Source organism: Erithacus rubecula (assembly GCF_903797595.1).
Source record: "Erithacus rubecula genome assembly, chromosome: 1".
Classification (NCBI taxonomy): Eukaryota; Metazoa; Chordata; class Aves; order Passeriformes; family Muscicapidae; genus Erithacus; species Erithacus rubecula.
The window spans coordinates 32,749,568-32,851,918 of NC_136658.1; the positions used below are offsets into that span (position 1 = coordinate 32,749,568).

The window sequence follows — 102,351 nt, forward strand, 5'->3', positions numbered from 1 at the left end:
ACTCATTTCCAGAATTAGAAAGCAAGAATCTGATTCCACCCTTGAGGATTTGTTCAAAAGACAAAGAATGTCAAAATCAAACTGATTTACTAGATAAGAGATTAATGGGCAAAGACCACAGATAACAGATAGAGGAGTTCATTGATCAGACAAGGGGAAAGAATACACTGCTGAAGGAATCCTTTCTTGTGCAGAGGACAGGAAGAAAGACAGACCTTAGAGCTATTATTCTTTCCTTTAAGTACAAATACTTCAGTGTCAATATACATGAGCAGAGTATTTTTTAGCCACAGGCTAAACTGAAGCATTTGTTAGGAGATGACTTTCAGGCTCCTCCTTGAGTTTATCTAATAGAACAGAAAATGGAACAAACAGAGCCATGTAAATTTAAGCAGGAGAGTAACCATAAATAGCATCTCATAGCCCTACCTGTGCATCAGCAATTTTTCTCTTACAAATTCCTTCTTTCAAACTCTTTCCACTACTATTTAGTATTTTTACAATCTATGGCTTTGCAGATTTGTGTGTTCTGATCCCCCTTTATGTATATATACATGGTTATATGTATAAACAAATTCTGGGACAGAATAGTAACAATTATAATATGATAATCTGGCTAGCCACTTCCAAACACATATGAAAATGGGATTGTAGGAGTAGTCAGCCTGGATTTAGGAAGAGGAAAATCATGCTTTGCAAATCTGACAGCCTTATTTGATGAAATTATTATCTTAGTGGGGTGAAGAAGTTGACACTATTTAGTCTTGACTTTAGTTATGTTTCCAACTATGACCTTCATGACATCTTCATAGGCAAATCAGTAAAGTACAGGCTGGATAAATGGGCAGTGAGGTGGGCTGAAAACTGGCTGAACTGAGCTCAGGTGGTTCTGACAAGCACCACAAAGTCCAGCTGGAGAGCAGGCACTAGTGGTGTACCTGAGGGATGGACACTGGGGATAATGCTGTTTAACATGCTCATCAATGACCTGGGTGATGGGACAGGCTGCACTCTGAGCAATTTGCAGATGAAGTGGGAGGAGCTCCTGCCAACACCAGAAGTTGCACTGCCATTCATAGAGGGATCTTGAAAGGTTGGGGAAATGGGACAACAGAAGCATCATAAAATTTAACAAAAAAAGAAACAGAAAGTCCTGTCCCAGGGGTGGGATAGTCCCAGGCACCAGTACCAGTGGGTCACCTTTCTGGAAAGCACAACAGCCCTGAAAGGTGACTAAATATCATGCCCATAGTAAAGCTAGGAAAGCTGAAGCAGAACAAGGTCAATAAAAAAGGATCTTTGGAGGAGACTCCAAAACAGGATGAGTACTGCTTTAATACATAGGCAATCCCTCCATTCATTGGATACCAAACAGAGTTCTATGACAATGACTACTTAAAAATTCTAAAACAGACTTGTAGCAGTGAGAGGACAACATGACCTGAATTTCTGCTGAATCTATTGGTCTCTCAAAGAGCCTTAATTTGGTATTGCCTCTCTTGCCATTAATTAGGCTTTTACTATCGACTCTATACTGACCAGGCCACTTTAATTAGGAAAGAAATCTTTTCTTCTTTCCTTTCCTGCAGACAAAGACTGGGATATATCAGAAAGGGTATTTCACAAGGACATGAAAAACGTTCGGATTAATAATTTATGAGAATAACTGCTTTGGAACTGGATCAGTGTAATATGCAAGATAGATCTGAAAGCATTTGGGTTTGCTTGTTATGGTATTGAGTTTCTTAGGGGATTGCAATTATGGCTTAGATTAGAGAAACATTAACAGAGCTGAAACTGCCCAAGTGGCTAATTTATTTTGCAATAACAATTGATATTTCTTGAACTATCAATAACCCAGTTGTAACTCACACATTGCTAATATTGTTTGCAACGCAGAGGGAGGTGAAGCAAATCTTTGAGGAGTATGCTGGATGGAAGTCTTCCTTAAACATGAAAAATATGCACAGAAGACTTTCCAACAGATAAAATAGACACAAATTCAAACACTTGACTTTTATTTGAGGAGGGACCAATATAATAAATTGGTTTTGAAAATCAACCAGAATTTGGTATATGTGCTGGTGTAAACTCAAAATTAATGAGGTATCTTATATTTGCTGCATATTTGAGAGAACAGCATGACCAAAATACAGAATACTAACCTTCACAGATGGCTTTAGCAATTCTCCTGTTGTGGTCCTCTGAGCTTTGTTTGTTATGATTCTGCACACTTTCCCATTTTCGTTGCTCTCTGAGTTCCAGGAGAACTCACATTGCTCTATGAAAAAGCACAATGCTTAGGCACTAGAGCCAAAGGCAATGCTAGGTTAGCACTTCCATTGTCCTCTTTGCCAGAATATGGAATTTACTGGTTTGCATAACTCTTTCCCCTGAAGCCCTTGCAGTCTGCACTGAATCACAGAGGGTTTGGCAGGCACAGAAGGGCTCAGCCTTCAGACCATAGGACTCAAGAGGTTCTGCAAGCCATGAGTGAAGCAGATATTTAAGAATGGAGGTGATAGAAGAAGTAGTATCTATCCAAGAAAGTCAGAAGTTCTTCCTCTACAAAGGAAGGCACAAAGGAAGTCAGACCTGGCAAGGATAACAAATGGAGGCACTGGTTTTCTATGATCAGATCATGCAACATTTTGGTTCCTGGCCTGATTAGGATTTTTATGATCATAAAATGTTGTAGCAGTTTGCAGTGTAAGAATAGTTATCAACATGTCACTCCATTAAATGTTATTATATTCCTATGTCTTTCTATTCTGGATGCAACTGAAGTCTGAAAAGGCCTCAGGAGTCCTTTAGTGACTTACCCTTGTTGCTTTTGCAAGGAAATACAATGAGAAATTTCATACAACTCTTTTGAGTGCAGCTTTTTTAAAATAATGTGATATGATCAATTAATTTTTAAAGCAGCTACTAATAGAGCTTGCCTGTAAGCTAGATATTAGTCGTAGGAATAAATAGTGACAGATTTTTTTCAATTAACCCAAGAGCAGCACAGCAATTAGTGTATCAGTATTTGCTGTTGTATCGTGCATCCTCTGATGTGTGAATCACTCTGCTGTTTTCCAGTTTGGATGTCTGCAAAAGATCTCTAAGCAGTCACTGCTCTAGATAATAAACAGAACCTTAGCTTGGAAGGAAAAACTGGATTTCATTCAAAGTCCCATGTCTGTTCTGTTGTGTTGTGAGGCTGTTCTTTCAGTTTTCAAATATATTGTTCACTCATGGACATTATTATCTGCTGGCATTTCTGAGCAAGAAGAATTTTTTTGTATAAAAGGGTTATTACATAAGTGCAGGAAAGTATATCAATTAACATTACTTTCAATAGATCCAAGAATGAGGGTGCTGGTAAGAAAGCTACTGAGAAATTTAATCAATCCTCAATACTATTCCCACCAGTATTACTGCAAAAGAACTTGCTTAATTGGGGGCCTATCTGTTCAGAAGAAATAAAAAGAGCCAAATTCTGATCTTGAACACACAGATTTGTATTGACATAATTCTTCCAACTCCATTCTTGTTACCCCTTACTTAGTGTATACCAGCACCAAGGAAATTATGATGAGAATGTCATCTGCCATGTCTCATATTGAGTGAATACTTCTGAATCACAGAGAAGAAGGTGGAAAAAATATGTCTATCAACAGTGTTTAGCCTCAGTTGCAAGCACTACAATGAATACAGTAGATATTATAGGGAATGCATGGTGGAGAGGTTAATTATAACCCATTATAGCCATTAGTATAGTAATATTATGCAACTTTTGTGTTCAGAGTGTTTTAAATGTTTTTGCCTCCCTTTATGAAAAGTTCATTACCACCATTTCAGACCACATAACAAAAAAATAAACAGAAACCTTACAGTAAATTTCAGTTCCAAAGGTCTTGCTGAACATTGCCAGAACAGGTCCAAGATCTTAATCTAGCCTTAAAGATCCATAGCATCAATATCTGTGTCTGAAATACTCCCCATTGGCTCTCTTTCTACTTTACAAGGAGAAACATTCACTTGTAAATTATGACACATCTGGCATATTTTCAGTATCTATTTTGGCGTGAGCTGAAGTGCCCATTACTCTCCCATTGGTTCCAAAATAGATGAGATGATGAGATAATATGTGTAGGTGTTTCCATTTGGTCAGATGAGACTCACCTTTCAAAAGTATTTTTGAAAAGGGAGCGTGGGGAAATAAAGGTACCAAACTTGTTTGAATCTAAGCACTGAGTAACTCATTAGCATGGGGATCAGTCTAAGTTGTCCTTCACCAGGGAGTATCCTCCAAAACATTTCTCTGTACAAATACAAGAAGTTTTGAACAATCTGTTCCAGCAACCTCCCATTCGATTTCTCCAGGCATATGTATCTCACTTCTCACCTCTAAAATACAGCTGGCAAAATGCTAATAGGACATGCAAGGGAGGTTTGCTTCCTACTTCTCAATTCCTCATAGGAATTGTCCAAGAATAGTCAAGGCTGTGGAACTACAAATCCTAAGAAAGTTCAGAAATGTAACTAAATGGATAGGAGTCAGTGATGGGTATGTAACTTCAGGTACTTTCCATGCATATGAAAACACTCTCTCAAGATTTTGATGGTCACCATATAAAACTGTTGAGGTAGCCTCAAACATCCAGCCCAACCACCTATTCCATTGACTGGGAAATAATGGAAGTAGGAAAAAGTTCTGCATCAGTGACAACATAAGGTTAAATATCCTGCATTTCTACTCAACTAGGAAAACAAGATTTCACCTCTCCAACATGGAAATGATCTAATCTTACTAAAATTTTGACACCAAAAAAGGGGGCATTGTAAATGGAATTCTATTTTAGGTCTTTTTTTCATGGGTTTCTAGAAAGTGTTAACTATAAATTGTCATTCCCTGGAGGGCTTGCACAGCTAGACTAAAACTGATTAAAGTATGTGTATCACCAGCAAACAAAATCTTACAACTCTTAGAAATTTTCTGTAGGCTTTCCCTGTTCCTATATATTTCACAGTGAACATTACATGTTCAGAGTAATCCCAGAGTTTCATCCCTTCTCCCTACTCTCCAGCTAAGAGCTATAGATGAGAAAAGACAAGGGAAAACTTGTTTGGTTTGGCACAGGACCACCAGTTTGGCCTGACCCTTCCAGTGTAATGGAAGAGCATCCAGCAGACCCAAAGAATGGTAAGCTCAACACACCCAGAGCAGTCCCACTCTTGCTAACAATGTCCACCTCTTGCTGGGAATGATGCTCCCTTATCTTAACCAGGTACCTATGTTTTATTCAGATAAGATTTAGGGTAAAAGAATGCATCTTACTCTATTAATCAAAAGATTAAGATGGAATAAAATTGTGCTAATTGGAAGAGTTATACAGGAAAAGTCTGTGTGACCTACATGGAAGGTTCTTACATTTTTTGCTTTTGCTGTCATTTGGATCTCTCTTATCCTAGGGTACCATGGAGATAGACACCAAGATTTCCAACTGTTTGTATTTAGAAGGGCTGGAACTTCCAACAATTTTTCCTTTCTAAAATGTTCTAACTATTGTTTTTCCTCAGAAAATACAACATAGAAGTAAGTATTATGGGAGATTAGTTCTTTACCTCACCTAAAGTTTTTGGTGCTTATTTTGGGTTTTGGTTGGTTGGTTGGTTGGTTTTTGGTTTTGGTTTTGGTGGGGTTTTTTTGGTTTTTTTTACTTCATGAGGAAAATGTGGTATAAATTTGCATTTCAAGGAATATATCTGTATATACCTACCCAAAGCTGGGAACAAAATGCTTCTGTTCAATCCCAGTTCCTACCTTCATCTCCCTCTAGAGCATAATTAACCCAAGGGTGGGAGGAAAGATTGAGAGTAATATGGAGCTGATTCACCTTCTACACTCACTAGCAAAAATAGAGATTATTACTGCATGCATCAGTGGAATTGAAGAAGAAATTAGTCTGAGATCACTTGTAAACAGATTCAGTCAGACATGACCATTGCATGAATGGGAATGCATAAATTAAGCTTTGCCAAAGGTTATTAGTAATTTATAGTTTTGGCTTTTAGGAAGCTCCAAGCATGACGCTATTTACTTGCATTGTTTATTGAACAAGTATACTTACCAGGCAAGTCACAGCATCTCAATGCTACTTTGTCTCTTGAGGATATCTTGCCTGATGAACAAGTCTGTGATGTCATAGGCCAAACACTGCATTTGAAGTTGGAAAACATCAATTGATTGATGCTTGTCTGAAGAGCTGCCACAGTGAAGGTGGAAGAAAGACTGATTGTCATAACACGACTAATACTGAAAATTGATGTGTCTCTTTTTCATCATTTCCAAAGCCGTAAACTGAAAGTTAATTGATGACAAAGCATTTAAATACAGATTTTTTTTTCAACACATGTGCAGAAATAACTAATGACTTTGATTAAAAAAACATTGTTAATAAGTAAAAGAACTCAAAGAGGTGCAAAATAAATATCTTCGGATCCCTTTGATCCCTAGCAGTCAATGTGAAATTCTATCACTCTCTCCTGTGTGGGGTGTCGATCAAGAGAATACCTCAAATTGTTCCTTGACTGCTAAGCTGTATCAGAACCTGGACAGAAGACCTAGCTAGTGGAAGCAGCAGTTTCAATTGAAAAGACCCATTCTTCCCTCACATCTAAGAATGCCTCAGCTTTGTGTTGAGGAGACCTTGTGCTTTCTTAAAGACAGGGAGAAACAAATTGTGACCATGTGTTAACCCCACCAAGTCATCATGATCAGCACTCTTCACCCTTGAGCAATTACACTGATAGCATTTCAGCAAGATCAGCAAGATCAAGATCTGAGGCCTCTCTCTGAACATCTCCTCTGATCTCTGATCTCTCTGATCTTGTCTTCAGACACCTCCTTCCTGTCCCTCCTTTGGCATATTCTCAACTCGATGGTCTTCAAGCCATAATGTTGGCTGCCTCATTATTTGCTTTGACTTCACTTAGTTGCAAGCTCCACTGATAGAGTTAGGTTTGCACTGAACCCTCTCCATCCTTATTTTCTGACTCCTGTAACACCAAATTTAAATGCTTCTTATCTGCAGTCACACCTTGGGATAAACTGGTTGTCTACTGCAGTGATCTCATCTCCTGTCTGGAACAGGGGGTTTACATTTCAAGTACAGCTGAAAAGAGCCATGAGTGAAGCCACCCAACTTGCAGCTGTCTGGTGCAGGGGTAAGATGGAGAGCATCAGCAAGCTGTCGTGGGCAGCACAAGGCAAAGCATGAGGGAGATACACTGGCAAAGCAGATACCATTGTCAAAGTAAATAAAGCTCCTTCACACGAGTGAGAGGAAGGAGATGTGGCAGCAAGCCATCCGTGTGGAAGTCCCTCATCTATGCAGCCAAATCAAACCCTGTAAGTGAGGTTTTCTAGAGCATAAGGCTTTGCCTAAAGAGACTGCATGTCCATCATCCCACAGCATTTCTGCAGCACTCGCCAGCACTGGCTGGAGGTTACGGGTCAGGAACCTTCACTGCTCCTGTCACAGCTGCTGCCACATTACAGAACACATCAGCAGAAATGGGAGACGGAAATGGTGTGCTGCTTTATGTAGTTTGTTGCCTTTTGCTAGATGAGGGCATGCCTTTGATGTGCTCATCTTCTTTGTTTCTTCTTTAACAACAGAAGAAACATGCTTCTGGAAACACTGTCATAAATCTTACTGCAGTTGTTGAGGAATGAGAGCTGATGTCATGTTGAGCTGAATTTTTACAGCCACATAAACAGGAGGAAAATTTATCTCCAGACAATGAGTTGAATTAATCTCTGACAAACACAGTGGCAACTCAATTAGTTAATGAGTTTTTAAGGTACTTAGATATTAACAGATGGATAGACACAGTTTCTACTGTACTCAGTACCACTGAACTGGGTTCTTGAGAACCCTACTTGATATGAGTCTATATATGTAGACTGATGGAGAGACTACATCTGTGGACAGTGGAAGAGATACAGACACCATGTCTCTGGACTTTTGTAAGACCTTTGACAACATTCTTCCTCTCTAAATTGGAGGGATGTGGATTTGAAGGGAGCACTGTTTGGTGGGTGAGGGTAATGGTCAACAGCTCAGAGTCCCAATGGACACCAATGATGAGTGGTGTTCCTTAAGGGTCTGCACGAGGACCAGTCTTCAGTATCTTCATCATAGACATTAACAGTGGGATCGAGTGTACCCTTAGCAAGTCTGCAGAAAACACCAAGCTGAGTGGTGAGGCTGACATGCCTGAGGGATGAGGTATCATCCAGAGGGACCTGGACAAGCTCAAGATGTGGATTCATGGCACCCTCACATGGCAAATTGTAAGGTCTGGCACTCACTGGGCTGTGCTGAAATCAGCAGACTGTGAAGTACACTGAAGCACAGGCTGGCTACCAGCATTCATGACATCAGGTGCACTGTGGCTGGTACAATAATTAATGGGAATTAGGAGCAGGAAAAATAACATGATGTTATCGGCAAGAGAGCTGGAGAAGCAGATGCAGTGCATGGCATGGCTCTGCAGCCCCAATCTTTGCACTTGGACCTTTGTTCTCATTTACCATTGCTTTGCTCTCCCAGGAGCTACCTGAAAGCATGGATAACTACAGCTGATTCAGTTCATGTGCTATGTGATGCATGTTTCTGGGGCTGTCATTCTGAGTCTGCTCTATAGGAGGAAGCTCAGGTAAGCCATACATGATCCAAGACCCCAAAAATAAAAATTTGAAGTTCTCATGTTGTCCTGGGCTTTTGCACTGGGATGACTCTTATTTTTAATAAATTGGCAAGCCAACAAGTCAGGTATTATTGGCTGATTTGTACTCTGTATGGACATGGAGTATGTGTGTGAGGGAAATGGGCAGAAATGGAGGCAGGGAGGGCATGAAGAGTTCAAGAGAAAGCAAGTGCCTCTACTCCACCTGCGATTTCATCAACCTGGCATCAACAAAGTTGCTTAGACAGGAGGCATGTCCTGGCCTCTTAAAAAGAATTGAAAAGTTGTCCTATCTTTCCTTCTTTACTACTTAAAAAGCCAAAAATGTTCATTTCTTCCACCCTAGAGATGTCTGCAAGTCTTCCCTCAGCTGATTTCTCAGCGCACAAAAGGATGCAAAAAAACAGCTCAGAGAGCAGCTGGGAGGAGCATCTTTCTCAATGGTTTCTGACTGTTCCAAAAATAGCAGCCACAAGCTGTGTATTCTCCTGGGAGGCATTTCTGCCAGTGCACTGCTCACCTGCACACCATCCACTGCAGTAACACAGGGCAGCTCAGGAGTCTTTAAGTACATTTCTAAAACAAAGTCTTCCTGCAGTTTCCCCAGCACACCCTGGTGCCCACAGGGTGTGTGTACAAGGCCAGCTCCCACTGCCAGCAGCCTCCACTTCTTCCTCCTGTGCAGGAGGCAGGAAGGGCAGAGCCCGGACACCCTCTCTGGGAGACTCTGTCTTTGATTGTCCTCTTCCCTTTAACCAGACTAGAGCTGCACATCACAAAAAACTGATTTTAAGCCTGTCCAAGAAGTCTCAGCCCATGTGAAGGGAAAGTAACAGAAAATGTGAAATCAGGGGGCTGTTTATCTGTGGTACTTTGATAGCCAATTTTGATCATAGATGAAACATCCCTACTGACACGGATATTTCACTCTGTAGTTAAGATTCAGAGGACTGTGACCTTTAAATTAAATGCTTTTTTTTTTATACTGGAACACAATTATCCTATTAAATGCATCCAATGAAAGAATAAACCAACCACATGCCATACACATCTGTTTAAACTCATCCATCAGTCACATCCAGGAGGCACAATGAGCTCTTTGCCAACTAATTAGAGACCAAATATCACTCTGGAATTACTCATCTATGGATTTTTAATACTGAATGAACTCAGAAAATGGTTAACAACCAGCACCTAAAACCAGTAAAGTCCACTGATAAACCACTCCCTGTTAATTTCTTGCTCAGGGTTATTATAACACCAGGGACAAGTAGTTGGAAAATGGTGATAATTAGAAGAGGAACTTTGCAATAAAATATTTTTTTACCTAAAACCCACTTTGGAATTTCTTAACCAGGGGTCTATCCAGGGAGCAGACCTTGCTAAGTGCACTCTGTTAGAACTTTGATTTTTATGGCATTCTAATGTGACTTTAAAGCTCATTAAAACAGCTCCTTTTGTGCTGCCAGCAACAAAAGCCTTGATGTTAAGTGTCCCCTGGAGTCCACAGTTCAGATAAGTGCTGTTGTTTTTCACTAAGCTCAATCTCTCAAACTACCAGCTCACAGAATAAAACAAAAGTTTGCACCCAGCAGTAACCTGGAAGCCAGATTTCAAGATAATGTGCTTGCAGCAAAGACATGGTGCTTTTTGAGCAAAAATGCTTTAGAAATTAAGAAGCAGGAAATAAGCAGCTGTGTTGCATGCTGCCCAGATTGTTACACAGAGTATGTGCTGGGCTTTTCTTAAAATCATTTCTTCCCTCTTTTATTTACCAAGAATTCAGGGGAGAAATATCCAGGTAGTTATAGCTGCTTGTTTATTTGCAGCGCAGTGATGACTGCGTATTTAAAAGGCATTATTAAATTTGATATATAATCCCTCTCTTTAAAAAGCCCAAGTCTTGGAGTCTCTGTGCTTGATCAATGACTCCACATCAAATCTGTCCAATTTGCAAGTAAAATCAATTTGGTCTTATTCCTAACTGACAGTATATTCAGCAGAGGATTGGGAAGTCAAGTTGGTTGGGTTTTATTGACTTGCAAAGCATCCACTAGTAAAAACAATTTTGTGACACAAAAGCTAAAATAGATTGCAATGCATTCTCCTGTAGCATATGAATTTTCCATGGATATTAACAGAATTAAATTTCAGGAGCTGCTTTACCAATTTAAAATATGTCAATATAGTTAGGCAGATCAGTCAAGTCAGCAAGGGTGTGGGTTAGGGTTTCTTTATCCATAACTGCACTAAAATGAATAATTGCAAATTTAATTACTGTATAAACTGTTGTGCAAATAACGATTTTGCACTTTAGTTAAAACATTGTGAATGCCTGAAAAATACATTCAGCTAACATTTAAGGAGAGAATTTTCACAGGTCAAGCTGTAAATCCCTACAGCTCTCATTCTCCGTGAAAATTAGATATCTGCATTGATTTATCCTGTAATTCTGTAAAACATGTCATCTTGCTCTTAGTATTAGATCTGGCAGCCAGTACAACTCTTTTAACCTTTGTAGGTGCAAAGGACTGCTTGAGTCAGCAAGAACCTTTAATGGGAGCAACAAGAGCTTTCATTGCACATGCTGCAAAATGGAAAAGGTGCCCTTACTCCAAAAGTGGGAGCTATTTTTGCTTTCACCTCAGGCAAACAGAGGTGTAAGTGCCTCTATGATGTGCAGACAACTTGGCTACCCTGGCAGGGTTACTCAATTCTGTGTGAGCTCTGGTGTGGTCTCAGAGACAGGAAGCACTGTTCATCTGTAAGTGTTCTGCATAGGGGAAGGCACGTAGGCTGCGGGCAATGCAATGACAGCACCTGCACATGTGGGCACAGCTCCAGGCTTGCTTCTGACCATGGCCAGTGTTCTGATCATTTCATAGAAGAGTAATCACTTCTGATTTTACCTTGGAAAGGGAGCACACATTCATCATATTTAGAAGGTGCCCAGCTAAGGCCTGGCCACTGGTGTGGAATGCTTTAGCAGCATTTCCCCTAAAAAGTAAGTGGACCTCTTCAGGATATTAATAGCTAGAGAAAGCTGTGATGATGTATAGGCTGTGCACAGCAGTGAGAAGGTATTTTAGTTTGAAGAATAGTTTTGGAGCATTCATTCCCATCCATCATACCAGACTCCCTTAACCTGTAAGTGACTCTAAAGACCATAATGCTGTGGGATCCTGGACATCTAACTGACTCCAGCCTGTGCAAACATGTCAAAACAACCCTCTGGCTTCGTGCTGTGCTACCAGGCAACCCCCAAGAGCTGGATTTGGGAGCTCCCTGTCACCAGAGCCACCCCAAGGAAAACCCTTTGTGTAACACATAGTCTTTAACAGGAACCTGGAGCACACTGCTGCAGTAGAGATGTTTTCCCTTCTCAGGATTGCTCTTGACAATTCTCAAAATGTTCAGAGCAGTCCAAGCCATACCTTTTTCCATCAGCTATTGGACAGTAAACTTGCTCTTGCTTCCTGGTTCACCCTTCAGAGTTACATTCCCAGAGGCATTTAGATGTTTTCCAAGCAAAGAGACATTCCAGTTAAATTTCATAAATGCAAATACCAATGTTCCTGCAGTGAGCAATATTGCACAATGACTATCCCCACTGTAAAGATAAAGTGATAAGCAGTTTGCAACCAGCCTTAGTGCTGACTCCCAAAAATCATCTTACAGCTCCCAACAGGGCAGCTCTTGTTATGGCTGTATTGGAGAGATGCAGCTCCCCTGGTCTGTTTGTATTGTGGAGCTCCCCAGTTGCACAGAATTCTGCATATTCCCCCTCTCATTACATTGGCACCTGTTTCTACCCAAGCCAGACACAAAACTTAAGCAAAGGAGCACACAGACCCCCAAGAGGCCTGATCAGATCAGCACATGCTCTCACAGAGTGCCTAACAGGCCAAAAGCCTGGTCACAAAGTACAGGTGCAACTGCTTAAAACACAGGCAGAAAGACAGACCTGTCAGTGTATCACATTTTACATAGCAGCCTCATGTTATTGGATTGTATTATATTGTGCAAGAGATTCCAAAATGTCTGCCTTGATTAGGTTGTGAAAACTATTCTCTCATGAGGTATGTTTTTTAAATCCCTTTGGCTGACCTGAATACAGACCTTCTACATCCTCATCAATCCTTCAACCATGCTAAAAGCAATCCTCACTATCTCTTCTATAACAAAACTTGCTCTTTTCCCACAACTGATTATGGGGGATTACTTCACATGCACAAAACTTCAGCAGAAGAGGAACAAATGTAAGACCTTGAACAAAAGGGCAGAATGAGAAAACATATATTTTTCTTAATTGAATAATAGGGCATTAGCATTAAAACAGCATTACTGTAGACATTAATACATTGTTTAAAATGTCTCTGTAATAAATTACAAGGGTTTTTTAGATTAAGATGTGCTCATAGCCAGTAAATCTTACAACTACTTGCTCTTGAGACTGGTGCTATGGATTGTAAAAGAGAATGAATGAAAATGTACTAATAGCTATTGCTATGCAATAGTCAGAGAGCAGAATACACCATACAATACAGTATGTAACTATTGCCTGCTATCTGCAAACTTATATGGAAAATGTATGGTTCAGTGATAAAAATATTATTCTTAAAAGCTTAAAAATAACATAAGAACATTTATTTATTTATTTATTTAATCACAAACTCCAAATCCTGCCCCTTGAAGGATGAGCTTGGAGCTCTGCCAAGTGTCCATTCATGCACTGGTGTGGGGAGGAAGATGCACCAAGGAAGAAGAGTCATCAGGCACTGAACAGGCTGCTCAGGGAAAGTGGTGGCATCATCCCTGCAAAGGTACAAAAGTCATGTGAATGTGGCACTTGGGGACATGATTTTGTGGTGAACACAGAAGTTAATGGTTGGACTCAATCATCATAGATTGTTGTTGTTGCTGGGCCTTTTTTTAATCTCTTTTTTCCCCATCCTGTCTTCCTCCACCCCAGTTTCAAACCATCTCTAGTGAGGCAAATTTGTTTCATAGCTATAAACTTTACCAAGAGGCAAGGAATAATTTGAATAGAAATACAATTGTTATTTACAAATGAATGTACTATCTACCAGTATTTCTAGCTCTGTATTTGTACAGGCATTTAAATTATGCAGATTATGCAAATTATAATTTGAATCTCTTGTGTGTGTATATCAATTTAGTGGTCTTTAGCATAGAAGTTTCCACTGAGCAATATACACATTTGCAAGGGAATAGTTGGAACTACAATTAAAAGTTATGGATGGTAGATGAACCATAGTTATACTTGCACTGAAATTCCCCACACAAACTGTATTAGCAACATCTGCAAGTAGGGGAATGTATAGGAATATATCCTATTATATATGTATAGGAATATATTCTTCTTTATTTGCATTTAATCTGCATTCCTAAGGCTGGCTTAAATCACTTCACAGCTTCATAATGTGGAAGGGAAGAAATCTAGTTTCTATATTAATTGGTAATACATTATTTTACATTTTTCTCTGCAAGGAGGAAGAAACATTCCTGTCAATGGTTACAAAGGCTGCTGAGCTGCTCCTGCTGAAAACTGCTGGTTGAGCTAATGAGGAAATCAGCTGATATAAGGGGTTGCTCCTTGAAAGCCCTTGATGCAATCAGTACATAGGCCTAAGCTGTGCTTCCCTCTGCATTATCCAGCTGTGCTGATGGCCACAAGGGGCACCTCTATTCAACAAGCAGAAAGTATAAGTGTATTTTTACTTCATCACCACAGGCTCAAGGAGGCAGAGGGAGCCTTCTGACTCAATCATCACCTCCATTCTGAGAGCACACTATGAAAATGGTATAAATTCTTTCTTTGTAATCCTAAAATTGTGGACCAGACGAGCACCCAGTTAATTTACTGAGAGCTGAAAATGCCTATAAATCTCAGCACCCAGTAGCTCCAAGGAAGTTAAACCTTTGGAGGGAGTGCAGGGATGCAGGGCACACAACTGTGCAGCAGAAGCCAGGCTGTTGTGCTGAGATGTGAGGATAGCCTGGTTATTCTTTCTGAGCCAGACACACTGCTCCTGTGCTCAAGTCTTCTGAGTAGATTAATTCTACTTTGAAAGGTATGGTTTACTATGTCCAGCTGTATTCAGAATAATTCTAACTGTTCTAAGCTGCCAAATATTTGAAATACTTGAGCCTGCCTGTTCCTTTTGAATTCTAAGAATTTTCATTTGGTTATTTATCTTGATAAAAGTAGATCTGAGCTCATGGGAATAGGTAAGAGCTCTTGTTTGGTAATAACACTTTGTTCCAATGGAAAGAAATAGACCTTCTCTTCAAGGAGCATGATATTTTTCTCCTCTCATATGCAGTAACACCTGGATTGGAACTCTTTGTGAATGGATATTACAGATTCTTACCAAGTTTGTACTCATTTGTCACAGAGTGATGGCATTGGAAAAAGGATATAACACATTTCTTACTGCAAAATGCCTGTCTTTCCTATTTTAGGAGCAAAAACTCTTATGTCATAATTTATCTCATCAAGTGTGACTGAGTTCCATTCATTCTAGACACCACCCACTTCACAGCCAGTTTGGAGCAGCAGCTGCCTGAATGAGATGATTAGTAGGCACCAGGATATCTTCACAGAAAAGCAATTGCATGCTTGTGTTAGGCTTTTAAAATTAGCTAGACTTTTGAAGTCAGAACTCCCTGTCTTTATTTGGTTGACCAGCTCAATGTAATTCTGTATCCAAGAGCACCAGGAACATTGATCTCATCACACTAGTTTACATTCAGTGAAAGCTTTTGTAAATTTTGCATCCTTTTTTTCCTGTTTACTTACTCAAGTGGATCAGTTTTCAGTTTTCACCTGAATTACACTTTTTTAGTAAATGCTTCTTGATCTTGTCCCCACGAGAAACCTCTTTGCAGCTCAAGGAACAAAAGGGAGAAGCAGAAACAACATCTCTCTTTCCTTCATCTGCCTTTCCATCAAACTGGGGACAAAATCAAAATGAAGGAGAACTGCTGTTCTGAGGGACCTAAATAGGCTTGAGGAAAGCAACAAAAACTGAAATTCAACAAAGTCCTGCCCATTGGAAGAAAGAGCCCTTATTAACCACACAGGCAGAGAACTGGCAGACCACCCCAGTGCAGTCATCTGGCTCATGGAAGGGGTTCATGCAGCCCCACACATGCTGAACGTGCAGCACAGCACAAGCCATGGCTCTCCCTCCACACCCCTCCATTCACATCAGCTCTCTGAACACACAGGCAACACCTGACAGCCCTGGGACAGACTTGCTCTTCATAACTACCCACGTCAGGAGGAAAGCACCAGGTTGCCAGTGCTCATACAACTTTTATAGGCCTGTCTCCTCTGTACTGCTGCTTCCACTTCCATGGAAATTTTCTTTTTTGTCATGTGAGGTGGAAGGATTGTTTAGCAGTCCCTGCTCCAAGATACAGAAACCTGTCCCTGTACAGCTTGTAGCTCCACTACAGAGCAGAGTGGCATGAAATGTTTTGACCAGTTTGCCACAAATTATGAATTCAGATGCTCTCAGCAACTAAAAGTGTCAAGTCCTGTTCCCACCTTTTTTTTTAAATGGAACACTTGGAATATTTTTTACAGAAACAAAGTTTCTTAGCCCATTCCTAAATGCATTTTCTCAACTGTTAAAAAAATTGACTGCTCCAATTGATATGAAGTCTGTTTGGTTTTACTGTTAGGTTGTTGTTTGTCTTTTTGCTCTTAATCAAACCCAAATAAATTAATTTTAGTGATTTTTCACTTAGGGTGTGAATACAGAAAAACAGCTGTTTCCACAATTCTCCACCTCAGGACAACGAGAACAGCTTCCTTCTGTAGCAGGAACTGACCACCAAATTTTCACACTCCAGTTAACTCCCACCAGAGTTAAATGAAAATTGATTTTTCTCTCCGTCCACTGCCTTGCCATGTTCCCTTCCTGGATTTGCTGGGCAGCATAAAGAAGCTCTTCAAATTTATTTGCTATTGGTGAATTAGGAAATTGTTTTATGATGTAATGCCTACAGTTCTCCAATTCAAGCCAGTTACCACCTGGACTTTGTATCTGCCAAACCAAAACACTCAAAACTGCTCTTTGGTTGATATAAATTCAAATAACATAAAGTCTGTTTGTCAAGCAGACAGGGCTCTGCTGATGCACTCTTAGAGACCAGAAGGTACCAGGAGCTCATTGGTTAGGAAATACTTCTGGATCTTTTCAGACAGATTAATGGGAAAATTGAAGTTTTGAACCAGTTTTGCCCATGTTACATCTACTATTCAAACTTGTTATCTATGCCTAACACAGGAGCAGATGAAGAAATGTTTGACTCTACAACAGCAGCAGGAAGTTCATCATATCCTTTTGAATTGCTCACAGCCTCCCAAAGCTGCCTCCTTGCTGCTGCTGATCCCAATCAGAACTGACCTGTCTGTGTGGCTGATGTGCCCAAGGACAAGGCAGTGGCCATCACATCCAGCTTCACAAACACCTTCCTAGAAACAACAATGTCCAGCCCTAGCATTCCCAGTGTGAAAAGGCTTCCTGAAGAAGGCAGATGATAATTTCAGCCTACAACAGGAGAGACCCTTTATTTCCTCACAAAAAGAGAGAGAAGCTAGAGAAGAAGAAAGTTAAAACTGTTTTTACTCTATGCTTCTTCACATCACCAACCCAGGTTCAATGAAACAAAAAATATGGCTTTAAGCTAATAAAAACTCACAGTAGATTCAACTCATACACCTGCTATTGAATAAAGTGATTTTTGGCTTTGGTGAATAAAATCTCACTTATTGAAAAGGGAAATAGGATCTCTGGTTAAGATACTGGCACAGATTTTAAGAACTGTGCCTTACTGATCACCTCAGCCCATTTTCTCCTTGAATCCAAACTGCTTCAATATGAATTTCACTCTCAATTACCAGTTTTGACCACATTCCAAAAAAATATAAAAGGCTTACCCTGGTCTACTTACACATGAAGGCCCATGGTTATCCTTCCTCATCATTTAGGTGCCCATAAGTGCCCCAAGCTTTATGTGGGATGCAGGCTGCCAATCTCTCCATAGGCAAAGCAGGCAGCATGGTGAGTGAGTGATCCAGTGAGTATGCACCCTGTATTTTATCTTGCTCTCCAGGCATTTTTGAGGATAAAAGGAAGTCTTCAACCTAGTCTTTAGCTCCCCTATGGATAAAGTTGGCAGACAGGGGGGAAATATTTCATTTACTGCCATCTGGGTATAATTCTGGGCTCACAATCCTAGACCCATATTAACCTTTTCCTGAATAAGTATTTTATCAGCTATCAGAACTTCTGTAATGCAAATAGTAACAAAACACTGTCTCTCAGGAGTATGAGAACAGCCAGTTTTAAAGTATTTAAAAGGCTTTTTTTTCAGCTGAATCATCCACACACATCACCCCTTTCTGATTTTCAAGGAAGCAACATGCAAATAACCAAAAGTATTCCAAAAGCATTTAAAATAAGTAAAAAGGATTTGCCTAAGCTGAAAGCAGGTTTATAGAATAGCCTGAAATAGTCGAGTCTAGGACCTCTTCCTTTGCAAATGTGAGTGATTCACATGAATATTCAGACTATGCTTTGCTCCAACCTCTCTTTCAACTCATCATTTTGTACAGAGTCAACAACAGGAGAGGCCCACCTTTTCTCCAGGGGGGTGATTTATAAAAGTAAATTTGCAAAAGTTTTTGTGCTTTTTAATTGTTTTCTTCATGCTAAATTACATGAGCCTGCAAAGAAGATAGAAATCATTAAAACTCTGAGATGGAGAAGAAGCATTAGATTTAATCCCTTCTCTTATCAAATTTCTGCACTGTACATTTCCTAAGTGATTCGGTGTCAGGTGATAAGCTTTACTTGTCAGGTTGAGTCCATCATCAGGAAATTTATTATGGAAGCTTCATTTTCCATTCCTTAACTTAATCCTATTACTCTTTAATTTAATCCTATTACAACCAGGATTGTTGCTCCTAGCCATGTCCACATATCAGCACTGAGACGAAGAGTCACTTTAGAATGTGGAAACTCAAATTATTTTATTACAGCTCTCAGAGCAGCAGAGTTTCTAGGTTGGGTCTGTTCCAGGGGGTGATTCATCTCATGCATGAAGAGGTTGGCACACTAATGCTAGTTTACCTCTGCCTGTTAATTGGTGTTCATTAATTAAGGCTGTTTGAGTAATTTTACTGAACCTACAAGAGGAACCAGACCTGGCAACAACAGAACATCTACAATCATAGCAAAATAAAGCAAAATTGCTTCTTTGCACTCCTTTTGAACATTTCAGAAATTCCCCATGGGCTTGCTTTAGCTGTGAGGCATGATCTTGGGTTAATAGTTTTGATTAAGGCAAAGGAAGAAAAGGAAAGAGAAATCAGAACAGAAATAACATCTCAGATCAAAACAATCTTTTCTGCAGCTTTATTTCACTGTTCTGTGTAACTCCCTACTGAAACAGAGGTTGGCTGCTTTTCCATAGCAAAGCTTATACACATATATTGTGTATATAGACACAGACACAGATAAATATATATTACACACAGGCTATTAAACCTGCAAATCCAAGCATATACAAGTACTATAATGCCAGATTTAAGGTTACTCTGCTCATGCTCGTGCATGTGTTATGAGTCAACTCTGAACAACAAGATCACATGGTATTTTCCTAAAGACCAGTGATCATTCAAGTGTTTAGGTCTGTATCTCTGTGGGTGACAGAAGCATGGGTTTACCCCACCACTTGCAGAACTGCAATGAACTTGTAGATTCTTCTAAATTCCTTGTTATAAAATCTGAAGGAGAAAGCAATGGATTTGACCCAAGTAAACATCCTGCCAAAATTCCTGTGTTGTTTCAAGATGTGGGAGTACCAGAGCTGCCTGCTCAGAAAGATCTGAACCATTCTGCCTTAAGTTTTCAAATTCAGCCATGAACAGATTTTCCAACATGGAATACTTCGGCTCAAATGATTGAACTGTTGTAAGGAAGAAGATATTATACATGAAGTGACTAGGCTCTGGCACAGGACCCAGAATGCCTCTGTGCTGCACTCATCTTTGCCACAGAGCAACTAAAGACCTCTGGGCACAACCATGCCCTCAGTTGTTCTCTCTGTGAATGATACAAGCAGGCAGTGTTTCCATTCCACTCCTGACAAAAGACCTCATCTATTTCATAGAGCCATGCCAAAAATTCTGGTTTTATGTAAAGGAGTCTGAACTCCAGCTCAAGCCTGCCCCAAATCACTTTTCTCTTGGCATCCCCTTACATGATCTTTTTCACTTTTGATCTTGAGCATCACATTCACTCTCGTACACTAAAATTGATGATCTACAAAATATTTATTCAGTAGTATTCCTCTTGGCACAACATTAAAACACAAAATTATTTCAGTTGAAAGAGACCTTTAAAGATCACCTAGTCCAGATCCTCTGCCATGGGATAGGGACAGGACCTAGGTTAGACCAGGTTGCTCAAAGCCCCATCCAGCCTCAACCCCCTTATTTCCAAGGATGAACACCTTGAACATCTTATGTAAGTCTTAATTAGATTTGTCGATTGGGGTAGGAGAGATTTCAGTTTTGCACATTACCTGTAGATACTAAGAATAATTTCATTTTGAGGAAAAGAGATATCTCCAGATAGTCTGAAACTCTGGTGCAGCTATGACCTTCAAATGGTTGCTGAGAGGCCATTTCTTCATGGCTGGATGTGTTCCGCATGTTTTTGTCCATGCATAGTGGTGTTGACAGGAATTTGTTGTGCACTTCTCTCAAAATAACTTCTTCATGTATCCTGTAAATTGAGACAGCAGTTACTAGGTGCTTCATAGCTTCAAGCTCTTTAACAACTCCAAAACCTGTATTTTTTTTCATTTTAGAAGGAGTTGCAATCTGGAAAGGGAAGATGATTGTACATTTGGGATTTCTAGTACACAAACTTCCATTTGGACTGGACAGGGAAGATGAAATAGCAAAACCTGGTTACTAAAAAGACTTACAGCTTAAACCTATAAATCTTATCCTTTGTTGGGACAAAACTATTGCCCTTAGTGTGTGAAACAGCATAACAACCTCGACAGGGAAATTAATCCCATATTCTGCATATCTGTTACCTAAAGTCAGTAAACTATTGAAAAGGAGCATTATAGCTTTAAACTGGATTGAGAGTGAGGAACTTATGCTTCTTTAGTAGAGTAAAACCCAAATCTGCAGCATTTGTTTATCAATCCCTATTTACAATCCCTGTAGCAAACCAAGCTGGAGATCACCAGTGCAGAAAGCCTTTGTTCACCTGGTTTGTGAGCTTGTGGCCAGGAACAAAAGAACTTTTATTCATGCATGGTACCTACAGAGGGGACAAATTTCTTGTTGGGGAAAACAATCAGAACTTGAATGGCACCACCAGATTTGGTTTCAATTGAATTTCAACTACCATAAAGCATTTTGGACGTTGCTGCCAAATGAGTCTGATAGTTTTGCAGTAAACCCACTCCTAATTTATAGCCATGCTAATGGGAACCAAATTTACCTAAATGTGTGTGCGTGTGTGTACCCTAAACTCAGAAACTTTGTCATTCAGCTATCTACCAAGCAAAAGTGCCTCCTGGGGACTGAAGGTCATGCGTGGGCTCTCTTACTCAGGCAGTTTAGACACTTCCTGTTTAATTAAGTTTTGGGTGAGATGACAGAGCTCCTTGGTGTAAACGGCAGTACCTGAAACAGGGGAGAAGAATGACCTTACCTAACTCCATTATGCAACAGCCCATATGACTGCAGTCATTTCTGACGGTCTGTGGCATTTAGCAGTTGGCTGTAGTGTGTCTAACCATTACAGAATTGCTGAGAAGACAAATGTCCTTACAGGCAAATGTAGTTAACAGCACGATGGGTTGCAGGGCAGATGGATGAAATGAGCATCTAGAAATGAGCAGCTGCTACAGTGACACATCTCTCTTGACACAACCTCGCCAAGCCAGGATGACAGTACCCTCTGCGTGTGAGGGAGCTCTAAGTGGAGATGTTGCCATGCCTCCACTTGTCCTGAAGCAAGCAGTGTACCTTTCTGAAGCTCGTCTGTTAAATTTTTTAAGATCCCAGCTGGATTTACATTAACCTGCAAAGAAATATATTTGCTGTGTTTCCTGGCTCATAAACACTTGATCGCTTTGCAGAAAGCTCTTAGCTCTTGTGTAACCTATTCAAGCAAGAAGATCTATGAAAACAATGGTCTGCAAGTTGTTCCCATGACACAGAGCACTGGGGTCGAGTGGGTGCTGTTCATGCCTACATGGCAATGCATCAGTGTCTGTGTGGTCTTAAAACACTAGAACCCCACTGTGCAATCTAAGTCAAAGCACTTTGGACTCCATCAGAATTTCTGAGCAACATCAGGAGATGTGAAAAACTGTCTCCCTGGGAGCTGTCAGCCATTTCTATAATAACTTGTAAATAAGATCACAGTGACTTTTATGAACTTATTTATGAAGTTGTGCCAGCTTCTCCAGTACAACCATGCCTTTCAGGATCTTTGCTAGACAAGTGTACTGGGCCTGGCTGGGATGAAGTTACCTTTTTAACCTAACAGCACATGTGGAGCTAGGCTTTGAAGTTGTGGCTGAAACGGTGCTGGTAACAAAACAGTGTTTTGGCAGTTGCTGCACAGAGCTTAGAAAGCATCTGTGTTTTTCTCTCTTTCTTCCTCTGCCTGCCTTACCCAGCAAGTTGGCTGGGGGGTGGCAAATGGTTGAAAGGGGACCCATCCAGGACAGTTGTTTCCAGCTGACAAAAGGGATATTCCGTACCATATGACATCATGCTTAGCAGTAAAAGTTCAGAGGAAAGAGGAAGAGTGAAGCATGTTAAGAAGAAATTCTTCACTGTCAGGGTGGTGAGGCACTGGAACAGGTTGCTTCATCCCTGGAAGTGTTCAAGGCCAGTCTTGATGGGGCTCTAAGCAACCTGCTCCAGTGGAAGGTGTCCCTGCCCATGGCAGGGGGCTGGAATTAGATAGTCTTTAAGGTCCCCCCCACCCAAGCCAGTCTGTGGTTCTGTGATTGTCAAGCTATGTTTGTGATTACAGCATTTATCTTCTCAACTAAAGCTGAGGTCCTCCTTTCCAAGAAGTAGCAAAAAAATTTGGCCCGCCAGTGGGAAGTAATAATAAATTCCATTTTTTTTCCCCCTGCTTTGCCTGTGCATGCAGCTTTTGCTCTCCCCATTAAACTATCACTAACTCAAACCACAAATCTCACCTTCTTTCTGTTTTCTCCCCATCCCACGAGGGAAGGGAGTCAGTGAGCAGCTGGGTAGGTGTCTGTTAGCCAGGGTCAGCCCACAACAGTCTGTTCCAAGCACAGCATGAGGTCTGAAATAACAGGTTCGATTTGAGCATTCTATCAACACTTAGAGTTGTTAACTGGCAGGCCCTGTGCTGGTCATGCAGCTTGTGTTCTTCACTGTATATTACAGTCCGAGGCTGTTTCTGCTGTTTGCTGTGCTGCTTATCCCTTTACTTCACTGTGCCTGGACACCTTTTGTAAAAGGCAATGGCAGTGTGCCAGGGCTGGCCTATGGCCCTGGCATTGATGCTCCTCTTGTGCCGTGTGAGCTCCCTTGGAGGAAGCATTAGGGACTACACCTGCCTCTGCTCCTCTGGAATGGATGCTCTGCTCCTCTGGGATGGATGCTCTGCTCCTCTGGATGCAGCTCTTCTGCATGGGCTCCCAAGTTCCCTGTACATCATCATGCATGCTGTTTGATCTTGTTCTCTAACATTGTTGGATTGCTGTTGGGCTTGCAGAACCTGTTCTGGTCCTTGCACAAGAGTAAACAACTTGTTGGTGAGGTGACAAAGAAATGTGCACCAAGGTGGCCAGTCGGTGCTGACAGGATTTGTGGGAGGATTTGGGAAGGTGCTTAGAGCAGTTATCACCTTCAAAAGCCTGAGATTTTACACTTTAAAAGGCACATAAACCTATTGAACTGGCTCACCACTTGAAGAAAGGTGCCTTGCCTAACCAAGTGAGACACAAAGAGTTTTGGCAATGTTTTTGGGCTTGGCCTGTGCCTACTGAGCCTAAACCCAGCACCATCAGAGGAGGCAGGATGAGGGAGTGATAGAGTCACCAAGGAGGTGGAAATCACTCAGGCCATAAGCCCCAAGTTTTAATGGAGCTGCAAGATCTGTGGAAAAATTACAGCCACAAGCTAAGTGAGCAGATTTCTGCCTAGTTGCTCCAGTGTCAGGATACTGCTGTCAGGAGTTAGCCAGCAGGCAGGTGGGATCCCTATGTAGAGACACCAGGACTGACAAAGGGAAGCCTTTGGACATAATTCCTGTTGACAATTAAATCCCTCAAGGATTACTGGGTATGATGCCTGAGCAAGAGAAACACCATTGTAAAAGGCATCCAGTACTTGAGGAAAGTAGAGGTGGTGGCACTGCACCCAGTCCATGGGCAAAAGGTGTACATAACTCAGCAGTGCCAACACCATGGGGCTGATGCACTGGACAGACCCCAAACCACTGACTGCAGAGTGACTGTTCCAATGGCTCCCAGGATTCAAATCGAACTTCCCCTCCTCCCCCTGGCCAAAGGTCTAGGTCTCAGCTGCCAGAGATGCCCCACAGAGTTGTCTCTGTCCTGCCAGAGGAAAAGGGGGATCCAGGGTATGCCATGCCAGCCTGTGGTTCCTCCTGCACAATCAGGAAGATGAAGAAGTGGAACAATGTGCCCACCTCAAATCTAGAAGCCCACATGCATGTACTGCAAGGAAAACCACTGCTACACAGCACCCATGCAAGGACACTGGTTTGATGGCCTGGTATGTGACCCAGAGAAGTAGAAAACTTTCTTGAACAACGCTGCACAGCATAACCTCACATCATGAGATGCAAAGGAGCAGAATCCACCTGGATTTCTGGAGTGACCTAGACTGGGAATGTCAGGGTAAGTTATCCGTAGCGTAGTGAGCCCATGAAACATCACAACATCTAGGGATAGATGCAATATGTGAGTGGGTTTAAGCTCGAGGGGTGCACCTGACCACTGAAGTATCACACAGGTGGTAGATGGCAATTCTGTGAAGGGCAGGCAGGGTGTCATTCAGAAAGATGGGCAAGAGGAGCATCAGGCAACAAGCACCAAAGTATTTTTTCCCTAGCTAATTTCCACACTAGAATTGTATTGACTTTGTCTGCATGGAGAATCTACATACTGAGATTTCACAATGGTGAGATGCTGATGCAGGGTTTGGGCTTCTCAGTACTACAAGATTACAAAGAACAAGCAATAGCCTCTGCTGATACAAATCAGCATGGTTCCATTGACTGCAGCTACCTCACTGACTTAGACAAGACTTAATCAAATACATTTGTGCTCACTCTCCTATTATTCCTTTCCGCTGGGGTCTCAGTGTTATTCAAGACACCGACAAGGATGAAAATCAACATCATGTCAACCACAGCTTCAAAGTCGGCCTGTCCACAGCCCATATCCATCTAAATTTAATTTGGCAAGATTTATCTGAGCCTGATGTAAGTAAATTAATCATGCAGAGCACTGACCTATCCTACCCCAGGCTCCCGTGCCCCATACTGCATGTTTATTTGGAAGGCAATCTAATTTGCTGCAAATGTGCTTATCTAGATGGAAAGCAAATTATGATAGGTACCTTAGAAGGAAGAAAGCTCTCCAGGATGCATGCCTCAGTGAATTCTTTTGTGTGAGGAATACAGAATCTATTATACTGTTGTTGTTGATCTGCACTGGATTTATGCACCTGCTCCCTGCTCTTCGTCTCCATATGTTTGTGAAGCACAGTTAAGCTCCTAAGCTCCAGTCAGCTCAAAACTGGGTAGAACGCATCAGCCTTTCTCTCTGGGTTTCCCATAAAGGGCTTAAGCAACTCTGGAAAGCTGCTGGGTAACAACCTCCTGCCTGCAAGGTACCTTTGGCAAATGAGAGTGAAATCCTGAGAGATGTTTGCTGGCAGGATGCTGCAGGATGCAGCACTAGAGCCCACTGAGTAGCCAGCAGTGGCATAGCCCGGCTTTGTAATGCAGAAGAGAGAGTATAACACCTTGACCTGAGTAAGAGACACAGTGGAGGTCTCATGCTCCTAAATATATACAATCCCAACCAGTACTGAAACAATTAGAGGACAAAATTATGATTAATAGCAACTATCTTCTAGACACAAGCTGTCTTCTGTCCCACTCCAGGCTGCTGAATGTCATTCACCTTTTTCTCCCAAGCCGTATCATACACTTTGGCTTTGTCTCTCCAGAGCAGTAAGAGAGGGATCAGTTCTGCTTCCCAGCAATATTACCCCATGAGGTGAAGCAGTGCAGAGCTGACAGGGAGGTGTGCTGGTGGATGCTGAGGCAGGGATGATGGATGGAGAGTGTCAACACCAGGCAGAGGATGTGTCTTGTTATTTTCCCTCTTTCCAACCATCTCACTGGTTTCAACACTTTTCTCTTGGCGGTCCACATCCACTCACCTTCCCTATTTTCATGTGTTTCAGCGGAGAGAATTCTACCCTACAGCATCCTTGCAGAGTATGGCAGCATGAAAGTAATCCCTGCTGCAGACCCTCACCCAGACAAATGGACTGATAATATAGAGATGTGTGAGTTGTGTACGTGCAAAAGCTGTAGAATAGCCAGCTGAGAGCAAAGGAATGGCTGTCCTCCACTGTATGTGTGCAAATGAAAATAAAGCAGAGCAGAAAGGTGAACTGATCAGAACAGACAGTCCTGTCCCCAGCCCATCCAGCTGTAGGCTGCTGCCCTCCTATGGCAAACTGGAACAGCACTCCTGATGCCCGGAGCAGTTCTCTTGCTGAAATGTACCGAGTTCAGCTGCTGGTTCCAGCTGACAGAAATCACAGGTTCCAAACACCCAGTTTGCCATCTCGCTGTTTGTCTGAAGCAGAAAATCAGCACCCGGGGGCTCTCAGCCTCTCTGCACTGCCAGGGAAGCTTTTGTGGATGGAAAGAACCGTGTGCTGCTCAAGCAGTATTTAACATCCTGAGCCTGTGAGTGACACTGTTAGTGTTGAACAAAAACTTCCCTGCAGAGAGGGCAGGGATCTGCGGCTCTTCTCCCTTAGTGACAGCTCTTTGTCGCTATTGTTGGGGTTTGTTTCTAGAGTCTGCTCTGTTTTCACAGCACAGGAGCTGTTGATTCATAGGCCCGTGAGACCCTCATGAAGGTCAACAAGTGCTGCATTGCAATCCCGTATGTGAGCACAGACTGGGAGAGGAACTGACTGAGAGCAGCTCTGAGGAGAAGGACTTGGGGGCTCTCACTTAGAAAAAGCTGAAACAAGCTGGCAGCGTGTGCCCAGAAAGGCAGTCGTGTCCTGAGCTACAGCACAGCAGCGTGGGCAGCAGGGTGAGGGAAGATTCTGCCCCTCAGCTCAGCTCTGCTGTGATGAGACCCCACCTGCAGTGCTGTGTCCAGAATAAGAAGGATGTGGATCTGTTAGGGCAAGCCCAGGGGAGGCCACAAAGATGATCAAAGGCAGGAGCAGCTCTTCTACAAAGGCTGAGAGAACTGGGCACCTTCAGCCTGGAAGAGCTTAAAGGAAACCCCACTGTGGCCTGCCAGCACCTGGGGGGGCTTATGAAAAGAGAGAGACTTTTAAAATGAGCCAATAGTGACAGGACAAGGTAGGGCAAGGGCTTTAAACTGGAAGAGGACAGGTTTAGATTAGATACTAGGAATAAATTCTTTACCGTGAGGGGGCCAGGCATTGGCACAGGTTGCCCAGAGAAGGGATCTCTGATGTATTAAATACAAACATTGTATCCCTTTACTGCCCAGTTATTTCCCTGGTGAACCAACAAATGCTTTCATCATGAAAATCAGAGCTGTATGAATTTAAAAAAAAAAAAAAAAAAAAAAAAAAGTGGCTTTATGTTCACACAAGCCACTGAAAATGAGAGATTTGGATTAGATATAAGGAAGACATTCTTTGCTGTGAGGGTGGTGAGGCACTGGCACAGGCTGCCCACAGAAGCTGTGGATGCCCCATCCCTGGAAGTGTTCAGTCATGGATGAGGCTTTGAGCACACTGGTCTCGTGGAAGGTGTCCCTGCCCATGTCAGGGATTTGGAACTAGCTGATCTTCAAGGTTGTTTCCCTGCGTGTCACAGAGCGGAGCAGCTCCCGCAGCGCCGCGCCGGCCGAGGCGGCCAGAGCGCTGGGCTCCTCCAATCCGCACGGGGGCGCTGCGCCGCCACCTCCGGCCGAGCCTCGGACTACAGTACCCAGCGTGCCCCGCGGGGCCGGCCGGAAGCGGCAGTGAGCGGGCGGAAGCGGAGAGCTGGGGCGCCATGAGGGGCGCCGGGAGCAGCGGTGCGATCCGCGCCTGGGCCGGCCCGCTCCTGCTCCCGGGCCCGGCGCGGCTGCCCCCGGCTCCTCGCAGAGGTGAGAGGCGCCGCAGCGCCGTGCTCGGTCCTCGGCCGGCTGGGCGGGGCCCGCGGCTGCCGGGTCGGGTGAGCCCGGGCCGGGTGTGGGCGGCGCTGGGCTGCGCAGGGCGCTGGCCGCACTCGGTGTGTGGGAGCGGCCGCGGGCCCGTCCCTGAGGCGGTGTGAGGGAGCGCTGGGCGCCTTCCCTCGGGGCTGGACCAAGGGGTGAGTTCCAGGGCGGGAGCCGCCAGGTGGGGCTGGGGGCGGCAGGAGGTGCCCGGGCGGGGAGAAGGGAGTCGCCGGGAGCTGTGTCTGGTAGAGGTTTGTGGAGTGATGATCTCAGCTCCGGGCTGCCAGAGGCGCGTCCCGTCGAGACTGCAGGAGTGGAGCAGTAGGGCCAAGAGCAGCTAGCAAGCGACCAGAACTGTAATATCAGCTTTCTGGAGACAGCCTCTGTGCAATGTAGCTGTTCAACCCAGTGAAAAAATCCAACAATGCCTGTTGAAGACAGGAGCTGTGCGTTTAAAACCTGGGACAGCTCCATGAAAATGATGATTTCAGTTGGTTTTCATTATTTTTATGTAGCGTTCGGTGCATCTTAACTCTAATAAAACCATTAATAATACAGTGCTGTGGCTGGTTTATTATTTATAGTATATGTAAGACAGAACATAACTTGATTTATCTAGTAGTGGCACAGTATAAATTCCTTATTATTTAAATGACATAAAGCTTTTAAGTAAAGACCTGGATAAGACACAGGACAGTTTGGTTAAGGCAGAGCCAGCAGTGCATATAGTTTCAAATGAACAGATTCAGAAGTAACAGGGCTGCTTAGATAACAAAGAATTAATCAGAACAGACTCTGTAATATGCAAAACCACACAAACATAAGGTGAAGAGAAACATGCATGAAATAAAAGCAGGAGAAGCAGCAAAACCTGCTTGTGGGAAGGCACATCATAAATAGAGTGGATCTTTAACTAATACATGAGGTTAATTAATACCTCTTTAGAGATTAGGTATACCTTATCTCTGAGGTATTAGATACAAACTTCGTATCCTTTTACTGCCCATTTACTTTCCTGGTGAGCCAATAAATTAATTCATCATGAAAATTAGACATGCATATATTTTTTAAAGAAATTGTAGCTTTATGTTTACACAAGCCACTGAAAATGAGAGATTTGGATTAGATATAAGGAAGACATTCTTTGCTGTGAGGGTGGTGAGGCACTGGCACAGGTTGCCCAGAGAAACTGTGGATTCCCCATCCCTGGCAGTGTTCCAGTCCAGGTTGGATGGGGCTTTAAGCAAGCTGATCTGGTGGAAGGTGTCCCTGCCCATGGCTGGGTATTGGAATTAGTTGATCTTTAAGGTCCCTTCCAAAACAAACCATTCTGTGGTTCTGTGATAAAATAAAAAGCTGTTGGAATTAAGGTTTAGCAATTTAAATAAAATAGCAATGAATGCTTAATTGCATAAAGTCTTCCAGTGCTTTATAAGTACAAAAATTGGTGTGTGTTTCCCAAATATCATAAAACAATTGGCTCTGGGGGTTTATTTGTGCTGTATCAATATATGTTGCACACTCACATGAATGAGCTTAAGATAGGCCTGTAAGTGCTATTTGGTGTAAATTCCCTGTGGTAAAGGGAGTGATGGTTTCTGATGTGTGCTGTAACCCAGCTTTTTGTTGCAACATCCATGCAGCTTTTCTGTGATTAAAGAAATTAAGTGTGTTGCATGATAAGCCAATCAAGGTAAGATTAAGGCATGTTTTGTTATTTCCAGGTTTTGCTGCCACATTCATTAGGAAGTCATATGATGTCAGAAGAGTTGATATCACTCCCCTGGAGCAGAGGAAGGTGACTTTTGATACCCATGCTTTAGTGCAGGATCTGGAAGCCCATGGTAAGTGATATCAGATAAATAATTCAAAGGAAAACTTTTAATATTAAGTAGTGTAACTTTGAGTGCTGTCAGTTTCCCCAGAGTACCAGTAAAAATGTTTTGGCAGCCTCTTGAGGAGGCTGGTGAAGGAGAGGCATCTAATGCTGTGCCATACAAGTAAAATTGACATTAGGACAATTAAGGACATTAGATTTACCTTGTTTGTAGCTGTAGGCAGGTTTATGTGGTGTCTTCCAGCTGAGGAACATAACACAGGTAACAAATGTAAAGTACCAGTAACAGTTAAAGATTTTTAGCAAAACATTTTACAGCATTTTTACCAAAATGAAGGTCTTCAAGAAATTCTTTCTATCAGCCTGCTAAGAGTAGCTGAAGGGTTTTTTTCCTAATGAGAAATATTTTCAGCAGCATGGTGCTGTGATACATTCTCAATGCCCACACTTGTGTTGTGAGTGAGACTGTCTGAAGTCAGATAAAGGCTCTGTCCAGCCCTGGGTTCAGTCTCCTGGCAGCAGCTGTGAGTCAGAGCCTGCAGAGGAGTGTTATACAGGGCAGATGTGTGTCACACATCCCCCTGTATTTTCCAAGTTTCCAGTTTCTGTCACCCTGGAGGTATTTTAATTCAGTTGAGAATTTAATAACCTTCAATTGAAATTTTTTACAAGTTTATGCAGTCCCTGAGCCACTATAAACTGATTACTATCCAAAACATCCTTTCTCATGGAACACCCAACATCCACGTGTTTTGTTTATGCAGAATCTGGCATCTGTGAGATGAACTGGATGCCCACTCAGCTTTTCTGTGGGAAGAAAGAGTGAATATTTAATCTCTCATGTCACTCAAAATCATGCAAACTTCTGTCATATTGCCCCATCATTTTCCAAACAGAAAAATCCTAGCTTGTTGCATTTTTCCTGAAACAGTAGATTCTCCATATTTTTGATTATGCCCTTTTGTTAATATTTTCTGCTTCTGTCACATTCCATTCCATGTTTTGAGGGAACAGTGCTGGCATTACTTGACAACTGAATGTCCTATGGATTTGCATAGAAAAGAAAGGTGACTGTAGTGTTCTCTATTCCTTTTCCTAGTAATTCAAAGGGTGTGATTTGCTCTATTGATCCCTACTGAGCTTTGACCTTATGTCTTCATCAGACTAGCAATTTTCTTTTAAAATCCCAAGTGACAATAGAAACTTTGTACAGTCAGTTGTCAGGACTGTTTCCACTATTTGGGTCTAATAATAATATGTATTAGTAATTAAAATACAGTAGTCTGCTAACTGTTTATTTTTTTATGCTTGTCAGACTTGACAGCCTGTACTTCCCTGCATCTCTAGAACTGTTTTTAAAAACTGGTACTGTTATTTTCCAGTCCATGGGTAACCATGGCAAGCTGTGAAATGCTACTTGTCCCAGGAACTGATTCAGCTGTTTCTTCTTTGAATTTCTTTAGAACTTGTGAGATGAAGTTTGTCTTGTGCTGGTTGTTATTCAGTTTAAATTGTTCTGTAACTTCTACAAATACTTGAGTACCACAAGTCTTCATAGGTAAAATCACAGAAGTAAGAGAGCCATTTTAGTTTTTCCAAAGCTTTAGGTAGTTTTCAGGCTCCAATCTTTTGCTTATATAAATTTTTCCTCATTTTCTAAACTTTCACAAAACACAGTCATTTCTTGCTGTGAAGGAAGAGCAACATAAGGAATTGGCAAAAGCTTAAGAAACCCTGGAAGTTCAGAGAAACTGAAGGAATACTATCACACTTTGTAGTGGAAGAAAGCTGTCATAAAGCATGTATAGCTTTTTTAGACCTGTAAACCAGTGATGCACCTGGACAGTATCAGTATTCTAGAAGGGAGCAGTGGCTTAGTTCTCTAAACAATGTGCCTTGAAAGTACTTTTCAATGTTAATTTAGCCCACTTTAAAAATGGGGTAGTTGAAACAAAACATATCAGTCACATTTCTAGAAATAAATCTCAAGGGCAAAAGCTCTCGGTGTTTGACCAGATGCAGCTAAAATGAGAGCAATTTTCCCTCCATTATTCACCACACATCAACTTTAGCACTTCAAATTTATACCAAGCTACAGACAAAGTGTACTTTTTTATCATCAGAAAGCAGAAATCCCAGTTTGAGTTCATTCTGCAGGCAATGGATGTAGCAGTTTAAAAATCAGTTTTGCATATTTTCCTGTCTGTGCAGGATAGTTCCGGTATATGCAGAATTACTTGTTCTTATTCTGTGGAATGCATGCTTTGTAGCTCAAGGTTTGGTTTTAACAGTTGGTGAAAGTTCATTATGAAGTAAAGTTTTGCTAAATTATTTTTATAATGCATGAACAGCTGGATCTTGTATGAAGAGATTTGGTCTTTCTGTCAGCTTCATGTCTAGACTTTCAGTATATTAAAAGGTACTGTGCTTCAGATTTTTGCAGCATTAAGTTTGTTTTTTCTAGCTGAAGTCACAGTGATTGGTTCTTGGCTGTCAGTTGTGAATTCCCACGTGCCACTGTGGTTAAGTGTGTCACCTGAGCATCTCTTGCTCCTCATACCACCTTAACTTGTCACCCTTCACTTGTCCCCTAGGCTTTGGGAAGGAGCAAGCACAGACCATCGTGTCGGCGTTGATAACCCTGTCCAATGTCAGCTTAGACACCGTCTATAAGGACATGGTTACGCAGGCCCAGCAGGTAAAAACTCATCTCTGCTGTGGAGCTATTAAGGCTCCTGTTTGCATCTTTAAAACACAAGTGAGCAGCTCTCTCTAGTATTATAAACACTCAAAACTTGCCAAGTTCTCCTAAGTTTCACTTGGGATTTTAACAGATAGTTGTAGGCCCTGACCAGCTTCCATTGAAGTCTGACTGCTTCATTGAACACAGTGAAGTTTTTACAACTGCTGAGAAATCCTCGGTTGCATTTACACTGAGGAGCTAATATGCCTCATACAAACTTAAAATATTTATTAGCAGTGCTGACTACACTATAAAAACCAGTGTTTCTGCCTAGCACAGTTACATGCAAATTCTGTTTAGGATGCTTTGCATGTAATAGGATTTCCAAAAAGAAAGGTTTTCAGTTTGATGAAAGAAAACCACAGAGACAGAAGTTTTTGTCTTCTGAGATTTTAAAGGAAAAAAAGAAGTTACACAATTTCAGTAAATGCTAATTCCAGTAAATGCTAGTAAGATGAAAATCTGTTAGAAGAAAGGCTGCAGTTCAAATAAAAATGAAAGCTTAATTACATTAAGTAATTGAAGAAGAATGACACATAATTTCAGCTTCCACAGCCTTCTGGAGAAATGATCAAAACCATCACTGTGCGTCAAAGAATCCCACAGCCATGTGTCATTTTCCATGCTAAATAGGAGGGTAACTTCCATATGCTGGGTGAAGGAGTATTGCTTTCAGCATTTTAAAATAGTGAGGTTCTTCCTTTATTTTCTGGAAAGGCTTTTTTCAGTGCTTTTTAGCAGTGTTTTACTTCAGTCCATCAGACTTTGAAGCTGGCAGTGTGATGCTCATATCATTAAGTCTTTGGCTTTCAATTAATTCATAGGCAAGAAATGAAAGTGCTTAGTAGGAGCTGCATTCAGACCAACAATTCATGCTTCTGAGGCTACTGAATGTTCATTGAAAGTGGAAGGGATTGCAGGACTGACCTGTAGTTTCAGGTCTATTTCATTTCATCACTACTTGGGCTAAGACCTCTGGCCTTTTTGCTTAAGTTTAGAGTTGGTGTGTTAAAGCAACAGAAAAACAGTTTGAGTCTTTCAAACAAATGCTGGTATGGAATTGTCTGTTTCTGTCACATTCTTATTAGAGGCTCCTCACTTTTCTGCTTTGCAGTATCTAATTTCATCATTTCAGACCTAAACATTTTTTCTTTACTTGCCAGAAAGAGTGCACCTTAATCATTGGCATGTTTTATTTTTCCAAGGAAATAACTTTACAGCAGATAATGGCACATTTGGACTCCATTAGAAAAGATATGGTCATCCTGGAGAAAAGTGAATTTGCAAACTTGAGAGCAGAGAATGAGGTACTAATTCATATTTTCACTAAGCAGTTTAATTGCAGTGTTTGTTGTGTTTTACCTGATGTACAGTTTTGTGGAACAAAATTTAAATGTAAAAGTAATTCTGGATACTTCTGTCAGAATTGAAGCTGTATGTTACAACTTCAGAGATCACATCAAAACATATTTCACATGCTGTGACCTGCTCAGATCTTCTGTAAAGGATTCTAAGATGTGTACTTTTTTTTTGTCTTCTGTAATTTTATTTAAGGGTAACTGCTGCTTTCTGGCCATTAACCATACAGTGCAGGAAAAGGAGTCAGCCATTCCTTTGCAACAATTTAACTAATTTGGTGATTGAGACACATTTTGCTTTTACTTCATAGTATTTGGGTATTTCTCTGCTGTCTTTAGACTCAGAATAACAAGATCATCATTGTTACAAAATAATTCCTTTATTTTGAACAAAATTCCCAGCAGATTATGTATACCTATACATCCAAACACATTAGTTAGGATATTTAATCAAGAACAAATTGCCCCGTTGGGAGGAAAAATGGGGGAAGAATAATTGCATGGATGCAGTGATAGCACATGACATCACTGATTCATTTGGTTAAGTTTCCTGAATTTGTAAAAATCTTTTTTTTTTTCTCCTCTGCACTTAGAAAATGAAAATTGAATTAGATCAAGTTAAACAGCAGCTAATGGTAAGTAAACAGCAAGTACTTACAGACTCCCATTAAGGGAAAATAAATAGCTAATTTCTAATCTTCATTTGTTTTAAAGACTGAAACCGGTAAAATCCGAGCTGACAGCAAGCTAGACATAAACCTGGAGAGGAGCAGGGTGACAGATATGGTAAGTTGGTCTGTGAAGATGCCCTTATTATCTCTGTGATGTGCTTCTGTTGCTACAGTTGTAATTTATTTTCTATCCACAGTTTACAGATCAGGAGAGGAAACTGATGGAAGCAACTACAGAGTTTCATAAAAAAGCAAGTATTGAACAAAGCAGGGTATAGGTATGCACTGCATGTTATGTAAACACCAGACTTTGGTGAAAGCTAATACATTTATGGGTATGGCAAAGCAAAAGGCCAGGCTCTGTCACTCAGGGCTGTTGTAGGTGTTTCTTGCCTGTGGGATTCACACCAAACTCCAATCAGCAGAGGGAGGCATGCAAGCCTTGTCCCTCACTTCCCAAGTACCTTGTCACAGGATGGCACAGCATGAGCTATCATGCTACCCTTTCCCAGTGTTAACTGATGAGCTGTACCACAGGGATGGTGCAGGTGCCTACAACCAAGCAACTCAAGGGCTGGAAGTCCTCAAAGCTGTTGCAAAGTCTTAGAGTCTGAAGAGGGACTATGTCCCATCTTGAGCATATCTTCCATTTTTATTATATGCCTTGTGAATGCTTAAACCTTTGTTTTTCAAAAGTGCAGGAATACTCTTCTCTGTGCTGTAGAGTATCTCCTTTAGGAGGCACTGGCATACCAGAGACAAAAGTCTGTCTTGAGAGTGGTGAGACACTGGCACAGGTTGCTCAGAGAGGTCCCCATTCATTCCCATCCACAGTGTTCAAGGCCAGACTGGAAGGGGCTCTGAGTAACCTGGTCTAGTGAAAGTTGTTCCTGCCCTGGCAGGGGGAGTGGAACTAGATGGTCTTTAAGGTCCCTTCCAATTCAAGCCAGTCTGTGATTGTATGATCATTGGAGTTTTCTCTTTTTCTGTCTCTATCCCTTCAGCAATCTTCCCAGACTAAAGCAATGTTCTCTGTCTTCTAATGTCTCTTAGCAGAGATGGGTTGGAAATTGTTTCTTGTTTCTGGTAGCATAGTATTTTAGTTCAGCTTTGGAAAGTTGAAGGGGCTAGAGACCATTGTCAAATCTATGCTATCTTTATATTTCAGGATGCAAATACCAACAGCATTATCTCAGAAATCAGTAATAAAATTGACACTGAAATAGCTTCCTTGAAAACACTCATGGAATCGAATAAACTTGAGACCATTCGCTATTTGGCAGGTATGTGACAGGCAAGGAGGTGAGTGCAGGTACTGGATTGTGGATGTATGAAATTCTTTTCAAGAGTATATGCTAAAGGAAACATAGCATGTCATGTAGCAGCAGACAGCCAGGATTGGGTGGAGAAGATCTCCCTCTCCCCTCCAGCTGGAAGAAATGTGACAGAGAACACAGAAGAGGTGGAGGCATGCCACAGTAGGACTAGGATTGTGCCCAGAACTGGGATTAGAACAAATATGGACATGGTTTAAAAAAATTAAAAGCCTAAATACCTTATCCAGTTTGACAGCAGCTCTGCTTGCTGCAGCAGCCATTGATGTGATGGAGTTACTACAGAGGTTTTGCTGAGGTCATTTACATTAGCTTGAAAGTTTGCTATCATTCAGGAGTGGTCTGAGAGTTACCAGTTCTGCCTCCCGTTGAATCTGCACACACAATTTCAATGTGGCAGCACTTGTACTCCCCTCTGCCAAGCAGAACAAATTTCAATCTGATTTGAGATTAGTCTTGTCAATATATACATAACCAGTGAAGTTTTTATTGTGTAAGAGCTGGATAAAAAGAGAGTAATGCATTGTATTTGGAAGTGAGAATAAGTTCAAAGGAAAATGTAATCAGCTTTATTCTAACCCTAATTGAAACAGCAGCATAACAAATCCAAAGGACAATTCGTCATGCTTCAGGAGTGCTGCCGTGTTTGACAGCTCATTTTCAAATTCATTGTCATTTTGGTTCAATGGGAAATCTGCAATGTCTGATGTGAGCCCTGGTGCAGCCAGCTCTCAGTGCAGTTTCCAGTGGCTGGGTGACAGTAGTGAAAGCCCCTGTAGCCTGTGGTGCTCTGAGATATCCAGCACAGCTGTTGGGATGTGTCCCTGAAAAAGTGGCTCCACAGGCTGCTGCACTGGGCCTCCCATCTCAGCACTGTGGCTGTGCTGCTCTGCAGGGTGCTGCAGCATCTGAGTCCAGCCAGTGGCTTCTGCAGTTGTTCTGTCACCCCTGCAGCAATCCAGGAGGTTTAGGAGACTGATGTAGAGCTGGTACATTCTTACACCTGTTTGCAGCTAATTTCCTCTATGGATATGGATAAAGTGGTAAAATAGCATTCAGCTAATTATCTCCTTTCTTTGCTGTTTTTTTTTTAACAGCTTCAGTGTTCACTTGCCTAGCAATAGCACTGGGGTTTTACAGGTTCTGGAAATAGATCTCCATGGAATGACTGCACTAAATACAGACAGCAAAGGCCACCCAGGCAACACCACTCTGATGATCACACTTGTGCTGTAGATAACCTTGACACCTTTTTGTTTTGATACTCTTCCTGCATAATAAAAATGTTTGAGTATGAAACACTGAAGAGCAAAATAATTGGGGGGAAGTAGCCAAATAGTAATATTTTATTGCCTCCTATTCAATACTGTATTTATTCCAAAGTATTTCTTATGCTATAACAGAAATATATCTTTTAGAATTAAATTTGATTTTTTTTTGTGGAAAATACTCAGAAAGTGCCCTTAACTTCCCCCCTCAAGTAGCACAGAGTATTTCCAAGAAACTTGCACATATTTTCTGGGCATAGTATCTGGCTTTTAATATGGAAATACTCAGAATCTCAGTGGTGCCAGTAATCCTCCTCCCCACTCTCTATAATCCTGTGGGACACACTGACCCTCCTGACCACACTCAAGGACTTGACAAGTCTTGTTGCAGAGTTGCAACATAGGTGGGTGCCTTCCAAAACTGAAGCAGTTCCATCTTGTTGAGTACAAATGCAGATGCTTGGTTTGATTCTTTTAGTAAAATAATAAAGTCTTTCTGGATTAACTTTGAAGTAAAAATAGGCCTTTTATGGGCTAAGGACTATAGTACTGACTAGTGGCAGATTTTTTTTTTATTGCCGTTTTATTCTGTTTACAGTTGAACTTGCTGGTATTCTGACAATCCTTATATTCTCTGCATTAAATTATTTATCATCTTAAAAAAATAAAATTAATTTATTATATTTGCTGTCTGGCTGAGAGTTTCTGCATGAAAGTTTAGCACTAATGGTGATGCAGCATTTCACATACCTTGACCTAGGCTCTCGATGCAGGGCTTTTAAGCTGTTACCCTCAGTATGCTCCATGGTGCACACCAAAACATGGATTTTTATTTTTCAGTATCTTTGAAATTCTTAGAGATTAAGTGTTCTTTGGTACTAAGGAGAGGGCAGATCAAAACTAATGCACTAAAGTAATTATTTTTTAGGTACCAAAATGAGGGTTCCAGAGGGACAATAATTTCACAATAACAACACAGCAGACAGAAACACTTATGTGTGTAGTCCTTAAATGATTTTTAGGTGTGGAGAAGAGTTCAAGGTTGCCATTTCTAACCACAAGCTGCCCCATGACTTAGTAAACCCTTCAGCCCTGAGTTACACTCAGACGGACTGCTGCAGGTCATCTGGCACCTCACAAAGGAGTCACTTCCTGTCTTTAGGAGTGACTAAAGATCAAAATCAAGGGGCCTGGCACCTCTCTGCAGCTGACAGGTAATTCTCTCATCCACTATTCAGCTTCCACACGGAATATGCTAGGAGGTATTGTGCAATTTTTCCATCCTAAGGTAGTAGTACAAAATAAACCAATGGATGGAGATACTTTCCTCAGAAGAGTGAGGGCCTGTGACTTCCCAGTTACTGGGCCAGAGAACTAAAAACAGGTCAGTGAAAGGCAGAGACGCACAGCTCACCTGCAGAGCTGGGCTGTGCAAGCCCTGCCTTATCTGCAATATTGCTTTTGTACCTCCAGTCTGCTGCCCCTCCTGTGAGGCTCATTCCTCAGCGTAGTCTCACTGCTGGGCTGCAGGCTGGCTGCTGCTTTATTTTGCTTTTGTCTTCACAAGACTTGGCCATTGTCTCAGCTTCCTGAAACAAAGAATACTGCAGCCATTAACAGCAACTACTGAAAGGATGCAAAAATCTACATCTGGGAGTAACCATAGAAAATACTGTGTTCAGACTGAAGCTGAATGCAGAGCACAGTCCCAGGGCATGGGATGGCAGCACAGCAGTGTGAGACTTGAAGGTGCTGTGACTGTAGCAGTCACTTAGCCAGAAAGGCAGCTTGGTTAGAAGGGGAAAATTACAAAATAAAAAAATTTAAAAAAAAACCCTGCCTATTGCAAAATACTGACAAAATATCTGCCAGCCTGGCAATCACAAGGCTGAGAAGCAGAAACATCCTTGAAAAAGTGCAGCTGGCCTCTCTGAAATACAGCTGTGGCACCCAGCATTCAGAGCCCCAGATTCCACCAAGAAGCACAAAAACAAGCCCTGCAGAGGCAATCGACTGAAAAGGTGGAAAACAGTCTGGAAAATAAAAATGCTCTGAAAGAAGCACCATCATCTATTGCCTGTACAGGTGAGAAGTAAAGAATTAGAAACATCATCATCATCTACTAGCTGCTTGCAGTGTTGGTGTCCTCTTCCCTCTTACATCTCTATCATATAAAAATAGCTTTATTTTTAATTCAAAATAGAACCTCTGTCTGAGAACTTCTAGTGTTGCATGTAGTGTTCCTGTCCCAAACAAACTGAATTCTCTCCATGAATTTTCTATGAGATCTTGGACTCTTATTCGGTATGCCTGACTGACTCCAGACCCTGTGACATGGACCGAGTCCTTGTTATTGACTTTGTCCCTCTCTGGGGACCCACGGTAGCAATCCCTACACCCCTGCAGGCTGGGGAGCCCTGCAGGTGGTGATGACGCCGCTGCTGAAGCGCCATTCGAGTCTCAAACACCAGGTCCCCGCCAAGGAGAACTGCCAGTCACTGGATGTGCAGTATGGAAGTACTCAGGATCAGTCCTCCTTTGGGAACATTAAGATGAAGAACAGCAGTGCTGCTCTGCCAGGGTACAGAAAGAAACTGATACCTTTCACAGCGGCGACACTGTTAAGGACAGACAAGGGCTCCTGCTCATTTCAGTGTCCCGAGCCGAAAGCTGCAGCACATTTTCCCTAGTATTTCCCAGCACAGTGCCCCTGTCAGGCGGAACACAGACACACAGGCAGCAGGCAGTGGCCTCTGCCATGGCCGGGGGGCTGGTGTGGCACTCACCGCGGAGGCAGCAGAGGCCGTGCCGGTTTTCCCCCGGCCCTGTCGGAGCTGGTTTATCTCAGCACGGTAATCATCCAGCTGGCTCTCCAGCTTCTCCCGCCTGACCCGCTCATATTCCAGCTGGGCCTCCAGCTCCCGCATAGCCCTGCCAAAAGCAAAGGAGACAGGCGGAGCACGAAGTACATCCATTTAGTGCCCCGGCTGCTGTAGGTGGTGCCGTGCCTTTGCCAGAACAGGGCAGCCAGGCCAGCTGTGCTCAGGCTCCGCACCCTCGGTGACAGCGCCGACAGCAGCTGTCCCTCCTCGGTGCCACCAGATGGAGCCGTCCGCCCGCACACTGAGCCCGACCCAGCTGCGGGGACGGAGAAGAGCCCAAGCAGACACCAAGTTACTATGAAACAGAGAAAAAGCACAAAGCCGGCGGCATTCTGGAAAGGTCAGGGGCAGCTTTCGCATTCACATCTGGTGCTTCTACACCCTTCCTATGGATTGGCTTAAGCACGGATGAGGAATACTCAGATGACAGCTTTGCATGACTTGTTTATATAGATTTGCACAAGTCTCACTGGTCACACCCTCAACAGCTCCTAAATTACTTGAGATTCCTGGAACTGTTTAGCTGACACATAAACTGAGAGTTTGGAGTTGAGCTGACTCTCTCCTGTATCAAAATGAATTATCACAGCTGCAAGGATGGAAGATCAGTAAAAGGAAAGGGAAGATATCTGCCCTGTGCATTCAAACAGCACAGCAGGAAAGCTCTCAGCAAGACGTGTTTCCCTGTTTCCCAGAGTGAAGAATTCCTGACTCAGGCCCTTTGAGCTACCAATCAGCCTTACTGACACTGCAAGAATGGCCAGTGCTCAGTGCTCAGGGAACAGCTGACCTCTTCCATGCTCCCAGTTAAAGAGGCACAGCTCACGAACTGTGTGGTACACTCATGGTGACAATTTCCTGCAAGGAACCCTGGTTAAAGCACTGTGAAGTGGTTCACACCAGGCCTCTTACAGCCAAAAAAACCTGGACTAAAGCAGAAATCTTCAAAATCTGCTACAGTGGCCCTCCCAAGTGGCAACTCCTTGCTCCACATCTAGCAAAACGGTGTTGTCATTAAGCATTTTATCAATTAATGAGGTTTCCTGGTCTATGATACAAGCATCTTGGGGTTTATCCACAGACAGGCACCCCGAGAAGGGTAGACAGGTATGCTGAGAAGCCCCACTTCCTTTTCAAAAGGCTAGTTTGGGGCTAGCAATGCTCTCTAGCCTTCACAGGTGGGAAAAACCCTTCAGAGAGCCTCACAATTTTTCTAGTTCAGCCACACTTGCCACAGAAAGCAACACCTCTTAAAGAGCCCCAGCAGAGCCTTCTAATAGACACTGCAAGCTTTTGAGCAGCTGCTCTATCCAAAATGAACTTTCATGTCTGTCATTAATCAACAGTGACTTTCCATCATTAAAACCAGATTGCTCTGATCTTTCAATGCAGGCATCAACACCTGAGCTGGTCACCCTCCTCCTTTAAAACCAGGAGAGACACTTCTAGAAGTGATGAATCCCATCCTGAAGTACATGTCTAATTATGCCCTGGAAGTGCCTACACCTCCCCAAGAAGTTGAAAAAGGAGCTCACAATAACTAACTCGGATGCAGGTGTCTGTTACCTATTGCATACATATCAAGTTTAAGGAAGATGGACTTTCACTTTCAACAGAAGCCGAGTCAAAGGGTGACCTGAAACCAACAGAAATCCTGACTTCGGTTTCCTGGCTCAGATATGGCTGTAAAACAAACACAGCTGCTATCTGTGACCCTTATTTCCTGCTCCAGATTCACATAGACTGCTAAGTCTGCTGTCTTCTTGATGGCAAGTAAGTTCCCCAGACAGCCTCCTCTCAGTGACCAAATAAACACAATGGTTTGGGTTGGCCCAAACACATTATGGAGGTGGTTATCCACAGAGACTGAGAACAGAGGGTAGCCAAATATTTGACAAACTTTTCTTTGAAATGTAGACAGTCTCTCCATCAAATCACCTGACCAGTCTAACAGAGCCATTTGATGTAATGGAGTCACTGAGAATTAGATATCATAACAATGTTCACATGCAAGGTTTGCTGATAGTTTTTTTCCTGTTGTCTGGATACAAGCTAGTACTTTCTTGAGCACAGAAATATATTGCCAATGATCAGAAATGTTAGCAGGTCATTGAATAATCTCTGCTGTATATGCACTTCCATCCAAGCCATGCTAAGACTATTGCCTATTTTCAGATTTCCTGGGCATACATGTCTTTGGCATCCTCAGTGGAAACAAAACAGCCTGAACCTATCAGGCTTACTGCACATATCTGCAGGAAAACCAGAAGACCAAACATGATCTTGCACAAGAATCATGGACCTATCAAGCACTTGTGCTGTGGGGCTGATCCTGGCAGTACAAGTTCAGAAAAGGTCAGACAAATTGCTGCAGTTCATTTCTTTTGGCCTGGTTGAAGTTGATAAGCGGAAAAGACAGAATGGCCAAAGCAAATTTGAGTGTAAATGAGCTTTAAAGGAGGATTTAAAATGGGCCCCACAGAGTTAAACATTAGCAGGGCAGAATGACCTTACTTCTCAACTTTCCTTTCTTCTTTTTTCATCTTCTTCTCCTCTTCAGTTACTCCCCCCAGCTGTCTGTAGTTGCTGTAGGCAATTTCTAGAAGTCGCTGAAGTTCTTTAATCTTGTGATAGGCCCTCACTGTAAGACAGAGTTCTCCAGGTAGGTAAAATGCAAGGAGAAGACAGTCATGCTGGAATCCCATAGTCTGGAAAACAGTCTCACAAACACAAGAGCAAAAATCACACTGCTCAGCAAGCACTGAGCTATACCTGACACCCACACAGCAAGCAGATGTCAAAAACAAATAGCAATCCAACACTGTTGCACCAACATGGATTAAAATGGTGTAATAATTATGATCTGGTTGCCTGCTGCTTGCTTTCTAATATTCCACATTCTGTTTCTATACTCAGTATTAGAGATATCCTGACAACCATCTCATTGTACAACAAAAAGATCAAAGCAGTTGGCAGGAACTGTCCTAGTTAGGACTATAATGTCTTGATAAACACTTTTGCAAACAAGGAATGATAAAAATACAGTGCTTACTGCGTGCATTCCTTTTCTCTGCTTCATCCAGGGTTAAATCTTCTTTGCTATCTGTACTCTCTTCCACACCATGTCTTTCAAAAAGCTTTATGTTGTTTGCATCTAGTTCTTCATCACTTGAGTGATCATTTGCAGTTATTGGTGGCAAAAGTTCCACAGCTTCCAGATGGCCAAATCTGCACAGAGAACAGTTAAAATCTGGAAAAATACATATGGTAGAAACTCTCTAAAACTGTCCATGTTCCCATTTGTCAGAGGGCTTTCAGAACTAAAGGAAGCACTGTACACACACTACAACCATCTATCTAATATTTGTAGTATTCTTATGGCACAAGCTCTGTCTTCATGGAATCTTATGGCAATGGCCCTACATCAGAGGCATCTCTTCCTTTTGCAGGATTTTTTAATTGAATCTCATCAGAATCTGCATTATTTTTTTAAATGTAAAAATTCAGCTGGCCTCTCCTACTTCTCATTTACTCAGCAAACATGAGCAGACAGGCTTACAACTGTCCTCTTGCAAATGAGCTAGTTTTCCTCTTTTGTGTCTGACCTCACTAAAAAGAAAATTAAATTGAGTGAAAATTAAAACCTTTTATAGCTACAATATTATAGGTACAATACAGCCTTGCTTATCACTCAAAGCTGGAATTCAAGGGCCTCATCTGTTCTTTCTCCATCACTGAAAATCAGGATTAATTCCAACAAAGCTGGCATGACATTGATACACAAATAGTAAGTAAATAAGTGTCAGAGCTACAGGATATGTACTGCTACCTCTTGGCTACATCCTCTGGAGTCTCTCCAGCATCATCTGTAATGTCACAGTCAGCTCCCATTTCAATCAACCACTGTAAGCAATGGATATGCCCCCGTTCAGCAGCTAAGGGAAGGAAGGCAGACACAGGTCAACTACATACAACTGAAGTGTTCCAAACCTAAAATGTGCTCCTCTTCCCATTTTTTGGCACATCAGAGATTGGGCTCACTACGACACCACGAGGTGTCACCTTCAAGAGGAGGCTGTGTGTCAAGACACTGACATGGGTACACAGAGTTTTGGGGAAGAGATGCTGTGTGGTTTGGTGACTCTTTCTAGTTCTTGAAATGTACTGGCAGCTCTTGCTGGACACAAGCTGAATTAAACTTGCCCAGTCTCATGCACAAAGCACAAAACACACAAGTAACTGCTGCCCTAGTTTGGCAGCCAAGCACTGTCACCTCTCCCTGGCTTTGGGCTCCCAGGTGTCACACACAGCTGGCTGCCCCAGTCTGTGGTGTGTGCTGCTGTGTCAGGAGAGAGAAGCAGGGCTTTGTGATGGAGCTAAAGCTACAGCATTTCTTGGGGCAGACACTCAAGGCAGCACCTCTCAGCAGCACCCTAACACAAACCTATGATGTGCTATGGCCACTGCTCCCACCACGTGGTGCCAGGAACAATGTCTCACTTATGGAAGATGGTACTTGGCAAGTCTAGATTAAACTGCACACTGATTTCCTCAAGGAAGAAAAAAAAAATCTATTTCTTGACAGCATGCCCTTTTAGATATTTGTTATATTTGTTTTCTTACTGAGATAAGGAAATGAAATTACAGCATCAGGATGTAAACACTGGGGATGAAACTGTAGGTCAGCATCATTCCAAGAAAAGAAAATGGGATTTTAAAATCACTACATACTAGTTTGGCTTTTTTTTTTTTTTTTTTTTTAATGAGAACTTCAATTATGTTTTTAAAAATTCTGCCATGTATACCTAATAAAAAAGAAATGTAGGAAATGTGTTAAAAGCATATTATAAAAATGCTTCCCTCTATCTTTCATCTTTTGTTTCTTCTTTCAGACAATACTGTGAATCTCCCAAACACAAAAGGACCATTTTTTCTGTAATGCTAGCAGTCCACTACATGTCAAAGTGTCAATCAGAAATTTATCTTTCTTTACAGCATCCTACCAAATGAATTTGTTGTGTTTTTTACAACTTATCCCCATAGTACTGATGTGTTCAGTAAATAAAGGCCCAGGCCACAACACAGATCCTTCTTATACTTAGCCAGTCAGATGTTTCTGAAAGCCATATATTGCTTGATTAAAAAAAAAAACCCAAAACTATTTAGTTACATAAAATTAAGTGAAAATTAAAAGCTTTTATAGCTAGAATACAGCCTTGCTTATCACTCAAAGCTGGAATTCATGGGCCTGATCTGTTCTTTCTCCATCACTGAAAATCAGGATTAATTCCAACAAAGCTGACATGGTATTGATACAGAAATAGTAAGTAAGTAGATATCAGAGCTACTCAGTTTTCCATTAAGATGCTTATTTCTCTCTATTATAAACTCTTTTTTCTTGACTTGAGCTTAGTTATATTGTTTTTAAAGTGACACACACGCATACATTACAAAATACCAGGTTTGTGGTTGCTTTTCCAAGCCCTCAAGAAATGAGATGCTGTTTTTCATTAGGTTAATCTGACAAGCAGCCACTTGAAGAACAAAGTAAATAAATCAGCCACAAAGAGTAGCAAGCTGAAACACAGATCATATTTACTGACCTTTGTGCAGGAGAGTGGATCCCTTATCATCCTGTTCATTAATATTGACTACTCCACTTCTCACTAGTCTTCTAACCACTAGCAAGTCCCCTTTGAAAGCAGCATCATGAGCTGGGAAAGCTAAAACTGAAAATGAAATGCACATGTTTCCAATCAGATGCCAGCAGTTTTACTGAACATGCTGGTATTTGTTTCACAGTTCACTTTTCTGATAGCAACTTTTGTATGGACACTTCAGAAGCAGCAAGGATAATGCTCATTAATCAGCTAAAATGCAGTGTAACCAGCAGTGCTCAGCAGGCACTTGACTAAACATGTCTTGGTTATGGCTACAGGCATCTCATAGAGTTAAGAGATTAATTTCACAGACCTGAAGTAACAAGCACACCTTTGTGTACTTCTACAGAATTGCACATAATGCCTTTTTAAAGTGTGTCTTGATCCCTACTCACCTTCCCGTGTCTCTGGATGTTCCTTCTCTTTTTCCACACCATCAATATATTGCAGAATCCTATCTTTATAGAACCGTTCAGCCAAGTCCCTTGGAGTCTCTCCATGGTCATTCCTGGCTTTCAGAGTGTGCATAAGACTGGACATTTTCCTGACCAAGAATTTAAAGCAATGCAAGTGTCCTTCCACCGCTGCCAGATGTGCTACAGCACAAGTGAAACAAAAGGTGATAGGTGCTTTACTGGACAAAATATTTTAAGGTACATTCCCCACCTGACCTTTAGGCTTTGCAGAGATTTGCTTATCCAATATTGTTCAGTGCTGGGCCTACAAAAAAGTAAGAGGTACCAAGCACATGCTGACTCACTTGACACAAGTAATATCCTCTAATCCCATTCATGAGAAGAACTTTCCAAACAAATGCTTATTATGATCTATTGCTCCATGAAAATGCTCTGTAACAGCTGGCTGATGTTCTAGAGGCAAAAGGATTAGTTTGTCTCCAGGTAAGAATCTCACTATCTTCATAATCAACAAACAATGCACTCAGGACCCAAAAAATCCATGTCACTTCATTTCTGGCACATACAAGTTCTCTATAGCAAACCAAACCATCCACAGCTTTCCAGAGCACACACACAGCTCTACAGGGTTGTGGATATTGGTTTTAAGCAAGATGACAATACCTCTGTACAGAGTGTTTAAAATCTGAGCTTCATTGAAATAAGGGGAGTTTTTGCCATTGGATTTTAGTCAGGTTCTCAGGGAGAAGGGGAAAGAAGGGTACCATGCTACAGATAAGTCAGCTACTGAAAAATTGACTCAACCCTTACAAATCCATTCTCAGATACCTAAAATCTGTTGGTATCCCAACTTCTCTGTGCTTCATCTTGTCTTTTATAAAGTCAGACTAACAATATTCACTCTTCTCAAAGCCACAAATTTAAAAATTATGTCTGTGAAAAATATTTAGAATAGGTTTGACTAGTGAGCAATAAAAGAAGTACAGATCTGGCCCAAAAATTAATACAGAGAGAAACAAGCTGGTTTGCACAGTACTTCTACTAATCTGTTACTTGCCATATTTCAAAATATTCTCTTTCCTTTGGAAGATAATTAAACAGAACAAAGGTTGGAAGATCAAGTTTTCTGCAGATGTCAAAATACAACAAAACCAGTTTTCTGCTAACCATAACCAGAGCATTTAAGTAGAACTGTGTTGGCATCTGTTTTCTCTCCACAGAAATCTGTTATCAGGGAAGTGTTCCCAAGTGCAAGCAAAGCTCTTTCCATGCTGCCCCCAGGGTGCCTAACATCGTGAGCCCTTATTGCTTATGCACCAGATCTCCTGCTGGGATGCAGGAGCCTCACATCCTCTAACAAGACCCAGGTTTGCAAAACAGAGCTATCTGGCTATCTGTTTCCTAGGTAAGTAGTCCTTAGTAGAGGGTAAAAGATTTTAAGAAGGGATTTATAAAGATAACTCTATACAAGTTATAGAGAAAAACATGCTCTTTGGAACAAATAATGTGACAAACCACAAGAAGGAAAACGCTAAAGGGAAAGGATGCAAGGAGAATCCAAGACAGGAACCATACCATAGAGCTCACAGAGGATATTGAGGTAGTGGTATGGTAGGAAGAGGCATACTGGAGAAAATACAAAAAGCAAGGAACAATCACTGGCAAATTTTTTTCCTAAAGTAAATACACTGCAAATTATGAAATTACACATACTCCAGAAAAAGTAGTATTCCAGAAATCAAGATGAAGAAAACACAGGAAAATAAAAACAACTGAATCAGTTAAGAAACACTGGGATATAAAAACTTGCATGCAAGCACACCAGAACCTCATTACACTGACACCAATTCAACAAGCAGCACAGAGCAGCTGAAACTGCCTCCCCCTCCACCTATCCTTCTCCTGTGGCCTCCACTGGCACACCAGCTCCATCACACACAGGAGATGCTGCTCACCTGCTCCCCATCCCAGCATTTGTGAGCTCTCATCTTTGCTAGCAGAAGCAGGAAGGGAATGGGATACTGTCACCAACAGTGCCACACTTTGGATTTTATAAATCCCCCCATCATCAAAAAATGGACTATCTATGTGGATTGCATGGAATCAAATAGCAAATGCTTGCTGCTGTGTATTAATTTGCTCCATCATCACTTTTCACAACTGTAAACCAAAGGTTTAAAAGCATGTGATTCATCCTGATATACCTGGAAGGTTTCCATTGTTATCCACATCATCTACACACGCTCCCCATCGAACAAGAAGCTGCAAACACCCCAAGCGACCGTGAAATGCAGCATAATGAACAGGTTTCCAGTCATTCCTGTCTGAAACATTTACATCCTAAAATGAAAGTATCAGGTTAATTCATTCACTTCTGAATCTTAGACACAAGACAAATTTTACATACGGGAATCAACTGTTCATTGTGTTAAATTATTTAAATCAAACCAAGTAACATTTTTCAAAGTTCATGCATTATATGCAGTTCCAGTTTCAAGACAGGTACTCTTCACAGGTTCTCACTTTTACTTAATACACTTAGAAAAGGTGCATTTTTAGACATGTTTTTATCATTGAAATAACCTGTATCGGTCATTATTCCTTAAATATGCATCTGGACTAATTTTCTTTTTTTTTTTTTTAAGTTTGTGTCTCCTTTACTATAGAAGATTTTTAGAACTGCAAAAAATTACCATCACCTCAGTATCTGATGCTCATTTAATGTCATCCACTGAGGAAGGCAGCTTACTCACATTATTGATTCTCTCTACATTTTTTGATCGTTTCCCTAAAGGTACATCACAATCTGCCAAACCGTAGATCTGCCCGGGGGCTGAATTCCCCCCGTGATTCCTGCGCATCCCCGTATCGGGAGCTGGGCGGTGTCAGGCGCTCACCGCGCCGGAGCGCAGCAGGCTCCGCAGGGCGCGCGCGTGCCCGTGCGCTGCAGCCAGGTGCGCCGCCGCGCACCCGCGCCCGTCCCGCGCCGCCGCCTCCGCGCCGCGCAGCAACAGCGCCTGCGGAAAGGCAGAGCGGAGGGGGGTTTCACCGGCTGCAAAAGCAAACGTTTCCTACAAGGATGGTTTATGATGACCAGCGGGATAACTCTGGGCTGACCTCGGGGGCCTGGTATTGCACAAGAGAGATCTGTTTGCGCAGACAGCGCAAATGAGTGCTCTGCTTTGAAAATCACTACCTTACGTCTTGAATGTCAAGACATTAAGATAAGCTACTCATGGCTCCCTGAGGGGCTCCCTCAGCTGATCTTCATGATGGATTTGTCCAGTATTAAGTAACTTTTGGTTGAGAGGGAGTGTTTCCAGTACCTGCAGGCAGGCATCCTGCCCGCGGATGGCCGCCAGGTGAGCCGCTGTCCAGCCCCTCTCGGTCACACGCGTGGGGTCAGCTCCCTGCCGCAGCAGCCACTGCAGGCACTGCTCAGCAAACCAGAGGCATTGTGTTAGCTGCTCACATCGTGCCTCTGAGGCACATTTCCACCAGAATTTACCCATCACAGTTACATAACAGTTGGAATACTTCCTTATGAAATACGAGACCCAGAGCATGCCTTAAACAGGTATTTGTGCACTAGAAAGAAGTTCTATTTCTGAGGTTACACCCAAATAACCTACTAATTCAGATCCTAGTATCTGCCTTACAGTATGACTTTTTTATTTGACTCTTCCAGATATAAAATGTAATCTGTGAGAGTATTCACATGGCATGAGGAAAAAGCATTGGAAAAAACAATGCATGCATGCTCACATTAATTCCAGCTAAAATTACTGGCAGGAAAAATATCATGTACTAAATTTAAAGCCTCATTTAATTTATTTGGCTTCTTAGGCACATGTAATCCCATCTCTCTTCTCATCCTTCCATGGCCTAGTTTTGTTTCACCTTTTTCCACCAGATATCTTTGCTTGCAATGGAAAGCCTTATGAAGTATCCCAAGACAGCTAGTTAGAACCTTTTATTATATATTATTATGATTTATTACCTTCTTTCAGGCCACCTTACAGCTCTGGTTCCTCCACTATTTCTGCCAAGAAGCTTAGTGACAAACAGATGACAGATAATTCAATAAAGTCTAACACAGTGATTGCAAAGTAGGAGAGTCAAATGAAAAATGGCAGAACTTAAAGAGCAGAAAGCAATCTGGTTTGGGGGCTGACATGATGATTAGCATTTCCTTTACAGTGTCTCTACATTTCAGAAGCAGCACTGCACTTAGCAATTTTTGAGATTAGCAATAACTTCACGTGTTTTCTTTTGGGCTATGAATGGCCTTGCTGCTTCAAGGTTAGAGTGCCATGAACAATGAACAAGGAGGCTGCAAGAAGGTAAATGTTGTGCTGAACACAGCAATTCAGTCCTTCTGAAAGTTCAAAACATTGATGCAACACCAGCTGATTTCTACATTGTTATTCAACACTTTCATTTGTTAAAATAAAATGTATTAGGACTACTTTTATGGAGAATGAGACATGGGACGTTGGTAAGCAGAATGAACATATTTTCATGTCACTTCTTACCTGTTTCAGTCACCTTCAGAACATTTTACACATCCTACAGGATTTTATAGGTGTCTCAAGAGAAGGAGAAAATGCAATAGGGACAAAAGAAGGCCATGAGTCTGAAAGGGAGGCCACAAGGCACATTCTGCTCAGAGTAAGAAAACCAATGATTTTATAAAATACGGCAAAGTTGATTAGGTAAATTGCCTAGGGATTTGGAAAGAAAAAAAAAATCTAAAATCCTGCACTCCTGCTCTTGGTGAATATATTTCATAAGAAAAACAGGCAGAGATTATTGATTCAGTCTGATCAAAGCATTGTTGTGTTCAGCCTCTCCCAAAGAAGGAAATATGAACTTACAAAGGCCCAGCTATGCCTGTACACTAAGGTGATGTTTTACCTCCAGACTTCCTGAGTGGGCAGCACACTGCAAGGGTGTGAACTTGTGAACTACATCCACCTCATTAATACTGGCTCCACTTTTTATCATCGATGCAAGCTGTTCTACATCCCCAGCTTTCACTGCTTCATGCACACTAGTATAATTTTGCTTCTTCTTGACAACTAGTGAGGAGTAATAAAAGGGTATTAGTCCACTGCTTAAATGAGAAACGTTTAAGAGATAGAGAATGTGTGATGAATCAAAGAAATATCAGAGTTGACATTTATGACACAGAATCAAACTGTAAGTGTAGAAGCAGTAGGGTAAAAGAAAAAAAGTAAATCTTCTGTCACCAGGCCATGAGATCAAATTACCTGTGTCCTTCCTTCAAGCCTTTCCACTGACTAACTGTATGACTGAAAACAATGAGAATTACATATCCAACCCCCTTGCAACATCCTAATACCTCGACAAAGCTTGTGAACAGAAATATGAGATGTAAGTGGATCTAATGGCTGAGGAGCCTAACTTCAGATAGCCAAGCATGAAAGGAACTTAAACAAATCAGTATTCACCTTCTGCAGTAGTCATCATTCCAGTACCAAAACACACTAACACTGATTACATTTCACACTGCTGCAAGTCCTGAAGAATTGGGCTACTGTTTAGCAAGTCAAGAGAGCATAAAACTGAAGGTCTCAAGGTATCAGTGCCTCAGCTCTACTGCCTGTGGAGAAGAAATGGTAGCAGCAGTTAACATGGTTACACAATTTGAGGTAAAAAAATATTAAAGAATATAAAAGAGATATTGCTCAAACATGATTGTCGTATTTGTAAAAAAACACTACATATAACTAATAACATCGTCTGCAGTTTACCAGTGCCTATTTTCATGTAATGTGTAGTGTGACAGGGGAGCTTGGGCAGATGTGGGGCTGCCACGGAGAGGAGAGGGGGTGAAGCTCCAGCACTCCAGTCTGACAACAACACACCCCGTGTGTGCTGTAACACACTGCAGCATCCTGCGCCCGTGTCCCACCCCACCTCCACCTCCCCAGCCTGGCAGGCTGCATCACTGCCCTGCACCAAGTCTAGAAAACATAAAAACCTGAAAAACACTGCACCAACAAACAGCAGCAGCACAGAAACACAGGTTAATTCCGGCTGGAAGGGGCCTCAAGAGTTCATCTAGTTCATGTTTCCAAATAATATTTCTAATATTACAAAAAAATGTTTCTAATATTTCTAAAATATCTAAGTATGTTTTTGAGGTTTGAGTTGTCTAGGTTATTTTAAAGAACAGTTTCACCAGGACGTAATTTTACCGAAGGAAGTAATTGCTCATTACTCCAAGTGAGAGTTACAGACTTCAGGAGAATTACACAACATCACAGGCAAGCCTGGCCGATTGCACTACCCGGCAAAGTTCTAATGTGTTTAACACAATGGTTTTTTTTTCCTTAACCCAGAGGAGAAAACAAAACAAAACAAAACAAAACAAACCCAAACAAACAACAGAATAGAGGACAAACAAACAAGAAAATAACAAGGCCCACTAGCAGAAAGAATTTTGTCTGCCCTCTCCCTCTGGATACGCACTGCTGCATGGAGACGAATGCCAAGGGTGCATGGGCTTCTTAGCACAGGACAAGGCAGCAGCCTGGGGCTGAAACTCACCAGAAAGCTGTTAACATCAATTCTGTAAAAAAATACACTGATGTTCAAAGTGAAGCGCAGGCTCCATAATTCTAGTGCATTTTTTTTTTGCCAGAAACTATTATGACTCATTCGATGTTCTGGGAGAAAACTTCGCAGAAAGAATTCTGTAAGCACTCTGAGATCGGTGCCTGCCCGATTAATTAAAGAGATTAAGTGAAGGAGGGCACGGCTCGGAACAGAGAGAGGCACGATGAGGCGCGGCGATGATTCCGTAGCTCTCAGACGCAACCAATGCCCCGCAGCTCGGCTCTGGCAGCAGCGCAGGGCCCGGCCCGGCCCGGGGCAGGGGCAGGGCGCGGCCGCCAGCGCCAAACGCCGCCTTTCCCCGCTCTTTCGGCGGAGATGGAGCCTCCCCGTGCTGTGCGCGGGTCCCGGCGGAGCCCCGTGCCGCGGAGCCGGGGGTGCGGGGAGCCCGGCCCGCCCGCGCCACAGCGGAGGGGCCGGGGAAGGAGCAGCGCAGGGAGCGGCGGGCGGAGCGGGCTCGCAGCGCAGGGGCCGCACTCGCCGCTCGGCCCGGAGCAGCTCCCGCTGCTGCCGCCGCTCCCCGGCCGGCGTTGCCATGGGCCCGGGCTCGCCCTGCCGCGGCAGGGACGTGGCGGGCGGGGCTCTGCCCTTCAGGCAGCCCTGGGCTGCAGCCTGCGCGGCACCCCAGGGAGACGCGGCACCCCCGGGATGCTCTGAGCAAGCCTGTGCCCTCGATGATCGCACGCCAGTCACCCTGTGGGAATCTTTAACCCCTTTTCTTTCCTGCAGTGACGCTATCCTGGTCCTCAGTTTCATTAATCAAAACCAGCTGGTAGCTGGGGGTAGGCCGGGTTATTTTCATGTGGGGGGGGGGGCAAAAAAAGGATCCTGTATTTCCAGAATCCTGCTTCCAGACAGGATGAACCCTTCCCAGTCAAATTTACAGGTGTGCAGTGATAATTACATGGACCAAGTGGGCTTAATGGACCATTTAGGGCTTAATTATCCTCGTCATTAGCAAGCTGTCATAAAGCCTATTTCTGCAATTTATAGCTCTCATTTTTGTTCTATCTCCAGTAGACAGAGTAATTTGTTCCCTTTTCTGAACAGCCTTCTATATATTTAAAGACATCACGTCTCTCCTCAGTCTCCTCTGAACTTCAGCTGGTGGGATTTAGAAACGTTCAGTATCCCAGGACACAAAGCATCGTGTTTGGGCCAGGCTGCATCCCTGCTCCAGGAAGCGGCTGCAGTAACTAACGCAGGAGTGGCGCCCCACAACACAGCCAGCAGCTGCTCACACCACTCTATGCACTGACACCACCCTCACCTATTGGAATGTTGTTCCTCTGGACCGACTCTAATTTAACAGCACTTCTGATATCCAGAACAGGGCAACCTTACAACACAGCTCCAACCTTAGTAGAACAATCAAAGTACTACTCCCATCTTAAAAACTGCATAAAGCCTGGGTGTCAACATGGGAAGAAGTTTTTGCAGCCAAACATCCCCTGCACTGCAGATTATTTCTACTCACACACCAAGGAGAAATTCTGACTCCCAAGTATTCCCACTGCAAGAGTAACGCACTGACTGTGACATTGCTGAGTTTTAGTGCTTGTCTTGCTCCCAGCAAGTTAAAAATACACACTGTAACTAGCAGAGTGAATAAAACATCAAATGCATGCTGAAACACACAACTTTATTTCCAATCCCACAAACGCACCAGCCACACAGACCGACCATTGAAAGGAAGAGACTCACGCTCAAATATATTCTTAGTTTTATTTATACATTTAAGAAATATTAACATCTCAGGATATCTGGTTTACCATCTAAGTCCAGTCATAAGCAACAAAAAAGAAAATGTCAACCATGTTTTAAATGAGCATTCTTACATTCATTCCCCCCTGTAATGTAAAGAAAATTCAGCTTTATTAAACTTGTGTTTGACTAATGAAAAAAAAAAAAGAATCATTAAAAATGTCTTAACTACCAGGCATCCTGGTTTGTTAATTTTTTTGTTGGCACTTGTGTTCACCACAATCAAGCACTCCAGTTGGTTTGTTAAATTTTCCCCTTCTACCTAGAACTTTTTTTGAGTTTTTTTGTGGATTTATTATTTTGTTGTTGTAAATGTTTTTTTAAACATCTGGATATGTAAGTTTTTTCAAATAACTTTAAAAAGGCAAGGAATCTAGGCCTGTTTGAGAAGCTCCTTCCCTTGATAACCCACCTATGGGATAACTGAAGGAAGAGACCTGCTTTCGTTTTTCTGAATCTTATTAAGCAAAAATTAATTTTAATTAATTTTAAACTGAAAAAAGTACAGAAACACTGTCTTTATTTGATGGTGTGCATAAACATTACACTCCATATATAGCAAAAATATCTTTTATTTATAATTTACATTTTGACAAGTGAAAATTTTACATTTTTACATATACCATTAAATTTGCACGCATCTACAGAACTTTCACACAATGACACCTGAAACTGTGCAGGCAGTAAGAAATTTCAAATACAAAAATGTATTTATTAACCAAACAGTAGTTGAGGCCCTGCCTCAGTTGGACATTTTTATTCATATAAAAAGTATTTGCCTTCCAGAATTAACACAGCAGCTCTTCTGTAAAAAAAAAAGAAAAAAAAATCATACCACAGTTTATTTAGACAGACTCCTCAGGTTCTGTTTTGATTTCTGTAGATGCAGGTGTGTTTTCTTCTGCACAGGCAGGAGGGGTGTCATCAGGTTCTTCTTTGATTTTAGGTGAGTCACAGGACTCTTCTGCTTCTTGTTTAACAATGTCCAACATTATATTTAGTGGATTTTCTGAAGGAGTCTTGCTGGGAGACGGTGTGCAATCAAATGATGATGTCTGCAAAGTGAAAGTCAGTGTAGCATTAGCACACTAAAATAACCATTTTTAGCCTCTTATTCTTTTTGCCTGTTTTCAAAATGCAAGTTATGTTGATGGTTGGGCACTCAAAATCCAAACTACTTCATCAAACTTTTAAGAAAAAAAAAATTAGTTTTTTAATAGCATTACTTTTTTCCAATTCATTTAAAAAGTTATCACCAAGCAATGATGAAATACTTAACACATCACCTTGAGCTGTTTCCTGCCATTCGCTCTCAGGACAATTGTAACTCCCAAAGCATTAAAAATAAAAATGTCACACACACTAATGCCCATCTACTCCACTGTTAAAAATTCCTAAGATTACACACGTTACTCCACAATAAATCCATCAAACCATGGCTTTGCTTTACGGTTCACAAGCTGTCATGATACATCACAACCAGAAATGCATCTCAGCTATTACAAACTTGCCAAGCCCAAGGCCTCCAACTCTTAGGCAAGAGAAATCCGCAGCACATTCTGCTCCCTGCAAGTGGAGATCAAGCAAACAAACTGAAAGCAAAATGCTTCCAAAAATATGAAGGATCCACTTACATTCTGGTAATCTTCGTAACAAGATGGATGGTAAATCTGAAAATAAAAAAAAAGTCACACATTTAATTATGCAAAAAAAAAAAATTACAGCAGGATCACTGATAATGAACTGAACAGTGTCTATTACACATTATCACATAACTCATCTAGAGAAACCAGTCTAAGCAGGCTAAGCATGGTGTCAACTATACCTGCGACAAGATTTTGTGGTGTATATTTAGGAAACGTTACCATACAGAAAGCTGGGAATTACAGAAACCTGGTGAGTGTTGGGAATTATCTGTGCACAGCTGCATGCAGAAAAAACTGAACCCATACCTACACCCATACACAGAGAGATCTGTTTTGCTTTGAGCACTTCAGTGTAGGGGATGGCTAGTGAGCCCATACCAATGACACCAGGATTTCAGGCACTTGCAAAGCTAGAGATATTTATGTATTTGGAAGCCAGGAAAACTACAACAGGAATCCTTCAGAAGAAAAAGAACACTTGCCACCTCCACCTGGGGTTTATTTTCCTGTAACTCTGCAGGGTTTTTACTATAAATTAGTATCACATGTAAATAAGATCAGATTACCTTTTCATCCACCCTGATAGCATTCTTGAGGTGCCACTCTTCCTCTTCCTCATCCCAATACTGTTCAAATTGTTCTTGGCAAATTTCACAGCTCTGAAAAGGTAATAGAATAACAGAGACAAATGGTGTTATTGCAATTTGCTGAACACATGAAATTCAAGCAGGAGTCAAGTAAGGTTATTTTAAATTAAGTATATTAAGCCTAGAACATGATCCTTCCTCCACACTTTAAAAATTAGCAGAACTTAATTAAAAATTGAGTATGGTTTGCAGACAGAGAAAGGATCACCCTCTGCCCCTGAATACTCTTTGTCACTTGAGAAAGGTAAGCTTTGCCCCTTTAACTACTAAGTTTGCAAAGCATTTTTTAACAGTGTAATGCTGTCTTACTGTCATGTAAGACAACTCATTACAGTGATTTAGCTAGTTTTATTTATGCCATTATCTTAATTCTTTCTCCTTAACCTGCAATTACAAGTCCAAGTAAAACAAGGCAGAACTTTTAGATGGAGTACTAACACTTTAGTACTTCTGGGAAAAATGATCAACCCAGAGAACAAAGCACAAAAGCTCACTTTTAAAATTAAAAGAAAAAAAGGCCTTTCTGGTTTCATAGCTAGTTTCTCAGAGACTTAGCATGTAAAACTAAGTTGTAATTCTAACAACATTTGTATCTGATTATTGCACCAATTCATCTACCAAAATACAGCTGTACTGGTTACTTTCAAATTGTGGTGTTTCTTTCTTCTAATGCCTGCTACCAAAAAAGAATTGTGTTTGAAAGTACCAAAAACCAGTAAACCCTGATTTGAATGACAAAACTATCAAAGGACAAATTGCTTACTCTATTTACATCAACATTCAGCAAATTAACAGACCTTGCCTGTTTCAATTTTTCTAAAACCACAGAATCCAATGGGTGTAGATTTTTTTTAACTACAGATGGTTTATACTACTCCTGCCCCTAGGAAGCAACCATTATATACACAAATACATGACCTATGCACCAAGGCCCAAGTACAATATTCCAGTCTACATTCAGTAACAATAACACAGTACAAGCCTTTAGAAGACTAGCTTCTTGCTATCTGGGCTGATAAACAGATTCTTGTTATGTAGCAAGGTGAAACTTACCTCAACTGCTCCAGCTGGTCCAGCTGGGACACTCTGAAACTCCTTCTCTTTCGCAGCTTCCTGCGTCTTCAATACAACCTCTTCATGAGCTTTTTCAAAGAACTGGCTCTTAGCACGCTCCTCTAGATCTGCTATTTCTTCAAATTCAATCCAGTCCTAAGGAAAGTTTTTATTCTCACTCAGACATCCCAAAGTATTGTATTTAATAAATCTCATTTTGTTAAAACTGAAAGTATTTCCCATGTGTAGCATTAGCACAGTGTACTCTTTCTCACAATGCTACAAACATTTCGAAAACTCTTTTTACAAAAAATATCACTATCCTTCAAATTCCATTCTGAGTGGAAAGAAAACAGTGCAGCAAGCAGCTTTGAACTGTTTACTGTTCATCACACAATTGCCTTTTGTATTCTAACAGGCATTTGTGGACTACTTGAAGTATCTAAGACATCACTGTTTATCACAGCCAACTCCTGTGACGATGCAAATTCCAGCTGCAATCCTACAGCACACGCAGGAGTAGAACACGGAATTCAGCCTGTAATTTACCCACACAAATACTGCATTACTTACTGTTAAACTGTAGTACCATCTCCTGTGTGTGATTTTTCTGCTAACATCTTTTTCTGTCCGGTTCTGGCGATAATGCCAATCTAAATGATCTGCATAAACATCTGTCTGTGAAGTAGTGAATCGCATTCCACAGGAGTAACACTGAATTCCAGTGTACAGTCGATTTATAACACTATCATAACGCCTAAAAAAAAAGAGATTTAAAAAAAAAAAAAATCTTAACACTTATTTAAAATAAGATAGTATGAAGTTTCTCAGTAAATTGCTTCATTTGCCTACAGTAGTAGGGGAAAAGCATGAATCTGCTCCAAGTTAAAAGCACACAATATGACTACATTTCATCCTGATTTTCAGTAAAATCAACCTAAACATTCAAAAAACAACAGGCTCTTATTAATGATTCATGACAAACATGTTAGTGTTGTGTCTCATTCCTACTAGCTTTTCTCACCTAATAAGGCACAAATAGTAGTGCCTTCATTTTCCCCAGCTTCATAAGCTACATCTAGTTCCAACTCCCCTGCCATGGGCAGGGACACCTTCCACCAGGTTGCTCAGGGCCCCGTCCAATCTGACTTTCAACACTTACAAGGATGGGACCTCCACAGCTTCTCTGGGCAACCTATTCCAGTGCCTCACCACCCTCTCAGTTAAGAATTTCTTCCTATTATCTACAGTAAATCTGTTCTTCAGCATAAGGCCATTTGCCCTTTTCCTATCACTACACAGCCTCTTGTAGTCCCCCTTTGGGTACTGGAAGGCTACAGAAAGACCTCCCTGAAGCCCTCTCCTCTCCAGACTGAACCACCCCAACTCTCAGCCTGTCTCCCTAGCAGAGGTGCTCCAGCCTTTTGTTCATCTTTACGGCCTCCTCTGGACTCAATCCCAACAGGTCTGTGTCCCCCTAGTGTTGGGCCCCAGAGCAGCTCTGCAGGTGGGGTCTCACGAGAGCAAAGGGGGAGAATCACCTCTCCTGAACTCCTTGTCACACAGCTTTGGAAGCAGCCCAGGCCTGGGCGTCACTGCCTATCACAACTTGAGTTCTTAAGTAACAACGCACACCTTGTGTAAAGCTAAGTTTTCCCATGTTCATTTTCCATCTTTTTCCTTTCTCAACTTCAATGAGGCTGACATCAAACAATGCAGGTTTAGCCTCCTCTGAATCACAAAGTGACAAATAATCTTTTAAAAACTTTTAACTGTCTTGGATGAACTATCTAGCTACTGCCACATTGTTATTCCTACTGTAAGCCCATTCTACCATACGCACTGTCTAAGTTCTTCAACTATGAAGTTAGTGAGGTCTGGAACATTTTGGTCTTCATTCTGATCATCATCTTCTTCTTCAGCAGTCGGCTGGGTCGATGTTTCATTTGCTTCTAGAAACCATGAAGATATTATTTTATCAAAATTTCAGCACATCATCAGAAAGAAATTATGTGCTCCTATAAAGTTTGTTTTTAAAACATTATTAATGCAATCTGACTATGGTCAAACACAGGTGTGTAACAGCTACAGCAATCATCTTCTGACACCATTAAAAAAAAAGGCATAAAAGAAAATAAGCCAGAATTTCAACTGAGAAAAACAGTATTTCACTTCAGTTTTTGGCATTAAAATTCAATCTTCACAGATACAGAAATATTTCAGAAGATGAAAATACCCTGATTATAATCAAGAACAAGTTATGTAGCAGAGCATCAAAGACAAAACTGACTACTCTGGATAGCTATAGTGTAAGTTAAACAAGATACTAAGAATCTACTCAATCACATGCACTAATTCCTTCCCAAAACCAGAGTACAGTTTAAAAAAACCATACAGGAGTTCACAAAAGGTTGTATACTCAGATTTACTCCTGAGCTGTGGATAAACTAGATAGTTAGAACATAATAAATCTACATACGTGCTGAAGTGGAATCAGTTTTAGACAATTTGAGGATCCCTGTTTTCAGCAGTTTAGCAAACAATTCATTCACATCAACCTGTCCAAGATGGTTATCAGGATATGAATGGGAAAGAGCTCCTGGGGAAGAAAACAGACATTCAAGGAAGCAAATGGTTAGGATCAGAAATCAACTTCACTTTTATCTGTATCTCACAACACAATTTTCCTGTTGCCTCCAATTTCTTTAATTTTTTGTTACAAATTATTTACCAACTCTCTGCTTTATCTAGTGTTTGGCTAATTTTCTCCCTTGCAACAGGGAATCTTTGTAACAAGATTTTCCCTTCCTTCCTAATGTATTCTGAACTGCCATCTAAGCTGACTGCTCACACACAGATCTCTGCTGGACACTGGTTCCTGCAGCATTGTCCTGGATTCATACTTAGGTATTTCACCAAATCTACTTCATCACCCAGTTCAACCTGTTATGATGTCTTTGAAGTTTTTCACTACTAACCACTTATACACTGGAAATGTTTGCAAACCCCAGCACAGCAATCTAGACCCACAGACTGATGCCTTCCAGAAAAACAGATCTAAACTTTTTGTTTTTGTTTTTTTGGGGTTTTTTTCAGCACAACTTTATACCCAAACCATATGACTAATGAAAATTAACAACAGCCTCCAGTGTTTGAGATGAAGGTCCTAGAGACACCACATCTACAGCCACCAACCTCACTGATGAGGCTTCCCTTAATCCACATAGACCCAGTAAATCAGGACATTGAAAAAGGTCATTTTTGTGGCCACCACTGAACAAACAATCCAAAGAAATAAAAGGAATTCTATTGTTACACACCTGCAGGGTTCTGGACAAAACTTCCAGGATTTGGCAAATACTGCTGACCTTGGCCATAAGGTCCTGGTTGAGCAGACATAAGAGAAACCTGTGAAAGTAAACATTTGAGTATTCTTTGTACAATAATGCCATTATAAACTTACTTTTCACATTTTATTATTAACTTCAGATGTTTTTCAATAATTTCACATATACTGAACTCGTTCCAGGAATGAACCGTGTCAGTCTGGGATTGAAAAGGACCCCAAACAACTATATGATGCCCCATTTTCATTTTCCACCAGGAAAATTCAAAACACATCCTCATTTTGCCTAATATTTAAAAAAAAAAAAAAAAAAAAAAGGAGCAAACAAACAAAACCCCACCACAATACCTTTCCTTCTACTTAAAAATCACATTTTCCAAACACAGGAGTTCCTTTAAATTGCTCATGTTCACCAAAACAGAGCTCCTCAAGAAATTCAAGGAACCCATAAATGTCTATCAATAAATGCCACAATTAACTTTTATCACGAACTGCAGCATTCACTACTGACACACGTCTTGAGAGCAAGACTTCAACACATCAGCTACAGTAAGCTGTAGGCAGAAAAGCAAACTTCAAAACATACTTGTAATAAAAATGTTTTGGGTTTTTTCCTAACTGGCTGCTTTCTGGATTTATACACTGTTTAAAGTTTCATCCCATACCAGATCTGCAGGACACATTACCTGCTTCTGTAAAATCAGTTAACTCTTCACATTCACTTTTTATCGCCAAAAAAAAAAAAAAAAAAAAAAAAAGCCCTTTTTAAAATCTCTAATCTAATGCAAGAAATTACATCAGTTTCACCACTGTAAAGTATAATTTCCTCCTCTTTTAAGAGAGCATTTCCAAGAGGCATCACCAAAGACAACTGAACTGACAAAGCAAGATGGTGCCAAGAGAATTTTAAAAGACAACAATGCAGTTGACCAAGAAAGTTGAACAATGGCCCTATCTTTCTTAATTCCCCCAAGTTATGGGCATCTCTTTAAAACTGGCTGCAAAAAGACAATTATTATTTTGGTCCAGCCTAACTTCACACCTCTTAGAAAAATAAATCAGGTATATTGCACTTACATTTATCTCTCATGATTATATAGAATTCACCTTTGTTGAAATTTAATGTAAATACCAAAGGCTTCCAAATACCTAGTTTTGTTCTAATGCCACAAATAATGATTTCAAAGACATATTCTGATATATGAAGTGATTGGAAAGATCCACTATTTTGACTAATAGATAGAAAAGGATTCTCGAAACACAGCAATGTATCTCCTTTAATTATCTAGGAACTTTTTTAGTTTGAAACTGACTCAGCCTCCAACTCTTCAGAAAAATATTCAATTTTTACAGGAAGAAATCCTTCTAATTCTGTAACAAGAACACTTCTGCAAGCAAAGTATTTGATGCAATCAGCTCTTACCTGATTACCTCCCATTGGCATATTACTGAAATTTCCATACTGAGGACCCTGGAGACCTTTTTCTTCAAAGTAATGTCCAGCTGCTCTCAGTGGGAAGCCCTGTGCTCCTGGGCCAGCTGGCCCATTGAAATTTGGTCCGGGTGAACCATCAAACATATCAGGTCTCTGGAACTGCATTCCATGAGCTGGTCCATTGTAGCCCTGGCCAGGATGTTCAACAAACGGACCACCTTGTCCATATGGTGACATTTCTAGTCTTGAGGCAGGATGGTTAGCTACATTTTCAAAACGTGCACCCTGAAGGCCAAGGGGCAAGTCAAACCTAGAGGCTGGCTGGTGAGGTCCATCAAATCTTTGAGGTATGGCTGTTTCAAATCTTGCTTGTGCCTGTTGGCCAGGTGCCAACCTTGGACCAGGCTGTCCATGAATTCCATCAAATCTTTGCAGGAGAGACAGCTGTCCAGGCTGTCCATCAAACCCAGCTCCATGACAGCCATCAAACCTCGGACCAGCCCGACCCAGAGGACCATCAAATCTAAGTCCACCAGCTCCCTGGTGTACTGGTCCATCAATCAATCTAGGACCTAGACCCGGCTGACCACGTGGTCCTTCCAGTCTCAGCCCACCACCTGATGGTCCATGCGGCCCCTCAAACCTGAGCCCACCACCTGATGGTCCATGTGGCCCCATGGGCTGACCATGTGGCCCCTCAAATCTAAGGCCACCTCCAAGTTGCCCATGGGGCCCCAATGGCTGTAGATGTGGCCCCTCAAACCTGAGGCCACCCCCTGGTTGACCATGAGGCCCCAAGGGCTGACCATGGGGTCCCTCAAACCTGAGACCACCCCCTGGTTGACCCCGAGGCCCCATAGGTTGACCATGAGGTCCCTCAAACCTGAGACCACCTGAAGGCTGACCATGGGGACCCTCAAACCTGAGGCCAACCCCTGGACCTTCAAATCTAGCACCACCCACAGGCTGCCCTGCAGGCCCCTCAAACCGCAGAGGCCCAAGAGGTCCCTCAAATCGCAGCGGACCTCCTCCACCGACTTGGCCTGGGGGCCCTTCAAATCTCAGGGCCCCTGCCAGCTGCCCCGGTGGCCCCTCAAATCTTAGGGCTCCAGCTCCCCCTGCTCCTGCCAGTGGTCCATCAAATTGAGATGCACCTGTCCCCACCAAAGGCCCCTCAAATCTCAGAGCAGCCTGTCCAGCTGGCCCATCAATTCTGGAACTTGAACCACCAGCAGGACCATCAACAAAAGGACTTCCTTGTCCATCGACCCCAACTCTTGCAGCAGTCGGTCTAGGTGAGCCATCAAACAGAGGTCTGTCTTCCATCAGTGCACTTATTCTCTGCTTTGCTTCAACACCTCCAAATCTTGATCCTGGACTTTCCGGAAATGGTGCTTTCTCTGGATCTTCATATCTAGCTCTTTTGAAACGCTCACTGAATGGCGACCTTGGTTCCTCTCGAACACCTGAAAAAAAAACAACAAATCACATAACCACTCTCTAATACATTGTCAATTACTTAACAGATATAAAATAAAAGTAAAATCACATACCAGCTTGCCCAAGAAGCTGTCTTTCGTCACGATTATCAAACCTACAGAGTGCATCTCCATCTATTTTCTGAAACTCTGCTGTACTTTTCCCCTGCTGTCTGAGAGCATCTCTAAATTCATCCGATTCTCCCCAGCTGTCGTAAGGATCAGAACCTCTTGCTCCTTTACTAGCACGCTGGTCTTCAAGTCTTCGTCGACTCTCAAGCGGTGACAGGTTTTCAGGAAAAGGCCTTGTAGTGCCACTTACAGGAGAGTGTCTCCTTGATCTTTCTGCAAAGGGTTCTTTTCTGTCAAACTGCACCCCCCGCTTGGCTTTCGCCTGCTCGCATTCTATTCCAGAAAGCAATGCATCAGGTATATGATAATCCAAAATATCATCAGGATCCAACAGATCAAGCCTCGACAATGAGTGCTGAACTTGTGTCCTTTTTAGTTTAGCTTTATGTTCATAGTATGTTAATTCTGCATCCGATAGAAGAGGTTTCTTTTTCAAACCACATTTTTCCTCTGTAGGGCTATCCCAGACATTACATCTGTGCTTTCCTTCCTGATACTGGAACAGCTGTCGGATCTGATGAGCTACCACGAGAAATTCATCTTGTGTTATTTCACCAGACGTTAAGCGGTCATTAGCCTGTAATGTGAAGTAATGTGAATTTAGATTCAAAAAAAGAAAGAAAAAAACCTATACCTGGGCTATTTCTATGAAGACAGATTTATTAGTATTACCTTCTTAAGCAATTCTCTTTTACTTGCAGATGTCAATTCTTTGGGAATCTGTAAATTGGCATCCACACTCAACCGGTGCTGCTGCTTTGGTGCTCGGGGTGACAGAATTCCTTTACCAGCAGGCCAGTTTTCCCGATGTCTTTGGTGTGGGGATTTAACAAGTGCTTGGTGTTCATCATTCTGCTGTGAGCTGAAAACAAGAACAGATGTAAAATATAAATGACTTCGTTATTCAGGACATAATGGTTCCCACTAGAATTGATCATGGCAAAGCATCAGTATCATCTCAGAATTTAATATGCATCATCTCTGTATTTCACTAGCAGAAACAAGTTAAACCCATCAGTTTTAACAATGTGAACACTGCCTCCCAAAGTCAACTATATAGAAGCCAACTGGAGAATTTCCACTGACTTCACATAGAAGTCGTTTAAAAGATAGTAACTTACTTTTTACTTTCTTCCCAACCAGATTTCCACCTCTTGCCTGATTTGGATCCCTGCCAGTTTTCTGCATTCTCCTTTGGATCTGGAGAAGCTTTTGCAGAATGCTGGGTGGCTGTCTCTTGGGGTCTTTCTTCTTGGGCTTTTTTCAATCTCCTTGGATCACGCACCTCTTGTTTAACACTTCTCTTATTAGAATTTCTTTCATCTCTTGCTGCTTGTGTGCCTTCTTCAACATGAGATTGCTTAGGGCCTATCTGACGTATTTTTCCAATTTTAGGAGTTGATGAAGTAGGAGATAAACTCCGAAGTCTTCTTTTAGGTGATCTCCTCTCTCGTCTTTTTGGAGAATGTGTAGAAGGTGATCTTGCCTTAGGAGACCGTGATCGTGACCGTTTCCTACTACTTGATCTTCCTTGTTTTCCACTCTGCTTTTCTGACTCCTCTGTAGTCGTGTCTTGTTTCTGAACAGCACCGTTAATCACTTTATTTCTGCTCCCCACCACTCTGTGTTCACATGTCTTATGCTCCTCTTTTTCCTTCTTCTCTGTACTTCTCCTCTTTTCTTTGACCTCCTCTTCCTTCCCCTCTGACTTATCTTGAAGATGTCTTTTCAGTCTTGGATCACGCTTACTGATGTCAGAAACCTTACTGCTTTCAGATTCCTGGCTTTTACTGTCTTTAGTATCGGGCAGCTTATTTTTCAAAGGGGATGGCGATTTAGATTTTGCTTTGGACTGTTCAAGTTCTTTCTTCTGTGTTTTTTCACTTGCTTTTGATTTTTCTGACTTTGTTGAGTTCTGTTTTTTCAGCCTGTGCTGTTTTGTTTCCCTTGGTCTCAGACTGACCGGTCACACTCGGTGAAAATTCTTTCCTATGAGACTGATCTTTAGTATGAGAAGAATGCTGACCCATTCTATTAAGCCGAGGATCCCTGTTCACAATTTTGAGATCATGAAGTGGAGGACTTGGGGATGGTTTGTTTTTTTCAGATGGCACAGCAGTCTGATGAGGTGGTTTTACTGTCATGTGAGGTGTGGGAGACATGCGCTGCTTGGAAGGTGCTGGAACTGAAGCTATACTAGATGATCCCTGCTGAACACTAAGAGATACAGCCTGAAATTGGAGAAAATCCAGCGTTAATCTGTATGCCACAACTCCTATCCAGAGGTGCTCATATTCTGTCTCAAAACCAAAATTGTAACAGCCATATCTTGAAAATTATGAGTTTTAGCCATTTAACTAAAATTAACCCACTAATTGTTAACTACAAGCACTAAAACAATGCAGTACCATTACAAATCAAATTCAAATACAAAGCAAGATCAGTATATAAAGTAAATATTGTGAAATATCTAACTTTGGCACACATTCCAATTACAGGGCTAGCTTTCCTATATATTCTACATGCTCTAGGCAACTCAGCTGCCAAGTACCCTATTTTCACACTTCAGTTTAAAGATGCTTTGTTTTGTACTGTGAACTGCCAACACAGGAAGACTTCCAACTACTGCCGACCAAGAAACTGACTTTGTTTACAAACAATCAGGCTCCCTTGTTCCTTAGGAACAAACAAATTTGAAATAGCCCAGCTCACTGTCAGTTGCAAGAAGTGAAAGATGAAGATCACAATGAGGTGTCAGTTTGAATACTTAAAACCAAACCACAAGATTTTCACTTCTTTTTTTTTTTTTTTTACAATATATTTAAGTGTAATACTTAGGGTTTCAAGGTAACAAAAACTGTGCAGGAATGCCAGATGACCCTGTATTACTCTACTAGTCCTAAAATAGCTACACTTGCCTAACATGAGGAAAAAAACCAATGTACTGTACTTACCAGTACAGCCAAGCATTCTCCAAAAGAGACCCCCCCCCCCCCAGGTACTAAAGTTTTATCAACTATCCTACTCACCAACTGTGCTTTAGTCTGTTCCAGCTCCAGCTCTAGTTTTTTTTGCTGAAGTTCTAACAACTGCTTTTGCTTTGCAAGCAATTGCTGCCTTATCAGTTGCTCCTGTGTCAAATTCTTTTGTATTTCAGGAACAGCTGGAGGAGTAGAGGCACCAGAAGTGACAGCAGAGGTAGGTACATTAGATTCCTCTGGCTAAAGACAAAATAAAGGAAAGTTACAATTAAAATCCTAATGCAACCAACTAAATCAATTTCCTTTCAGTGTTATCAATCCAGTATCTAATCCAAATTAGCACATACAGCAGTTATACACTGCAATTTTTTTGCCCCACTATGATTTGCCTGCTTTGACAGGTGTAGGGAATTTAATATAAATTCCTCAATGTTCCAAAACCTACAATACAATTTGTAAATCAAAGAACCAAACCCTTCCAATATTCGGAATTTGTAAATTTCTCTTACCTGTTTACAAAGGCCAGATACTTCATTCTTAATATTCTAAATTGTCAAAAAGCAGCATACAAACAATGAAAACTATACACATTACCATCTGTTCTTACAGAAGGCAGAAAAACTTACCGATTTATTTAAAAACTTAGGATTCACATGGATGCTAGAAGTATTCACATTTGGGGGCAGAGGTTTAATTGGCCAGGCAGGATCTAATGAGTTGACTCTGACATCAAGTGCATATAGTTTCTTCAAAGGAAAAATATCATCCCATGTGGAGCGTAATTTAAATAAACTTTTCCTAGTATTTTCATCCACCTAAAACAATAAAACAATTCTATGGCTTGTTAAGTTAATATAGAACAATTTCTTAAACTTTTCTGTAGAATTTAAAATGTCATTCATTTCCTATTTCTACCTTGTCATTTCAACATACTGAACTTGCTACACAAAATTTTAAGGCAGTGCAGACAACACAACTGTATCAACAGGATCAGTAACAGAAGCTCAAATGTGGAACTGTTGTTTCAAGGCCATCTGAAGATTTTATTGTGTATTACCATGGTCTGAGAATTTTCTTTCAACTTTTCCATTAGCAAAATTCTCATTTTACTGGCCCAATTTCTGTGGAAAAAAATACAGTAACAAAAGTATTGAAAGGCAACAGCCTCTGAGACAGTACATTATTCAAGTGTTTGTGCTGGAGTATAATAATGACAAACAAATCAAGAAAAAACAAGCCCTGAACAGAAAAAAAGGTGTTTTGCTCAGCTGTTTAGCCACTGAAGGAATTTTTTTTCCCAGCAAATGCAGTAAAACAAGTGGCTAAAATGAAGTCAATTATTATTTCAGACCTATCTACGCATGAGGCACAGATTAAATGTACTGGTAGGACCAGACCCCTCTGATCTCTTTACAAACAACTCTCATGGAAGCTAAATGAGAATTTTACAATTAAGCAAAATTTAGTTCTCAGAACTTGAATGGGCCAATTAACCAGTAAATAAAAACCATTCGAGGAAAAAATACAAGAAGCTGTCCCAATTTCAAAATTCCAATTCAGTCATTAAGTATTGCCCATGCAGATGGTTTTTGCTGCCATTTTCAGATGTTACACCTAGACACAGAATATTCTGGAAAGTCTGGAGGCTCTTTTTGGTAAGAGCAGGAGCTTCAATGCAAATAATTCATACTTAGTAATTGGGGAATGATGCCTCTATACAATTTTCCATGCGAGGCACAAAAATGTGCAGAACAACTGAGCAAACAGTTCTAAAGATACCTTCGTGGCTATTTACTGATAAAACAAAACTAAACCAACTAAATCTATCTATATCTGCTCTATACACAGGAGTTTACATCTTCTACAGTCATGGCAACAATCTACTCCTTACTTCATCATGCACTTTACATCTGAAAACCATACATAAAGTACTCTGGGATTTCAGATCTTCACTGATATGTAATGATAAATATGCAAAAGCTTAATTCATCTCGTTCTTATGAAATGCCACTTTCTTCAAACACACAACACAGGAAACAGAAATTAATCCTTCTTTTCTGATCCAACTTAAACCCATTCAAGTCCAACCTTTCAAAACCTGGCCTTGGATATGCTTTTCTCACTGAGCGCACACAATTACTTCACTGGGCTTCACGATTTAGAGCCAGAATTAAAAGATATGGCACCAGCTTTCAATGCTGAATGTAATAAACTACTTATTTATAATACAGTCACACATTTTAGTATCTTTCCCCCATATAGTCAAAGCATTTTTTTCAGCTGACAGACCACCAAGAGAGAACCAGGTGTCAGTGCTACTCATTCTTGAGTTTAAGCATTCATTCTGCACAATGTGAATTATGTAAATCAGACAAACCTAACTACAGGAGAATGAGGCTTTAAGAAATTCACAAGAAACCAAATCTCAGTCTATTCTTAGCATATGAACTATCTTAAAAATAAACCAATGATTTGTAATTAATTCGTCTATAAATTACAAAAGTCCATCCAGCTAAGCCATCAATAATCAAAACACTGTTAGTAAAATCTTGCCTGGACAGGAAAGCTACTGATGTTTACACACCTGGATTAAGACTTTACATCTTTCAGCTAACTTGCATGCTTGACAGCAGAAGGAATAACCTTTTCCAGTATAGATACTGAGATTTATAAAAACCAATCAATTTGTATTGTTAACCACACAAGAAAACCCAAACCTTCAAAGCACATACTTATTTTACCAGGAACAAATTTTGCTTAGAATACTTTTCTGAAAGTGTATATACCTTTTCAAATACACAAATAAATGTTGCAACTAGGTTTTTAGTAAATGCAGTGAGATACTCTCTTCCCACATTCTTGACAATGGAATCCATTAGGTACATAACGGGTAGCTTCTCTGATGCAGGAGCCTGGAGTAATAAGAAGAAACTGAGAAGTTTAGTACAAGAAAAACATACTTTAACCTTTTCAAATAAAGGGATTACCAATCCCAGAAATACAGACCTCTCTTTCTGGTTGCGACTATAAATATCAAGGGATTTGGCTTGGGATTTTTTTTTTCTATAGAAAAACTTAATCTGAAAAATGGACACTCAGTTCAAAGGATAATGCAGTGGGTCTATCACCAAAAAAAAAAATTAAAAAAAAAAAAAAGAAAGGAACACCTTAGGTTATCTTGTTTGTGTGTCAAAGCTTTTGAAAAAGGGGGAAAAATAAGAGGAAAAAAGAAGCCCACGAGACCATATTGCCACTAGTGTACCGAGTGTAACCTTTCCCTTGAGGAAATAACTTAGCAGGAAACCATCGTCAGCACTCCAAGGAACTCCAAAAAATCTTTTATAAATTAAACCTCCTGGATGGAATTTTCTGGATTTCACAAAAGACAAATTAGACTTCTGGCAAATAGCCCAAGTCAGTGAACTTCTGTAGCTGTAAATTATATGTTGATCATCACAGTCTTTCATAAATTACATGTAGAATAGGTTGCAATTATTTCACTGTAATCCAACTGGATATAGCAGAGTCCCATTCTCTCTTGGCACTTGCAGATGGTGACGGTTCTCATTTCCAGAGTGCATGCAAAAACAGTCACAACAGAGTTCAAAATCCAGTTAAAACTCAATCATCTGGTCAAATGGGTAAAAGCACAATTTCAGGAACTGCAACCACCATTTCCATAGAAGGTTGTCTTCAAACTCTGGACACAGCTTTGCTACAGGAGGCTTTTTATGTTGTTTGGTTGGTTTTGGCTGGGGTTTTTAAAAATCCTTTTTCAAAACTCACACCAAGTTTGTGCGATAAAAGTGTGGTGACCCTGGACCGCCACAGCAACTTCCAATTTACAGAAAGCAGTACTGGACCAATAAAAGGGATTTTAATGCTTGCCAGTGGCTTTCAGAAAGCAGAAGGCACAGCAAAGTTCCAAAAAAATCACCAAGTACACAGACTTGCTGAAGAGGACATGAAAGACAACATGAGCAGGGTGCGTTGACCACGAAACCCTTGGAAGAGCACCCACTTGTAATACTTTTAAGTTAATTCACCATTTGGACAAGAGCAGAGTAACTTCACTCACTGCTCATTTAAAACAGAATAGGCTAATAGATTAATTAATGACACCTTACTTTGCAGACCCATTATCCAGGTAAGTGTGTGAAGTGCTACTGCTTCACCATTTAAAATTAAATTTATTCCCCTTTAAGGTGGTTCACAGAAGGGCACCCACTCAACAGTATTTTTACATGGGCAATCAGAGTGCTTCCTCACCCTTAGAAGGGTACTAATTTACCATGACCTGAAACTTATTATTGAAGAGGATAGAACTCCTTGTTAGTTGGGGGTGGGAGGGTAGAGAAGGGCGTCACTGCCTTCAAATATATTGGAAAAAAAAGTATAAACAGGCCAGTGATGCATTCTGTACATAAAAAGACAAAAAAAAAAAAATCTAAGTTAGCTAAAACTAACTACAGCACATCAGAAGCCAATCTCACACTGTGACGTGATACTGAAATGTAAACAACTTAATGTACAAGTGTTAGGAAGAAAGCATTGCTTAAGTCTCAGACATAAACATCATGGATCTGCCACTATTTAAAATGTCTGTGCAATACTGGCTTCTTCTTCGAAGCAGTCTGCACAATGGCACCTTAATAACACTCCTGTTCTGTGTGTCTTTCTTTGTAGCAAAATGACAGCGTACCACCATTTCTGACTTTTAGTCAGCTGTGTTAGGGACACAAAGAGCTGTCTCCGAAGTACCTATGCCCAAGAGCTACTCCCTGAGCTAACTTCTTCCATTTCAGCAATGCAGGAAAGTAGCCCACTGCACTCCGCTAAGCTGGAAGTTTGGGACGCTGGGGAACCATGAGTAGCAAAAGCACCGAATTAAGTTTAACCGTCACTTTCATCATGCATCAGACTGTTACAGCAATCATACAGGAAACACCCTCGTCTAGGTAAGGAAGCTGACTTCACACTACGGAGCACAATCAGCAGCCCAGCAGCGTGCCCTGCTTCCAACACAACCTATTCAGGTGTCACACTTGAAGGATCGGGACTTAAATATGGCTGGAATATTTAAGTCTTCTCTTCTGGAAGTGTTGATTATGTCAAGTTATCTAGCACGTTTTTCAATAACCACAAAAGGGAATCCCACACCGGAATGCATTTTGTTGTCAGGTCTCTGCAACACCCCCAAGCAAGGAAGATACCCACACGACACTAACCAAAAGGCAGGGAGGCGCCGCATCATCACCACAACGAACGCAGAACACTAACTCTGAGCTCATCAGCAGAATATTAAAGACCTCTTTACAAAACTCCCACTGTTCCTTCAAATAACGTAGGAAAGCTATTGTTGGAAATGTGTGGCTCTTTTTTATTAGTTTCCTAAAAGATTTCAAGTTTAAAATAATATCTGGCAATTGAACCCCAAGTCACAAACTTGTGAAAAAAAAAATAGTAAAAAAAAAAAATTAAAAAGCAACTTTGTATACAAAATGGATCTTGGAAACAAATTCTGCACTATACAATGGTAAATAAAAAGACAAGTACATATTTCACACTTTTTATTTACAGATTTTATAATACCAGTCACACATTTCAGAACCATTTATTAAAATGTAAAGCAGACCACTCAAGTTTTACACTAAACAAACTGTCTCCAGGCAACACTTTTTAAAAGTGGCTTAGTAAAGGAGATCACTTTCCCAGAAACAACTAAAAACTTGCCTTGAATAAACTACAGTCATAAACAGTAGCTAGGCAAAACTAACCATTGATACAGGTTTTAAGACATCTTTTAAAAAACCCCCACACTTCAGGGCAGGTTCTAAATCACCCAGAAATGGAAAAAAAAAATGACAGCACAGGTATTCATCACAAATCATTTTATACACATCTACTGCCCTTTCGGAGATATAATGGTGAGAGCTATTAGCTTATGAGGTCACCTCCCCAAGGAATGGCAAAACTCAGCCACTGGCAGCATTTAAAACTAGAAGTGGTCTGTGGCACACTAAAAAGACATCCTGCATCGATAGAAAGATAGATTAGGTATTTTAAAAGATGTTTCCCATCCCCATCGTTAGACAGTACAATTCTCACCATTATAAACCACGATTAAAGCCAAAGAAAAAGCCTTTTAACACCTGAGATCAGAGGGAGCAAGGGAAACAACGGGGGAGGGGTGGCTGGCACGAATACGGGGGATGGGGAATTGAAAGAAGAACCCTTTTCTTCTAAAATGCTCGCTGAAAAGGTGCTGCAAACCCCCATGCATGTACAGTGCCTGACTGATGTCAGCAACTGCCTGGGCTGGGCTCGAAGGGAGCCTCCTCTTTCCCTTTTTATATCATGTGCCTTTCGGACGCCATGTTAGGATCCTACAGGCTGCTGCAGTTTCTGCAGTCAGGGAGAATTTCTTCTACCACATCCTCAAACGATAAACTTCTCTAACCAAAATAAATACGCACACAAAACTAGTGCTACTCGGGGCACAGTTCACCTGAAATCCAAACACACTATCCCAAGCCCACAGAATTTTCTCTAACGAGGCAGAGCAAAACAACCCCTATAACCACTACACACACTTCTCTAGCCGAAGGAGATGATCACCTTTCACCCACAAACTTTTTTACGATATAAGGGAGCCCCCACCCCTCAATTAATCCGTCACACGGACCGCACTGGGGAAACAGCTTTAACTTACACGTAAAGGTCGCTATACTTAGCCCTTTAGTGGCGGACAATTTTGAGCTCTGGAAACTTGACCTTATTTTCCTTTCAAACTATCCCCCAAGAAAAACCCAACTCTCCACAACATCTCCCCACTCAGGTCCTCTCTAATGACTGCACTATCCACCTACTGTAGGAATCACCTAAATCCAAGGGTGTAGTCACCGGATTCGGACACCGAATCCAGGCTGCGTGTCGGGGGAAAGCCCGGCTCCAAGGGCGAGAAGTGCAGCTCCCAGTGCCCAGTCACTGCCGGGCCGCCATGTTGTGCTTGCTATTTACGCGGGGCTCACAGCACGAGCCACGCTGCCCTCCTCCCTCAGCTCTTCCTGGGCCGAGTCCCAAACCCTTCCCTACTCCCGACAGGGTGGTGTGGGGGCTGCTCCCCTCCCGCGAGTCCCCTGCTCCCTATGCGATGGGGGGAGTAGAAGCAGTAGTAGCACCCTTAAGCTTCGCGATGGAAGGAGGAGCCCCCGCCCGCCGCCTCGCCCCGTTGCTCCCTGATCCCAGCGCTGACACGCTTCCCTCATGCGCCTGTTTCCCCCACGGCGACCCCCGGCCCCTACACCCCCGTCCCTCCCCCAGCTCCGTCCAAACCCTGCTCTCTCTGTTCGCCCCCTCACTACCAACACCACCCCCCCGTCACTAATTCCTAGGCCCCCTCACCGCCCAGCCCAGCCATGCCCACCCGCCCGAGCCTCTCCCCCTCTCTCTTGCCCCATTTCCCGTCCCTCGGGCCCTCTCGCCTCCAGCTCTGCTGTGTCGCCCTGAACCGCCTCCGCCGCTCGGTTCCCCCCTCGCCTGTCCCTGTCCTGCGGGCCCCCAGGCCGCCCTACCCCGCTGCCCCGGCCGGTCCCCCCAGCAGTATAGGTAGGAGTAGTAGTCGGTGGAATATAAAAACCTTGGCGATTTGCGCCTCGATCAGGGAGACGATGTCCTTGGCGAAGGGCACGTTCTCCTCGGCCAGGATGGTCAGCATGTTGATGTGCGGCTTGCTGTTGAACGTCAGGTCCTCCAGCGACGACTGGTAGTCGCGGCACGCGTCCTCCCGGGCCTCGCTGCTGCCAGCGCTGCTCTCCGGGGCCGACATGCTGCTCCGACCAGGACCCGACCCACCGACCGACAGCCCCCTCCCCGCGATCCCCCGCCGCCGAGCGATGCGATGCCGCCCCCCCGCCGCTGCCGCTGGGCTCCTCTACCGCATCCTCCGCGCTGCGGCTCCCGCTGGCTGCGCTGCCGGTGCCGCCGCTCCTCGGGCCGCCGCCGGCTCAGTCTCCGCGCTCACAAAATGGCGGCGGCGGGCACGGCTCGCGAACCGCTTCCCGCAGCCGTTGCGTCATGTGAAATTGTGCTCAGAAGAGGGGCCGGCTCCTTGGAGAGCCCCTTTTGTTCGCCGGACGCGCCCTGATTGGCTGGCGCTCCGCCCGCGCGGCTCGCCATTGGCTCGTCGGTCACCACAGCGGCCTCCGATTGGCTGGCACCGCCCTTCCTCACGGCTGACGGGCTGCTGCGCCCAAGTCCCGATCCCGCACGCGCGTCGCGACTCGCCATTGGCCGCGTCTCCCGTCCCGTCCCGCCCCACCGCTTCCTCCCGCCTTCCCGCGCTGTCCCGAGCGCTGATTGGTGCTCAGGGCGGCCCCGCCTCCTCTGGGCCCGCCCCGCCCGCCATTGGCTCAGCGCCCGCTGCCCCCACACGGCAGCGGCGGGAGCGGCCGCTCCCAGCGGCGCTGGGTGTTCCTGCTGTTGGGCAAACGGCTGGACCAGGAGCTGTGGCCATAAATACAACCATGAGACGTTCCACCTCAGCATGAGGAAAAACTTTTTTTACCTTGAGTGTGCCCTGGGAGGCCTGTGGGCTCTCCCAGTCTGGAGAGGTTCCAAGCGCAGCTGGACGCGTCGCTGTGTCACTGCTCTGAGTGCCCGTGCCTTGGTGCGGGGGTGGAGGTGTCTCCAGAGCGCCCTTCCAGCCTGACAATCCCTCGATCCTGTGACCTCCGCTGCTCTCCCTGTTCTCCCATGCCACCCTTTTAACCTCGGGCCAGTGTTCCCAGGTCTGCACAGAGCAGGAGCCGCGGGAGAGAGCTAGGAGTAGGGGGAGCGAGGGAAAAGTAACAAAACCTGCCTCTCCTCGGTCATGAGATTTGCCCGGAGGTGTCCCTTGGAAGTGAAGTTGCTTGCAAAGCATTTTCAGGTGTAACCATTCCTTCCCCCCACACTGCATATTCCTTGGTAACTGGAGAACTGTCGGCATTTGAAACCAGGCAAGGGGTGAGTGCTTCATTAAAATACACTGCGTAAAACACACCGTGTGGGATCGTGTTTAAAGTGCAAATTATATATATACATATACACATATATCCTGCAAATACAGCAGAAATACAGTAAAAACGTAAATCTGGTACATTTCTTACAACTGCTGCATGTTGTTTTATATGACCAAAAAAAAATATAGTTTCTGTGTTCATGTTTGCATCCCCTTTATGAAAAACAGAGAAGGACAGAACAGGAAATGCAACGGCATCTTCTACTTGCCTGTGGAATTGCATGTTCGTGTTTGTTCCTGTAAGTCTCAAAACACTGTACTTTGAACACACCACTCTGCCTTCACGGTGTGTCACCGCACGATAAGAAAATAAAACTGAAGTTTCCGTCCCTGGCTGACCAAAGCTGGGATAGCAAGACCTTTTCTCGGAGTAAGTATCAGCCAGCTGTTTGAGGACACGCTGTCTATGAAGAATACTAATTATGTACCAGGAATCAAGCCATAATATATACCCAGTGTATTTGGCAAAAACAGAACGCGCTGTTCTGCTGCTAAGGGAAAAATGTGGGGGTGGGGAAATCTAGCTCCTCCTCCAAAGTTCGTGCTTGTAAGTTAGAATGCTCGTTCCTATTAATTACCGAGCAAAACCAATAACAGAGAAAAGCCAGCCTCGATGAGGATACCGTTGTGGTCCAAGGCACTCTCAGAAGTGTTCACTAATCGGGAAAGGTCCGAGCCTGGCGTGAGGAGAAGCAGTTTGCTCTGCAGAACGCAGAGTCTTCCTGAGTACACCCAGATCTCATGCTTTACTGCAATATTAGTTTGTCTTTTGTTATGTGAAGCCAGTGGTGCCTCAGCAAGGTCACCAGGTTGGTGGTGAGAAGTTGATCGTGAGGCCCCTGTGTGCTGATGAGTCATGGAACACGCCATGCCCTAAGTGATTTTTGAAACAGCTGCTTAAGAGAAAAATACCCGTTGAGTCTGTCCTGAGGCTCTTTAATGAAAAGTTGATCGTTATTATGGAATTATTGTTTATGTTTATTATTACAGGAATGGTGTAGCAGCAGTGTGCTCAGAGTGTGGGTTTCTCTATGCCTACAAAAGCACGCTTCATACTTGTCTTCCTATCAAAACCTCCTATCAAAAGCATTGCTTTGCTGAGAGCATCACCTAGAAATGCCTCTGGTGCAGCTGTATCCCACGGCTTCTTACCACAGTTGACACAGCTGTCAGATAAAGTTTGGGTATTTGGGTCATTTAAGGGTTTTTTATAGATGCAGCTATAGGTTTTGCTGGCATAAAACCCGCTAAAAAGCCTCTAAACTAGATCCACATATTGCACACATGACTTGAGAATTACCAGCAGTTGATGATTAAGGAAGTTTTGCTGGATAGCTGTGAAATTATAGAGCTACATAAGAAAACATATTGAGATAAAACACCTTCCAAGAATTTCTTGCATGACGAAACATCTGTTGATGATTGACAATAGTCATGCTTATGTTTATGTGTTTATGTTATGAGATGAATTTTCTTAAGAAGTTTTATAAAATTCCTTTAAATTATTTTATAGCTATACAAGGATTGGGTCCTAGGGGGAGGGAAGGATTTCTAGGCATCCAGAAATGTTCTTCCTGCTTTTCATTCCGGAAAAGTGAAAAAAACAAAACAAAACTAAAAACACCCTAATTGAAAATGCATCCTCTTTGACATATCAGGAAGAGGAAAACACAGACACTATAGAAACAGTGTCGATTTTTAAATACTGGTTTAATGAGATGTAAATTTCCCCTCCTTGAAGTCCTTTGTTCTCCAGCTGAGATTCTCTTAAGGAAGCAGGTTGTGTTTCTCAGTGGCCTCCCAGAGGGTGAGGGTGCAAAGCTTTATACTCTCCTCAAGCTCCCAAAGCAGCTCTGCTGTCATCAGCCTCACACTCCCCAGCAGCTGATTTCTGGAACAGCCTTGCCTAGAAAGTTTGCTGATGTAACTGCAGCAGAAGACCTGGTAAACTCTCCTAGAGACAGGATCCAATTTAAAATGCTTTAATAACTATATCTTGCTTATACCAGAATTGCAAAGAGTGTTTTGCTGTTGAAACCACACCTGTGGGTTTTTGTTGGCAAAGCTGTATTGATTGGTGAGTGTTGTTACATCCTGCTATTGCTAAATCAGCAAAACTTTTAAATATAAACCAACTCCCTGTTGTCTGCCAGCCAGATTACTCCTTGTCCAGGTTACATAGGTGTCAGGCAGCTTCCCTCACTTTTATTCACCTTTAGAGTTGTACCTTGGTGACCTCTGTCCAAATAACCACAAGCTTTTTATAACTGGATTATCTCCTGTTTAGAGCTAAGTACCTGGGTTGTTCTGAATGCAGAGAGCCTAGTTTTGTTCCTAAGGTCAAAATGTAGGAAATGCTGGAATTGCAGATGTGTAGAAGCACAAAAAATTGCAGTTTACGTTTCTGGTGATACAGCTGAATTGGAGATGCATGATGAAGGAACCATCAACTCACATTTCTTTACTTACAAAATTCTGAGTGTTGTAACTTTTCTGATATGTTTTGGGTTTCATAGCCTCAGAAATTCTTAAGACATGATAGATATATTTAGTAAAATATTTGTTGGGTTGATAATTAGGAAAAATTCAAATGCAGAAATAGTGAAAAATATGTTTAGTATGTCTAGACAAATGTACCAACCTGTATTGCCTTTCAAAACTCTGCAAGATAGTCCTGGCATCTTGTAATCTAACATTTTCATTGTGATGGGTTCATCTTTCCAGGAAGGCAGACAGACCTCAAACAGCAATGAGCCAAGATCAAAGACTAAGGATAGATAGGAAAGAAACTCTTGAATCCACGTATTCCTGTCTTTGTCTATCTATACTAAATACCATGGCAATAAAAAGATCTTTGAAATATTTTGGAGAGTATTATCAAACTCAGTATTTGGTATGCGGACATAGCACCCAAAGATGTGACATTAAGTCTTGTGAAGCACATCTTTATTTACACTAACTTTAACCATGTGGGCTACCACTAAAAGCCTGACCCCAGCACCTTTTTACCTGTATTCCTGGTGCTAAAGACTTTCTGCCTTCCCAGGAAGATTTGTGTAATCTTTGGGAAGCTCATGTTGTCACAGCTAGATTGTTACTGGTACCTGAGTGGACATGCCACCAGCTCACCTTCTGAAATGACATCTTGATGGGTATTGGGAGACTGGAGGACTCAAAAGCCAGATATGTTTTACTCTGGCACATCTGTGTCATCTTCAGCTGCCCAGACAGATATTTATTACCATTCTGTGTTAGCTGGGTGACATTTTGCTGGGCAAGGTTCTGGGTTGCTACAGAAACTGTCTCTGCAGATCCATTCAATCAAGCAAGACTCTAGTGACAAGACTCATGCTTTCAGCAAGAACATAAATAATTCACTTTTTTGCCGGCGAGCTCTCCATGCCTTCCCTACAAACAGGCTGGCAGCTTCAAGGAAAGCAGCTGCAATTAGCTGGAATATTATCTAGAGAGTTAAAGGCATGTTTACTAAAGTAGACTATATTTTGGATACATTTTGCTTCTCTTTTCTTCTTCTTTTTTTCTTTTTTCTTCTTTTTTCTTTTGAGAAGGGCAACCCCAGGAAGCCTCTCTGTCAATTGTTTTTCAGGAAGATAGTGGGAAAGGCTACTGGTTTAACTAAACCTGCTCCTATCACATGGCACCACACTGCCCCAGCTATCCCTCATGCAGTACAGATACCTAGGAGGCAGCTGGCTTTCTCACTGATAGAGCATGCAGCCACAAAACACCATGGAATTAGCCTGGAAAGGATTCCCTGGTGTTTCAGATCTGCCAGCACAGCTGTTGGCACAGATAGCCCTGGGTACCTGTGGCAGTGAGGGATTCACAGTGCTGGGGCTCTGTGTGTACACAGGGCACTGCAAGTGCTCGTTAAAACTCAGCATTAAGCTGAGAACTGAAATACTGCCTTCTACATGGAAAATTCAAGAGGATTCCCTCTGTACAAGTTGTAAACCCTTGTCACTCTGACTTCTTCCATCTATGCAAACTATCTGCCCAGAATTTAATCTATCCCCTTCTCAACCACACTGCTGCTGTTCAGTTCTGAGAGTTCATCAGCTCTTCCTTCTTCTACAGCAACATCCTCTTTTACAATTATTTTCAATGAATATGAGATGAATGTCAACAAATACAGGATAGATGTCAAGGAGTATGAGATAAATGTCAATGAATATTGGATGGACGGAGTCTACAGCAGTGTTTGGGTGAGCCAAAGTCTCATCCATCTTTAGGAAGAAGAATTTGCCCAAGAATTTTGTGAGGAAATTCCATGTAGTTAAACAGTATTTGGGTTATTTTAGTATATTTCATGTGGCTGTAGCTAGACCAGCCTCCATTCAAATCATGGACTATCTTTTTTTTTGTGTGTGTGTTAAAGTGTGGTCTGATTAAAAGTCCTTTAACACTTAAGTGTGTGCTGGTTTTGGCAGTAGAGTTGATTTTACTCACAGTGGCTGGTAGGGAGCTGTGTTTTGGGTTTGTGCTGGAAGCTCTGCTAATAACACAGGGCTGGTTTCTTTATCCCTCAGTGGCACTTACACAGAGCCAAGGCCCTGCTCCTCACCCCACCAGCGAGGGGCTGGGGGTGCATGGGGCTGGGACACTGACCCCAGTACACCCAAGGGATATTCCAGGCCTAAGGTGTCATCCTCAGCATATGGAGCTGGGAGAAGAAGGAAGGAAGTTGGGATTTTTGGAGACATTTGTCTTCCCAAGACACTGTTACTGTGTTGGAGCCCTGTTGTCCTGGGGATGGCTGAACCCCTGCCTGCCTGTGGGAAGTGGGGAAATGAATTCCTAGTTTTGCTTTGCTTGTGTGTGCAGCTTTTACTTCACTTGTTCAACTGTGTCCCAACCCACAAGATTTCTCACTTTTCCCTTGTGATTCTCTCCCCCATCCCACTGGGGCAGGAGCGTGAGTGAGGGGCTGGCAGGGCTTAGTTGCCATCTAGGGTCAAACCACAACAACATCACCTGTCTACAGTGTCACCTGCATCTGCTGGAGATTGAAGATGACAGATCATTGTGCTGGGAGCTGCCACATGAATCATAGCCCCTCCTGCCTCCCCTGTTCTTCTTATCACAGCTGTTTCTGGCCATGGGGAGGGGGTGTGAGGCTTCTGTGCATTGCACCAGCTTCATAAATATTTGAAGTTGGTATGGGAGAATGCATCTGATTTTCCTGGGTCCCTTTCTAGAAATATTCCTAGTCTGCCAGCTCTGTGGAATAAGGAGACTGGAAAGCTATAGACTTCTGGTCGTGATGTCAACTCCAACCAGCAACAGCTCACAGATCCACATGAGAGGAAAGACCTAATCCAGTCATATTCATACAACTGATATTTTTGCCAGAGACAATAGGTGAAAAGTATGGCAGAAGGTGTTTTTATTTCACAGATCCTGTTGGGAAAAGCAGGTGCTCACCAGCTCCTACTCAGCATGTGTGTATGATTGTTCATGCCTTAGTTTCTAACTATGTGCTGGTCCCCACTGAATTGCAGTCCTGAAAACATTACTCTGGTTGTCAAGTTTGTTTTGAAATTGAATCCCATCCTTCATTTTAACTGTGGCCTTCCCAGTTTTGTGCTATTGTATTTTTTATTCCATCTGCACTGTTAGTGAAATATTGAAAAAACTTGGATAGACCCCTGTAGCCACCTTTCTGTGCTGAAACTGTATGAAACCAGCCTGTACAGGTTTCAGTTTGTTTATGCATGATGACAAAAATCTCACTGAAGTCCATATCTCTAATGATATCTACAACTTTTTGCTTATTTATTGTTAATTTTATTGCTTAGTTGTTAATCTATCATAGAATGAAATTTTATTGCAATTTCTACTAGATATAATTTGTACCTTATGAATCCATGGTACCTGCTACTCCTCTCCTTGTTATTTTCCAAATGCTTAAAAGTAACTATTTATCTGCTCAGAGTTGAAGGAACTGAATCTTTAATTTGCTAGTTCCAAAGACCAAAGCCATCAGATCCTACTTCTTATTGATGGTATTGAAGGTACACACCTTACAGTAATCCACTAGAAATGCTGGAATTGATTTATATAATGAATTTACAGCCTGCCCCACTGCTTGCTCACAGTGAATGAGGACTTGACTAACAGAGGAACATCTGATCTTTGCATTAACACTGTGAAAATCAATTGGGAATAAAAAAGACAGTGTAAACATCAGACTCTGAAGAGGAAGAGCTATTCCCTTATGTCTTTATGGAAGCAGACCTGAGATGGATGCCTGCAGGTGCACATCACTCTGCTCAGACAGTGAATCACTGATAAATATTTTCTGAGGACAGTTACACAACCAGTTTTGCACCCCATTAGAAACTGTAGCTGCTTTGCTTATGGGACTGTTATGTGAGTCAGAAACCCTGCTCAAGTGATATTTCCAATGCTTTTTTCCTCTCTAAGAATCTGCTTAGCCATGCAAGGTTTGCTATTGGTTTGATAAGATTTTTTTTCAGATAAATCGATGTTGCTAATTACTAATGTCTTTGTTATCTATTGTGGGGGGGAAAAAAAAGAAATTGAAATATTGTCAAAGGTTTGCAAGACATTTTTTAAAATGCATATTTGTGGGGTTTTTGTTTGGTTGTTTCTTTGTAATTGAAACCAAAGCTCAAATTTCTCTTTTAACAAAAGAACCCCGTGCATCAGAAAATGCTATTTGGCAATGAGGTGCAAAGTAGTTTTCCCAAAATCGATAGATAAGGTAGGGGGTGTCTTTCTTTTTTAGCTCTTCGTTTAGATTAGAAGGAAGCACATTCTAATTTAATTGAATTTTATACTGCTCCCTGGGGCATTTTCCTGGGAAGAACTGCTGTGATTCGAGGCTAAAAATCTCGAACATCTGAAGGTGTCAATTTTTGGATTCAGCTTATTCTACTAGCCCAACAATAGCTTTGGATAGTGGTGAAAAAGTCTTTTTCTGTGTATGGTATTGCAGAAGGTTTGTAGCATTTCTCTTGAGAAGAGCAAATCTGGTCTTGGGGTGGTGCTTTAACTCTTACTTAACACAGCTCTGGTTCCAGCAACATTAACACCCACGGAACCTTGAGTAGGAGACAAAACAGGCACCCTCCCTCTTTTTTCCCACTCCCATGCTGGATGGCTTGCAATATTATGCATCTCTCTACTAAGACATCTCTTCCTTCTCTAATTTTCAGCCTGGACAAGAAAACACATGCATGGATCAGAAAACAAATTATTCTTGCCGTGCCGCCAAGCTCGTGTGTTCATTAAAATATGATTATTGTTAGCTCAACTGCAGAAACACTTTCTAGAACCTCTTCTTCTCCCACCCTGCATAGAGCCTGAAAAACATCAAACCACAGTGGGCTGGCCTCTGCTACCAGGATTAACCATGTAGAGGGTGGGGGCACTGCAGAATTATCAGCACATTATCTCTTGTTATACAGAAAAGGCTCTTCCCTGATTCTTCAAACAGGATTTTCCTGTTACAGTGTGTGGGCTGGGAGGTTTAATTACATTCTTACTCTTCCTTTGCTAGTGTGCAATTGTTTCCCAGAAATCTTTATGGAAACCTTTATGCAAGGAGGCATAAACCTGCTCAAGAAAGTAGTCTCAGTGCTCAACAAACCCAGTCCTTCTAGGGGACAGCTGTCATCATCACAATACAGCAAAGCAAGTGACCACCCCCTCAACCCTTTACATTAAGGAACAGTTTTTGACTTAAGCTTATTTTGTATCTTGTAAGAAGATTAAAGAATTAAAGAGAAACCTGTTCAGTCCATTTACTGTTAAGCATATGACACATAGCTTCATCTTGTACGGGGTCAGAATAAAGAGAAGGACATAATGACTATATGCATTTTATGCTGCTCTTGAGGATTCCTAAGGTGGAATACTCTGTCTGCATCCATCTGAGAGGATCCCCAGAACTTTGTAGTTGCATACAGATGCCATCAGCCACAGTCCCTGGAAAAAAACATCCTGAGTGAGCAGAGTAATCACTTCAGTATACTAAAAAGGAAAATTCCTTTGGCTGTGCTGCAAAGGTTTTGAGGAGGTGGAAAGGGGCTGGCAGTGGGTAGGATGGGGTAAAGTCACAGCATCCCTGCAGACCCTGCCTTAGGGGTCCCACACAAGGCCCACATGGATCAGCACTTCTTTCATCAAAGGTGTGATTAGTCCTTGCTCATCAATCACCTCGGTACACTGGCAGCACATTGGTGTGGGGACATGGAGAGGAGAGAAATGATGATGATACAGAAGTACTTACAATGTACTACTTCCCAACTGCCTTCACAATCGATTTGCCTGTGTTGTTAGCAGGGAAAAGAACTCCAGCTACAGATTGTTTGCATGCTGTAGGAACATACTGCTGCCTAATATCCCTATTTATTTATAGCCCTGTATTTGTTCAAAATGTACATGCAGTAAATATTGTCAATCATGAACAATCCATAATGAACTGTGCCAAACTGTTGTTTTTGTACTGGGAGCAGCTGGTATATTGGGATATACCATGAGAATCAGCATTTGGAGACGTGCCAAGTGAGATAGAATTGGGACAGGTTACTGGCCTCACTACAGCCAGTTATTACTTTGAGATAGGTTTACATGTGACAGTACCATGTTTGGGTATCTTAGCATATTTTTAAACATATGTAGACAAAGGTATTAGTTATGTGTTTCTGTGTCTAATTACCCACTTCAGTGCTGTGAAAGGAGACACAGTCTAGGCCCATAAGAAAACCAATCCACAATAATCCATTTATGTATTTACCCCACATTTTATATTATTTAGGCTGCAATTTCAGTTAAGTCAATAAATTTGCAGATTAGAATTATCCAGTCACCAAATAAATACAGGAAATAAGCAGAATATGTACATACTAATGAGCTGGTGATTTCCAGCAGAACTCATTAGCAAGCAGACACATTAGTAGGTTGCTCAAATAAAACCTCCTTAGACTTTCTCTATCTCCATTTTCTTCCTGAAAGCAGAAATTCTGGCTTCTCCTTTTGCCCTTTCCCCCTTGCTGCTTCCATCAGGAATAAGGAAGTATAAAGGTACCTATTTGTTTCGCTCACACTATGTGAAGCACTGCAAAGTGTACAAACCAGCTCATAAATAGGTAGAGGAGCTGCAAATATGCCTTGTTCAAGCTCTGCATCTGTTATAAAGGGCCTTGTGGTGCAAAGTGTGCAAAGGCACAAGCATTTAAAAGGGCAAAACTCAGACTCATTGATACAGGCCAACAGGGTAGCTCTGCTGAGGTGCTTTATGAGTCCTCTCTTTTGCCTTGCCCTTTTATTGCTCTTATTGCTCTTTACCTCTGTACTCACATTCTGTACTTGCAAATGATTGGAAGAACAACTTGATGCTTCCAGGCCAAAGTTTAGTAATGGGTTTACATTCAAATCTTTATGTTCAGCAGTTTGCTCTTGTCATGTAAGCATGCAAATCTACTAAGCACGTGGCAGAGGAACAACATCTGGGCAATTAAGTAAGGAATTCACATTACATATTATCCTGCAAGACACCTTAAAGCAGGCACTTCCTCATTTTGGAGTAATGAACATGTATAATTATATTAGCACTCTGGTGGAGTCAGCAGACTTACCTCCAGTTTTCCTTTGAAACAGACATCCCAAAACACAAAGCTCTTAACTTCAGAAATCAGATTTTGTTAAACATAAAGGAATATTTTTTTAAAAAAACCAACAGCAACAAGAGAGAACTCTTCAAGTTAGAAACAGAAAGTTTCTACATTAATTCCTTGTTAATTTAGTTCTTTTTCTTCCAAACACTTCTCTCTGTCCATCCTATCCTTAGAGTGATTCACTCAACCGATCTTGCTTAACTGCACCAAAGAAAAGCATCTTGTCTCCTTTCCAGGGCTCCAACCACAGCTGCAGCATCCAAGACAGAGGCAGCATCTTCCCTGGTGCCAAAACAGCCTGTACATTTTGTTATGCACCATGTTTCAGGGAGCACAATGGACACTGACCATTATAGTGAACTCAGAAGAGAGCAGGCACTCCCCCTGCAAGCTGCAGAGGGAAGCTCAAGGCAGTGGCTGCCTTGCCCTGCAGCAGTCAGTTTAGAGGCTCTGTAACTGCCTGCTTGGTCCTGCTCCAAACCAGCTGTGTGCCAGGTCGGGGTTCATTAGAGGTGCAGACATTCGGCAGTTCTGTGTCCTGTGTTGAGATATGTGGGTAAATGAAGGCACATTAGTGCATCCAGAGTGCACAAGCATGTTTAGACTCTATATAAACAGCTACATTGCCAGTATTGCAAGATAGCAATTTCTGGTGGTCACTTCACTGAGGATGTAGAGCCTGTGTAATGGAAGGGATGGGGGTAGTCACTGTGGGACAGATGCAAGAGGCTGGTGATTTCACCCCAGAGCTGTATGCCCTCACAGACTGTGACCCAGCTTGGGAGCCAATGAAGTGAACACATCTCATTTCCCATGTATGCATGAATCCCACAAAGCACATTTACATCATTTATTTATAATTTCAACAATGTGATCAAAACAAAGCAATGATCTATATTTTAGGTGACTTAGGCTGTGTTTTCACTTAAGTCAATAAATTAGCAGATCAAAATTATCCAGTCACCAAGTTACCACAGTGGATAACCAGGTCACATATTGAAAGAAGTAAATTTTTTTAAAGCTTATATTGGAATATAATAAGGGTTTAGTTTTATTTTGGCCAGAAAACCCCAGCTACTATTTAGCTAACATTTTATCACAGTTAATATGTCACTGGAGGACCCTGTCATTACTGGTCATAGGTGTCTGTGGAATATTAAGGGTATATTTTGGTCTTTGGCCAGTTAAATGATACAAGCAGACAAGAACTGTACCTAAGCTCAGTTCAACAATTGCAGTTATAGAAATGGTTGTGACACATCTTTAAATCTCCCTGCTTTTACTTGCTAGCAGTTTCACATTGTTTTTGTTATCTCTATGCAGTTACAGAGTATTTTGAAGATTTAACATGCAGACAGATGATGGTTGAATCATCTCCAACAGCAGTTTTCACATAGCACTGGCATTTTCACTGAGAATAACGTACCAGTGGCAGTGTTTTCCTTTTTGAACTGTAAGAGACACAGTTCACCCTTCTCCTCACTGGCCATTGCTTGATGACACAATAAATGCTATGTTAGGGCCCTTGGCATTGGACTAGATATATCATAACCTGCTACCCAAGGTGCAGATACAGCTTTCACTCATGCTGTTGGTTAAAATTTCTCTAAAATTCTGCTGATTTCTTGCTGACACACTTAACATGATTACAACTACTGCTCTCTCTGTGCCATTGTCAATTCATGTCAAATAAGGTATTAGCTACCAACTGTTGAAAAACTTATATGAACTCCATACCAGACATACTTAATTCAATGGCAAGGTGGTCGTGTCCACACCGAACTGGAACCAAACCCATATGTTTGGAGACCCATCACTGCATACATCCAGTAATAAAAATGATGGAAAGAGCCTCACACATGCACTGACACACTAAAATTAAGACACACTTTCACTGAGAAAAAAACAGGAATGGTTCAAGCAGCTGTTTAATTTCTTAGGATCTCTCTCCTTAAAGTTACTCTGGGATTTTACCAAATTAGGTGTTCCTATGTAAGGGTGCAAGGTGGTGTGTAAGGGTAATGGTTGAGGAAACAGCCCTGGCTCCTGGCTCAAACTGCAAATGTAGGACCTTCATCACTATCAATTTTGTTTTACAAAAATAATTAAAATTTTAAAAAGCACAGTATGTCCTTACATTTCTTCTTTTCTTGTCAATCACTGTCATGCTCTCAGCATTTTAAAGCACTCCAGATTCTTACTGTAGAGGAACAGAAGAAGTAATAAGAGCTCACAGTTCAACTTGTTAGGTTTTGGCCTACAAAACACAAGGCTGTTTGGCATTTTGTAAGAGGACATTCCACTCATAGCTGAACAGTTTTCTTGTACCAGTTGTCAAGGGGATTTTAAAAAGCTTCACATGTTCTTTATGTGTGAGTGAATACTGAGGCTTGGGAGGATTTTGATTTTGGTTCTAGTGTTTCAGGGAAAGATGAGAAGAATGGAGAACCTCTCATCTCTGTTTTAAGTTAGTTCTTGAACTCCTGGCTACTTGTGTTTAGTTACATTTCTGAAAGATAGAACTGCGCTGGGCACTGCCTCACATTTTCCGCTGCTTGAAGTTTGATCTTTCAGTATTAAAAAATGGCAGTTTTCAATCACCCAAGTTTTGATTTTGTTCAGGAGATTGACACATCTGCCCCACGTCACCCATGATCAGGCAGCAGGGTAGTATTTTTCTGTACTGTTGCACCAATATGTATTTCTTTCCTTTGTCATGGAAGCTGCAGCACATCAGTAGAAAAATGGACCCTGCAATAACTGTGATGACTTCTAATCCTTACAGTCTCAGCTTGTTTTAATGCTTGCCTTAGCTCAACTCAATAGAATGACTGGAGTTGCAATAGCATGTGCAAGGTTGTTCTTTGGTAAATCTCTTTGCCTTGGCTTCTCACAAGATGAAGCATCTCTGCTGCAAGGGAGAGACAAGATACATGCAGGAAAGAGTAGAGTTTGTTTTGCTGATAGGAAACTGCTTTTTGAAAGAGAAGTAGACCCTCCTCTGAGCAGGTGTTCTCTTTAAACATGTCACAACTGCCCTGTTCCTAAAGTCCATCCTGTCAATGCCTTCCTTGTTGATTTTGGCAGAAAGTTCAGACAAATCAATTAACTGGTGACAAATCTCTGCTCTAGGAAAGTAAGATCGCACTGTGAAAACCAAGAATAGCCATTAAAACATTCCACAAGAAAATGCCTCATGTTACATCTGTACTTAACTTGTCAAAGACTTTCCAAAATTCTGTTCCTTGATGAAGCAACTGTCAGCTGTCAATATCTAAAGGCATTGCATTTCAGACCTGGAAAACTGTTGGCTCTTTTACCCCACTGATGTAATTTGGCTTGTTCCACCTTCTTTCCTCCTTCTTTGTAGGATACCAGCTAAAATGAGCTGCTTCTAGGAAGGCACAGTGGCTGTAAACTAGCATATACATGATGCTTGAGTTCACACAGGGTCCAGCAATGGGCAGGACCAATGAGTGACTTATGATGCTGTCCCAGAGATGAACAGGAATGTCTCTCTGGCAGAAACAAATTAACAACATTGCTCTGCAATCTCCAGCTATTTGGCAGCACACCCAGCAGTCTGCACAGCCACTAGAAATGTAGCTCTTCAGCCAAGACATTAAGTCAAAGTTAAACTAAACCACTGCAAGTAAGGGCCATCCAACCAGCTCTACCTAAGCCTTTGCTTTATTCTTCAGAGAAAGGATAAAATGCCCAATGTAATACCTTGTGAAAGATTTTGTGTTATGTTTTCAGGCACTTAGTCTATTTCATCCCTTGAAGGGTCAGATGTCATACTGCTGAGACTTCACTGGCACTAGGGCCTCTCTCCAAAAGGCAGTGAAACATAATCTGGTGGAGCACTACAGTATGTACTTTCCATCTGAATCCAGAACTTTGTGAACCCCTCATTACTTTCTGGGAGGATAGGTACCTACAGTAAATACAAGCAATTAATCCCCCAAATCAAGAATTCATTAATTTAGACCTAACTATACACAGGTAATTTTTCATTAAATTATAATTCAAACCAGTGATGTGGATCAAACCTTTTCCCTAGGAAAGAGCAGCAATTCATTCAAAACTGGTAAAACTGGGACCAGTTGAAGTGAAAACAGTCGTCCAGTATCATCAATTCAAATCCCAGGGGACAGGTCACAACCAACAAAGAGCTTGTACAGGGAAGGCTCAAGGGTTAGAGATGACTCAGTACTTCACTGCATCATTGCAAACAGGAAGAGGCTGTTTCATAAGTCATGGGTCATTTCCATGACTTGAAAGCCCATCTGTATACAAACAGATCATTACAGCAAGGAATCATACACATGATTTCCCATCTTATTAACCTCAAGCAGAGCACAAGTGCTGGGCACCCTTAAATCCTGCAGAAAGCTCTGTGTAGTCTGGTGTAGATGGGAAACTTCCAGAAGAACCGCTGTGTATGCTGCTGTCATAAATACACTCTTGCATCTGCAATAATCTTCTGTTATTCTCCTGACCCTTTTCCTCTATCCCTTAATCATTCTTGTGGCATGTCTATGTATTTACATACATCAAACACACTTTTTGCACCACGGACACAATTTTGGAAACAGGTTCAAAAGGCTTGATACCTGCCGATGAAGAGGAAGTGAATCTTATTCATGTTTGGAACAGTTTCTCTTTTGAGAAGAGAAAGCCAAAGGTCATCTGCTATTTGTAGCCTTTGTGAAGATGCCTCTTCAATTTTTTTGCTTGAGTTGGAGAAAAGTTGCTCTATTTCTGCGAACAGAGAGGAATTTTACCTACTCTAGTAAATACTAAGGCTGCATCTGTGCTATACTTCTGTAATAGTTCAAAACTGCTGATACTCAAATGTTTAGGTATTTTAATTACAGAGCTTTAGATAGAAATTCCAGTTTGAAAATAGTTTCTGAGTGGTAAATAAAAGAAATCAAGAATAGAAATGTTTGAATTTTACTTCAAACCTTTTAAAACTACTTAAAGATATGTAGGGAAATTCTGAACACATCTAATTCAGAATATAAATCACTATATATTAGAATATAGAACATTTTCCATCATCATTTACCTTTAATTTTGTAAAGCTTCTCAACAAATCTCCAGTCAACAAAATCCTGAACTACTTACTCATGCACACATGGTCCCATGTGGAATTCCACTGATTCCATTGAAGTTAATGACTGTCTACTAATTACATTACTTTAACTGTTACACTTTATTCCCTTAGACGTGAAATCAGATCCATAAGTGTGTGCAGACTTTAAAAGATTAGAAGCAGGGTACTACCCCATGTTATCAGCAGCAGCCTGCAGGCACAGTGGCTCAGCTGTATCTCAGCTAGATGTGGTGGTCAGATATTTAACTTTGAATTAGCCTAGCCTCTTTTTCCTCTGTGGTTAAAAGAAAGGAACAAACATCTCGAGACAAATTAGTCTCCCTGCAAGACAGACACAAGAATTGAGCCCATTCCTACAAAAACTACTCACGTAATTAACCATCTAGTCATTAACTGTCACAAACAGTGGGACTCCACGTGAGAATAATTATACACGCTCAAGGGCTGTTTGGGCTGAGGCTCCTGCTAGCTTGTGTTCTCTAAACTGAGATCTTGAATTAGGGTAAGAGGTGCTGAAAGCAATCTTAGGATGCGTGCACTGCTCTCCACAGAGTGCAAGGAAAGCCCAAGCATGCACTGGGCATCTGGCAGGTCTGAAGCTCAGGGAAATTACTTCCATTCACTACTAGTGCCTTTATGTTTCAATCCCTAATAAATGCTGGAGCACTAACAACTTATGCAATTATTTATTTCAAATACCTTGATCCTAGGCAGAAGTAGTTCCCAATCAACACCAATATAATTTCAAGCCTTTCCTCCTACATTTAACTATATTTGGTTATTTTTACATGGAAGAATAATGCCAGAGGAGAAAAATCTAAAAACAAATCAGCGAGGGAAAGCTGAAACAAAAATCTTGGCTAAATACTTCTTTCTTGTAATTACTAACTAAAGATGAAGTATTAGGCACTAAAGGAAGCACTGAGGCCGTCACGCTCAATACTCACGCTGCAGTGGTTAAACATTACAGCAATAGATAAACGGTCTTAGCGCCACCCTCTGCTGGTGGACACCACCCGTACAGTGGGCCAGCAGCGAAGGCAGCTCCAGCAGCCTCTCCAGATGCAGAGCCAGCAGGGATCAACGCCCTGACCTGCATTTTGCAGCACCTCGTAGTATTCGGCTGCCCTAGAGAGTGGGGCAGTGTGACCCGAGGGGGCCCCTCTGTGCCCCTTCGCATTACAGGAGCCTCCGGTTCTGCAACGGGAAGCTCTGCCATTCCCTCCCTGCCCATACAGCTGCATCCAGCCCGGCTCTCACCTTACAGCCCTGTCCCTAGGAGGCTGCCAGGAGAGAAAATACGAACAGGATTTACAACTGCTAACACAAACCGTGCTCTCTTTGCTGCTCTGCAGGCAAAACAGGTGGGCTAGGAAACCACAAACCATGCCTGAACAAACCCTGTACTGACTTGCACAACCACCTGCATGCATTCATTTTAATTAAAATAAAATGCAGACCTAATGTTTCTGTTTTGAAAGTTAGGGCTTATGACTTTTACTGTTTTCTAAAGAAATAACACAAAGCCACCTTGCATTTTGTACTCAGAAATGTGAACACAGCTGCTGATGTCAAAACCAGGCCATATGGAAATGGGTGAATAGTTAGAATGGTATCAAGCTATTTATCTACAGATGGCTTCCAATATAATCTTTACCAAAGAGAGAGCAGTAGTTGACTGATTTTGAATGCACTAAAATTAGGGGAATCCCACAGAGGTACTGCTAAGTCTTTGATTCTCCTAGTTAAAATGTGTCAGTGCCTTTTCCAAGGGATAACAGCTTTCACACAGAACACTGTAGACACAACATGTACAAAGGGCTGGGTTTGCTCAGCCTCCTGACGGGTTTTTGCACTATTGTACTTTAGATGTGACAGGTTGGTAACACAATACTGTGGGTCTGCATCTTCCCTGGGCATCCACAGAACAACACTTCTGTATTGGGGTATTTGAAGCAACTGGCTACAGAGATCTGTTTTTCCTCAGGTGTCATCAGTTTAGGAAATAGAATACACAACATAAAATTTTAAAATGCAAAGGTTAAATATATGACACTTGGCACATGAAGATCACTTTTAAAGTCTTATTGCATCTCTTTCCCCACCGAGATTCAAGGAGAGCTCTTTCCTCCAAGCTTACTTTTTTTTCTTTATAATGATGGGATGCTATAGGTGGAATGCTGCAGCAACCAGAATCTCCATCTTCCCACAGCTAACAAATTACTACGTGGAATTATCCTAGGGTTTCTCACCACTAAACACAGAGTGCAATGTACTTTGTATGGGTGACAAGGAAATATTACAAAATGGAAAAAAAAAAAGGAGTTTGGAAAACCTGTCTGTTGGCAGACACATTAGCTAGAAACAAAATGGTGAAAAACAAATGCCATTTGTGGATGGTGGACATGAGCAAAATAGTGCCTTGTTTTTCCTGCTATGTCACTACTGCTGAGCAGTAACTTCAGGAAAGACTAGGACAGCTATTCCCTTACATCCATGGAGGTGAACATTACCTGGAAGTTGCACACATAAAGCACTGCCAGAGCACAGGGAAAGTTCAGGGTGTGTGTTTCCTTTGGCAGGAGTAAGATGGTAAATCAACCGTACCCAGGAAGCAGAGCTACTCGTACCAGAGAGGATGAGTGAGGCAGACATATTCCAAAAGCAGATCTTGGCTGATGTGATTTGTACCTAAATTTAACTTCAGGTAATAGACTGACTATAGCAGAAGGCTGGGCTATCACAGGTACCATCAAACCCATGCAAATGAGGCTGCAATTTGACTCAGAATGAATGGAGCAATGCCACCCATCCCAGAGAGCCACATCACTCCAGTGTGGCAGAAACTCGTGAGACCCCTCACATCCTTGCTTTCATGGCCAAGCATGTCACGCCTCAGTACTCACGACAAGGTTAACCCACCCTCTCAAGGGCAAGTTTAAAAGACTGACATGAGCAGACGTTTTAATAAAACAATTCATGCCAACTGTGTTTGTTGTGGACCAGCCATTTGTGTTCGACCTGCTCCCAAGAGGGAATAGCTTCTCCATCCATGAGTCTGTCAGCAACACAAAGCTCTCCTTTTCCATGATTCTCCCAACTTACCAATTTGTATTTTACAAACTGTTAAATTATGAATATAGAAAACAATGTATAAAAATGTATTTAAATAAATACATTTTATGTACATACCTATATGCCTGGACTTCAGCTATGTACTTATAAACAATTTACACTATAAAAATATTTGAGAATTATTGTATAAATATTTATAATGAGTAATATTCATTTATTCTCATTGGACCTACTAAAATAAAACTCCATTTCACCACCCCCTTGTTCCCAAGAGGTAGCACTGGGACAGCATTTCCTCCAGTCACATTCTGCCCTGAAGATGTGAGCTTTCAGTGGGCAGGAATTTTCAGGAGGGCAAATGGATCTCACTACTGAGAGTAAAGTGCGGCTGCCTGTCATCCCTGGTGACACACAGCACCTACCTGGCTGCCAACTCATGTGAGGATTGCATCTGACTCGTTTGTTTCTTCAGAAAGGTTAACAGCAACAATCTTAACTCTTGGGGGATGCAATTACTCTTAGTTGACATTCACTAAGGCAGAGCATGTACAGTGAAGCCACTGCAGGTCTCTCTAAAACAGCTGCCACCTCATAGTCCTCATCAGAGGGCAACATTTCACCACCAGAACAGAGAAAGGAAATCATAACTGCATTTTAAGTCACAGCAGTGCATCCTTCACTAGAAGCAGGAGCATTGAAAAAAATGATAGCAAGGATTAGCTTTTCACCTAGTATATACAGAACATTTTAGTACCTAAATCTCTCTTCTGCTGATCTACTTTGCCATTAAATATAAAATTTTATTTGGCTATATGTGCAGGGGTAATACACAACTCCCTATATGTAAGGATTAGTTCCATCAAAGGAAAATATATTGGTAGTCACAGTAAGAAAAAACCCCCCAAACTTTGGAGGAAACTGTTCCATGTTCTTATTCCAGCTATTTGCACAAGGATTTGTCCAGAGCAGGTTGAACAATCTCCAGCCCTACTTACAGACAGCAGGGTTGCTTTGAGCTGCTGTTACCTGGTCAGAAGGCTACATACAGCAAAACCACAAAAAGGCTGTGTCATGAGACCTAATGCAGAAAAACATGGCAGCCACGTGCACAAGGGACACTGCTGCTCCTCCCCCACACAAAATTAACAGCATCCTTAGACGCATGATTTAATGAGTCACAGACTTCAGCAACAAGGCAACGACTGTGGACTTCTGGCACGCACCCAGCCCCCGTTTTTTTGTGCCATGTTAAAAGCTTTAAACCAAGAAAGCCACAGAACTACAAACCTCCTCCTCCAAACATCTACAATGACCCACAGAAAAGCATACTCAGAGCAGGGAGTTTAACCCTGATTAAGGCACCAATAGCTCCATATGCTGATCCAGGTAGTTGCATTGGTGTGAAAAGCAATGGGGTACTGCAGCACTGGACAGCAAGGGCAGAAAGCAACAATAAACTACCAATGTCACCACTGTCTCTGCTTAATGCAACTGCATTTTTCAAGAGCTCAGAAGCAGGGAATTCAAGTAATTACACCACCTGGGAATGCATGCCTAAAGAAGCTCTACTAGGAACCAAACAATGCTGATATGCATGAAACCAGAACATGAGAGTTGACTACCTTCAGCAAGGTTGTTCAAGTCATCAACTACACATCTCTACGCTCTTTCCTATATTGTGGCACATCAGACCTATTAAGATGTGAAGAACACAGTCTCCTCACCTTGTGAGCCCTAGGTGTTGTGTATGCAGAACAAGGTTCAGAAATCATTCTGGGTCATGCAGCTCAGCAGGTAAAGTGAGCAATGTCAGTATGACCATCTATAAATCTCTGCAACTGCAGTGTAATATTATATTTTTCATAAAGCTGTGTATCAGGAAACCAAGAGGTGCAAGAACAGCCACTGAATTAATGAGGAAGCAGGTTTGTGTAACCTATGTGGACTGCAGCCAAGACATGAAGGTTAGCTCCTCACTAGCAATCCACTAAATTATATCCTTAGGACACCACATGTAAATAACTTGACAGAATGGAGCAAGAGAAATCACGTGGATGGAAACTTGGCCAGGAACCTGAGATAGTGACTGTCACTTCCAGTTTTCCAGAAAGACGCATTTGCAAAGAAACAGCAAAAAAAAAAAAAAACAACAAAAAAACCCCAAAACAAACAAACAAAAAAAACCCAACAAAAAAACCACCCAAAAATTAAGAGTGAACCAGTGTTAATGAACAGAAAAACTAGAAGTTTGTATAGAGTCCAGGGCAAGGAAAAAACCCAGGAACTGTGGCACAGGCAACCCAATCAAATGATGCTGTCCTAGCAGCTGTATGCGTTTTCACAGTGCTGCATCACTTACCCAAGTAAGAATGGTTTGTGTGCACTGAGGAATGCTCTGACTGCAATACTATTGTTAAGGTACTCACACTGCCCAAGCTTGTATTTTAAGATGAATCATGTGGGAAGCAAAGTGTAATTTTGCACCACTGAACCCAGATAGCTGAGAACCCAATACTTACATACACAGTAAGGGACTCCAGTGTATCAATTTAAGGGCGGGACTTGCTTTGAAAATAACGGTGCATCACTTCACATAGAAACAGCTGCTACAATTAAGTGTATAACCCCTGGTTATAGCTTTCACTTCATCTAACACTCTTACCCTACAACCTCACAAAAGGGTCAAGGAACAGTGTTGGACACTTGCCATAATTGAAGGCACATACTGCCCTCTTCAAACGAGGCGACTTCCCAAAATGCATTCTTTTAATGAAGATATTCTTAGTGAGCTTTTCAGTAGAATTTATGTGGCCCTTAAAAATCCCCTGCTCTCTCCCCTCCCACCTTTCAAATTTTATTTTTTTATGTTGAACAAAGTAAAACCTAGTACTGTTCTTGAATATGTCAGCTCATGGACTGCTCTCCTGGCACAGACAAGCCCATCATCTGAACAGTATCAGTTACCAACTCAGGTTTACCACACCACAATAAAAATAGACCTTCACAGGATTAATGGCAACTGACTCAGGCCCACACCAAGCATAACCTCAGTATGATACTTCCACCTGCTTTATGCAACAGGGGTTTTATCAAGCTTTGTGCTGAAGAGGGCAGTGCACACACAAAGTACATCCAAACATGCACTCCAAGTGTTTCTTGCTCCACGTGGAAGTGCTCAGGGCACCCATCGTGTATATTAACACAGTGGCAGCCAAAGGATTTATGCTCAGCCCTGGAGTCCATCTGAGTCATGTTTGTGTGCCATTATCCAGCAACCCAGGGCTGGGGAAGGCTTATCTTCAGTGCACAGCTGCAATCAGCCAACTGGCTCTGGAGGAGTTAGGTGGACCAAGAAAAGCTATTGTCCAAGGAACTAAGAGTATTTGACAAAAACTGGAGCTGTTTGGGTGGTTCTGAAGTGGATAGTGACACATATCTCTTCAAGAGGAATGCACACTGCCTACAGCTTTATGGTCTTCAGTGGTCACATCAGGCCATCCCACCTTAAGAGGCATATCCACACATGTAGCTAACAGTTGCAGAACTTTTGATTCTCCTTGTGTTTAGCAAGTTTTCCCCACTGCTAGTGTGCCTTCCAAAAGGGAGCTTCCCACAACTGGAAGTCCCCTGAACTTAGAACTACTTGCAGTTTTAGCATGTTCTGACTAGCACTTTTTAAGTTCTGCATATTGTTATCTTCCCTAGTACCTAAAATAAAATCAATTTCCTGTTTCAGTATTAGATGAGCTCTCTTTTCAACTGAGTTTGTTTGAGTGAACTGAGTGAGTTAAAAGCTGTGGAAGCAACCACCTTTTTCTCTCTACTGAGTTCTTCCAGATACCAGATCTTAAGAACACAGGGACTTGCAGCAGCCTGCACACCCTCTCCTATTGTGTAACTGCTATTGAACTGCTGCCATGTTTCAGCTGAAGAACACGTCCATCCTAGCTTGACTCTTGACTGCTACTAGAGCACTCTTCTTTTTGCTGAAAGACAAAAAAAAAAAAAAAAAAGGTAACACTTTATAATTAGTCACTAGAATTATTTCCAGAGTTGCTTTACACTCTTTAGGCTGTGCACAAACACTAGGCTCTTGCAGATACTGGTTTAACAGCTGCCTCCCCAAAATTTCATTTACAGTATTTCAAAAAGGCACAGAAGCCTTCCTCTCTTTTCTGTTTTTCCAAGCTCAGAATGTATTAGCATTATCACTATGACACTTGGAAACAGTAATATGATATACAAGTACTTACCTGTTCTTCCCAGCTGAACTCATCCACTCACCTTTCCTCCTGCAGCTCCAGAAACTTTTTGGAAAACAGCTCCACAGGAAACAATTAAAATAAACCAACCTTCATCACAGCTTTTTCATCCACTATCATCTGAACAGCAATTTTAATGTGGAAGAGTTTACAACCCTTCCCTCACAGGCTTTGAAATTAAGCAGTTGGTCAGTGACACTTCCACTCCTTCCTCCAAAGGGACTGCAGACAACTAAGTTTTACAGCTGGAATAATTAAAAAAGGATCTTAAAACAAAATGTGCCAAGACTAGCATAGATGGTATCACTCTAGGAAACCATATTCCACTTTGTTTGAGTGCAAATCCTTTGTCCAGTTAGTTTGCATACCAGTAATGACATTATGCCTGACCACCATGTCCAAGAACTGAGACAACCTCAACAGTTCTGTGCTGCACCGGCATGGATGTTGACAGTGATGGTAGACATAGACCATCACACACCTTAAAAATTATGACATGATGTATTTGTACACTTCATCCTGAAATCTGTGTTTCTCATGCAGCCTGGCTTTGTGTATTACCCAGTGAATACTCAATTTAAGCATTCAAATGATTGGTTTCTCTAAGAGCAAACTTGTCAGAATGAACACTGAGACATGAAGACAGGTTTCTATGTATGAACTTGGATTAAACTTAGACTGAGCATTTTCTTCTTTTGAGCAAAATCATCACACATTTCTGTTTATCTTCCTCATCCCTCCTTCAGGATCTTCCAACTGATTCTCCAGGTCAGGAACAGTGGTTGCTTACTGGAGTCCACAGTGACCAAGATCACTTCAGTAACAAAGACAACCCACAGGCTTTGCAGTGCAGGATGTGGGCATAGTAACCTACACACAAACTCTCAGCTTCACTGGCTGAAGACCACGCAGACACCAATGTAGGTTTTCATTAACAGCATTAAAGCAGAGCATACAGATGTTTAAGAACTGCCAAACGTGGGTTTCCAGTTCCACTGTCACCCTCTATCTTTTCAGATGATATGCAGCCACACCACTTATTTCTGCAATAGGACTGCAAGCTTCCTACAGACAATTAAGGCCAAATAAGGCCTTTGCAATTAAGGCCTGTTGGGTCAGGATAGATTTGGACATCAGCACTTTCAGGTGAACAGATTATTCAAGTCTGAGACACATAATACAGATTTCACTGTTAACATCTCTGACAAGCTGTGACCAACAAGATCGATCCACACACTGGCAAGTATCAAATCCCCCAAAACTGGCCAAAGTGAACAACACATGCAGAGAAAACATGTTTTACTTCTCTCTTGAATCAGGTGTTCATTTGGGTAGTTTTCTGAAGTTTTTCCTTTTTCCTACCTTAGCTGAGACATCAGTGGCATCTACATCTACAGATAAAGAAGTAACACATAAATAACAAAATAGAATTATCTGTAAAGTGGGGTGCACAGCATCCTCCTCAAAGCAGCAGCACTGATGGCAGGGGGATGGGGAGGGAGTGAAGGGAACTACTGCAAGTAAAACCAATTGTTTCTAAACCAGTTTAACAAAACATCTTGTCCTTTGGCCAGCAGACCACCTTGAATGAAATATTTACAAGCATTTTTTCTGACAGTTATAGAAAAGATAACCTTGACCCAACCATTCCACTGCAATACTTACCATCCTTACCAGGTATCAGCTGCAGAGATAAAAGCACAGGTTTAAAGTCTACAGTGGACAGCAGCTGTGACTCAAGGCATGCCAGTTTCCTTTATTTCACCCACAGCTCACCTAATTCAAAGCTATTGGTGTAGAGAAGAAACTGAATTAGGAAAGAAATAAAAGGGGTTATACTTGTAATTCAGAATTCTCCAGATATATGGAACTATTGATGCTATGAATTTTATTAACAGAGCATTACATTCCCACCACTCCTTTTCTTCAGTGAGGAATATGATAAAACAGGAGAACCTGGCTGTGAGGAGAAGCACCCTCAGAAGACTGGACTGTTTGAAGAATGGCATGCAACTGGTTCAGCTTCTTTAGCTAGAGGGAGCTGCATCTAAAATGACAAAAGAAGAGCATACATGGCTGTAGTACCAGCAAATCTTGGAAGGCTGCAACACTCGGGTGAAGTGTCTGCACCTCAGAACATCTCACAACACCCTTCCTCCAGCACTCATGTATCCTGTGGCAAACACACCACCTGCATAATTATTGTGCAGCAATACCCTGAGCAAATGCCTTTTACTTACCTCCAGGAGGAGCCAAAGTATGAAATAAACCCTTGCAACTCCATTTTACCTGAGCTGTACCACTACTGGACTTCAGCCAAGACTTCAAGCAAGCCTGCAAAACTCTTCACCACTCTTTCCAATTAAGTATCTTCTCGGCATAATAAAGTGCTTTATTTCACAGGAATCAGCTGTAACTAGAAATGGCATTATTTCACAAGCCATGCAACACTGTGACCATCTTCCCTTCCAGTTTCAAGCACAGGCCTTCCACACATGGCTTCAGTGAACTCCAATCCTCTTAAGCCTCACAGAGATTTGATTAGGCTCTCATCTGGTGAACACCTATTTCCCACTCCCCAGCGCAAAAGACTAGCACAAGCAGGGATGATGTTCACTACAAGAAAGCCTAAAACCACTGCTCAAAATTCCAGCCTGCCTCCTGCCAGAGGGCTGAAACTGACAGCACTTAGTCAGCAGGCTAAGCCAGGAGACAGTGAGCACAGGAGAGTCAGACTGGCTGTTCCCATACCATACTGAGATGTCTTACACCATCTCATCTGCTCTAACAGCTTTTTCACACTTGATTTACATGTCTAGGGACAGAATTATACATTTGGGTTGGAAGTGACCTCAAAGATAATCTGGTTCCACCCCTCCCATGCAATGAGGGACACCTTCCAGTAGACCAGGCTGCCCAGTGCCCCATTCAGCTGGTCTTGAACACTTCCAGGGATAGAGTGTCCACAGCTTCTCTGGGCAACCTGTGATGGTGCCTCACCACCCTCACAGTAGAGAATTTCTGCCTTACATCTATTCTAAATCTATCTTCTTCCAGACATACTCAGGACTTTAAAATGAAGCAAACTCCTCCTGCTGGTCACACCAAACTATTTATCTCTGACAACCAGACGCCATCAGCTCAATTATCAGGCATCAGACAGAGCCGGAACCCTTAAAAAAACCCCTCAAACCAGCGAAGAGCAGGCTGTCACCTGGCGTGTGCCACGGGCATGTCCCAGTCCGCTCCCTGCTGACAGCCGCCCCACCAAGGCCAGCGCTGCTGTTTAACCCACAGTCCGTACTTCGCCCAAGGGCCGAGCACCGCGGCCGGCACAGCGCCGCAGGGGCGCCTCTCCCGGGAGGCGCAGCGCCATAGCCCCGGCCCGGCGCGGCTCCTGAGCGGCCAGCGCCGCCCCCGCGCCCACAGCGCGGCCGCCGCTTCACCGCCGCACACCCCCGCAGCCCTCGGCCCCTCCAGGGCCAGATCCCCATCCCACGGCCCCGCTCCCACACACAGAGCCGCAGCCCCACCCGGAGCCCGCAGTCACCGAGCGACAATCGGCCGTGTCCTTCAAGGCCCCCCTCCCCTACCCGCTGCGCCCCTC

At 42.1% G+C, this 102,351-nt stretch overlaps 4 protein-coding genes and 2 long non-coding RNA genes across 11 annotated transcripts; 2 read left to right on the top strand and 4 right to left on the bottom strand.

The window, feature by feature from the left end:
- Positions 1 to 2,175: 2,175 nt before the first annotated feature.
- On the bottom strand, positions 2,176 to 20,607 carry LOC306801821. 2 transcript variants are annotated; one of them, XR_013774192.1, is made up of 3 exons: positions 20,446 to 20,607; positions 6,120 to 6,254; positions 2,176 to 2,281 (listed from the first exon to the last, which is right to left on the bottom strand). It is a non-coding gene; the product is annotated as an uncharacterized lncRNA (long non-coding RNA). The 2 variants fall into 2 exon arrangements; XR_013774193.1 differs by lacking the exon at positions 20,446 to 20,607 and adding an exon at positions 6,563 to 6,644.
- A 7,472-nt stretch (positions 20,608 to 28,079) lies between these two features.
- On the top strand, positions 28,080 to 38,162 carry CCDC90B (coiled-coil domain containing 90B). Of its 2 annotated transcripts, none has more exons than XM_079303889.1 (9): positions 28,080 to 28,215; positions 29,991 to 30,110; positions 32,698 to 32,801; positions 34,052 to 34,153; positions 34,798 to 34,839; positions 34,919 to 34,990; positions 35,073 to 35,126; positions 36,044 to 36,158; positions 37,307 to 38,162. In XM_079303889.1, the coding sequence occupies exons 1-9, from the start codon at positions 28,122 to 28,124 to the stop codon at positions 37,360 to 37,362; spliced, it is 759 nt and encodes a 252-aa protein (XP_079160015.1). In that variant the 5' UTR covers positions 28,080 to 28,121; the 3' UTR covers positions 37,363 to 38,162. The 2 variants fall into 2 exon arrangements, with proteins under 2 accessions (XP_079160015.1, XP_079160016.1); XM_079303890.1 differs by lacking the exon at positions 28,080 to 28,215 and adding an exon at positions 28,258 to 28,421.
- Positions 38,163 to 38,218: 56 nt separating this feature from the next.
- ANKRD42 (ankyrin repeat domain 42) lies at positions 38,219 to 52,966 on the bottom strand. 3 transcript variants are annotated; one of them, XM_079303826.1, is made up of 13 exons: positions 52,934 to 52,966; positions 51,910 to 52,061; positions 51,353 to 51,516; positions 49,762 to 49,869; positions 49,333 to 49,452; positions 48,640 to 48,775; positions 46,415 to 46,615; positions 45,963 to 46,082; positions 44,189 to 44,294; positions 43,412 to 43,587; positions 42,874 to 43,000; positions 40,264 to 40,408; positions 38,948 to 39,066 (listed from the first exon to the last, which is right to left on the bottom strand). In XM_079303826.1, exons 2-13 carry the CDS (start codon positions 51,926 to 51,928, stop codon positions 38,980 to 38,982), a joined length of 1,509 nt encoding a protein of 502 aa, XP_079159952.1. In that variant the 5' UTR covers positions 51,929 to 52,061; positions 52,934 to 52,966; the 3' UTR covers positions 38,948 to 38,979. The 3 variants fall into 3 exon arrangements, with proteins under 3 accessions (XP_079159953.1, XP_079159952.1, XP_079159951.1); XM_079303825.1 differs by having other exon boundaries at positions 45,963 to 46,088; XM_079303827.1 differs by lacking the exon at positions 45,963 to 46,082 and having other exon boundaries at positions 38,219 to 39,066.
- Positions 52,967 to 54,788: 1,822 nt separating this feature from the next.
- Positions 54,789 to 75,631, bottom strand: PCF11 (PCF11 cleavage and polyadenylation factor subunit). Its single transcript, XM_079303471.1, is given in 17 exon segments — positions 54,789 to 55,896; positions 56,476 to 56,511; positions 57,054 to 57,146; positions 58,188 to 58,343; positions 58,761 to 58,944; positions 60,031 to 60,139; positions 60,667 to 60,786; positions 61,508 to 61,595; positions 62,957 to 64,434; positions 64,522 to 65,155; positions 65,251 to 65,440; positions 65,700 to 66,493; positions 66,495 to 66,809; positions 67,608 to 67,799; positions 68,186 to 68,374; positions 70,346 to 70,471; positions 75,199 to 75,631. Coding segments are annotated over 17 exon segments (5,103 nt in total). The 5' UTR covers positions 75,388 to 75,631; the 3' UTR covers positions 54,789 to 55,686.
- On the top strand, positions 75,455 to 77,192 carry LOC306801154 (uncharacterized protein; the record flags this gene model as incomplete). The annotated part of the gene is made up of 2 exons (XM_079303909.1): positions 75,455 to 76,565; positions 76,789 to 77,192. One exon carries the CDS (start codon positions 75,455 to 75,457, stop codon positions 76,106 to 76,108), a length of 654 nt encoding a protein of 217 aa, XP_079160035.1. The 3' UTR covers positions 76,109 to 76,565; positions 76,789 to 77,192.
- A 9,928-nt stretch (positions 77,193 to 87,120) lies between these two features.
- LOC306801184 lies at positions 87,121 to 92,559 on the bottom strand. Of its 2 annotated transcripts, none has more exons than XR_013774006.1 (2): positions 92,196 to 92,559; positions 87,121 to 91,049 (listed from the first exon to the last, which is right to left on the bottom strand). It is a non-coding gene; the product is annotated as an uncharacterized lncRNA (long non-coding RNA). The 2 variants fall into 2 exon arrangements; XR_013774007.1 differs by having other exon boundaries at positions 91,578 to 92,559.
- Between the last annotated feature and the right edge of the window lie 9,792 nt (positions 92,560 to 102,351).

Bases quoted from the DNA above. Each gene is read 5' to 3' on its own strand.
- CCDC90B (XM_079303889.1), top strand. From the start codon at position 28,122: ATGAGGGGCGCCGGGAGCAGCGGTGCGATCCGCGCCTGGGCCGGCCCG. The intron at 34,154-34,797 runs GTACTAATTCAT...CTCTGCACTTAG, and splicing joins ACTTGAGAGCAGAGAATGAG to AAAATGAAAATTGAATTAGA. The intron at 36,159-37,306 runs GTATGTGACAGG...TTTTTTTAACAG, and splicing joins GACCATTCGCTATTTGGCAG to CTTCAGTGTTCACTTGCCTA.
- ANKRD42 (XM_079303825.1), bottom strand. The intron at 49,453-49,761 runs GTACTGGAAACA...GCCTTTCCGCAG, and splicing joins GGCAGGATGCCTGCCTGCAG to GCGCTGTTGCTGCGCGGCGC. The intron at 46,089-46,414 runs GTGAGTAGGGAT...TTTCATTTTCAG, and splicing joins ACATCCAGAGACACGGGAAG to TTTTAGCTTTCCCAGCTCAT.